This window comes from Adiantum capillus-veneris, chromosome 1 (genome assembly GCF_014529385.1).
Source record: "Adiantum capillus-veneris isolate H3 chromosome 1, ASM1452938v2, whole genome shotgun sequence".
NCBI classification, from domain to species: domain Eukaryota; kingdom Viridiplantae; phylum Streptophyta; class Polypodiopsida; order Polypodiales; family Pteridaceae; genus Adiantum; species Adiantum capillus-veneris.
The window spans coordinates 9667501-9789952 of NC_140931.1; the positions used below are offsets into that span (position 1 = coordinate 9667501).

A 122452-nucleotide genomic window follows, 5' to 3' on the forward strand; every position below is an offset into this window, starting at 1 on the left:
TAAATTTTTTGCAACAGCCTACAACAACCTCGACATATCGAAGCTTGGCAGTTTGATTCCTACATTGGAGAGCATTGTGTTGTTTGCATCTATGGCTATGTATGGCACACTATGGTGCTTTTTGAGAGGGAATTCACCTTGATATTTTGTGTACAAGTGATGCTTTGGGATGTGACTTTCGGATTGTTACACATTTGGATGCGGCTTTGTACGCATTGTATGACTGTGTGGGACGTCCATAGAGTGGTTTTAGCATGATTTTGTGCAATTTATGATATGTATGCATTTGTGGATACAACTTGAGATAGGTGTAGCTCGCAGGTACCAGGTTCAAAGGTATATAGGTGTTTTGGACATGTGGAATTTTCCATAGAGATACTCGTGTAGGAGTGAGCACGGTTGCCATGCTTATGGTACATGTATGCCATATGTGGATTTGTGGTTGAAACGGATTGGTCTCAAAAATGTTTAGGTGCTTTTTGATTATGGTCCACTGGTTTTGTCTTGCTTCTCTCCATCATGGTTGGAGAGTGTTTATTCACTTTTGACTTGGTGTATGACATCTGCGGATGAGAGATCGAGTCTTTGTTTGGCGCATTACTGAAACGGCTTCACTGATGCATTTTACGCATTGTTTGTGTTGTCAATTGTTTATGGCTAAGATGTTTTGAGTTTTTACTCAGGCCACAGGAGAAACTTTGCCAGATTTTTCCTGAATTCTCGTCATTTCTATACATATTTGCAGTTTTTCTCTCTGATGGTTTAATGGTCAAGTGTTTGACTCCCATTTTGACAGGTTTTATCAGCCTTATGCACACCCTCGTAGGAGTGAGAGTTTCATATGCTCGTGTGGCTAAAGACTTTGCCAGTGCAAATTTTGCAAGGAGTTTCTCTTGTAGGTTGTGTTTTGAGCTAGTTTTCTCACTACTTGCGTATATGATTATGTGCTTTATGTTTGGTTGAGCTGTTTATCTTAGATTGTATGCTTGCAGATATAGCAGATTGTGGAGCTGATTTTATGCATATGTGAGCATCGATTTTGATGCATTTGATCATGACCTATAGCACTAACCCATGCTTGGCACCAATGTTTGTCTTAATTAATATTTTTCCTTTGCTTGATTGATTGTATAATGGTGGATTTATCTCCCACTTTGTTGCAAGTTTGGCATGGTCTATGGTTAAGCTTTTGTTGGAGTTCTTTACTCAGTTTACAGGGGAGACTCTGCCAGATTTCTCTCAGGATTTCTTGCCATAGTTTTATTTATTGGCATCCACTTAGCAGACATGTGTGAGAGTTTAGAGTCTACGGTGATGACTTGTGAAGAGATGGCGGTCTCGTAGTTGCCAATATATGCATTGTTGGCATTGTGGTCACACAAGGCACATTAGACACCGTTGTTTCAGATGTATGAGTCAGCATCGAATATCTATGCATGATACACATGAGGTTTTGAAACATGGTTGAGCAGTTGTTTCATATGCCAGTGACAGTGATGTCACGTTTGTCTTTAGCGTTTCTCTTGATTACATGTCTTTCAGAGGCGACACTTCTTCCCGTTGGTTACTAGATGAGGATGTAATTTTTATTTTACATCACATCGTGAGTGGCCTTCTTTAGTGGGAGCTTTGACATAGTCTCAATTTTGTTGTTGGCATGCTTTGAGCGAGAGACAAGACGTGCCTGTGTGGAGAGCAAGAAGGAGAGATGTGTCTCCTTCGCGGGTGAGCTCCACCATGCTCACAAGACATAGCATTTAGCTGTGCAAGACATACCAATAGACTTTGTAGAGACAAAGCTAGAGCGACAAAGCTCTAGTGAGACACAACAGGTGTTGTCAGGGTCTATACAAGAAGAGGTAGAGCAGGTATGGTGCCTAAACACATAGGCATAGATGGCGAACACAAAGTTCTTTGATATGCTCATGCTAGAGGCTGATGAGTTGGTGCCAGGACACACAGTTTTGCCTCTGGGTGAGCGGGAGGCAGCCATCCTAGTGTCGGCATTAATACATTCATACGTGATGGATAGTCATGATGATGCATATATGCAGATAGCACAAGGGAGGCTACGACAGCTGGTTTGGCATATTTTGTCAGCGTTCGTGTGTCTCATGTATGACCTACTAGTGTCAAGGCCCGACCTAGTAGCTACAGTGGGAGAATTTGCACCAGGGATTGTCAGTCATACGATGAATGACACTAGCATGATGCATAGTGGAGTTTTGCAGACCATACAGAGTTGCCCGTGGGATTTACATGCAAGCTCTAGCATGAGTACGCACACTTGCCTATCCCTAGAGCCAATACGATTGCATGTAGATCAATTGAGCAAGCCAATGGGCATAGGTTGAGAGAGTCTCTCACCTATTTCTTGTACATACTAGTAGTTTAGCTAGTAGCATTCACTTATCGGTGCATCGCCTTAAAGTGTGAGATTGTTGGGATAAAGGCATTGCATCTTTGCCCGGGGTCGGACGTCCCGTGTCCCCACTGTATGTACATACAAATTCCTTATTTTTCATATACACAAAGAATAAAGAGCTCCTCACCACATTCTTGGAGGTCGTCCTACCCACACAATGTGTCTTCTACTCTTCTCTTTCCTTACACTCCATGCACACCGCCCATCGCGTCCGCACCTAGCACTCTCACAACTACTATGCAGTCTTACCACCTTTTATGATAGTTCATGACTTTTGGCATAAAAAGGTATCCTTATTTTGTAAGTGGATTTAGAGAAAAGTAATGTTGTGATCCACACCAAAACCATGTCCTTTTCTTTTCATTCACATGTACTTTTCCTTCCATTCACAATGCTATAATAAAACTTTCTCCTAATAACTTGAAACCCTCTATGGTTAAAATTTAAGAGGTTTGAAATTCAGAGGTACATTCCATAATTTGTCGGTGATATCTCTCTCTATGGATTGATTCCCAAGAGTGCTCATCTTGGGGCGCCTAGCGCCCTAGACTCCCTCTACAAAACTCCAAAACACTTATTTTCTCCAACTTTTACACACACAAATAGAGTGATCAGGAGAAACTAGTGAACATTGAAGTTGCCAAATGAGTGTTTCTCTCTCGATTGATTTCCAAGAGTGCTCATATTGGGGCATCTAGCACCCCAAACACATTTTCTAGGCTTGCACATTTTGGGCTTCGCACTTTAAAGTTTGTTAATGCATCACAAGCCCCAAGGTAAGTTTGGAAGCTCATCTTTGAGGTCCTAGCCCCCTAGACTCCCTCTACACAACTTTGAACTCTTATCTTCCCTATCTTTTACACACACAACACACATGACAAACATTTCTTGATTGCATCTCTGTGTGCAAACTTTTATCGTTTATCAGTTGTAAGGACATGGGTCCTACGGGCAAGGCCACCGGCACGACCGAACAGTGTGTACGCTAGGGGGAGGCTATAATATAGCAAGGGTGGGTGGAGAATAGCACACGCATTACCACCGTCCTTTCACTGGTAACCAAGCTATTTTTGGGAGGAGGGAAAAAGCGGGTTGCATGTGCATGTGATGCGCTGCTTCTCTCCCACGGTCCGCACATCGACGTCTCCGTTGTGCAGCAAAAGGAAGACAGGCACAATTTCATGTGCGTGCATGGACAGACAACTGAACGCGGACACCCCATCCGCACACAACCAAGGCAAAATCAACCGGCAACTCGGCGGCACCGAGGCTCCGAAGGCTTTCATTGGCGTAGTTGACTGCACGCATAGGAAGGCCCGCTTAACCCTTGCATGACGGAGGGTTGAACCCACCCCATGAGGGTAAGAGGCCAACACTTTACCATCAAGCTATTGACCCTTGTTGTACAAGGAAAGATAGCATACTTGTGTTGAAAGGAAAGCTAGAAGGAAAGGGAAAGCTTCAAACTTCAAGGAAGTAGTTTCACCCATCCTTTTCACTTCTTGGAGGAAGTCAAGTTTTCCTCCAAACATTCTTTTTTCCTCAAGGAGGTAGCTTCAAAGTGAACAAAAGCTTTCACAAAAACGACGAGTTTTTGTGAAGAGGCAACAAAGGTGTTCTTACGACACGTGAAGCGCTACAATTCCCGCAAGGCAAGATTTGCATGCAATGCAAATCATGGAGCATACAAAACACAAAGACTTCAATTTCACAAGGTACAAGTTGACGCTTTTTCTCTCTTTACACTAGTGTGTGTTTACCATGGCCAGTGAGGATATCCCACCTACACACACTTTTGATTTTGAGCACGTAGATTAAAATCAGGGCACCACGGGTGCTGCTGACACTAATATGCATGATAATAATGATCTAGGAGATCATGGGCTTGTAGATATGGCTTCTTTCAAGACTTAGGAACATCGCCAAAGCATACTTGAAAGCAACCTCTCTGCACTCAATGCAAATGTTACCAATCTTACGAAGTTACTTGTGAAATTTATGAATTCACAGACGGCTCAAGGAGCCACAAGTGGCATGGTTCAAGGGAACCAAGCTCGCACGACTCAAGGAATCCAAGAGACAAATGTTGCAGAAGGTGTAGAAGGTAGCAATGCATTACTTAGGAATATCACCATTCTTGAGTTTCACAGGAAGAGCGTGATCGCAACAAGGATACGGTCAATACGTTCTTACACAAATGGAGTGATATTCATAGACTGAGACACATCCCGAATATAAAGACAGCTGTGGAAACAAATCTATCTCTTAAAGGCAAGGCCTATAAGTGGTGGATGACATTTCCAATAGATGCCCGTCCTCCGTCTTGGGCTACATTTCAAGCTTCTTTCTCCAAAGAGTTTTTGGACTCTAATGAAGAAGGTAAGAAATGGTTAGCATGGGATGCATGCCGCATATCTGGCCTCTCTCTCACACAGTACCTTTCACAGGAAGAGCGTGACGCAACAAGGATGCGATCAATACATTCTTACACAAATGGAGTGATATTCATAGACTGAGACACACCCCGGATATAAAGACAGCTATGGAAACAAGTCTATCTCTTAAAGGCAAGGCCTATAAGTGGTGGATGACATTTCCAATAGATGCCCGTCCTCCGTCTTGGGCTGCGTTTCAAGCTTCTTTCTCCAAAGAGTTTTTGGACTCTAATGAAGAAGGTAAGAAATGGTTAGCATAGGATGCATGCCGCATGTCTGGCCTCTCTCTCACACAGTACCTTTCGATGTATCGAAAAATCATATTAAAAGTAGAAGGTCTAGATGAATTCCAAAAGATACAGGGTTTTAATAAGGGTCTTGACAAAGACTATCGTCTTCATGTCAAGATTCAACATCCAAAAACTTTGAAAGAAGCCATCAGTCATGCCTAAAGATATGATGATGACCAAGAGAGGAAAGGAAATGTTACCTACTCTTAAGAATACTTTTGCTAAGAGCAATGTGGCTAAGAGCCAATGGCGAGGTCGATCTCCCACATGTTCCAAGAGGAATAAGAGACGATCTACCTCTCCACGCCCACCATAGGCTAAGAAGCCTAAGCACTCACGAGATACTCCACGTGGGTCTCTCAGCATGGCTGATTTTGAGCGTACAAAGAAACACAATTTGTGTTTTAGATGTCTTTTGGACCAACATAACAAGAAAGATTGTCCTCTTTTGTAAGGCAAAGAAAAGGCCATGCACACGGTGCAACGCCTCACATTAGATCCATCTCCTAAATATTGTGTTGTAGACGTTCTTCATATGGCAGAAAAGCACAAGTGTTGTGTGCCTGCTTCAATGTGGTGCCCACCTTTGGCCCCCATGATTTGATTCGCATGCATGGCACTATTAACGGACAAAGTGTTTGTATTTTAGTGGATGATGGTGCAACTCATAACTTCTTGAACTATAAGCTAGTCAAGAAATAGAAGCTTACACAGACTCCCTACTCTCACAAGTATGTGGTGGAGCAGATGTTGGAATTAGGGTTGCAGAGAAACGCGCACAGCTTGGAGAAGACGAAGGACGCTCAAGGCACACAATAGAGAGTGTGTTACTTAATGTGCAATGGAAAGATAGATAGCCCTAGAGTGATGGGCGTATATACAATGCACGGGGGGAAAAACCTCCTAAAGAGGGAAAAAAATGCCTCGGCGGTCCTAGTGTGTTCACACACATCACTACCACATGTATATGGTAGATAGCCCTAGAGTGATGGGCGTATATACAATGCACGGGGGGAAAAACCTCCTAAAGAGGGAAAAAATGCCCTGACAGTCCTAGTGTGTTCACACACATCACTACCACATGTATATGGTAACAAATCCCCCCTGGAGTGATGCGGTGAACGAGAGCTGGCACATGAGTAAAGGGAAGTGCCATGCCCTAAGGACATGATCATCCCACAAAGGGGAGTAAGCCCAAAGCTTTGCGAAAAGCTTCAAGCTTCTCACGAGACAATGCCTTTGTGAAAAGATCTGCAAGGTTGTCCTGTGTTGGCACATAAACCAAGCTGATCTCTCTTGCTGAGAGCCTCTCCCTGACATAGTGGTAATGCACCTCAATGTGCTTTGTGCGAGCATGAAAAACTGGGTTCCTCGCAACTGCCAATGCGCTCTGACTGTCAGTGTAGATAGTGTTGGTAGTGTCCTTTCCAAACACCCAAATCAGCCATAAGGCGTCTGAGCCATACACACTCAACCGTAGCTGTAAAGAGTGCCCTGTACTCAGCCTCACAACTCGAAGTGGCCACAGTAGGTTGCTTCTTGCTCAACCATGATATACATGAACTGGCAAGCATGAAACAAAAACCACTTGTGGACACTCTCGTGTCAAAACAACCAGCCCAATCTGAGTCCGAAAAAGCATGTAAGCCTGGCGGCAATGATCCCCCTTTGGGATAAAACAAGCCAAGATGTAAAGTGCCACTAAGGTAGCAGAAAATCCTCTTGACAGCCTGCCAATGCTTAGACCCTGGGCTATGCATAAATCTGTTGACCTATGAGACTGCAAGCTGAATATCGGGCCTCGTGTTGCATACATAAATGAGGCAGCCAGCAGCAGTTTGATAAAGAGTGACATCAACAGGATCGCCACCATCATGTGGACTCAACTTCAAACCTGTTTCCATGGGAGTGGCAATAGGTTTGCAATCCTCAAGTCCAAACTTACATAGCAATGTCTCTATGTAACTTTTCTGACACAAAACAATACCACCATCACACTGCTTAAATTGTATACCCAAGTAATGATGCAACAGTCCCAAATCTTTCATCTTGAAAGTAGCATTCAAATCGGCCTTAAATTCAGCAATATGTCTCTCATTTGGTCCAGTGATCAGCAAATCATCAACATAAAGAACCACAATGAGAAGTGCATCACCCTCACGCTTTACATACAATGTGCTTTCTGTTGGACTGTTACGGAAGCCTTGTTTGACCAAATGAGTGTCAGCTTTCTCATACCAAGCACGAGGAGATTGCTTCAACCCATACAAAGCCTTGTTACATTTGCACACTTTGTCCTCTTGTCCTTTTATGACTAAAAACCGCGAGGTTGCGTTACATAAACTTCCTCAAATATGTCACCATTCAAGAAAGCAGTAACAATGTCTGATTGATGTACATCCCAACCAAAATGAGCTGCCAATGCACATAGAAAACACACAGTAGTCATACGACAAGTGGGAGCAAAAGTCTCTTCATAATCTATGCCTTTTTGCTGTGCATAACCCTTTGCAACAAGTCGAGCCTTGTGGCGATCCATCTCACCATCCGGCTTGCGTTTCAACTTGTAAACCCACTTCGTACCAATGGCCTTTTTGCTAGGAGGCAAATCACATAAAGTCCATGTGTCATTTTCTATAAGTGCATCATATTCTGATTGCATGGTAGCCATCCAATTTTCTGAATTCTGTGCTTCATCAAAAGACGGAGGCTCCTCAACATCATGTAAGCTAGACATAGCCAAAGCATAACAATCTGATGCATAAGATGCATGGCGAGAGCCTGAACAAGTACGACCAGACAAAGGTGCATCCAATTTACTGTCACGCAAAGTGTGCACCATCCATTTTGGCATACCTCTACCTGCTCATTTTCAGCCCTTTCCTCATCAAGTACATCATGTACATCTGCATCACTAATAGGCTGATCTAAAACATTTTCAGAAACCCCCATAGGTTGTACATTTGCCTCATTGGAACTTACATTCGTATTTCCACCACTGAAAAGAGGCAACAAAGTGTCATAAATGTCCTGTGAGCTTACATTATTGTCTCTAGTACATGACAGCAAGGGTTGAACAGAATCTTCCACAAACACTACATCCCGAGAAACCTAAAGACGTTTTGTTTGCGGATGATAAAACCTGTAACCTTTTCTTTCAGCACTATAACCAACAAAAATACATTTGACAACCTTATCATCAGTTTTTCTGCACTGCACTTGTGGCACCAAAGCATATGCCAAACAGCCAAAAACACGCATGTGCTCAATAGAAGGCTTCATGCCATGCTTCATATGGAGTAATAGATTGCAAAGCTTTCATAGGACACCTGTTAAGTACATAAGTGGCACACATGATGGCCTCAAGCCAAAAAGAATGCGGCAAAGCTTGACTTTTGACCATACATCGTGCCATTTCCATCAGTGACCTATTTTTCCTCTCAGCAACACCATTTTGTTGAGGTGTATAAGGCACTGTACATTGGTGTTTTATCCCACGACTAGCCAGAAATGCATGAAATTCATGAGACATATACTCCCCCCCTCGGTCGGAACGGAGGGTTCCCATAGTACATTTCGAGACATTTTCAGCCATAGCCAGAAATTGTTTGAAGCACATAAAAACTTCGGACTTCGCTTTAAGCGAAAATACCCATGCATGCCTGGAGTAATCATCAATGAAAGTCACGAAGTACATGTAATTGCCCAAGGATGGAGTTTGCATGGGGCCACAAACATCACTATGTACAAGCTGCAACCTGCATGTGGCCCGAACTGAACCATCCTTTGAATATTTAGAACGCTGCATCTTACCCAAAATACAGCCTTCACAAACATGTTTGACAGGTGCTTCAAGAGGCGGCAAAGAAGCAACCATATCAGATTTCTGCAAACGCAACAAACTGGCAAAATTCAGATGACCAAAACGTGCATGCCAAAGTTTTGCATCTGAAATAGCCCTTGAATCTACAACAACATTTGCAAAATTTTGTCCACACTTGTCATACAAAGTGATCTTATACAGCCCACGGCACAAAAGGCCAGATGCAACAATTTCATCACCAAAACTGAGATCATGAATTGTACATCTGTCATCCACAAATTTGACTACAAGTCCAAGTCTAGCAAGTGCGGATACAGACAAGAGATTCTTCTTGATCCCAGGTACATAAAGTGCATCAACAAGTGTGAAAGAACTGCCATTAGCAGCAGTAAGCACAATCTTTCCAACTCCCTGAACTGGATAAGAGGCATTGTTGGCACAAGTGACAGAATTCCCATGAGGGACAGACTCGAGAGAGGTAAACAATTCACGATGTGAGGTAATGTGCTTTGTAGAACCACTGTCGAAATACCACACATGTGAATCTGCAGCAACTGACAAGCATGCATCATGGACAGCAAGATTGTAAGTGCACTCTGCGCTAAAAGCCCATTCTGAATCAACATCAGCATCACAGTCTCCTTTCACAGAAGACTCAACAATGGCTGCATTTGTAGTGGAACCAGCATTTGCAGTGGAACCACCCTCTTTCTTTTTAGCCTCTTTGGCCTTCAACTTAGGAAGCGACTTGATCAAGTGATCTAATATTAGCTTTACAATAACGGCAACGCATCTTCTTTTTGCCCTTATCACCAGAATTGCCAGACGAAGTGCTGCCAGCAGAAGCATTAGGAATAGAAGTTTTGCCACTTGCAGCAGAACCATAAGAAGTGGCTGCAATTCTGTTACCACCCTTTCTTTGAGAAGCAATAAAAGCCTGTTCAACTGCACGCTGCCTAGTCCTATTTTTTCTGGAAAGTGACTCTTGCAACAGCAATGTGCATAATGCATCAAACTTGACAACTTCTGGATTTCCTTGGGTCATAAGTCTCCAAGTACTAGCAAAACTCTGATAGGAATCTGGTAAGGCATCAAGATCAGTCTGCACAAGGGAACTCTCTGAAATGACTTCACCTACAAAAATAATTTGCTGATTGATATCCTTGACACTAGCAAGGAAAGTGTCCATATCATCTTCCTCATGCATAATCTTCGACTCTAGCTCTTTACGCAGCAAAGCAATTTTAGCCTCATTGTGGCTTGCATAAAGACCTGCTAGAATATCCCAAGCCTGTTTTGCAGATTTTGCTGAACGGATGTGAGGAACAATGGTGCGCTTCACAGACAACGCAATCAATGCATGAGCCTGCACATCCTTTACATCCCAACGATATTGTTCTGCCCCGCAGGCAAAACAACTCTAGCAGCAGCAATCCTTGCAGCAAGACCTGCAACATCCTCAACATTGTCTACATTCTCAGAACCAGGACGTACATCAATGCCCTGCACAATGTTCTAGACGCCCTTTGACACAAGAACATGGTGCATCATATAAGCCCACATAGGGTAGTTGTCCCCATCCAACCTGTCCTCAGCAGCAAACATCTTGAACACATCTGTGTTGTTGTTGTCAGCCATGGTAAATGTTTCACCTGATGTGAAAACTGCCCGAAAATAGGAGAAACGGAGCGGGAACAACACGTGCTATGTAGCACAAACCGTAGAAGACTATAAGGCACCTGTTATGCAAAAAACGACACTAACAGAAATTCTACACAAAATGACGAAATAGCCTGTGCAGTACTACCTGTAGTGGAAACAGAGGCCGAAATGAGCCCAAATCAAAAATCTGAGGAGACCAAGCTCTACGAGCGCTCCCCAAGTATTTGTCAACCTGCGAACGCTTTCCAAAGCTCACTGAAATTGGAGAAAGTGAGCAGGCGTGTGCTGGAGCAGCTGGCGACTAAGCCCGAGAGGATGTAACCTGCTATGATACCAATTGTTGGAATTAGGGTTGCAGAGAAATGCACACAGCTTGGAGAAGACGAAGGAAGCTCAAGGCACACAATAGAGAGTGTGTTACTTAGTGTGCAATGGAAAGATAGATAGCCCTAGAGTGATGGGCGTATATACAATGCACGGGGGAAAAAACCTCCTAAAGAGGGAAAAAATGCCCCGGCGGTCCTAGTGTGTTCACACACATCACTACCACATGTATATGGTAACAGCAGATGTCTGGGAATGATAAATAAGTATGGAACACGGTAGTTCAAGGGGTTGAGCTTATTGTTCAAGATCATACGATGACCCTTGACTTCCAAGTTATGAACATGGATCGTGTTGATGTAGTTTTAGGACGGGAATGGCTGCATGGTTTAGGAAACACATTGCACACTAGTTATGAACACAACTCCTTATCCTTCATGGCCAATGGTAAACATGTGATTTTGCTTGGTAAGAAAAATATACCATCTGCACCTCTTATATGTACAACCGAGCTTTCTATTTTGCAGAAAGCAGATTTAATAGATGAAGTCTTTTTGTATTACTGCTTGTCTCCAAGTCTTGTGAATTCTCAAGAGCAAAGTGCGGTGAATTCTAGTAATGGTATGCAAAGTGCAAAGAATTCTATGATAATCAAAGTGTGAACAAATCTAACGAGCAAAGTGCTCTCAATTTTAATTCTATAGAGCAACGTGCAACTGCTGTAAAACAAACATTATAGGAATTACAAGATTCTCCATCCCTGCATAACTCTAGTTTACTTTCTTCTTTTGCACGGCAAAAACTGACTCACTTACTCATGGAGTATAGTGATGTGTTCTCAAGTGATATACCATCGGGTTTACCCCCTACACGTGATGTGCAACATGGCATAGACGTCTTGCCATGCACTAAACCTGTGAGTAAACCACCTTATCGTATGAGTGCTAAAGAAGCCAAGGAGAGTGAGAGTCAGTTGGCTGACTACCTCGCTCGTGGTTTCATTAGACCTAGCACTTCGCCTTGGGCATCACCAATTCTATTGGTAAAAAAGAAAGATGGTACTATGCTCATGTGCGTAGATTATCGCGGATTAAATGCGATAACCATCAAGAACAAGTATCCTCTGCCTCGAGTAGATGAGTTGTTTGATCAACTCCATGGGGCAAGATACTATACAAAGATAGATCTTCGTTCAGGATACCACCATGTGCGTATCCTATTGCAAGATATCTCCAAAACTGCCTTTAGAGGCATTTTGAATTTTTGGTTATGCCTTTTGGTATAACCAATGCTCCAGTTGCATTTATGACACTCATGGATAGTGTCTTACATCCCTATCTTGGAAAATTTGTTGTGGTTTTCCTTGATGACATTCTCATTTACAGTAAGACTGAAGATGAACACATAGAACACTTACGATTAGTGTTCGAACAGCTATGAGCTCATGCGTTGTATGCTAAGCAAAGCAAGTGCAATTTCTTTAAAACAGAGATACATTACCTCGGTCATGTGATCTCTTATTCTGGCATCAAAATGGACACTGACAAGGTCACTGCCGTTCTTCGATGGCCACACCCCAACATGGTTGAGGAGCTTCAAATATTTTTAGGCATGGCTGGAATTTATCGACTGTATATCTGTGATTATGCCAAAATTGATGTTCCTATGACGGATCAACTTAAAGCAAAAGGTAAGAACTTTTCTTGGGAAGAAGCCCAAAAACGCAGTTCGAACAGCTCAAGGTAGCTATATCCACTGCTCCCATCCTAGCAATCGTCGACCCACTTAAGCCGTTTACGATAGAGACTGATGCTAGTGATAAAGCAATTGGTGCGGTACTTCTCCAGGAGGAGGGAAGACCTATAGCCTTTGAAAGTAAACGTTTAGATAGAGCTCAACAGAATTATTATGTCTATGAGAGAGAGCTCTATGCCATAATTCACGCTTTACGAAAGTGGCGACACTATTTATATGGTGCCGAGTTTGAAGTAGTTTTTGACCATGAGAGTATCAAATGGTTTACTACTCAAATGGACTTGAAGGGCCATAAAGCTAGATGGGCCAAAATCCTTCAAGATTATGATTGTAAGCTACGATATCGCAAGGGGCGATATAATGTGGTAGTGGATGCACTAAGTCGGATGCCTCAGATTAATTCACTTGCTTTCACGGAAATAAAGAGTGGATTTTTAGAGTCATTACGTGGCAAGTGTGCACAAGATCAATCATATGCTAAAGTGTGGAGTGTAGTTTTAAAAAGGGATCCCTCACACTCACATGTCTCTGTATAGCCAGATCAACATGTCTCTGCACGCACAGATAAAAACTCTAACACACAGAGCTCCATCCCTACTCAGGACGAGCTTAAGCGATGGAAGAATTTTTCCATTGATGATGGCTACTTACTCCACAAAGGTAGAGTATGTGTGCCAAAGGACTCAGACACTAGGCGCCAAATCTTATTTGAATGTCACGATAGTCCAAGTGCTGGTCATCCAGGTATTCGTAAGACGTATGTCTTAGTTCGACGGCAATTTTATTGCCCGGGCTTACATCATGATGTTCAAGAGTACGTACTAAACTGCCAACAGTGCCAAGTTAATAAGGTAGAGCGCCTCAAGGTAGGTGGTCTTTTACATCCTTTAGAGATTCCACAAGGTAAGTGGGAGAGTATCTCTATGGATTTTGTAGTAGGACTACCTACTACAAATCGTGGCCATGATCCCATATGGGTATTTGTAGACCGTCTCACCAAGATGGGTCGATTCAATTCCACTAAGACTACGGTTAAGACACTGGAATTAGCACGGCTATTTATAGAGCATATATATAAACTCTACGGTCTACCAGCTAGTATCATTAGTGATAGAGATCGAAAGTTCGATAATCACTTCTGGAGAGCTGTGTTCCAAAAGTTGGAAACTAAATTTAATCTAAGTATGGCTAATCATCCAGAAAGAGATGGTCAAACAGAAAGAGTTAATCAAGTGCTAGAGGATATGCTATGAGCGTACGTTAGCAAAAAGTAAACCAATTTGGAAGACTGCTTACCTATATTGGAAATTTCTTATAATAGTTCAAAGCATGTGACTACAGGGTTTAGTCCATTTATGATTTGGTATGGATTTCAACCTAGATCACCCATTACGGTGGGGTTGGCTAAGGAGAAGATACAACAAGCGAAGGATTTTCTCCAATACCATTTTGACATGCTTCGAGTTGCTCGACAAAACGTTAAGCAAGCTCAAGATCGATATAAGAAGTACGCAGATGAGCATCGTCGTCTTGCTACTTTTGAAGAAGGAGACAAGGTTTTCTTCAAAGTTCCGGAGCATTCAGAAAGTCTAAAGACGGAAAAAGTTACTAAACTTTCACCACGCTATTGTGGACCGTTTACCATTCTCAAACGTATAGGTCAAGTGGCCTTTAAGTTAGCTCTTCCAGAGCACTCACGAGTTCACCCTATTTTTCATGTTAGTCGTTTACAAAAAATAGCTAGGACAGAATGATAATAGTCATTGACACAGGTGTGCTAGTTGACCTTATCGAACCGCCAAGCATCCCTCATGAGCTCGAAAAGATTTTGGATTCTCATGAGCTTCGCACCAGACATCATGTCAGACGACAGGTGTTGGTAAAGTGGCTAGATAGACCCGAAGAAGGTTCTACATGGGAGAATGTCTCTGCACTTAAGAAAAGTTTTCCTACGTTCGTTTTCGAGTACGGAAACGATTCTCCAAGGGGGGGGGGGGGGTAATGTAAGGACATGGGTCCTACGGGCAAGGCCACAGGCACGGCCGGACAGTGTGTATGCTAGGGGGAGGCTATAAGATAGCACGGTTGGGTGGAGACTAGCACACGCATTACCACCGCCCTTTCATCAGTCCTAGAGAATACAACGCCACGACCTTTGTCCTGCTTGCATGCGTTGTTCTTTGCTCTGCAGAAGCTTGATAACTTGAGCCATCAAAGCCAAGATTGGGATCATAAATAGCACATCTTGGGTTGCCTAGTGTCCCCTGATGGTCCTCAGTGCCTAGACAACCCTACTCACATCCAATCAAAGAGCCTAGTTATCTACCCGTCTTCTCTCACTTAATGGGATCAAAAATCTCTTTCGGACTCTTTTGTGTGGCTCAAACAAGGTTTCAGATTTTAATTGAGTTTTCTTTAAGCTCAAAGTAGCAAGGAGCAATGTAAGCCATTACGATCTCTTCCTCTATAAAAAGGGCCACATGTTTAGGATTTTCAAGTTGTAGATTGGATAAAGACCATCAAACAGTAGGAGGTATAGAAGAAGACTGACCACCATTTAACATCAAGTAATAAAGTGTTTTAACTTTGTTGTGCTCATATATGATAGTCAATGAAAATTCTCTTGTAGTCCACTCTATGAAAGAAATGACTCCCGCCAAAGCTAAGAAAGTTATCCCTTTTGTCGAGGGCTTGTTGAGAGCCAAAAATAACATGGATGCTATGGAAGAAATACTAAACAATGGCCAAGTGTCTAGCAAGCTCACTTGATCCTTGCTACCAAAAGTGTCCATTTTCCCCACTTTGCTAAGAGTGTGTGTGTGAGAGAAATGCTCAATGATTGCTGGAGGCAACTATATATAGGGCATTGCTAGGCTAGCACTACAAAAATAAAAACATAAACCTTTCCATGGCACTGAAGAGTTTATATTGCAAGCAAATTGCAAACATATGATAGAAATCCCCCGCAAAAAGGCACATTGCTTCTTTGATATCTTTCTTTGTGTTACTCAATAATCAAAAGTTTCATATGCATTACACCATAAACAGGAGGGTTGGGACAAATCTCACTCAGCCCAAAAAGCGCCACAAAATACACCAAACTCTTCAAATCTCAAATGTATTAGGTGCATGTCTCATGACCTAAGGGGTAACATTAATTAAAAAAACTATACAATTTTTTGACCGAATGGAATACATGATGTTTGCATCTTTTGTAGAGACCCCGAATAAGCCAACAAAGCTGCATTACTCCACCATGATATCTTTGCTTCACCCTGAGAGCATCTTCTTTGAACCTCATTATATTCTTTACTAAATTACAATCTTTTGAGTACACAACCACGGGAGGACTCAACCATGCTAAGGAAAAAGGAGAGATTATTTCATGCAAAATGCACAGTCTTCATTGCTATATTATTGGTGGATAGATGAAGTGGACATTTACGATCTAAGGATATCCCAAGGATCATGACCTTGGGGTCTTGTGAGCTTTTCATAGTTAAAGACCCTACACTAAGATGACGATCCTTTGACACCTCGCCTACCCTCCCATCACCGCCCCGCACATTTGCTTTTGTATCATGTATAATAGATCACATCTTTACAGGGCTCTATATATATATGGCATCAACGCATAGACTCGCAACCATAGATTTTCTTTTGTGGCATATTCTATCCACCATTCATAGAATCTATGTTGTTTGTAGATTGCATTAATCGGCTAATGGTGAAGTATGGGGCACTTGTAGTTCTTTGATGGGCCCTCAAAATGGGTAAAGGGTCGGCGAAGCCCTTTCGAGGGCCTATGGGGGAGGCCTTTTCAACTTGTTTGTGACGTTGTGCCCTCTCCCTCCAAATGCCTGACAGACATAGACATGCAAAGGTGGCCATGGTACTCCTCAAGCCTACTCATCCCTTTTGTTGATGCACTAACTTCTGTGCCTTCTAGGCTACTCTCTTAGCGCATCCATCATCACTAGCCTACATCTTCATTAATTCGATCCCTTGTGACTTACCCACTACATGCCACATCCCCACTTTGCCTAACTTTGTGATGTGGCCTACCCAATCTCGTTCAGCAAGCTAGCAAGCTGCAATTGAAGATCGATTTGCAGCCTCGCTCATGCCAGTGTTGAGCATTTGGGATTTTGAGAGAGAGTGAGTGAAAGAGGGTCTCAAGGTTGCATAGTCCTCCCCACTCTCTCTGTCTCTCTCTCTCTCTCTCACACACACACACACAACTTTGAGGTCTCTTGGGATTGTTCCTATGACCTTAAAATCTCTCTTCTTCTCTCACTCCCCCCCCCTCTCTCTCTCTCTCTCACACACACACACACACACACACACACACACACACACACACACACAATGCAGGAATGAGAGCCACACATGTCCTGAAAATCATCACAACATAATGCTCGCACAAAGAGAGAGAGAGAGAGAGAGAGAGAGAGAGAGAGAGAGAGAGAGAGAGAGTCCGTCTATGTGGATGGCAATGCATTGATTAGCGAGAAATGTACTTATTAGAATTGAGGAAATTGGTGAAACATTATATCGCCTACAAAGTTGTGATCTCGTCACTTGTTCGATTACTAAATTCATTGATTATATTGGTAGGTTCTTATTTTTATTAGCGAAATCTTTGCAGATACCAAAATCCTATTGCTCGAAGAGGCGCTCTAAAATCCCAACAACACACCCCAAAAGCAGCGATCGCCACGGACAGGACAATCGAGGACGTTGAGTGCAACCTCCCTAGCCACTACACTCTCCTAGAATGCTGGTAAAGAAGTAGTAATTTATAAAAACAAAAAAAGAACACTCCAGTCCCTCTTGCTCCTGCCCCTGCTCACTCCTGTTGCGACTGGTTTCGACTCCAACCCCTCCTGCTCCTGCCACCATCGCCATTCCTTGCTCCTAGTCCAACGCTCCTGCTTGTGCCGCACCTGGCTTCGTTCTTTCGTCCTGCCATCGCATCGCAACCTGCAATCTCAAAGGATCTCGCAAGATTCGTACTGGCTCTTACTGGCCCATGTTTATTATATTCAATTTGTTCAACAGATTCCCTCGAATCCAGTACTTTCCTCGTAAGGAGAACCTCATCTAAAATGAAGGCGCGCTGCACAATTTCGAACCTGAGACAGTGGGAGATTTGTCTCTTCACAAGCTCGTCTAACTAGATGCCTTCGCGCTCGACACTGCAGTTGATGGGGATTTGTTATTTTTTTTAAAAAAAGGCATGGGTTCCTTGCCCTACGTCGTCCCGCCTTCGCTCTTGCTTCGTCCCTACTTCGTCGCTGCCTCCTGCTTCACAGTAGCCTCCCCCCACCCCCTCCCCTCTTTCCATTTCTTTTCCTTTCAATTCCTGTGCAGCATTGTGCCTGCGAGCCCGTCCTATGACATGTTTGCCAGCGGGGATCTTTGCCGATTCTTCTTAATAAAATCTTTAAAATGATTGGGTACTGCATACTAGTCGAAAGCTTAAAATCTCTCGCTAGAATTTTGTAATGTATCGGTATCTTCAAACTCAGCGGGGAAATAATATACAGGAGTTCAAAGTCTGAATACGTCCACATGGTCACAGTGGGCATGGGGCGTTGGCTTCGTCTGGTGTCGAAGACTACACTCGGGCAGCATAGTTTTCGGAGGAGTAGGATGGATTGGGGTGCTAATAGAAAGCGCAGCGTCTCTGGCCGTCTATTGCCAGCTGCCTCTAGTAGCCACGCCTCTCTAGTTCAAGCTTGCAGCACCCACAACAGCAGCTCCTACCTCATCCCTACCACGTCTGCCACAGTCCGTTGCACTGGCGACATAGCGGTTAGTTGACTACCTTCTGTTACTCGTTTGATGCTCTGATGGACACATACCACACCTCAAGAGCGTCTCACCAGTTTATCTGTTCCAATTTGTGTGGTGTACGCGTACTCTTGAAGGTAGACCATGTGTTTTTTTTGTTATTTGCTTGTGAACAGAGGTTGTCTATGGTGACAGGGTGGGAGTAACCTAGAGAGATAGAATAGATGGGCATTGGGAGATCATAGAGACTCTACGGGATGCGGTTAGGGAGCCTTATCCACATTGAGCAGAGACACTGTTCTAGGACTATGCCCCATAATAGTTGGTATGATGAGGAGCACAGAGATTTGAGAGCCTACAAAGAGAGGTTTCTCTTGGAGTCATCACTCAATACACAATGGCACATTGCTTTCTGGGGTTTAGTACGTCAGAAGAAGAGGGCCTTTTTGGCTAGCCTTGAGTAGTAGTTATACCAGCTATTTTTGAGTCAAGATTCGGCCAAGGCTTGGCGGCTTTTTCTTGAATCCTCTCCCGCTCTAGCTATTACTTCTCCCAAGGTGTGGGGCATGCATATGTCTTCTTTACAGCAGAAATGGTAAGGAAAGCCATTGACAGGATGAAGCATGGGAGAGCTTATGATCATGAGGGATTAGTGGCCGAGCATTTTATTCATGCCAGAGATATGCTTGCAGAGCTTCCAGCTATGATGTTTAACCGTGCTATGTGTGAGGGCTTGCCTGAGACTTGGAGTTTGTCTACTATTGTGCCTATCCTAAAGGCAATAGACCTTATGGAGCCTGGGAACTACCATACTATCTTGATCGGTCACACATTAGCACGGTTATACGTATCCATTCTCGAGCAGTAGCTGAGCAAATGGGCAGAGAGACAGGGTATACGAGCAATAGGACAGGCAGGTTTCAAGAGGGGTTTCTCTACTCTTGATCATATCCTAACTCTATGAGCCATTATTGAGGAGGGCAAGTCACATGGGAAACGGATATATTGTAGCTTTGTGGACTTCCACAAAGCTTTTGTACCCAGAGCTAGACTAATGCGGTGATTGCAGGTCATGGGGTTACCCACAAAGCTCATTTGGGGGATTATGGCTTCCTACAGATTAGTTGCAAGGCAGGCACGCACTCCCGAGGGCAGTTCTACCCTAGTTTACTCCACTACTGGAGTGAAGCAGGAATGCTTGTTATCTTCTACTTTGTTTGGTATGTATGTAGATGAGGCCTCTAATTACATTACGAGATTAGGGGACAAAGGAGCGAAGCTAGCAGGTGAAGGGGATCGGGGAGCACCACAGACGGAGAGTGAGAGAGAGAGAGAAAGAGACACACGATGTGGGTGGGGAGACAGTGAAGTGGCAGCTCCCCCTATACAGTATACTCACTATAAGTATAGGGTAACAGTGGGCGGGCGTCCATGACCTGGGCGACCGATCAAGGCACATAGGCGTTAACCCCAACAACCTCCCACTTAAAGGCCAATGTGCCTGTAAGCAAGATCTACTAGTGTACAACTAATAGAAGGTGAGATATTCTCTCAACCTATGCCCACTGACTCTCGATGAGCTAGTGCATCCGGCTCTACTGATAGACAAACATCCCACTGCGGAAGCCACACAGAGCTAGCTCCAAGCTCTGCAAATAGTCTACAAGAGCTCATGCACTCCTGCAAGTATCGGTCCAATACCTGCAAACCTCCCCTATGCTCTATGCCGAGATCAGTCATCGAACAACTAATCAATCCTCAAATGCTCCCACTGCAGCTGCTATGTCGGGCCTCGAGATCAGCATCTCGTACATGAGGACACCGAACGTTGATGCAACCGTGGCAACCTCTGCCACCTCCAACTCAGAACTCAACTCATGGCAATCCTGTCCCCTATCATAGAGACCATGGTACTCTGACTCCGAGCTCTGGAGTGACTCCTCGTGCCCACCACATATCACATGTGTACCAAGAGTATCCATATATCCTGAATCTGCATCAAGCTCTGACATAAGCATATCAAGAAATGACTGCACAATAGCCGACATCTCAGCATCCATGTGAGTCATCTTTGTCATCACCTCTGATGACTCATCCTGCTGTGACTCACTAGAGCTGTCCCGCTCTACCTGTGCATCCGTAGACGCAACCTGCACAACAAGGTCACTGCTCTGCACTCCATGCAAAGCATCCTGCAACCCACAAGCAAAAGAGACTCGCCTGCTCTCTCGCTGTCTACGTGGCTGCATGATCACAGAGACAACACCGTCTCTCGCGTGATCCACATGCAATGGGTAACCTGTACCACTCCTGGCACCTCTCGCAATCACTAGCGAACCCAAATGCATCACAAAATCTCGCTCTCGTAGCGAAATCTGACATCCACAATCTCTAAGCTGACCAATCGAGATCAAACTCACTGTCAAATCTGGTACATAGCGCACATGTCGTAACAAGTAAGATGCACCACTCGGTAATGACAGTCTCACATCTCCTGCACCTGCTATCGCATGCACCGATCCATCGGTCAAACGTACACTGCCAAGCATCCCGCTAGAATAGCTACAAAACCATTCACGATGCGACGTGACATGAAACATAGCATCTGCGTCTAGCAACCACTGCGAAGGGGGTGCACTATCCACATGTATAGCATCTCGTGCATAGCTCGAGGTAAAAGTGACATCCCCGTCACTAGTATACTCCGACACTACATGTGTCTCAATTGCCAAAGCAACTGAGTCCATGGCATCACTGCATACATCTCTGAGACTGCCATGTCTCCTACGATGTCGCATACGACGAAAACGTCGTCTAACGTGTCCAGAATGACCACAATACCAACATATCACCTGTTGGCGTACTCGTGAATGTACATGTCTCACACGAGTCCTTGATGACTCAGATCTATCATACATATCATGTAATGTGCGCCAAAGTGCTCTCAAAGTAGTCTCATACATAACAAGAGCATATACAGATTCCGCAAGGTGCAAAGAGAGCGTAGATAGTGCCATCTCCTCTAGCTCCTGCCACTGATCGTCAGACATGTTTGAAGGTCTACCTACATCACCACTCAATGGTCGATGCAACCCTCGCTGTGTCAATGCATCAAGCATACACTCTCTCCATGCCGCAAAGTCTGACCCATCAAACATGCGCATCTGTGAGAGGTCACAATCTGATCGATCACCTGTCTCTGCCATGAGCACAATGTAGTAAACTAGAAAGCAAAACCACCTCACCAACAACACCTGGAAACTGTCTACCAATATGGCCAGAAACACAATGTAAAACCTGTGAGACACACTCCAAAATAGAGCTCCCGCAATGTCAACCAAATCAGCCCTAAACTGGCTCGAATCGCATCAACAAAAGTCTGCAAATATGGCTGTAAAATTTGATGCAAAGTTGCACCAATAACCGTGCAAAACCTTGCACAAAATCACAAGTCAATATGACTCAATCGCGCATAAATATCTGACAAAATTTTGGCAGAGTCTCCTTTGTAACTGGAGCAAAATCTCAACAGTAAACCTCAAAGAGACAATAATATATGCCACAATGGCCAATCCGGGAATAAACTCGACCGGAATCACCTCACAAAGTCATACATATGAGCATACTCGCTCTTGCCGGAGTACCACTCAACGGCACCTCAAATGACATACATGTGAGTGATGATTGCTGCCAAAATACCTTTCAATCGATGACCAAATGTCTGCCAGATAACTATAGCAACATTTCGCAAAACCTTGCAAGATCTGTCGCTATGCGCAATACGAAATACGGCACACAAGGGCATACACAAGTGACTCCAAACTCCAACCAAATGATGACTGAAAATCACCTGTCAAAGTGGGAGTAAACTCAACCACTAAACTGTCAAAGAGCAACCTACGGATACGTAGAAGCTATGGCGAGAACCTGGATAAAATCCAACAGATTTCTTCTATAAATTGAGCCAAATCTCAAATAATCTCAGCCACAAACAAATACACAAATCCATATATGGCATACATAAACCGCCAAGACCATGGCAACATAGCTCACTCTCGCATGAGTGGCAACCGCCTCCTCGACCAAGCTTGACCACACCAAGCTCCTAAGCTCCAAAGACAATGCTCCTCAAGCTAAAATCGCTCTCCGTGAAACTCCGCGATCGAACTCCACCGTCGAGAGCGAGCGAGCTATCGCCTCAAAGCTCTCAAAGCCGTCGTGCTCTTCGCGGTCACCATAGCTCTGATACCAATTGAAGGGGATCGGGGAGCACCACAGACGGAGAGTGAGAGAGAGAGAGGAGACACACACGATGTGGGTGGGGAGACAGTGAAGTGGCAGCTCCCCCTATACAGTATACTCACTATAAGTATAGGGTAACAGTGGGTGGGCGCCCATGACCTGGGCGACCGGTCAAGGCACATAGGCCTTAACCCCAACAACAGGGACATGGATCCCACTTTGTTATATGATGATGATATTGTGCTGATTTCTGACTCCCCAAAGGGAATGCATCGCCATTTGGATGCCTTACATGTGTTTGCGGCTGAAAACGTTGGTTGTTCTGAGGGCTGAAAACTAAAAACACTGGTATAGACACTACGAGGATTGCGACCATGGTGAGGCTATGGCTGTACGCGGTGGATGTGCTGCGGGGTTCCGAGGGCAAAGCAAAACGCTGCTGCTGGCTGAAAACGCTGATGGTTGATCTTGGAAAACGTTGGAGATGATGACATTCCATGTGCTTGGTATTGCTTGATTCTTGAGTGGCACCTTTATTGCTCCTCTGGCTTCTATTGGTGCACCAAGGGGGGCTGGTTAAATAGGTACAAATACCTAGGTCGGGTAGCCATCCCAACAAGGATAAATGAAAAGTCACTTATCAATAAAATGCACTTTAAGTGGTGGTTTACGTGCAATAAATGCCTAAGTGCTAAAATGTGGTACTGTGCAAGAGAGGGTATGCAACTATGACCGGCATGGACATGCACGTCTTGCTAGAGGCTGACAAAGTGCCAGGCTAGGTCCTAAGCTAAAGCCCATGCTAAACTATAGCAAAAGCATGTCTACGTAGCGCAAGTGAAGCGTGCACGGTACATCCCTTAGCACCTAGTAACCCTTGTGCCTTGGCTGGCATAAGGATCCACAAAACTTCGTCGTCGACATAGACCCATCAAGAACCTCGTCATCGACATCATCGTTGTCGACATAGACCTATCAGTACCTTGTGGTTGACATCATCGTCATCAACATAGACCCAACAGTACCTCGTCGTTGACTTCATTGTCATCGACATAGACCCATCAATACCTCATCATTGTCGTCGACATAGATCGAGCACTCTTTGGAGGCCCTCTCTTTCACTGTGACACAGACAGAGATTACTAGACTTATCCGTCACGGCTTGATTCAGATGGACACTAGGAGGACTTGAATAGAGCCTACTCAAGAGTTGGGCACGAAGATGGCTTTTTATAGAGAACATTTTCTTTAACTCACAGCAAATGGCTTTGTAGTCAGGCCCAGCTATATGGATATATATTTATCATATGGGGTGCGGTGTGCTATTGGCCAGATATGCACATCCTCACAAGAGCTTGAGATTGAGACTGGCAGATATAGAGGAGTTCTGGCTGAGGCTAGGGTTTGTCGTGTATGCCATAGGGAGCCAGAGACAGAGGTGCAATACATATGTTATTGCTCCGCATACTATGAGATTCACGAGCAATTCCATTGCTTTTTCAAAGAGGGTTTTGGACCACTTTTCAAAGTTATGGGGTACATGGATCAGAGATGCTGCTTGAGTTGAGGAGACATAGAGAGTGCTTGTTGAGGTGACCAGAGAGACAGACTCAACTCAGCCATTACCACTAGACAACCAGACAGATAGGTTTTGAAGCAGAGTTCAGATCTCACCTCCACTAGAGGCACACTGATTGACCATGCGATGGACTTAGGGAGATTTAGGCATCCAGGATTACGGAGGAGGACATCCCAGCATAGACGGAGATTACAAAGGAGGATTCGGATTATTTTGGCACACTACGCACGATGCCCAATCAGGTTTTTGACCATGGAGGACATCGAGGAGATCCGACACTGACCGATGCTCGATTTACTATGAGTTGGAGGATCTTCTTAGTAGCTTAAGTTTCTTGGACCCTCATTATTTTGTACCTTTGTATTGACTAGAGAGTCTCTAGTCTTTCCCCCACATTCACTTTCACTACAACATTTTGTTTAGGATGTTAGTCTTTCTTTCAGCACACAGACTTTGTATTAGGTTTGCCAGTTTGTAACTTGTCGGTCTCATAGGTCATTTTGGACTTTGTAGAGGTTAATGTATTATTTCGTTTCTTTTCACTCTCTCTCTCTCTCTCTCTCTCTCTCTCTCTCACACACACACACACACACACACACACACACACACACACACACACACACACACACACACACACACATATCACCTTCACTCACAGTCTTCAGTCTCTGTTTTAGTCTATTGCATAACGGTCATAAAGTAGGGGGGGCTCTCTCCCCTTCAGTAAAAGGAACCTTGAGTACACACTGAGCACTCATCCTGAGCACACACCATAAATCACTTCCCCTGCACATAACATTGATATTAGAGCTGTTTGGCAGTGTTTAGTACCATCACTAAAAAAAAAGGGGGGTCATTAAGAACCACGAAATTATTTTTGCTTGTTGCTATCGCATGTAACCCAAGACCACTTGGGCGTAACGATCCCTAATCTGTGCTTTTGAAGATTGACAGGTAACCCAAAAAGAAGGGCTTGTCCAGCCTTTCCTAGTTCCTCTTTTTCACTCATTGAGAGCGGACCTTGCACATTGCGGCAAACCAATCGATGTGAGGTGGGAAAAAGCAACCTTGGTGTGAGCGCAAGGCCGTCAAGGGATGCATCCTTAGAAAGGAGTTGAGCTTGGGTAAGAGAAAAGTCTTCTTAAATGCAGATTGCAAATAGTATTAAGTACCTTAAGTACCCCAAGAAACCTCAAGTACCCAAATACTCAATGCATGTTCATCACTAGAAGCGGTATGGATACTTTGCGTGAAGGTGATGAGAGTGGAATCGGAGAAGAAGAAGTCCCTATTCCAGGAGGATTGTTTCCAGATTCTCCCCCATCCCCATCTATGCCACGGATTGCACCAAATCCTTTGGAGACTTTGGTCAAGTCTATGATGGAGATGATGCTACAACAAGAGGCTCAACATGCCGCCATTGAAAGAGAACGGGAAGAACGGAGGGAAGCTCAATGCATAGTGGCCGAAGAAAAGAGGGCAGCTATGGAGCTAGAGCGTGAGCAAGCACGCGAAGCTCAACGCATAGCGGTTGAAGAAAAGAGGGTGGCTATGGAGCTAGAGTGAGATGCACAGCGGGGCCAATGCATGAAAGAGTCGATCCTACAAGTACTCTCTTCGAAGAGAGAGCCACTCAAGGAGGCCGGCAAGTCATCACATAGTGCAAGTAGAGACGACGACTCCAACAATCTAATCACTGAGAAGCGGACGTTCAGTAAGTATGATGGTAAGATGGATGCTTGTGTGATGTATTCTTGGTTGCATCAATTTAATGCTTACTTTGTGACTAACAAGAAAACCAGCAATAGTAAAGTTTTTATTATTGCCATGTATCTAGCGGGTAATGCCATTAATTGGTATCAAGCTTGGCAGGAGGCATAATTGTTGAGAGGAAAGGCTGGAACTGCTGCTGCTTGTGCTGTGGGAACTGGTCCCTCTTCTACTTCCTCTGTCTTCTTCTAGCGCCAAAGGGGATGCTCTTATAGGAGTTTCTGGCTGGGTCGAGCAGCATGAGAATTCAGCCCACGACCTTCATTTAATTTCCCAAAGTCACTTATAATTTAAGTGACCCATAAGAGGTGGTTCACCGGCGGTCAAGCGTAGGTTCACATGCGGTACATGGCAAATGCTTGGTGTTGGCTACTGATGCTAGGTGCTAATGGCTTGTGCAATCAGAGTATATGCAGCTACTCTAAGTGCCTGGACATGCACGTCTTGCGTACAGGCTACAAGGGTGCCATAACACTTCCTAGGCTGTCCTGAACCCTAGAAATAGGAGTCACAGCTTGTCCACATGCACATAGGGTTAGATGTGCACGTGACAACTATGTAGTAGTTTTACTGGTTTATAATCTTTTATAGTTGGCATTAGACATTGGTCATGATTGATATGAACTACTCATGTTGAGATGATTGTAGTTTTGAGTTTTGTATTTGCAGTATTTTGATAATCATCAGTCAATCGTTGGATCTTTACTCATGTATGATGTACATTGTCTCTTACAGTGCTATGTCGCTTGTAAGTATGGTATTGAACAATGAAAATTGAGATCATCATACATATAAACAGTTTGTCATGCTATCATGGAAATCTAGTATTGTGTCTCATATTCGTATCAGGATAGGTTACTTGTTTGATGTTTAACATAGGTAGGCCTTTTCATTTAGCTATATAGAGTGATAGTTTACATATTTGTAGGCTTTTCTTGTGAAATTTCTATTTTTATGCACCTTAAATTCCAATTTATACAGGTTCCACCTTGGACCGGATTGGAGCATAAACATGCTCCCATAACTTCACTCCCGTAGGATCCTTTGGCTTTTGAAAGTTGCTCGTAACAAAGCCAAAGTTACCCGGGACGGGAACGGGGGCCTCTGGAACATTTCCGGAACGTCCCTCCCTCCCCCAGAAAAACGGAACGGGAAGGGCGGCCGGAACGGTAAGCTTAAAATATGCTTAAATTAGCTTGGATTTAGTCTATATGTTAGTAGAGAGCCATACACACCTATTAGTCCAAGTAGAATCCTATTTAGGTATGCTTTGCAATGATTCTTCAGTCTTAAGGCTTACACGCGATTGCGCACTACACATATCCTTTACAAAAGCATCTTGATTCTTCATAGAAAGAACATTAACTCAAAGTTGAATAGACTCCAGACTCCACACAAAACTCTGGAGCAAAAAGATGATATATTATAAAGATGGCTTACAAGGCTAGCCAAGGCGCTACAAAGAGACATGTAGAGGCTAGAGTGCTAAATAACAACTGTGAGAGTCGCTAGGTGACATGTCAAGACTCAATCACTCATGTGGTAGTGCAATACAAAAAGGGGGCAAAGCCGGCGACCACAAAGGAAACAAATACCAAAAGATGTTCACCTCTGGGTAGGGGCAAAAGAGCATCCCACCTCCCAATTTGTAGTGATGTCCTCGACGTCATGAATATCATCCCAATCTCCTGCATAGGCTCATCCTCATGCGTAGATCCTCCTGCCTCTCCAAGGACCTCTGCCTCTGCGTCTATCTCCCTCTGTAGAAAAGGATCTGTAACTTTGGATGCTGACTTGCAAAGCATTCTTAAGTTTGCACTGACAAAAACAAGCTCATTTGCTTTCTCCACTCCAAGTTGGTTTCTCTTTCTAGATGCAACGTGGCTATATACGCTCCACAATTTCTCCAAGCAAGAGGAGCTAACCGCTTGGCTGAGAATGCGGACGACAAGCCGCTGAAGATCGGGACCATACGAACCATTTTCTTGCCACCACAAGACGGAGGAAATCTTGGTGCGATCAATTTGGGCATCGGCTGTCCCAAATGATCCTCGCATATCCCTGTAAAATGCAAGCTGATCCTTGATTTTGCGCTGCATGTCACGATCAGGGTAAAGCTTTTTCAAGATGGTGTTCCAATGTGTGTTCACCTCTGAATCATGCTCTTGTCTTGCACCTTGGAACTCTGGGTCCAACACAAAAGCTGCACCATGAAGAGGTGAACTATAGGCATTCCACCTGCTACTGCAAAGGTCTTTGATTTCTTCGAGCCTATATGGGTCCTTCTTAAGATCTTCAAGCGTCTTGACCATGCGATCTATTGCTTCATAGACCTTGCCAATATGCAAGGTTGCATACCATTCATCACTCTAAGCAAGTGGATCACTAGTTTCACCATTTTGTCAATAGTCTTTAGAGACTCCCAGAATTCAGGATCCTCTACCTTCCTTGTACAAATGATCCCTACGACTGTACTTGCATGGGAAGTCTCAGCAAACTCTGTATTGATGAAGAGCTGCCGTACTGCACTTTGACACTCTACAAAGCAGCTTACCATAAGATGGTTGTAGGCAAAGCGGGTCTCACAATACTATAGAAGCACTTTGCCCCCCCGAACGCTTCAAGAACTCGGCTCGAAGTACGTTGTGGTTGTTGATGAAAGCAACCACCTTGGATGTGGATGCAATGAGAGGCTTTATCCAAGGTAGTTTGCCGAAATCCTTCAAGAGGTTGTTAAGGCAATGTGCCATGCAAAAGGACACCGTGATGTGAGGATAAGCGCCTTCCAAAATAGCTCCGGCTGCCTTGTTCGATGTTTCCCCGTCGATGACTAGCCCTATCACAAGATCTGCCCCAATGGTCTCTATGGCGGAGGCTCACTCTCCCGCAAGGACATCTGCTGATTTTCTGTGGCGTCATGGGAGTGGACAAAATACATCTCCCCTTGGGAATAGGCAACAATGCCATGAATGGACCTCCTCCTAGTGTCGCTCCATCCATCGCAATGAGGGTCACGCCATACTTCGTCCATTGCCTCTCCATGTTGAGGATTGCCATCTCCACAACGGGCTTCTCTCTGTCGAGTAGAGTAGTGTGGAGTGCCTCGGAAGAGGGTGGCACATAGCGTGCCCCATACTCTCTAATCCTCGTGCACATGGTCTTGAAGTACTTCGACCTACACATTGCACACAAGGGGTATTAGGATTTACTATTTAGATGAGAATGAGAATCGAGATGATTGATTGTGAGAAATGATAGTAAGTCTTACCGAGCCTTTATGAACGGGATGTGATCATGATAGAAAAAGCGGGCAACACTTGCATCCACATCCTTCTTTCTTTTTGGATCCCAAGTAGTATGTAGGGTGCGTTGGTGAGATTTGGGAGTGGAGACTCGAGTAGTATTAGGCATTGAAAATGCCGATCAAAATGATGTCGCCGCCATCTCCGTCGTTGCCACATTACTATCACCACCAACCGATGAAGAAGGTGTAAAAGATGGAAAAACCAAGTCGTTGGGGTCGATTGCAGGACGCTTAGGCCTTGCCGCTTCTTTCTCTTCTTTGTTGGCTTTGATGGCGGTATCCTTGGCTTCAAATACCTTCAACAATTGCTCGTTGAACGCCTTGCATATTGCTACTTGTTGTCCCTCTAGCTTAAGGAGGTGAACACGGACTTTGGTTGTGCCGGATTGCCGTTCAAAGCCACATAGTTTGCACTTCCATGCACGTGTACCACCGGACTTTCCAAACACTCGGGAATGCACTTCGTCCCACCATGAAGCTTCATCCTTCTTCTTCTTCGTACCCAAGGGCACACGTTCACTTGATGTGGGCCATAAGTGATAAGAGAGAGAGAGAGAGAGAGAGAGAGAGAGAGAGAGAGGTGGTCAAACCGTCAATGGAGCCTTGAGCGAAAGAGAGGAAGAGGGAGAGGAAGGGAGAAATGGAGCTTGAGCCTTGAGGCTTAAAGCCTTGAGGCCCAAGGTATAGGGAGAGAGCCTTTAAGCCTCAAGGCCCAAGGTATAGGGAGAGAGCCTTGAGGCTTGAGGGAAGAGGGAGTGATGGAGCTTCAAAGTTCAAGAGTTAGCCTTGAGGGAGAGATGGAGAGTGAGGGATGGAGCTTTAACTTTCAAGCTTGAGCCTTGAGGCTTAAAGCCTTGAGGCCCAAGAGAGAAGGAGAGAGCTTAAGGTTGGGAGCTTGATACCGGACGGAGGGATGACAATGAGGCTTGAGATTAAGCCTTGAGGGAGGGGTGAGATTGAGCTTGTCCATGAGGCTTTAAGTAGGAGAGGCTAGAGCCCTCCCCCTCTCCCTAAACGCTCCAAGTTGACAAGGCGCCCAAGGTCCAAACGGCGAGATTTTAAAAAAATTTGAAAACTGCTATTTTTTTTTGAGCACGTGTTCCGCCCGTTCCGTACCCCGTTTGTCACGTGCACATCTAACCCTATGTGCATGTGGACAAGCTACTTCATGACTAGGGTTCGGTTCATCTTAGGAAGTGTTTTGGCACATTTGTGAGTTTGTTCGTAGACCGTGCATGTCCAGGCACTTAGAGTAGTTACATTTCCTCTGGTTGCACAGAGCATGATCATCAGATTACAGTCAGTACCCTTCAGGAGCATTTTACAGTGCACATAATCTTTTTCCCTATTTTAGCCATTTTTCACTTATTATTATTAAGTGACTTTGTTAGGAAACTGGGTAGGGCAATTTGGCTAAGGAAATATGTAAGAAAACTAGCGCTAGCACTCTCTGGCAGAAGAGGTAGCAGAGACCCAGTGTCTGACAGTGCACCTTGTTAGCAAGAGCCTGGCAAGACAACCTAACAATTTTCACCCAACCAGACCACCTAGTGTTTTTGCAGCAGATGGCCCTAGCGTTTTCTGCAGCAACTTAGCTAGCGTTTTGTAGTACGCATAGTGTGTCATGCTCTCTACAGTGGGTGCTCCTCAATGCAATGTGCTTGACATCTCACTCAAAACAGAATGAAAACAAAGGAAACAATAGATAATAGCTGATCAACACAGAGACACAGCAGCAGACCAGAACATATGGACTCGACTATCTCAAAGAGCCGATATAGTCTCTAGTGTGGTAGCATTCTCAGCTCCAGCCCATTACTCACGGGTACAATGGGGGTGTCGAGGCTCAGATCTGCAGGGATGGTGCAGACGTGCTGTGTATAGACTCGCTCTCTAGAAAACGACGCTGCACCATATATGCAGAAGATGATAATGATGACCCAACAACTACTACTGATATGTACCACCATAAAGAGCCACCAACTGCTCATAAATGCAAGCCATCTAAGTCTATCTCCAAACCGAGTGGTGGTGGTGACCTGGCCATGATGTCCACTAGACCACCGTCCGTATCCCTGCCACGTGGCACTGGCCAGCTCAGAGAGTCCGTTCATTGTGAGCTAGACCAGACCAACTGTACTAACTGTGTGTGCTGTGAAAGTGACACTGTAGCTTGCTACAGGTTGTCCGCCACAAGACGCACAAGATCGCTCATCGTGTCGGTGAGAGGAACATTGAAAAACTGTGAAAGAAAACCACTAGGTATCGCATTTGTACATCTTTCTGCAACAACACTCTTCTCCAAAGGAGGGATGACCATAAGCCCGAGTAACACCGCAAATAATGTTAAGCTCCATAGCGATGGGAGAACAAAAAGCATTAACATCAACAGGATGGCAACCAGGTCAATGATTGAAAGCCACAAGGAGAAAAGCGTCTCTTCAGCTTGCTAGTCTGCTGTGATCGGATTACAAAAAACTTGCTCTCCCCCTTTGTGTCGCTCTCCATCTCCTGTGAACAAGGAAACAAAGCCAGAGGGCCGCTTGATTGTTCAATTACAGAAAGTCTCCGTCTCCTCAAGCTGAAGACAAGAGCCTAAACATTGTGAAAGTACTCGGGGGAGAGGGTGAGGGGAAGCTGCAAAGGGAGTTTTTGGGCCATGTATGGCAGGGGCGAGGGGTGAGGGTGAGTGGGTAGGGAAGGGGGACGAGTTGGGGAGGGGGTTGCGCTAGTTGGGGAGGGGATAGGGGGCGAGTTGGGAGAGAGAGGGGACGAATAGGGCAGGGAAAGGGGGACGAGTTGGGGAGGGGGACCAATTTGAAAGAGGGGGCGAGTTGTGAAGGGGAGGGGCGAGTTGGGGAGGGGATAGGGGGCAAGTTGGGAGAGAGGGGGGACGAATTGTGGAGGGGTTAGGGCGAGTAGGGGGAGGGGGACCAATTTGAAAGTGGGGGACGAGTTGGGGGTGTGTAAGGGCGAGGAAGGAAGGAGGGAGGGGTAGTGAGGGGAGATGGCACTCAAGCAGAGAGATATCATGATCACCGAATTCACCAAGCGGGAAATCAACATTGTTTTTGTTGTATCCCATCTTCAGGAAGCTTTGTGAAGGGAGTTCTCTAGACACAGAGTAGAGCTTTGTATCTTTCGGAGTAGCAGATACCGATGTGGCTGATGTTGAAGGGGCGTGAACTCATGTACAAGAGATTTCTTTCCGCTTCTATGATTCTTCACAGGCTAACCAAATTCAAAGGCTTCCACCAAGGGCGCATCAGGAGTAGCTTCTATGACCTTCAACCTTTGAGCTGGCTCACGTTGCTCATTAGGTTTAGTTACTCTGGAAACATTGGAAGAGGGCGTACCTTCAGGCAAAGAGTGAATAGATACTCCATAATAGGGATAGATTTCGCAGCATCCAACCACTCCAACAAATCCTCATCTCGCCCGTCAGGTGGAGTAGGTTGTTCCACTTCAAGGCTGGTTGCTAGGGACAAAGAACTATGTTGCACGACGGGATCCATGCCTCCTTCTAGGCGAATGGGTTGCATCGGGGAGCTAGGAGTATGTATCCACATGGCATCGTTTCCCCAATCATGAAGTGCTTTAGTGTGTCGTAGCCATGGTCTACCAATGAGCAAGGGAAATCTGCCCTCCACTTGTGGAAGACGAACCACAACAAAATCCAAACTAAAAGTGAAATCTTGTACCTGCAGAGGCATCTTTTCCACTATGCCCACAGGGTATAATGTCCTCTGGTCGGCCAATGTTATTGTGAAGGGGGCAGTTTGAGTAGGCTGCAGGCCTAAAGCCATCGTAGTAAACTCAGGCATCATATTGTTGCCAGATCCACCATCCACAATTACTCCTGAAAATTGCTGTCCCAAGACGGACACGGTGAGACGAGGGCTTCTATAATCCGTGAGGGGAGCAGCGTGATGGGATATCATATAGGACTCGGATGGTTGCAATGGGAGGTACCCGCCACTAGGACCTGCTCCGGGGTAAAGTGATTGAATAACTGTACGCGTCACTTCGAAAACTCGCATCTAGCCGCAGCATGTCATAGAGTGACACTTGTTGAAAAGTGTTCTTCAAGATTGTCTTTGCTGTAGGCTTTTCTTTTTCTTCCAGTGGCTTTTCTGGTACCTTGATCTGCTGTAGATCAGCCACTGCCTCCAACAAGGCTTCATCAATATCGTAGAGCAAAGATTTGGATTCTTGTTTGTCACTGAGTGAGGGCTTGGCGCCAGTTGAAGGCAGAGTATCCACTGTTGGGAGAATGTGTGGGGGAGTTGAACATGTTGGAATACTAAGACCGAGAGCGGCTCTCTGAGCCCGGGTGAGGACGCCATCTGGCTCCTCTACCAACTGCAACTTCTCTTGAGTGGTAACCACATGGGCGGAAGGGGGTGGTTGAGGAGTGGTGCTAACCGCTATCAACTTGAGCTTGGGAAAGGTAAACTCATTTTAGCTTTGACCTGGGTTCGTAGCCGTGGATGCACGAAGTTTAGGGCAATCTTTACCATAGTGATCCTTCGTTGCAGGGCAATGACGGCAGGGAGGGGACCCTCTGGGCAAGGGGCATTTGCTTTGGTAGTGACCATATTCCCCGCATCTGTAGCACAAAATGGGCCGATTCAACGGGAGAGACGAAGGGCGAGGTGGTCCTTGCTCCTGCTGCATGGAGTTGGATGTGGAGGCATAGAAGCTTTGAGGTGATGAGGGAGCATGGGCATGATAAAAGCTCTGAGAGGGAAACGTACTTTGCATACCTTGCATAGGAGGGGTTGTCAATAGAGGTGGCATGTGGTGTGAATTGCCACAGGGAGAAACCATGTAGGATGCAGGTGCTGGCCTTTGTTGAAGAGTAGGACCAAGACTTTGATGTATTTCTCGCAATCCCTTGAGGTAGTAGCAGTCCTTGTCCTCATGTCCAGACTTTTCACAGAAGTGGCAATAAACCCGAAGGGGGCATTCCTGTCGGGGGTGCCCTGGAGAGCGGCATGAGCTACACCAAACCATAGCTTTAGTCTCTTGCTGAGACTTGAGCTCTTCTAGCTCGCGCTTGATCTATTCCAATGCCTCGTGATGTGGAGGCTTCTCCTGTCTAAGAGAGAAGGATCTCTCCTCTTGAAGTAACTTTAGGGCTTCCAGTTCCCTGCGTAAAAAAGTTAAAGGATCAGAAGGACTTTCCAAAGACACTAAGGGGGTCTCTACCTGAGGAGAGTTGTTGAACAACTTCCTAGCTCCCTCTATCCTGGTAGCAGCCGCGACAAACTCCTCTAGAGTGGCGTCAGGTCGGAGACTCTCGGAGTTTTGGCTGGGAAGTTTTGGGAAGAGCCTTCTCCACGCACTTGTTAACCATAAATTCCGTTGGTTGCTGAGGAAGCTTGGCAACCAGAGACTTGGTTTTAGTCATGAGTTCTACAAAAGTCTCCTCTGGTTGGAACACCATGTTGGCCAACTCATCCAAAACCTTTTCCTGGAAGTCACCTGGCCTGAATGCTGCACAAAACTGTTGTCGTAAAGTGGCCAAAGTTGCAAAGTGGTTCTCTACAAATTGACTGTACCACTTGTCTGCTAAGCCATCCAAGGTAGATGGAAACAACACCAAATAAGCATCTTCTCTATTAAGACCACGACCTCTACAAAGAGATACAAACCTCCTTGCATGGTCGTCTGTATCTTCTGAGGAGAGTCCCTTGAAAGTAGGAAACTTGATGTTTACCTTGGCCAAAACACTGGTCAACGCCTCTATTGCCGCTTGCTCAAGAGCCCTTGCTCAATAGCTTGCTGTAACAAAATGGGAGAGAGCTTTACTGGGGAAGGTGACATGGAATATGTAGAACCGGATGGAGGAATGGATGATGCCGTATGTGGAGGTATGGGTGATGAGGTTGGTGGACTTCTACTAGGTACCAAGGGTTGGCGTCTTCTGTTGTAGTGCTTGAGAGGACTCAGTAGTGCGCTTTGACGCTCTAATGACCGCCTTGTATGTGTCATGCAGTGACCACAAACCTAACCAAGCTTTGGGCAAGAAGACTTTTAACTGGATGAACATAGGTCTAGACTCTACTAGACTAGGGCAAGTGACTAGACCACCTGGTTGGACCAGGGACGAGGAAGGACTAGACCAGGATGAGAGCTTGGTTGGACCAGTGCGAGAGAGAACCAGACCACCAGCTACACTGGCCAAGCAAAGTAGGTGAGGGTAGGTAAACCCAGCTAGCTCCTCGATTTGTACCTCAACAAAGAGTGAGACTTCAATTGAGGTCCCACTGGGCGTGCCAAAAGTGAGCAACTGTAGCGCGGATAGTGTGTCGTGCTCTCTACAGTGGGTGCTCCTTAGTGTAATGTGCATGACATCTCACTTAAAATAGAATGAAAACAAAGAAAACAGCTGATCAACACAGAGACACAGCAGTAGCATACCAGAACATATGGACTCGACTATCTCAAAGAACCGATAAGACTCTGGCGTGGCAGCACACTCAGCTCCAGCCCACAACTCACAGGTACAATGGGGGTGTCGAGGCTCAAATGTGCAGGGATAGTGCAGATGTGCTGTGTGTATAGACTGGCTCCTCTAGATGACGACACTGGACCATATATGAAGAAGATGATAATCCTGGCCCAATAGCTAATGTACCACCATAAACAGCCACCAATGACTCATAAATGTCAGCCATCTAAGTCTATTTCTAAACTGAGTGGTGGTGGTGACCTGGCCACGATGTCCAATAGACCACTGTCCGTATCCTTGCCACCTGTCTCACTGTGCAGCCCAAAGAGTCCATCCAGTGTGACCAGACCAGACCAACTGTACTAACTGTGTGCCCTGTGAAAGTGACACTGTAGCCTGCTATACAGGTTGCCCGCCACAAGACCTCCCTCATTTTTGGCACGTCCGGTGGGACCTCAATTGAAGTCTCACTCTTTGTTGAGGTACAAATCGAGGAGCTAGCTGGGTTTTACATAGCCTCACCTACTTCGCCTTTCCCAGTGGAGCCTGCTGGTCTGGTCCAGTTTCAGTCTAGACAGGTTACTCTAGCTGACCTAGTCTCTCGCCCTGCTGGTCTGGTCCTCTCTCGCCCTGGTCCAACCAAGCTCTCGTCCTGGTCTAGTCCTTCCTCGTCCACGGTCTAGTCCTTCCTTGTCCCTAGTCCAGCCAGGTGGTCTAGTCACTTGCCCTGGTCTAGTAGAGTCTAGACCTGTGCTCAGCTAGTTAAAGGTCTTCTTGCCCAAAGCTTGGTTGGATTTGTGGTCACTGCATGACACATACAAGACGGTCATTAGAGCGTCAAAGCGCACTACTGAGTCCTTTGAAGCACTACAACAGAGGACGCCAACCCTTGGTACCTAGTAGAAGTCCACCAACCTCATCACCCATACCTCCACATACGGCATCATCCATTCCTCCATCCGGTTCTATATCTTCCAGGTCACCTTCCCCAGTGAAGCTCTCTCCTATTTTTTTACAGCAAGCTATTGAGCAACGGGCTGGTGAGCAAGCAGCCATGGAGGCGTTGACGAGTGTTTTGGCCAAGGTAAACATCAAGTTTCCTACTTTCAAGGGACTCTCCTCAGAAGATGCAAACGACCATGCAAGGAGGTTTGTATCTCTTTGTAGAGGTCGTGGTCTTAATAGAGAAGATGCTTATTTGGTGCTCCTTCCATCAACCTTGGATGGTATAGCAGACAAGTGGTACAGTCAGTTTGCAAAGAATCACTTTGTAACTTGGGCAGCTTTAAGACAACAGTTTTGTGCAGCATTCAGGCCAAGTGACTTCCAAGAAAAGGTTTTGCATGAGTTGGCCAACATGGTGCTCCAACCAGAGGAGACTTTTGCAGAAATCATGACTAAAACCAAGTCTCTGGTTGCCAAGCTTCCTCAGCTACCAAGGGAATTTATGGTTAAGAAGTGGGTGGAGAAGGCTCTTCCCAAAACTTCCCAACAAAAACTCCAAGAGTCTCCAGAGGAGTTCGTTGCGGTTGCTACTAGGATAGAGGGAGCTAGGAAGCTGTTCACCAACTCTCCTCAGGTAGAGACCCCCTCAATGTCTTTGGAAAGTCCTTCTGATTCTTTAACTTCTTTGGAATTGGAAGCCCTTTAAGCTACAACGAGTACTTCAAGAGGAGATGTCCTTCTCTTATAGACAGGAGAAGCCCCCACATCACGAGGCATTGGAACAGATCGAGCGTGAGCTAGAAGAGCTCAAGTCTCAGTAGGAGACTAAAGCTATGGTTTGGTGTAGCTCATGCCGCTCTCTAGGGCATCCCCCACAGGAATGCCCCCTTCGGGTTTATTGCCACTTCTGTGAAAAGTCTGGACATGAGGACAAGGACTGCTACTACCTCAAGGGATTGCGAGAAATACATCAAAGTCTTGGTCCTACTCTTCAACAAGGGCCAGCACCTGCATCCTACATGGTTTCTCCTTGTGGCAATTCACACCACATGCCACCTCTATTGACAACCCCTCCTATGCAAGGTATGCAAAGTACGTTTCCCTCTCAGAGCTTTTATCATGCCCATGCTCCCTCATCACCTCAAAGCTTCTATGCGTCCACCTCCAACACCATGCAGCAGGAGCAAGGACCACCTCGCCCTTCATCTCGCCCGTTGAATCGGCCCATTTTGTGCTACAGATGCAGGGAATATGGTCACTACCAAAGCAAATGCCTTCTGCCCAAAGGGTCCCCTCCCTGCCGTCATTGCCCTGAAACGAAGGATCACTATAGTAAAGATTGCCCTAAACTTCGTGCATCCACGGCTGCGAACCCAGGTCAAAGCCAAAATGAGTTTACGTTTCCCAAGCTCAATTTGATAGTAGTTAGCACCACTCCTCAACCACCCCCTTCCGCCCATGTGGTTACCACTCAGAGAAGTTGCAGTTGGTAGAGGAGCCAGATGGGGTCTTCACCCGGGCTCAGAGAGCCGCTCTCGGTCTTAGTATTTCAACATGTTCAACTCCCCCACACATTCTCCCAACAGTGGATACTCTGCCTTCAGCTGGCGCCAAGCCCTCACTCAGTGACAAACAAGAATCCAAATCTTTGCTCTACGATATTGATGAAGCCTTGTTGGAAGCAATGGCTGATCTACAACAGATCAAGGTACCAGAAAAGCCACTGGAAGAAAAAGAAAAGCCTACAGCAAAGACAATCTTGAAGAACACTTTTCAACAAGTGTTGCTCTATGACATGCTGCGGCTAGATGTGAGTTTTTGAATTGACACCCTTACAGTTATTCGATCTTTTTACCTCCGAGCAGGTCCTAGTAGCGGGCACCTCCCAGTGCAACCATCCGAGTCCTATATGATATCCCATGACCAGCGCCTCGCGGATTATAAAAGCCCTCGTCTCACCGTGTCCGTCTTGGGGCAGTAATTTTCAGGAGTAATTGTGGATGGTGGATCTGGCATCAATAAGATGCTTGAGTTCACTATGATGGCTTTAGGCTTGCAGCCTACTCAACCTGCCCCCTTTACAGTAACATTGGCCGACCAGAGGACAGTATACCCTGTGGGCATAGTGGAAAAGGTGCCTCTGAAGGTACAAGATTTCACTTTTATCTTGGATTTTGTTGTGGTTCGTCTTCCACAAGTGGAGGGCTGATTTTCCTTGCTCATCGGTAGAACATGACTGCGACACACTAAAGCACTTCATAATTGGGGAAACGATGCCATGTGGATACATACTCCTGGCTCCCCGATGCAACCCATTCGCCTAGAAGGAGGCATGGATCCCGTCGTGCAACATAGTTCTTTGTCCCTAGCAACCAACCTTGAATTGGAACAGCCTGCTTCACCTGACGGGTCAGAAGATGAGGATCTGTTGGGGTGGTTGGACGCTACCAAATCTATGCCTTGTTATGGAGTCTCTATTCACTCTTTGCCTGAAGGTACACCCTCTTCCAATGTTTCCACTGTAACTAAACCTAATAGGCCACCCGAGCCAACACAAAGGTTGAAGGTCATAGAAGCTACTCCCCGTGCGCCCTTGGTGGTAGCCTTTGGATCTGGTGAGGCTATGAAGAATCATAGAAGCGGAAAGAAACAGAAGTTCAACAACCTTCAACATCAACCCCATCGGTGTTTGCTTCTTCGACCAGAACAAAGCTCTCCTCTGTGTCTAGCGAATTCCCTTCACAGAGCTTCCTCAAGACGGGATACAACCAAAAAGATGTTGATTTCAAGCTTGATAAATTCCCTGCTCATGCTCATGATATCTCTCTGCTCCATGTCATTCCAACCTCTTCACCTACAAGAACCCACGACCTTTAGAGTGCCATCTCCAGCCTCACCTCTCACTACCCCTCTCCCCCTCCCCACCCTCGCCCCTAGTTCCCCCTCACCTGCCCTCGCCCCCTACTCACCCCTCGCCCCCCCCTACCCACCCCCTCCCTTTGCCCTCGCCCTTACCCTTTTCCGCTTGCTCCTAGTCCCCCTACCCACCCCTCGCCCCCCTACCCTTTCCCCTCTCGCCCCTAGTCCCCCTACCCACCCGTCGCCCCTACCCTTTCTCCCCCTCCCCCCTACCCTTTCCCCCCTCGCAAATCTTTACTTGCTGAATTCTGATTCTATGTTGATGAGGACGGCGATGGCGACGATGCGACGACGACGCAAGAAAAACGCAGATGCTCAAATCTGCATTTTCCTGGCTGAAACTGCAAACGCTAGTTGATCTTACCGTGCGGCGAGGATCTGCTGCAGGAAGGTGAGATCTGCGAGGTTCGGGACTTCTGTTGTGGTGTCTTGATGCTGAAAACTGAAAACACTGATGCTTCTGTGTTCTTGTCCCGAGGAATCTGCAAAAACGCTAGGGTGCTCTGCAAACTCAAAAACGCTAGGGCTGATGTTTGTCTTGATGCAAAAACACTAGGCTGATCATGCCGTTCTGCTGTCGCTAGGGCTGCTGCAAATGCAAAACGCTGGGCTGGTTCTGCACTTGAAGAAAACGCTAGCCGTTCTTGGCTGACAACGCTAGGTCATCCACCGGGGGGGTGGGGTCTTGCTGAGAAGGTGCACTGTTGGATGGCATGGCTAAATTGCCCTACCCAGTTCCCAACAAAAGTCACTTAAAAATAATAAGTGAAAATTGGCTAAAATAGGTAAAATAGATCTATGCACTGTAAAAATGCTCTTGACGTGTTCTGATGGAAATCTGATGATCATGCTGTGTGCAACCAGAGGATATGCATCTATGTTAAGTGCCTGGACATGCACGGTCTGCGAACAAACTCACAAAAGTGCCAGAACACTTCCTAAGCTAGGCTAACTGAATCCTTGTCATGAAGTAGCTTGTCCACCTACACATAGGGTTAGATGTGCATGTGACATCCCCTCCTTTTCAAAGTGAGGTATTGGTACCGAACTGTATGGCGTTGAAGGAGATCGCCAACAACGTCTGGAATCCTGGAAAGGACTCTTCGCCAGCCCAGTCTGATGCATGGGTCGTGCGATACTTGAACTTCATAAAGGTCTGCAATGCTTGCTTCTCTGGGCCGCGCGGAAAGCGAGACAGAGTCATTTGTGGCTACTTCAATGCTTCAACTTCGTCGATAGTCATGCGTCTACCGTCTTCAAGAATCTCCAAGGATGAAAATTCCTGAAACCACTTTCAATACAAAAACATGAACATACCCATTCCATGTAAAGTGACTGGAAAAATTCTAGTCTTTCGAAAAGACTCTGCATGCAATGGAGATGAGCATAGAGACGGAGTGCCAAACCGTTGCATATAGACGGAGTGCCAAACCGTTTATCAAAGACACGCAAACAATGGGGTCGAATTTTGACTTTCTGATCTAAATCAATCAACTGTGGCAAATCACAATGGAAATGCCAATGCTTGATGCTCAATGCTTCTTGTGCTCTTTCGGATACTGTGTCGTGCCAAGGAAGAGACATGGAATGTGAATTCCTTGAATGCAAACATTTCGTCTTTTCATGAGTAATCCGCATACATCCGTGCTCATTCATGAGTGGATCGTGTTCATCGTGCAATATGGCATGCCTATGAAAAGGGATCACATAAGGACGGTGACTAAAATACAGGAAAGTATCACGAATGAAACACTCGAACAACGTGTGCTGACTAATCATTCGAACACACAATACTTCCTGTGGGGGTTCTTTTGACCTCGACTTGAGAGCCAAGATCGTTTCTTCGTGATTGATCGAATCTTCCTCTGGGGGTTCTTTGGACCTCGACTCGAGAGCCAAGATCGGTTCGTCGTGATTGATTGAATCTGCAATGAGGTTAGCTTCCCTAGAAAAAGCATCAACTAAACCATCATCCTTGCGAACAATCACATCTTTATCTTGCAAATCATCATGCTCGTGAATAATCGCATCATTATCATGTAAATCATCATGCTTATCATTATCATGCAATTCATGTGTGTCGTGCTTTGGAGAAGACAAGACTGAGAAAGTCTCCTTCTCCTGATTCGCTGCAATCTGTGCCTGCACATTAGAAAAGAGTCGGAACAACTCTTGCATGTGTTGGGCTCTCTAGCTTCCGCCAAGAGCACTTGCTCGTGCTCACGCGCTAAGGCTGCCATTCTTTCTTCGTGTTCATGATCCAATTCTCTCTTTCTTTCGTCGGCCGCCAAGCGCGCTTGCTTGCGTTCATGCTCAAAGTCGGCCTTTCTTTCTGCTTTTCTTGCTTCGCGTACTAACTTCCTGTCCATCATCATCTTGTCGAAAGCCTCCATAGGAGTTAGTGCAATCCGTGGCGTAGATGGGAAAGGGGGAGGGTCAGAAAAACCTCATTGTGGGGAAAATTCTTCTTCGCCATTGCCATGCTCATCACCTCCATGCGTAGTATCCATTCCGCTTTGGGTGATGACCATACACTGAAGTCTTGGGTTCTTAAGTTCACGAGGAACTTGTGTTCATGGGTTCTCGAGTCTTGAGGTTCTTGAGGTTCTTGAGGGTCTTGAGCGTCTTGAGGTTCTTCTTTAGCTTGCAATCTGTGTTAGAGAAGGATCTTCTCTTTACCCGAGCTCTTCTCTTTCCCGCGGGCGCACCCCTTGGCGGCCTTGCGCTCACATCAAGGTTGCTTTTTCCCACCTCATGTCGATTGGCTGGCCGCTAAGTGCACGATCCGCTCTCAATGAGTGAAAAGAGAAACAAGGGGAGGCTGGACAAGCGCTCCTTTCTTGGGATTCCTCACTCTTCAAAAACACGATTAGTAATCGATACGCCCAAGTGGACTTGGGTTACGTGCGACCGCAACAAGCAAAAAAAAATAAATTTTGTGGTTCTTTCCTTGAGTGATATAGAACACTGGCAAAGCTCTGATACCAATGTAAGGTGCAACGGAAGTGAATGTTGAACTTTACTCAAGATGAGTGCTCCGAACTATGCTCAAGGGTTCCTTTTACTTGCGGAAGGGAGAGCCTTCCGTTCCTTTAGTGAAAGAGTGCAATGGACACAAACAAAGTGGTGAACATTGTGAATGAAGGTGTTGAGACTGAGAGATAGAGAGAGAAGAATACGACTCGAGAATGTTGTCAAACCCTCCTCCGAAGGCCCCACTCTCTATGGCGAGAGCGGTCTACTATTGATTGCACAAATCTCTACAATGCTTTAGACTTGCTGACGTTGTCGACGACAAGACGGGCTGAAATTTGAAAACGCTAATGGCTGAAATTTGCATATCTTTATTTGCTGAATTTCGACTCTATGTCGATGACGACGGCGGTGCGACGACGACGTGTTGGAAACACAGATGCTGAAATCTGCGTTTTCCGGGCTGAAACTGCAAACGCTCGTTGATCTGACCGTGCGACGAGAATCTGCTGCGGGAAGGTGAGATCTGCGAGGTTCGGGACTTCTACTGCAGTGTCTTGATGCTGAAAACTGAAAACGTTGATGTTGCTGTGGTCTTGTCGCGACGAATTTGCAAAAATGCTAGGGTTGATGTGTGTCCTGATGCAAAAATGCTAGAGTGATTCTGCTGTTCTGCTGTCGCTAGGGCTGAAATGTGAAACGTTGGGCTGGTTCTGCACTTGAAGAAAACGCTGGCGGTTCTTGATTGAAAACGCTAGGTCATCCGCCAGGGGGAGGTGTCTTGTTGAGAAGGTGCATTGTTGGATGTCAGGTCCCTGCTGCCTCTTTTGCCAGAAAGTGCTAGCGCTAGGGTTTCTTATATACTTGCATGGCTAAATTGCCATGTCCAGTTCCCAACAAAAGTCACTTAAAAATAATAAGTGAAAATTGGCTAAAATAGGGAAAATAGGTCTATGCATTGTAAAAATGCTCCTGATGCTGTGTGCAACCAAAGGATATGAATCTATTCTTAGTGTGTGGACATGCACGGTCTGCGAACAGACTCACAAAAGTGCCAGAACACTTCTTAAGCCAGGCTAACTAAACTTTTGTCATGAAGTAGCTTGTCCACGCACACATAGGGTTAGATGTGCACGTGACGTTGTATCACTCAAGGAAAGAACCACATATTTTTTTTGCTTGTTGCGGTCGCACGTAACCCAAGTCCTCTTGGGCGTGTCTATTCCTAATCGTGTTGTTGAAGAGTGACAGAAAACCCAAGAAAGAAGGGCTTGTCCAGCCTCCCCTTGTTTCTCTTTTAACTCATTGAGAGCGGACCGTGCACTTAGCGGCCGGCCAATCGACGTGAGGTGTGAAAAAGCAACCTTGGTGTGAGCGCAAGGCCGCCAAGGGGTGCGCTTGCGAGAAAGAGAAGAGCTCTGGTAAGAGAAAATACTCCTCTAACACAGATTGCAAGCTAAAAGAAGAACCTCAAGAAACTCAAGAACTCAAGAACCACAAGAACCCAAGTTCCTCCTGAACTTAAGAACTCAAGATCTCAATGTATGGTCATCACCCGAAGCGGAATGGATACTTCGCATGGAGATGATGAGCATGGAAGTGGCGAAGAAGAATTTTCCCCACTAGGAGGTATTTCCGACCCTTCCCCTTTCCCATCGCCAAGGATTGCACCAAATCCTATGGAGGCTTCGGTCAAGACGATGATGGACATGATGATACGACAAGAAGCGCAAGGCGCCGCCTTGGAGCGCGAGCGCGAAGAAAGAACGGCAGCCTTGGAGCGTGAGCGTGAGCAAGCGCGCTTGGTGGCCGAAGAAAGAACGACAGCCTTAGAGCGTGAGTGCGAGCAAGCGCGCTTGGGGCCGAAGAAAGAAAGGCAGAATTGGATCGCGAGCGCAAAGAAAGAAAGTCAGAATTGGATCGCGAGCGCGAAGAAAGACGGTTAGCCTTGGAGCGTGAGCGCGCTTGGGGGCCGTAGACAGAAGGGTAGCCTTGGAGCGTGAGCCTGAGCAAGCGCGCTTGGTGGCCGAAGACAAACGAGCGGCCTTGGAGTTAGAGTGTGAAGCGCAGAGAGACGAACGCATGCAAGAGTTGGTCCTACAGGTACTTACCTTGAAGCCCGAGCCGGTCAAAGATGTTCGTAGTTCATCAAGGAGCACTAGGAGAGATACAGACTCCAACAACCCCGTCACAGAAAAGATCCTGTTCAATAAGTATGACAGTAAGATGGATGCTAGTGTTATTGATTCTTGGTTGCATTAATTTAATGCACTGGTGACAACTAAGAAGACAAGAAATAGCAAGGTTTTGACGGCAGCCATGTACCTTGCCGGTGATGCCATTAATTGGTACCATGCTTGGCAAGAGGCACAGTTGACCGTGCACCTAGAGGAAGCCTCTTTCCTTCAATTGGACCGACTTCCAAGACAAGCTCGAGGCGCGGTTTATGCCACCTTAGTACCTAGCACGGTTGAAAGTCGATTGACACAATCTCAAGCAAAATGGTATGCTAGTTATGTCTTTCTCTAATCGTGTTTTGCAGCTCGGCACCCAATTACGCAAATTGGATGATGAGCGCAAGGAGGCATTCCTTTATGGATTGGACGAGTATATCAAGTATGATGTCCAGGTACTCGATCCAATCGATCTCAACAAAGCGGTAGCGATTGCTCTCGCACAGGAGATGAAGCACAATAAAGGAAAACCTAAGGAAAACAAGACTTCTCAAAGTACCACTCAGACTTCTCAGAACCCTCAGAACGGTAAGAATGGTAACTCTTCTAACCAATCTTCATCTAGTCTCTCAGAAAAGAACTCACACAATGAATCTAAGGGTAAAGCTAACACATTTGCTAAACCTAAGCTCACTCCATATGAAAAAGCAGCACAAGAAATTTTAGGAGGATACATCATATCAGAAGAACAAGTCATTTATTGTAAGGAAGGTCGATGTTATCATTATCACATCAAGGGTCATATAAAGAAAACATGTCCTAAGATTGAATCTAACGAATCTAAAGAACCCACATAACCCACATCCTCTGTTAATGCCTTAAATGAGAACACGAGTGTAACCCAAGTTTCTCATGATCCTCCCATTGATGAGTCTCTCATTAAGTGTTATGGTCATGTGAAGGGTCAACGTTTTGTCATTTTGTTTGATCCAGGCAGTATGCATGATGTGATTAGTGACTCTCGTCGAAAGAGCCCGCTTGGAGGTTAGCAAGACATCTCCTTACGAGGTGTCGGGCTTTGCTCTTGGTATGGACTCTCTCATTACACGAGAGTGCCTTGATGTGTTATTCACGGTTCAACAAGTGTCCTTCCGCAGAAAATTTGTAGTATCTCCTCTTTCAGGATGTGATATGCTTTTAGGCATTTGATGGTTTCGTGAGCATAACCCTCTCATTGATTGGGTAGCCAATACTTTCACTTTCAATGCCAAAAGTGACTCTCCCATTGTCATTCATGGGGAGGAAGTTGTTCATTCTTCATCTCTCATTTCTAATGTGCAGGCGAAGCTTGAAAAGAATCGGGAGAAGGAGACTCTCTCAGTCTTGTCTTCTCGAATGCACGACGCACATGATTTGCACGATATAGATGTGATTATTCACAAGCATGATGATTTGCAGGATAAAGATGTGATTGTTTACAAGGATAATGGTTTGGTTGATGCTTTTTCTAGTGAAGCTAACCTCATTGCAGATTCGATCAATCACGAAGAACCGATCTTGGCTCTCGAGTCAAGATCTAAGGAACCCCCACAGGAAGTATTGTGTATGCGCATGATTAGTCAATACGCATTGTTCGAGTGTTTCATTCGTGACGGTTTCCTGTATTTTAGTCACCGTCTTTATGTGTTCCCTTTTCATAGGCATGCCATATTGTACGATGAACACGATTCGCTCATGAATGAGCACGGATATATGCGGATTACTCATGAAAAAATGAAATGTTTGCATTCAAGGGATTCACATTCCATGTCTCTTCCTTGGTATGACACAGTATTTGAAAGAGCACAAGAAGGATTGAGCATCAAGCATCGGCATTTCCATTGTAATTTGCCACAATGGATTGATTTAGATCAGAAAGACAAGTTTCGATTCCAATTTTTGCGAGTGTTTGATGAATGGTTTAGCACTCCGTCTCTTTGTTCATCTACATTGCATGCACAATCTTTAAAGAAGACTAGAATTTTTCCAGTCACTCTATATGGAATGGGTATGTTAATGATTTTGTGTTGGAAGTAGTTTCAAGAATTTTTCTCCTCGGAGATTCTTGAAGAAGGTGGACCTACGTCCATAGCCGAAGTTGAAGCATTGATGCAGTCACAGATGACTTTGTGTCGCTTTCGGCGCGGCCCAAAGAAGCAAGCATTGCAGACCTTTATGAAGTTCAAGTATCGCACGACCCACACATTAGAGTAGGCCGGCGAAGAGTCCTTCCCAGGATTCATCCAGACGCTGTTGGCGATCTCCCTCGACGCCATACAGTTTGGTACCAATACCTCACTTTAAAAAGGAGGGGATGTCACGTGCACATCTAACCCTATGTGCATGTGGACAAGCTACTTCATGACTAGGGTTCAATTCAGCTTAGAAAGTTCTGGCATCTTTGTGAGTCTGTTCGCAGACCGTACATGTCCAAGCACTTAGAGTAGTTGCATTTCCTTTGGTTGCATAGAGCATGATCATTAGATTACAATCAGTACCCATCAGGAGCATTTTACAGTGCACAAAACCTATTTTCCCTATTTTAGCCATTTTTCACTTATTATTATTAAGTGACTTTGTTGGGAAACTGGGTAGGGCAATTTGGCTAAGGAAATATATAAGAAAACTAGCGCTAGCACTTTCTGGCAGAAGAGGCAGTAGAGACCCAGTGTTTGAAAGTACACCTTCTTAGCAAGACCCCGGCAGGACAACCTAGCGTTTTTCAGCCAACCAGACCACCTAGCATTTTTGCAGCAGATGGCCCTAGCGTTTTTTGCAGCTACTTAGCCAGCGTTTTTCATCAAGATCAGCCCCAACGCTTTGCAGATTGCAGATCAGCCCGACGTTAGCAGTTTCCAACAGATCAGCCCAGTGTTTTTGCAATTGCAGATTACCATTAGCGTTTTGTAGATTCCCGGCGACAGAACCATCTAGTGCATCAACATTTTTAGTTTTCAGCAGTCAGACTCCGCACCGCAGCCCCCACACCTGGCAGATCCTCGCCGCACGGTCAAATCAGCCAGAGTTTGCAGATTCAGCCCGCTATTCGCAGATTTCAGCATTTGCGTTTCTAGCGCGTTGTCGTCATGGCCGTCGTCACCGACATAGAGTCATAATTCAGCAGATACAAGATTTGTAGATTTTAGCCCCTAGCGTTTTCAGTTTTCAGCCCGTCTCGTCGTCATCAACATCGTCGGCAAGTCCATTGCATTTAGACCATTGTACAAGGATTGTGCAATCAATAGCATAGACCTCTCTCGCCATAGAGAATGGGGGGCCCTTGGAGGAGGGTTTGACAACTTTCTGGTGTCGTATTCTTCTCTCTCTATCTCTCAGTCTCAACACCTTCATTCACAGTGTTTATCGAGTTTGTTTGTGATCATTTGCACTCTCTCACTAAAGGAACGAAAGGCTCTCCCTTCCGAAAGTAAAAGAAACCCTTGAGCACAGTTCGGAGCACTCATCTTGAGCAAAGTTCAACATTCACTTCTGCTGCACCTTACACCGTTCCTACCGCGTTTCGCCTTGCGTTCCGGTTTTGACCTGCAGCGGAACACCGTTCCGGTTCCGTTCCAGTTTTGGCTGTCAAAGGGGGGTGGGAACACGTTCCGAGAACGAGAGGGCCACGTTCTGTCCGTTCCTTGTTACTCTGAGTTACAAAGCCTCCAAGCTCGTAAGAGTCGAAGACCGTCATCATGATCGCTTTCCAAATGGCATAGTTGTGGCCATTTAATTGCCGATTTGAGGGAAAGGTAGGGAGGCTAGGTATCTTGATTGGTTGATCACTTACGTTGGAGTAGAATTGGGACTGATCTCCCCACTCGTTGACAGGTGGTTCACCACCACCGCTGGTAGCTACCTCACGATGTACTTTATCATGGATCGAATTCATGTCAGAATCATCCATTGTGTGAGAGAACTTGGGCATGTGACTAGGCTAGTTTGAGGTAGAATCTTCAAATCTGTCCACTACAGCCAAAATCAGCCCCAAATGAGTGCAAAACGCAAAAAAAACAGCAAACTGTCTCTTTTTGTCGCTGAAATTCAGCACCAAAAACTCGCACAGATCACCAATCCAATTCAAAAGCACGTCGTGGCTCTGATACCATGTGAAAGGTGCAACGAAAAAGGGTGAAGCGGGTGATGGTCTCATTTGCAACTGCAAGCAAAACTCCTTTCGGGAACGGGCAGCCAATGGATATCTGATCTATCGTGATAGATCTCGTAGGCGAATTTCTATCGCTTATCACCCATTTAACGGGCACGTGTAGCAATCTGCAAGTGCACATATGCATGTAGGGTCCCGGGGGAAGTGGAGCGTTAGAGAAAGGGAGAGAGGTTGCAAGGGGAATAACACTAGAGAGAGAGAGATCGATGGTGCAGAGAAAAACACTAGACAGAGAGAGACTGCACACACAAAAGAGAGGGTGTGCCCAAATGTTGAAAGCTCTACTCATTGATACAACATGTCAAAAGTATGCCGGGGGAGGGGGGGCGGGGGGGGGGGGAGGTTTGTGCATAATAGGGTAATAACAAAATTGCTCTACCTATGATAAAAATCCCACGATCCTAATAATCAGCCAAAATGCTAATAAATGTGTAAACTCATTGAAAGTGACCTGCAACACACATTCAATAGTAAAAATGCAAAACACTGGAGACTTTCGCCCTAGGTAACCCTAGGAACAGGGGTCCAACCTCATGCCAGCCTACTGAGGGGACAACATCGTGGAGTGCATCGCCGAGAAAAGGTACATCTACCTCAAATACGGCCGAGTACAACCACAAAACAACCCTCACTCCTTGATCTGCTCATGAGAGATAATGGAGCCACCACTGGACTGAACTCTAACAGTCAAAGATGCAACTGAAAACGGTGAAGCGGGTGGCGATCTTTGTCTATGACCGCGAGCAAACCTTCTCTTGAGACCGGGCAGCCAATGGATCTTGAATCTATGGCATACCGCCCATCGGACGGGCACAATTGCACACAATGCAAGAGAATCTTTCAAGTAGGGGCTCTACACAGAGGGAAATGAAAGTGCTAGAGTTAGAAAGAGAGATCGTTGGGCAAAACTGCAAGAGGGAGAAAAATGCTGGGCTGATCTGTAGGTAGAGAGAAAATGTTGGTGCATGCAAAAAACACTAGAGAGAGGAGAGAGAAAACGCTACACACTCTAGAAAGAATAGCCCAAATTGTTAGTAGCTCTGCACTTAACATATGCTCCAAAATACAAGAGGAGGGGTTGCATATATAGGCAAATAGCAAATTTGTCCTAACTATTGCAAAACCCCACGATTTGGTAAATATGACCTAAAATGCTAATATATGTGAGAAACTCATTGAAAGACCTAATGCACACATTTAGAGTAGAACTGCAAAACACTTGAGATTCCGACCCCGGGAAACCCTAGGTATGGGGGTCCCATCTCATGCCAACCTATCGGGGGAGGGGGGGCAACACTATGGAGTGCACTATCGAGAAAAGATATATCTACCTCAGATTCGGCCGGGCACAACCAAAAATTAGTCCCCACTTTCTAATCTGCTCTTGGGAGATACTCCAGCCACCACCAGACAGGAATTTGAACTCTAACAGAATGTCCTAGAGTACAAGTCTCAATTCAAGTACGTTTTCGTCCTAAGTTTGTTGTTTCTTCTCTCTCTGGATGTGATATGATTTTTGGGATAAAGTGTTCTCATGAGCTTGATCCACAAGTCAATTGAAAAGAAAACTCTCTCTCTCTCTCTCTCTCTCTCTCTCTCAGGTACTCTCTCGTGGTCATTTGCTGTGAGCAGAGTATTACTTCTGTGTTATTAATCTCTTACTCTCATGTTTGAAAGGGGATAAAACACACAGTCCAATAGCATCTCTCAGTACACAGTCAAATAGTTCAGAAAAGAATCAGTCATTGCATGATAAGGAGCCTCTTTCTGTCATTCATTCTCTAAAGCATAAGAAGCATTTTGTATATGGTTTAGATTTTAGTGTCAGTTTTGATCATCAAGCCCTCAAGTGGCTCCAGCCCATGCCTAGCGCATTTTGGAGCGATTGTTAAGCTAGATGGTCCCAGTCTGTTGAGCAATTTGGTGGTTTGATTGATTATGTTCCTAGTAAAGCTAACCCGATTGCAAATACGTTCAGTCTCATGAAGGAAGGATCCTGGCTCTTGAGTTGAGGTCCACAATATCCATTTAGGAAGTATTCTTTTTCGCATGAAAAGTGAGTATGCATATTCCGAGCGTCTCTTTTGCAACGGTCTCCTGTTTTCGTCACCGTCTTTGTGTGTGACCTTCTCATAGGAAAGCCATATTGCACGATGTACATGATTCACTCATGGATGAGCACAAAAGCATGAACATTGAAGATCACGCTAGGAAAGGTAGAAAAATTGCATTCAAGAAACACACAATGTTTCGCTATTGTAGATCGTGTCATTAAGTTTTGCATGGTCATTTCTTGGTAGGACACAATCACAACACAAGCATTAGCACGATTGGTAGGACATAGTCACAATACAAGCATTAGCACGATTGCCCATCAAGCATTGGTATTCCCTTTGTGGTTTGCCAGAGTCGATTGTTTCAAGTAGAAAAGTTAAGTTTAGATAACATGTTTGGCAAGCGCTCTTTGGAAAGTATGACACTCCTTCACATTTTTCATCTGCATTGCATCCACAATTCTCTAGGAAGCATAGTCCTTTCCAATCATTAAAATAAAAAAAGATGTGTTTATGAAATTGAGGTTGCCTAACTCATGGTCAACGCATACCATTTTTCGTGCTTTTCGGTTGACGTTGTTTCACGGAGGTGAAGAGGGACGAACTCGAGATCGTTGACAAAGGTGAACACAAGGAGCCGGAGCAGATTTTCCTGCATTGCCTTCGGCGTGGCTCCAAGAAGCAAGCATTGCAATCCTTTTTCAAGTTTAAGTATCGTGGGACCCACACAACTAGTGGGCCGACGAAGATTTCTTCACAAATTCTCCGGAGTTGTTGGCGGACTACACGAAAGCCATGCAGCTCGGTATCAATACCTTACCTTGAAAAGGGGGGCATGTCACCTGCACATTTAATCCTATGTGCATGTGGACAAGAATCGTGATGCTTGGCTCAAGGGCTATTCATCTGTATGTATAGTTCTGTGGGTTTATGCGCGATTGCCAAGGCAAGAGCCTCTTGCACATGTACCGGATTAGCTAATTACTTGTCCCCAGCAAGTACAGGTTGATTTGGAATTTCTCGCGAGAAGTCTCGCCCAAATCAAATGGCAAGTAGCCCTATAGGTGCGGGAACTCGAGAGCTTGCTAGGGAAGAGACTGGCACGCGAAACGGAGCCCAAAACAGAGAATTACAGCTTGCAGGTTCAGGATTTCGACCCTTTTTGACGCCAAATGTCCCAAGAGCCTTGGGGAAGCTAGGAAATTGCGAAACACGTGTTCCGATGCATTTTAGAGGCAAAAAATAGAGATTTCAGCATGCTGTATTTTCTCTCCAGGTTTGTCAAATTGCTCTAATGCGCGCGGAAAGTCACCTAGTGCATGGGGAGTTTGTTTGTAAAGCCTTCTACTGTCGTTATGTAGGCCATTTTCAACCCAATAAAATTGGGACAGCTCGTTGAAGTTTATAGTATTTTTCCAAAGTTTAGTTGTGATAAAGAAATACTGAAAGGGGTGCCAACCTTTGGGGCCAACGCGGTGTCATTGTCGGCTTGGCAGCTAGAGTGTCTACTTGGGAGCACTCTAGCTGCCAAGTTGTGATTTGTTTTGAAGTGTTGAATTCTTGTCACAGGTTTATTCATGAAGTTCCTTTGTGTCGTAAAGTACGAGTAAAGTTAAACAATGTAAATATCGGGTGAAAGCCAAAGTCTACCACCCTTTAGTGAGGCTATTGGCTGGTTTCACCTACAACAAGATCCCATCAGCATCTCAACATCTAGGACCATTGTATCGACATTGTTTGGGACCTCATCTGGTGTTAAGTCTTCTTTTTGTCTCTATCACTCACTCTATCATTATCTCTTCTCTCTCTAGTCTATTGCACATTTCTCTCATGAAGTAAAAGGAACTCTCTTATGAAGTAAAAGGAACCTTGAGTACGCACTGAGCACTCATCTTGAGTTATCACTATAAATCACTTTTGCTGCACATTACATGAGTTTGTGTTGCTTTGATTGCCTTCATGAGCTTCAACAAGGGTTTAAATAGAAATTTATGCTGAGATAGTACTGGTTGTAAAGGCTGTCGTTGTTGGTAAGTACCGCTTTATCTCGATTTTGACTATGGCTGTGCTTTGTAATGCCATTTTGGCTTCATGTGATACAATTGGTTCAAGCCCGCCATTTTTAGTTTAGAAAAAGTATTGCTTGTAAAGTCTAGGGTACATGATCATTTGATATTTCTTGAAGTAGTTATGAGATTAATGCTTGATATTAGATTTTTTATTTACCGTTCTAGTGCTAAACTGTGTAAAAAACAATCTAAGGAAATGTTAACTAATGGTTGTGAAGGAGACCTGTCCTATGGAAAATATTTGTTGCAAGTTTCCGGACAGAAATGGTGAATATTTTCCATGTAGCAAGTTCTAGTGAGCTTTTCATGCAAATAACCTCACAGTGGTGCATCTGTTTCTCATTTATCTGCATATCACGTAAAACATGTATTTGAGTGCTTAATGATTTTTTGGGGTTCTTTTTTTGAAATTTTTATGTGAAGGATGGCTTGATGGAAGCACTCATGAGTTTTGGAGCCTCCTCAGTGAGCATTGAAGATGGAGCTCCCACTGATAATGCTGTGCAGGTAATGGCATCAATGTGCCAGCACTTGTTTTCTTAGTCGTTAGGGAGAACTCGTCTTGCTGATTGCCTAACCGGAATTTCCGCATGAAATGTTTCAGCCTGTAGGAAGCAAGATATGAAACATTGCACTGAGACGTCAATATATTAGAATCAAGGCTAGAAACTTAGTGAAAGAACTAGCAAAGCGTTCAAGTTTTGATTCTTGACAAGTACACACTATATGGTTTGTGGGTGTGTTATGGGACGTGTGTGCACGAGTAGAGGTACTTCTTTGTGTGTGCACGAGTAGAGGTACTTCTTTGTGTGTGTGCGTATGCTAAGTACTCAAAACCTCTCTTGATGTGAGTGTGAGCTGCGTGTTTGATAGTACAACCATGGAGTTTCAAAACGGAAAGTTTCAAATCCGGTGACGGAGTTTTGGGCCATGTTTGAAATGCCATCCTGGGGGTTTCATGAAAACTGAAGATAAACATTGACATATATGCATGGATATCAAATGATTATGCACATTGCACAACATGTCAGAGTAAGAGGTGTAACTCATGGCTTAGTGGAAGTTTCAAATAGAATAGAGGGGAGCCACACTAGCAAAACTTCTGGTCTTCAAAGAAATGAGAGCTTCAGAAACGTGAGGTTTCAAAATGTTTCTCAAAGATCTTTTCAGCTGAATGGGACTCTGCCTGAAGGGGGGCAACAGGCTGGGATGGGCAAGGAAGGAGGGTGGGGTCCAACAGCCGGCTTGGAGAAGCAAGTAGAGGACAAGGCATACACAATTGAGCAGCAGTAACAGTGCTGAAAATGATGCTGTTCTTCTTACGAGCTCTTGCCTTAATTAAGCAAAATAGGAAGACAAATTCTCTGTATGTGGTGTATTTGAAGGTCTGAACAAATTGGTTAGCCTTTGCAGGAGAATTTCGAAGGACCGGTGGCATGGAGCAATGAGCGACGAAAATTGTGGAATCAGGTATAGTCTCAATCTTTATTATTTCATTGGAGGGTGGTCTTGTGTTTAAATGAGACCATGACGTTTTTGGATCCCATTAATAACCAAGTCAACTAAAGCTGTTTGAATATGCTAGCTTAATAAATGATTGTAAGGAGGTTTGCTAAGAAGAAACCAATTTGCGATTTGCAGAAATTTTATATAAAGGTTTTTTTAACGTTGGTCTTTCCTATCACCCAGTTCCTCTAGTGTCCTTGTGGCATGGAGCGCACTGTACTCATAGTGATCCATAGTAGCTTTAGGTACCCATAGTAGCTTTAGTAGTCCATAGTGTCCAATTTTACCCTTAGTTTGTTTCAAAATGCATTTGAAATGTTTTTTTTGGAGTTTGAGCTGACATTTCAAACTGCACCATTATTGAGTCCAAAAAGAAGTTTTCTTTGTAATGGTCATTTGATTGGGCCAGGGGCGCAAATAAAACTTGTTTCGTACTTTCAAACTCGTCTACATTTGTGACGTTTCATCTATGACTGTACCAAGGTGGTGTATAGTGGCCCTAGTAAGTAGTTCATAGTATCCAACTGTTATATTCCATAACCCTTCCCTCCCATCTTACGCAAGAGCACAAACATTTCCCTCTTGTGAAAAACTGCATCCCCATGTTTACCTTCATAATGCCTCAGGGAGCCTTGCTGAAAGTGGATCCTTGGAGACTCAAACATATTAGGGACCATTGGATGTGGTCACTTCTCAATGCACATGGACACTAGAGGTGTTGGGTGATAGGGTGACAAGGGAGCCTTGCTGAAAGTGGGTCCTTGCAGGCTCAAACATATGAGGGGCAACTTGATGTGGTCACTCTCTGATGGATGAGTTTCGATCTATATCTCAACATGGTCTCTTACTTGGTTGATGATCTGCTCACCACAATCTACCGAGCATCTTCCGAGGTAGCCTTTTGTCACCTCGATACGCTATCATTTTCACCATCATTGTAAGGTGCAGCGGAAGTGAATGTTGAACTTTGCTCAAGATGAGTGCTCCGAACTGTGCTCAAGGGTTCCTTTTACTTACGGAAGGGAGAGCCTTCCGTTCCTTTAGTGAGAGAGTGCAAATGATCACAAACAAAGTGGATAAACACTGTGAATGAAGGTGCTAAGATTGAGAGAAAGAGATAGAAGAATATGACACCAGAATGTTGTCAAATCCTCCTCCAAGGACCCCACTCTATGGTGAGAGAGGTCTATGCTATTGATTGCACAAATCTCGTACAATGGTCTAAATGCAATGGACTTGCTGACGATGTCGATGATGATGAGGACGGCGACAAGACGGGCTGAAATGTGAAAACGCTAAGGGCTGAAATCTGCAAATCTTGCATCTGTTGAATTCTGACTCTATGTCGGTGACGACGACGCGGCGACGATGCGCTGAAAACGCAGATGCTGAAATCTGCGAATAACGGGCTGAATTTGAAAACTCTTGCTGATCTGACCATGCGGCGAGGATCTGTTGCGGGAAGGTGAGATCTGCGAGATTTGGGGGCTGCGGTGCGGAGTCTGACTGATGAAAACTAAAAACGCTGATGCAAATGGATGTTCTATCGCCGGGAATCTGCAAAACACTAGGTGATTTGCAAGTTGCAAAAACTCTAGGCTGATTTGTTGTTTGCTGCAAAAACGCTAGGGAGTCTGCTGCAATCTGCTAACGCCAGGCTGATCTGCAATTTGCAAAACGCTAGGCTTCTTGATGGCTGAAAAAAATGCTAAGTTGTTCCGTCGGGGGTCTTGCTGAGAAGGTGCACTGCGAGACACTGGGTCTCTGCTGCCTCTTCTGCTAGAAAGTGTTAGCGCTAGCACTTTCTGACAGAAGAGGCAGTAGGGACCAAGTGTCTGACAATGCACCTTCTTAGCAAGACTCCCGGCAGGACAACCTAGCGTTTTCAGCCGTTAAGAACAGCCTAGCGTTTTCAGCATTTGCAGATCAGCCCTAGCGTTTTGCAAGTTGCAGCACAGCCTGGCGACAGCAGATTCTCTAGCCTTTTGCAACAGATATCAACATCAGTCCTAGCGTTTTTGGAATAGCAAGTCAGCATAGCGTTTTGCAGTTCCTAGGCGACAAAACCACTTTTTGCATCAGCGTTTTGCATTTTCAGTAGTCAGCCTCCGCACCGCAGCCCCCAAACCTCGCAGATCTCACCTTCCCGCAACAGATCCTCCCCACACGGTCAGATCAGCCAGAGTCTTCGTCTCCTTCGGCTTTCCCTTGATTGTGCTTCATCTCCTGTGCATCGCTACCGCCTTGTTGAGATCGATTGGATCGAGTATCTCGACATCATACTTGATATACTCGTCCAATCCATAAAGGAATGCCTCCTTGCGCTCATCATCCGATCTGCGTAATTAGGTGCCAAGCTGCAAAACACGATTAGAGAAAGACATAACTGGCATACCATTTTACTTGAGGCTGCGCCAATTGTCCTTCAACCGTGCGAGGTACTTGGGTGGCATAAACCGCGCCTTGAGCTTGTCTTGGAAGTCGGCCCAATTGAAGGAAAGGGGCGTGCCTTCTTCGGCTTCGTCTAGGTGCGCGGTCAACTGTGCCTTTTGCCATGCGTGGTACCAATTAATGGCATCACCGGCAAGGTACATAGTTGTCGTCAAAACCTTTCTATTTCCTGTCTTCTTAGTTATTGCAAAGTAAGCATTAAATTGATGCATCCAAGAATGAATAATAGTAGCATCTATCTTACTGTCATACTTACTGAACGTCAGCTTCTCTGTGATGGGGTTGTTGGAGCCCAAATCTCTGCTGGTGCTACTTGATGAACTACCAACTTCTTTGACCGGTTCGGACTTCGAGGTGAGTACCTGTAGGACCAACTCTTGCATGCGTTGGTCTCTCTGCGCCTCACGCTCTAACTCCAAGGCCGCTTGTTTGTCTTCAGCCGCCAAGCGTGCTTGCTCGCGCTAACGCTCCAAGGCTAACCATCTTTCTTCGCGCTCGTGATCCAATTCTGCCTTTCTTTCTTCGGCCGCCAAGCGCGCTTGCTCGCGCTCACGCTCTAAGGTTTCCGTTCTTCTTTCTTGGCGCTCGCGACCCAAGGCGGCGCGTTGCGCTTCTTGTCGTATCATCATCGTCTTGACCAAAGCCTCCATGCAATCCTTGGCGTAGATGGGGAAGGAGGGAGGGTCGGAAAAACCACCTGGTGGGGAAAATTCTTCTTCGCCACCTCCATGCTCATCACCTCCATGCGAAGTATCCATTCCGCTTCGGGTGATGACCATACATTGAAGTCTTGAGTTCTGAAGTTCACGAGGAACTTAGGTTCTTGTGGTTCTTGAGTCCTTGAGGGTCTTGAGTTCTTGAGGCTTGTGGGGTTCTTCTTTAACTTGCAATCTGTGTTAGAGAAGGATCTTCTCTTACCCGAGCTCTACTTTTCCCTGCGGGCGCACCCCTTGGTGGTCTTGAGCTCACACCAAGGTTGCTTTTTCCCACCTCACGTCGATTGGCCGGCCGCTAAGTGCTCGGTCCGCTCTCAATGAGTGAAAAGAGGAACAAGGGGAGGCCGGACAAGCCCTTCTTTCTTGGGTTTCCTATCACTCTTCAAAAATACGATTAGGAATCGACACGCCCAAGTGGACTTGGGTCACAACAAGCAAAAAAAAAATTCTTGTGGTTCTTTCCTTGAGTGATACAGAACACTGCCAAAGCTCTGATACCAATGTAAGGTGCAGCGGAAGTGAATGTTGAACTTTGGTCAAGATGAGTGCTCCGAACTGTGCTCAAGCGGTGACGACGACGCGACGACGATGTGTTGAAAATGCAGATTCTGAAATCTTCGAATAGCAGGCTGAATCTACAAACTCTTGCTTATTTGACCATGCGGCGAGGATCTGGAAGGTTTGGGGGACTGCGGTGCGGAGTCTGACTACTGAAAATTGAAAATGCTGATGCAAATGGATGTTCTATCGCCGGGAATCTGCAAAACGCTAGGTGATCTGCAAGTTGCAAAAACGCTAGGCTGATCTGTTGTTTGCTGCAAAAACACTAGGGAGTCTGCTGCAATTTGCTAACTCCAGGCTGATCTGCAATCTGCAAAACGCTAGGTTTCTTGATGGCTGAAAAAAACGCTAAGTTGTTCCCCAAAGGTCTTGTTGAGAAGGTGCACTGCCAGACAATGGGTCTCTGCTGCCTCTTCTGCCAGAAAGTGCTAGCGCTAGTTTTCTTAGATATTAACTTGCCAAAGTTGCCCTACCTAGTTTCCCAACAAAGTCACTTAATAATAATAAGTGAAAAATGTCTAAAATAGGGAAAATGGGTTTTATGCACTGTAAAATGCTCAAGATGGGTACTCATTGTAATTTGATGATCATGCTGTGTACAACAAGAGGAAATGCAACTACTCAAGTGTCTGGACATGCAAGGTCTGCGAACAGACTCACAAAGGTGCCAAAAGACTTCCTTAGCTAACTGAACCCTAGACATGAAGTAGCTTGTCCACCTGCATATAGGGTTAGATGTGCATGTCCAACATCCTATTGTCACTCTGTAGTATAGCTCAAGGTTGCATTCCAAACTCGTATTTATCATTCTTCCCATACCGTAAGATAAATATGTATACTGGCATGAGAATTTAAAATACTGGTTGCTACCTATACAAACTCACCAGTACACATACATGCATGTATGCATGCATTTATATTAGGTTGTAGACACACACACACACACACACACACACACACATATATATATATATATATATATATATATATATATATATATATATATATATATATATATATATATATATATATATATATCATGCATATTTACATGTATGCAACCATGCATAGGTTGTGACTATGTTACATTATCACATCTAGTCCTAGTTGCAGATACGAGAAGTGACATGCCAAGGAGGAATCCTGTGCTTGGACGGTCACGACTCTTCGCTCTAGATACATGCATTTTCGCCAAAAGCCACACTCCTTTGACTACTGGTCATACCCTTTCACCCAATGGTTGCAACTCTTTGTCCAAAGGTTGTGTCTTTACGTCTAAAGTCATGTCTTTTCACCATGAGACGCGTCTTTTCATTTGTTACTCTTTGTCTCCTATATAAGGAGCCTATTGTACTCGGTTTTCAAGCATTCAATCAATCAAACATCAGTGTTCTCATCTCTTGAGTCTTGGTTTAATCTTAAGTATGAAGTTTTAGTCTTAATTCTAGGATTAGCACCACTAATCCTCACAGTGGTATAATTTTTTTTTTTCCCCCGGGACCCGAAGGTGGTGAGACTCTCACCCTCACCGCTACACTCTAACCCGCTCCCGGCATTGTATGGAAGCGGAAGAAAGGTGGTACACACACATGCGAGCATGAGGTAACTTACATTTATTTCTGTTCGGATCATAAATAAAAGGACAGCAACACAAATGTACGTGTGTGGTGTACCGAGTGAATTTTGGGATCATTTCTGTTGGTGACCTGCCATTTGTCCTTTCGTTGGGATGTACCCCTTCGTGCTCGTGCTTGTGCCCCTCCACGCAAACGAGTCTTGTACCGGTGGGCAGCCACCTCTTCTCCAAGGGTTGCAGCTTTTCCCCAAGCGCCATGCCCTTTTGCACAATCCTTTCTTCATACGCTGGCTCATGAAATCACTGGTCTGCCCCTTCGTTAAACTTCTTTGCTGGTAATTTTTCACGAGTTCAGCCAGCCAGCCTTCACTTTTAATCCATTAACACCTTATAGGTGCAGCTCTTCAAACAATCAAAACTTAGTAATCCAACAACATGGCAGCCAGCCAGCCATTTAAGTTTTTGCACACTGCTCCTACCCCATCATCCAGCTCTGGCCTGGTGTGCATCGCATGCGCACGGTGCATTTCCCAGCCATGGCCCACTAGAACCCGTGGGCACCTCTTTTGTATATCTCGTATACAGACGAAGTTCTCGAAGAAGAACTATCGGCGAATCCTCTCCCTGCACAAGAGGTAACTGTCGTGAGCCTGAGCCTGAGCCTGAGCCTGAGCCTGAGCCTGAGCCTGAGCCTGAGCCTGAGCCTGAGCCTGAGCCTGAGCCTGAGCCTGAGCCTGAGCCTGAGCCCGAGCCCGAGCCCGAGCCCGAGCCCGAGCCCGAGCCCGAGCTTGTATGTAGCACACTACTTCTAGGGTTTAGGTCAGCCTAGGAAGTGTTCTAGCACCCTTGTGAGCCTGTATGTAGGACGTGCATGTCCAGGCACTTAGAGTAGTTGCATACCCTTTGATTGCATAACCCATGAGTACCTAAGCATAAGCACTAGCCCAAGCATAAGCTTTCCACCGCATGACCGCCTCTAAACGCGCATGGGAACCACCTCTTATAAGGAACTTAATTAAGAAGGGACCTTTGGGCTTTTTTATGAATCGTGGGGCTGATCTGGTAGCTGCTTGATCCAGCATTTTGCACCTATAAGAGTGGCCCCTTGGGCGCTAGGAGAAGGCAGAGGAGCGGAAGAAGAGTGTTAGGTGCAACGGAATGAATGTTGTATTTTCTCAAGATTAGTGATCTTTATTGCTCAAGGTTCCTTTTAGTTCTTTAGGGAAAGAGAGAGCTTTCCGTCTTATGGAGAATGCTATGATCGCGAACAAAGTGAGTGGATATTGTGCGTGCAAGTGAACGAGACTGAGAGAAGGAGAGAGAAGAGATACAACACCCGAGAGGTTGTAAAACCCTCCTCCGAAGGCCCCACTCTCGTGGGCGAGAGTGGTCTATTCTTTGATTGCACAAAGGTGTACAATGCGTTTGCAATGGACTATGCAACTTGGTCTATGCCGACGACGACGACGACGACGACGACGATGGCTGAAATCTGAGATCTTCTAATCGCTGAATTTCGGGACTGTTTCGGTGGCTGAAAATGACTGTTTTGGCTGCGTTTTCTTGGCTGGAAAATGAGGTTTCTTAGGGCTGAAAACTGATAGTCTTTACGAGCTGAATCTGCTACACTTTAGGTGAATAATGCCGGTCTTAATTTGCTGTTGAAATCCAAAAACGCCAGGGGCTGAAATTGGTCCTTCTGTCGCCGGGGTTCTGCAAATGCAAAAACGCTAGGCTGATCTGCTGTGTCGTGATGACGCCGGGGCTGATCTGCTGTGCACAAATCTCCAAGGTTGATCTGATGCAAAAACGCTAGGTCTTCTGTGGAGAAAACGCCAGAGTAGTCACGGGGGTTGGTCTTGCTGAGAAGTTGCCTGTTGAGCAAGGTGCTCCTGTTGCCTCTACTGCCAGAAAGTGTGAACTTTGGTTTGCTTATATATTAACTTAGCAAAATTGCCCTACCTACTTTTGTAGGAAAGTCACTTAAAAATAATAAGTGAAAATCCCAATAAATAGGAAAATAGGCTAAATGCACTGGAAAATTCCCCTAACTGATCCTGAAGGGAATACTGATGATCATGCTATGTGCAACCGGAGGATATGCATCTATGCTAAGTGACTGGACATGCACGGTCTACGAATAGACTCACAAAAGTGCCAGATCACTGCTAATCTAGACTTGACTTGGCTGACGGGAACCCTGCTATGGTGTAGCTTGTCCACGGACACATAGGGTCGGGATGTGTCACGTGACATCCCCTCCTTTTCAAAGTGAGGTACTGGTACCGAACTGTCTGGTGTCGAGGGAGATCGCCAACAACATCCGGAATCCTAGAAGGGACTCTTCGCCGGCCCACTTTGCTGTGTGGGTCGAGCGGTACTTGAACTTCATAAAGGTCTGCAACGCTTGCTTCTTTGGGCCGCGCGGAAAGCGACACAAAGTCTTCTGAATCTCCTTTCTTGCTTCAACTTCGTCTAGAGTTCTGCTCCTTTCGTCTTCAAGAATCTCCATGGCTGAAAATTCCTGAAACCATCTCCAACACAAAACCATGAACATACCCATTTCATGTAAAGTGAAGGAAAAAATTCTTGTCTTCTCTAAAGACTGTGTATGCAATGTAGATGAACAAATAGATGGAGTGACAACCCGTTCATCAAACACATGCAAACAATGCACTCGAATCTTTTTTGTTTGATCAAAATCAATCAACTGTGGCAAATCACAATGGAAATGCCCCTGCTTGGTGCTCATACAATCATGTGCTCTTTCGGAAATTGTGTCATGCCAAGGAAGAGACATGGAATGCGACTTCCTTACATAAAAACTTTTCAGCTTTTCATGAACAATCTGCATATATTCGTGCTCATCCATGAGAGAAACGTGCTCAACATACAATATGTCATGCCTAGGAAAAGGGATCACATAACGATGCTGACTAAAATACAGGAAACCTTCACGAATGAAACACTGGAACAATGCGTGCGTATCAATCATGCGAACACATAATACTTCCTGTGATGGTTCTTTGGACCAAGGCTCGAGAGCCAAGATCGGTTCGTCCTGAATGATCGAATCGTCCTGTGGGGGTTCTTTAGACCTCGACTTGAAAACCAAGATCGGATCTTCGTGATTGATCGAATCTGCGAGGTTAGTTTCGCTAGGAAAAGCATCCACTAACACATCAGCCTTGTGAACAATCACATCTTGATTATGCAAATCATTATACTTGTCATTGTCATCCAAATCATTATGCAAATCATTGGCATCCAAATCATCATGCAAATCATTGTCATTCAAATCATCATGCTTAGCAATATCATTCAAATCATCATCATGCTTCAAACAATCATGCAAATCTTGTGTGTCATGCTTGGGAGAAGAAGAGACTGAGAGAGTCTCCTTTTCCCGATCTTGTTGCATCTGTGCATGTATTCGAGAAAAGAGTCGCAACATCTCTTGCCTTATTGCTTTGTTCTCGCGATCAAACTTGGCTTGCATTTATTTGTTCTCGCGATCAAATTCTGCTTCTCTTGCTTTGGCTTCCAAGCGTGCTTGCTCTCTCTCACGCGCTATGGCTACCATTCTTTCTTGGTACTTACGCTCGATGGCTGCCATGTCTTCTTCGTAGGCTTTTCTTTCTGCTTCTCTTTCTTGGTCCAACTCCTCCCTAGTAGTTAGCGCAATCCTTGTCGTAGATGGTGAAAGGGGAGGGTCGGAAAAACCTCCTGGTGGGGAAAATTCTTCTTCGCCTCTCTCATGCTCATCACCTCCAAGCGAAGTATCCATTCCGCTTCGAGTGATGACCATTCTGCAATCGTGGGTTCTTTTGGGTTCGTAAGTTCACGAGGAACTTGCGTCCTTGCGGGTATTGGGTTCTTAAGTTCACAAGAACTTGGGTTCTTGAGGGTCTTGAGGTTCTTGAGGTCCTTGATTCGTGAGAATCTTGCGTGCTTGAGGTCCTTGATTCGTGAGAATCTTGGGTTTCTTGAGGTTTTCTTTCGCTTGCAAATCGCGTTGGAGAAGGATCTTCTCTTCACCCGAGTTCTACCCTTTTCTGCGGGCGCACCCCTTGGCGGCCTTGCGCTCACACCAAGGTTGCTTTTTCCCACCTCACGTCGATTGGCCGGCCGCTAAGTGCACGGTCCGCTCTCAATGAGTGAAAAGAGACACAAGGGGAGGTTGGACAAGCCCTTCTTTTTTGGGATTCTTGTCACTCTTCAACAAAACACGATTAGGAATCGCCACGCCTAAGTAAACTTGGCTTCGTGCGATCGCAACAAGCAAAAAAAATTCTCGTAGTTCTTGTGGTTCTTTCCTTGAGTAATGTAGAACACTTCCAAAGCTCTGATACCAATGTTAGGTGCAACGGAATGAATGTTGTATTTTCTCAAGATTAGTGATCTTTATTGCTCAAGGTTCCTTTTAGTTCTTTAGGGAAAGAGAGAGCTTTCCGTCTTACGGAGAATGCTATGATCACGAACAAAGTGAGTGGATATTGTGCGTGCAAGTGAATGAGACTGAGAGAAGGAGAGAGAAGAGATACAACACCCGAGAGGTTGTAAAACCCTCCTCCGAAGGCCCCACTCTCGTCGGCGAGAGTGGTCTATTCTTTGATTGCACAAAGGTGTACAATGTGTTTGCAATGGACTATGCAACTTGGTCTATGCCGATGACGACGACGGTGACGATGACGATGACGATGACGACGACGACGACCGATGACGATGAGGACGACGACGGCTGAAATCTGAGATCTTCTAATCGCTGAATTTCGGGACTGTTTCGGTGGCTGAAAATGACTGTTTTGGCTGCGTTTTCTTGGCTGAAAAATGAGGTTTCTTAGGGCTGAAAACTGATAGTCTTTACGAGCTGAATCTGCTACACTTTAGGTGAATAATGCCGGTCTTAATTTGCTGTTGAAATCCAAAAATGCCAGGGGCTGAAATTGGTCCTTCTGTCGCCGGGGTTCTGCAAATGCAAAAACGCTAGGCTGATCTGCTGTGTCGTGATGACGCCGGGGCTGATCTGCTGTGCACAAATCGCCAAGGATGATTTGATGCAAAAACGCTAGGTCTTCTGTGGAGAAAACGCCAGAGTAGTCACGGGGGTGGTCTTGTTGAGAAGTTGCCTGTTGAGCAAGGTGCTCCTGCTGCCTCTACTGCCAGAAAGTGTGAACTTTGGTTTGCTTATATATTAACTTAGCAAAATTGCCCTACCTACTTTTGTAGGCAAGTCACTTAAAAATAATAAGTGAAAATCCCAATAAATAGGAAAATAGGCTAAATGCACTGGAAAATTCCCCTAACTGATCCTGATGGATCCTGAAGGGAATACTGATGATCATGCTATGTGCAACCGGAGGATATGCATCTATGCTAAGTGACTGGACATGCACGGTCTACGAATAGACTCACAAAAGTGCCAGATCATTGCTAATCTAGACTTGACTTGGCTGACGGGAACCCTGCTATGGTGTAGCTTGTCCACGGACACATAGGGTCGGGATGTGTCACGTGACAAAGAGCCTCTCAAGTACCAGCACCTGGCGTTTCCAACAGTACTAGCATTTTCATTCAGCCTTGCCTTAACGTTTTCAGCCTACCAAAAACGCCAGAAGCCCATCAACGTTCTTGTGAAGCCCATCAACGTTCTTGTCAGCGTTCAGCCCCTTCATCATCGCCAACAATTTCCCATCGTAGCAGATCATTAATGATTCAGTTTTTAGCCCTCAGGTCCTCAACGTTTTCAGTTTTCAGCCCTCATACCATCAGCGTTTTTCAGTTTTTAGCCCATCGCCGCCACCAGCGATAGCGGATCAGCCCATAGCCTCGTTACATTCGCCTATTCCAGCAAGCACCCCTAACGTTTTCAGCATTTAGCCACAGCCTCGCAATACCTCATTCGTCCCAAGTAGCATCATCGTCATCACCGTCACCGCCGTCGTCATCAAGCATCGTCAAGCATCGCCAAGCATCTCAACATCTAGAACAATTGTACCAGACTTTGTGCAATCTAAAGCAAATACCTCTCTAGCAATAGAGAGGGGGGCCCTTGGAGGGGGGTTTGGGACCCCATGTGTTGTATCTTCTCTCTCTCTCTCTCTCTCTCTCTCTATCACTCAAAGCACTTTCTCTCACAATTTCCATTCTCTCTTGTTTTGATCTATTGCACAAGCTCTCTTAAGGTAAAAGGGGGGCTCTCTCTCCCTTCATTAAAAGGAACCTTGGGCTTGAACTAAGCACTCATCTTGAGCATACACCATCGCCGCCGCCACAAACGCGTGCTGGACCAATAGCTATTCAAAATGGAAGTCTACTTGTCCAACACGGACTTAGTAGAGCTTTCACTCGCTAGTTCTCTAATGAAAGAGACATCATTTCTTTGGTGGCAACGATGGGTCGCTGATGGCAAACACACATCTTCTTGGGATAAATTCCAGCGCGCTATTTGCAAGGCGTTCGAACATGCCAGCGAGTTTTTATGGCCGGTCCTCTCTTTGCCGCCTGAGCCAGTCTGGTTCCTTGGGTGCGTACATGAGAGAGTTTTAGAAATTAACTCTCGGGATAGAAATTAACTCTCGAGATAGAAATTAGCTTATCAAGTGTCTCTATGATCCGATCCATGGCTTCGTAGACTTTACCGATGCATGGTTGCAAGCCATCCACAACTCAAAGTAGGTGTAGAATAGGCTTGACCATGGCGTCAAGAGTCTTCACCTCCTCCCACTAAGCGGCATCGTCGGCCCATTCTCGGCATTTCAATCTTGTTGCTGATGTAGACTCTGGCATGCGCCCTCTGTGCCCGCACCCTTTTGTGTGAAAGGGCACGGTCCAACAACTCTTCCCTTGCTTGCCCTTGTACTTGGTGGCTTCTGCCTTGGGCATCCCTTCCCAAGTGCCATGCTGTTTTGCTTGTGCCTCGTCTCCAAGCGTCGTGGCCCTTTGCGAACCCTTTCACAGCATGCTGAAATGTTGGGCTGAACCGCTGGGTCGAAATGTTTGTGAGAGTGCACGTGTGCGGAAACGTGAGAGAGGAGAGAGAGAGACAGTAGACCACAAACGCAAGATATGGTGAAGAGGGGGCGATCAGCCTACCATGACATTGACTACCATGAGCAAAAGACCCAATACACAATGATCAGATGTGTGTGGAAGTGTGTACGTACCCCGTTGGCCCCATAAATAGGTGCCCAAGGGGAGGTAGGGCAAGGCCTTGTAAAAATCCCCACAACCCAACAGAAAAATGATATATGGAAATATATGTGGACGCCCGGACAAAAGTGGGCGACCGGCCCCAAACTCGGGCGGCCGGATGAGGTACAAACCTAGACTATGGGTGGCCAGCCCAGAGACATACTAGCCGTACAAGTATGCTGTCACGTGCACATCTAACCCTATGTGCATGTGGACAAGCTACTTCAGGTCCAGGGTTCAAGTCAACTTAGGAAGTGTTCTGGCACCTTTGTGAGCCTGTGAGGAGGCCGTGCATGTCCAGGCACTTAGAGTAGTTGCATATCCTCTGGTAGCATCAACATGATCATCAGCATGAAATTCAGTACCCATCATGAGCATTTTACAGTGCATAGACCCATTTTCCCTATTTACTCATTTTTCACTTATTATTTAATAAGCGACTTTTGTTGGAAAAGTGAGTAGGGCAAATTGCTAAGGCACTATAAAAGAAACCTAGCGCTAGCATTTTTTAGCAGAAGAGGTAGAAGAAGTTCCAGCAACTTGTAGTGCACCTTCTCAGCAAGACGGGCAGGAGGCCCTAGTGTTTTCAGCCAACAGAAGCAGCCAATGTTTTTGGATTCCCTCCATCAATGTTTCTTCAACAGATTCAGCCTAGCGTTTTTCATCAACAGTAGATCGAGCTTGGTGTTTTCCAGTTTTACAGACCTAGCCTAGCATTTGCAGATTTCGGCGTCAGATCAGCCCCATCACATCAGCGTTTTCAGTTTTCAGCACTTAGACCTCGCAGATTCAGCCATTAGCCTTGCAGATCTCACCTACCCGTGTAGCAGATCCTCGTCGTACCGTCGAGCCAGCCAGCGTTTTCAGATTCAGCCCGCTGTCCGTAGATTTCAGCATCCGCGTTTTTAGCGCATCGTCGTCGCGTCGTCGCCATCGACGTCCTCGCCGACATAGTGTCAGAGATCAACAGTAAGTAAGCGTTTTGGAGATTTCAGATTTCAGCCCCTAGCGTTTTCAGATTTCAGCCCGTCCTCGTCGTCGTCATCATTGTCGTCGACATCGTCGGCAAGTCCATTGCACCTAGACCATTGTACCAAATTTGTGCAATCAATAGCATAGACCACTCTCGCCATAGAGAGGGGGGCCCTTGGAGGAGGGTTTGAGAACCGTTTGGTGTCGTCTTATTTTCTCTCTCTCTCTCTCTCTCTCTCTCAGCACCTTCATTCACAGTAGCATTCACTTTGTGATCATTGCACTCTCTCACTAAAGGAACGGAAGGCTCTCCCTTCTGTAAGTAAAAGGAACCCTTGAGCACAGTTTGTAGCACTCATCTTGAGCAAAGCAACATTCACTTCCGTTGCACCTTACGTATGTCCTAGACCTGTGAAGCAGCAGAGTGGTATAAGTCTTAACACCCCCTCTCAGCACCTGATGCTGAACAAACCGTGAAGCCGAAGATGTGAGGAAAATGATGAAGATGTCTGCTGCGATGTCCACTGAAGGATACTCCATGAGTGTAGCAGCAGTCTGGGGTGTCCCAACCGCCAAGAAATCTCCATGGAAAGATGCTGTCATGAGCAGTGTAGTAAACTGCTGTACCCACCGATACAGGGTGAAGATACTGCGTGAAGGTCCCGAACTGAGTGTGAAAACAACTCCTTGTCGTAAAAGAAGTGCCAATAGACCTGCAAGTGTCCTGTCCAATAGGGTCTGTGGTGTCTGTAGTCAAACCGTCTGGAGACATTGGGGAAGCCCATGAACCGTCATGAGAATGACCGAAAGCCTGTCAATGAATGAACCTGCAACCCAAGATGGCCAGTTGACTAAGCTGTTTAAAACTTCAGGAAGGCCAGATGTGGTAATCTGCACCGTAAACATCCCCGACACAAGGAAAGTCAGACTAAACAGTTTGCACTTTAGAAGCTACCGTAAGCTGCAGCAGTCATCGATAGACCGCACGGACCACCACTGAATGGTGTCCTGTCAGTAGGTAGGGTAATCCAAGATGAGGGGAAAGCCAAACTCAACAGTCTGCGCTGTGAAAGGCCTTTGAGAAGAGGTGTGGTCAGACCAAGCTGTCTGCACCGTGATCATCCTGTAGAAGTAGGGAAGCTAGACTGAGAAGTCTACGCTGTGAAGATCCTCTGAGAAGAGGAAAGGCCAGACCAATCTGTCTGCGTTGTCTTGCCTTTATCTCTTGCCTCCAATCCTCTGGTGTCAACCAAAGTAGAATCTACGCCAACAACGCCACCATCCGCATCTCGGTGTGGCTCTCAATGTGAATGAGCTGGGAGCGGCCTACTGCCTCAGGTTGGGGGGATAAGTTTGTTGTAAGGTTACTGAGGGTGAGTGTAAGCAACTTTGAAGGTAGCAATCCAAATGAACAGGAGTGTAGAAGAGAAACTGCACTACCATCCAAGCCAAGCTTCGGGTGACTGCGAATGTAGTTGCGTAATGATGCCCGACCTCTTTTATCTTGTGGGTAAACTCTCCAATATAGTCCAAAGCACTGAAGTCCCACTCCAATCTGTAGATCCAAGCAATGAACCTGTCCAAGAAGAGATCCAGGATCCTCTCCCTGAGTCCATGTAGATGCTTCTGTGTAAGCAAGCGATCTTACGTGTCGAGGTCAAGTGGTGTGTGTCCACCCAAGATGGTGGTGTCTTCTCTGGGAATGTCAGAATGCCATATGCCATGAGCATGGCCATATCTCATTTGAACTCTTCTCATGAACTCGTTTGAACTCCTCTCATGAGTGCATAGGTGTGTCCGTAGCAAACCACAAGTCACCACCCCCTCTGGAGTGCCCAACCACCGAATGATGGCTGGAATGAATGGATCTCCCAAGGAACGTACGTCCGTAAATGATCAAGCTGATGTCGAAGATACCGTGTATTGCAGCAGTCACTGAGAGACCGCACTGACCACCATCGGATGGTGTCCTGGCAGGAGGTAACTTCATCCCTTGTAAAAAAACTCAAACCATGTGGCTGCTGTCCACCCAAAAACGCAACTGCGAGGTGGTGAAAATGCTGCTGTCCAGCGATTTTCAGCGTGCTTGTACGCTCCAGGCAGGATCCGGAGCGGTGCAGAGGGTCGGGGAAGGTGGGGAATCAATGTCACTGCCCCGTATGGGCTGAAAACAGAGAAAACAGCAAGGGATAATGGCTGAAATCTGTAGCTTTGAAGAGGAACCGGACCGGCAATGCTGAATTCTGTGTTTTCTGCCCTGAAAAGGCACCAGATCACTTGTACAGTGATCCGATCACTTCCATGAAGCTCTTGGGGGTATTTGGGACCAATTAGGGTCAAAACACTACCGGCGGTTCATTCGAAAGTTTGCAGAGGTAGCTTCCCCTTCACACATTCTGATACAGAAAGGAGTCCCTTTCTCGTGGGGACCCACAGAGGTGACTGCCTTTCAGACACTAAAAGAGAAATTGAATACTGGACCAGTATTGACTTTGCCGGATTTGCAAAAGTCATTTGAAGTATATTGTGATGCTTGTGATCGTAGTTTGGGAGCGGTCTTAATGCAAGAAGGCCATGTGATTACGTATGAAAGCCAATTGTTTTCAAGGCCAGAATTGACAACACAGATTTATGAGAAAGAGCTATTGGAAGTGTAGTTTTTCCATACGTCAATCACACGTCGGACGCACACGGGTACGGAAGTACGAAATAAGTACGGATCAGACCACCCGAAATTCCACACGTCAGTCTTAGGATGCTACATAGTAACTGTAGAAATACTATACTACACCACCATGTTTATAGACAAACAAAAGTTAAAACTTAAAACCATAGAAACTTTAGAAATCAAAAGTGGACTCTGAAGACTGGAGAGAATCAAGATGGTGCCTCAGACCTCTAAGTAATGACTCATAAAGTAACCTCCAAACAAAAAGGAGTCAGGAGTTAGGACTAAAGAAGCAAGCCAAAAACATTCAGGAGTGTAGTCTCCTGAAGGCTGAATCTAAAACATAAGTAAAGAGGCGAGACTAGAGGCTAGAATCCAAATTGTAGACTCTAGAGTCAACAGTGAACAGAACACCATACGGGTAACGGCATAAGTAAATGTCCAAAACGATGGTCCAGACTCCATAAGCAGACGGCCAGGCATATTGAGCTCTAACTCTCACCATAGCTCACATCCTCATCGTCATAAGCAGCAACATCCTCGTCCTCGTCCTTGTCCTCGTCCTCGTCCTCATCCTCATCCTCATCCTCATCACCACCAATTGAGCATGATGCTCCAATATGACTGGTACCAGCAATGGAAATAGGCTCTATCGCATCTATAGTACTCTCTGCAATGGCCTCCTGAATCTCTTGCAAGGCAAGCAAGCGGTTCTCATCTTTTTCCTTATTGAGCATTTCCAATGTGACCTCCATTCTCTCATAGCCGTGCTCTTTGATTTTGGATATGAGCCGCAAGTTTGTGTTATGTACACAAGCTTCTCTGTATGAGATGGGAGTAGCCTATTTCTTCTCTTGGTATGAATGAGAGAGAAGGTGCTCCAATTCTCTCACATGGAGAGGCACATGTCCCTTGCGAAAGCACTCTCAAAGCAAGAGCTTGCAAAGCGGGTGTACAAGCCCCAAAAGTTTCCCACCATTTCACTCCCTCTTGCATCCTCAATACTTCTTTTGCAATTGGATGAGCAAATGACTTGCTTTCATCTTTATAAATGTCAAACTCATCAATTAGGGTGCCTTGCAAGGTCAAATCACCCTTGGTGTACCTGTCCAAGATTGTCAATCCATCCTTCATGCACCTCGCCATCACTTTCTTGCCCTCTTCCTCGCCATATGGGATGCAACATGTATCCAACAGCATGTAACGGTGTGTGCAACATATTCCATCTTTCAATGCATAGATCCCTAATATCTCTCATCCTTGTAGCATCAATGCCTTGCATGTTTTCAATTTTCTCTACCATGCGATCCGTAAGCTCGTACATAAGCCCCATGGTGGCTCCTTCCCTATCAGCCAAACGGAGAATTTTCAAAATTGGAGCACACATTTTCAAAATCAGCCTTGTCTCTTGCCAAAAGGATGCATTAAACACAATGTTCGAGACCTCGGTAGCCTTTTCAGTCTTGAATCTCTTTATCTTAACAAATTTGTCATCAATCATAAGCTTGCGCATACCTTGCATGCATCTCTCATCCACAAGATTGGCCAACATAATAAAGTAGTACGCAAATGGAGTGGCTGGCGGCTTGACCAGGTCCTTCTTGCTAAGTTGCCGAAACAATGCCAACACAGTAGACTTTCTTGTCACAAATGTGACAACCTTCGTTGCATCCTCAAGCACTTTTGCAACCCAACCAATCTGTCAAATGTCCTCAAACAAAAGGTCCTCTCATGTTAAAAAGAAATCAGCCATATCAAGATGGGCTTACTTAGTGGTACATATATCCGACCCTAGTCAAAATGAATGTTGTGAGAGAGGAGGGCATAAGTGAATATGCTTATTGGCATGCGATGGTGAGGTTTTCTTTATTTCTAGTACCAAGATTGGAGCGGGGAAATAACAATGATTCTAGCTGTTTCGCTCTCTGTTTGATCGACAATGAATGCTTTTATGCTACTGGTTCCTGTTGCATTATCTGTGTGACAGTGTTGTTGACTCGGATACTCTCAATGGTCGATTGTGCATGGTCTTGTTGAACACTTTGTAATTGCTTGGGTACCCAAGTCTGCTTTACCTTTGTTTCTGAATCATATGGTCGGGATTTCAGTTTCATCTGATGAATTGTTGCTGTATAAATTGGCATACTGTTCTTCTTGGGAATCCCCGCGACGTTAGACCAGTTCCCCCTCGTGAGCCATGCCCTACATTTTAGTCTTTCTTGTTTGATAATGGTGAAGTTCAAGATTTATTGATTCTTTCCTTAGGCAAGAGGATCCTTCAGAGGTCTAAGAGGCAACAACTCTCTCAACCTCCTCCTTCTCAATTGGAAGCCTTATTACCCGTTGAGAAAGCTGAAGATTCAAAAGATTCCAATTCTTGTGTGACAACCAAAAAGCACATGACCCCTTCTATGGCCGTGATCCAAGCAGAAAAAGTCGTCTCATCACCGCCTTTGCAGAATAAAGTCTTTGTCTCTGAACAGACACCAAACGCAGTGGTGAATGATAATCCTTCATACTTGAAGACTCCATTCCTTATGTTCAATGAGACAAAGGATAAATTAGATGCAAACTCTTGCAGCACGACTTTACTCGCTGCAATTGAATCAATGGACACAACTTATTCCACGGATAAACCTTTACATATGGATATACCTCCAAACACTACTCTGTCTTAGTCTACGACATCCCTTCAAGAGGACTTTGCTGTTCCTGATAAACCAATGGAACACAACCCTTCGCTTCGACGACTAGTCATGCCCCTTCAACCAACGGTTGCGGCTCTTCATCGAATGGATGTGTCTATTCGCCTAAAGGATGTGTCTCTTCATGATGGGTCACACCTATTCACATGTGTCACTTCAGTTTCTATATAAGAGACATCTTGTAACAATTTAAGCAATCATTCAATCAATCAAACATAGAGTCTTTTGAGTCTTACCTCTGAGTCAAGTTCAAGTTTCTTGATTCTTAATCATGAGTTTAAGTACTTAATTAAGGATTAGTAACTAGAATCCTTACACCGTTAGTCTTGGCTATTTCCGCGATTCATCATAGAAGCTTCGAGGACATCGTTGATCAGTACACCACAGATCCGGATTTTTTCGATGTATTCACTCGAATACAGAATGGGGAGGTAGTAGCAGGATATTCCATCCGGGATGGCTACTTGATGAAGAAAACGATGTTGTGCGTCACACAGCTGTTGAGGTAAATGGTTCTGACCGAGTGCCATTGTCCACCTTTTACGGGTCACCGCGGCATCGACACCACCTTGAAAGGTGTGGAGCGTAACTTCTTTTGGCCGAGACTCAAGAAGGATGTGGACGACTTTGTACGCAGTTGTTTAGTATGCTAGAAAGTCAAGTTTGACAGGCATAAGACAGAGGGTTTGTTACAGTCTTTACCCATTCCGAGCCGCCCCTTGGAAAGTATTGCAGTGGATTTCATTTTGATCTCCCGAAGACACAGAGTGGGCATGCTGGCATTTGGACTGTCATCGACAGATTTAGCAAGCAAGCTCACTTCATTTTAGTGAAGAAAACTGTAGCGCGGATAATGTGTCGTGCTCTCTACAGTGTGGGTGCCCCTCAGTGCAATGTGCGTGACAATCTCACTCAAACAGAATGAAACACAGAAACAATGGATAACAACAGAGACACAACAGTGGACCAGAACATGTGGACTCGACTAGCTCAAAGAACCATGTACAGACTCTGGCGTGGCAGCACACTCAGCTCCAGCCCAGGACTCACAGGTACAAATGGGGTGTCGAGGCTCAGATGTGCAGGGATGGTGAAGCAATGCTCTGTGTAAGACTCACTCTAGACGACTACGTCCAAGATCAAAGGTGAAGAAGATGATAACATCACCAACCGCTACTACTCATATAAAGAGCCACCAACGGCTCATAATGTCAGCCATGTGGTGACCTGGCCACGAGGTCCACTAGACCACCGTCGGTAGGTACCCTGCCACTTGTCACTCCCTAGACCAGAGGTCCGTCCAGTGTGAACTTGACCTAGTGTAGCCAACTGTCGCCAACTGTCCAACTGTGAAGTGACACTGTAGCCCTGCTACAGGTTGCCCGCCACAAGACCGCTCACTGTCTCGGTGAGAGGAAATACTGAAAAAACTGTGAAAGAAAACCATTAGGTACTGCATATGTACATCCTTCTTGAAGCAGGTTCTAGGCCCAAAAGTGGAGTTTAAACACACTGCACTGCTTGCAAATTTTTAATCCTTTGGAGAAGCGGGACGCAGTATGATTTCATAATCCAAGAATCCCAATTGGCAAAACATTATAAAGCTCCACTGCAGGAAGTAAGTGACCGGTAGCTCTTCAACCAATCGCAACCAATCGATATCAAATGTTTAGCTCTGACAAATGAAGTGTGCCTTAAGCATTGTCCTAAGTCAACTTCAAGTTTTGTTTGCCACTCAGACTTTTCAGGCTTCTTCTTTTGCTGCTTCACCCGTGAGTACGCAAAGACTCCAGCCAAAGCAATACCAGTGCCAATGCCATTGATGGGGAAACAGGGTCCTGAAGAAAAGAACAGAGGTAACAATGACCACCAATCGCTTCGCGCAATTTCCTACTAATTTAGTTTGAGGTGAAACCCTCTGCAAAATCATGTATGAGACCTGCTTATATGCATGAAAACAGATGGTAGCAAGTAGAGCACGAACTGCCAAAACTTTTACATCTAGTCCCGCTGATTGAAGATATGTAGGTGTGAATTTCACTCCTATCTACCTACCTACAGGTGCTCTCTCAATGCAGGGAATGAACACAAAATACACTGCTTCTAGGCTGCTTGTTTGGGCTGTGCATTATTTTGGAGAGAGTATCCCATTAGGGAGAGGGGATAGGTAGGGGCAAGGGGGAAAAGGGGTGGGTAGGGGCGAGGGGGGGCTGGGTAGGGGCGAGAGGGAGTGAGGGGGTGGATAGGGGCGAGGGGGGGCTGGGTAGGGGCGAGAGGGAGTGAGGGGGTGGGTAGGGGCGAGGGCAAGTTGGGGTGGGTAGGGGCGAGGGTAGGGAGGGGTGGGTAGGGGCGAGAGGGAGTAAGGGGGTGGGTAGGGGCGAGGGTAGGAAGGGGTGGGTAGGGGAGAGAGGGAGTGAGGGGGACTAGCGAGGGGTAGTGAGGGGTGGGTAGGGCGAGAGGGAGTGGGGGAGTGGTTAGGGGCGAGAGGGGGTGGGTAGGGGGAGGACGAGGGGATGAGGGCGAGGGACTAGGGCGAGGGGGAGGGTAGGACGAGGGCGAGGGGGAGAGGGGGGAGGGAGGGTGAGGGACTAGGGCGAGGGGGAGGGTAAGGCGAGGGGTAGTGAGGGGAAGAGGGGGAGAGGGGGATAGGGTAGATAGGTGCAAATAATGAGCACGCAGCTACCATGAGCAATACAGCTATCATGATCTTAGAATTCATCTTGCAGGACGGGCTCTGTGAAGGGAGTTTGCTATACACAAAGGAGAGCTTTGTTTTGGTCGGAGAAGCAGACACCAAAGGTGTTTGTAGAGGAGATTTCTTATTGCTTCTATACTTCTTCATAGGCTCAGGTGGCTCATTTGGTGTAGTTACTGTGGCACCATTTGAAGAGGGTGTATCTTCATGCAAAGAGTGAATAGAGACTCCATAACAAGGCATAAATTTGGTAGCCTCTAACCACTCCAACAGATCTTCATCTGACCCTTCAGGTGTAGTAGGCTGTTCTTGTTCAGGTTTGGTTTCCATTGACAAAGAAACTTGCTGCACCACGGGATCCATACCACCTTCTAAGAGAATGGGTTGCATCGAGGAGCCAGAAGTATGTATCCACATAGCGTCGTTTCCCCAATCATGAAGTGCTTTAGTGTGTCGCAACCATGGCCTACCAATCAGCAAGGGATAACCTCCCTCTACGTGGGGAAGATTAACTACCACAAAATCCAAGTTGAAAGTGAAATCTTGTACCTTCAGAGGCACCTTGTCGACTATGCCCACTGGGTAGACTGTTCTCTGATTGGCCAATGTAACAGTGAAAGGAGCAGGTCAAGTAGGCTTTAGACCTAAGGCCATCATAGTGAATTCGGGCATCAAATTGATTCCAGATCCACCATCAACGATGACGCCGGATAGCTGGTGCCCAAGAATAGATACAGTGAGACGAGGACTTTTATAATCGGTGAGGGGAGCAGATGGATAGGAAATCAAATAAGACTCTGAGGGCTGTACAGAGAGGTGCCCGCCACTAGGCCCAGCCCCCGGGTACAGAGACTGAATGACTGACAGGGTGTCACTTCTAAGTGTTGCGTCGAGCCTTAACATGTCGTATAGTGACACCTGCTGAAAAGTATTTTTCAAGATGGCTTCTACTGTGGGCTTGGCGCCTTCGAATTGGGCTCCCTTTGGGACCTTAATCTGTTCCAAGTCAGCCACTGCTTCCAAGAAGGCTCCATCAATGTCAGATAACAGGGAAGTTGGTTTGCTTTGAGCCATTTTGAAGGACTCGTCCTTTGGGTCAAATAGACCAGCTTGAGGAAGTGGGGACTGACGAGGTGGACCTGTGGGCAGATTGAGACCAAGAGCTGCTCTTTGTGCCCGAGTAAGGACACCAGCAGGCTCCTCCACTTGCAGTGGCTTAACCACATGAGTAGCAGGTGATGGTTGAGGCACGGTGCTCACAGTAATCAAGTTTATCTTCGGGAAGGTGAATTCTTGCTGGTTCTGAGTTGAGCTTGAAGACGTGGATGCCCTTTGCGTGGGACAATCCTTACTGTAGTGATCCTTCGAATCAGGGCAATGACGACAAGGAGGGGACCCCTCAGGTAAAGGACACTTGCTTTGATAATGCCCATATTCTCCGCATCTGTAGCAGAGTATGGGCCGATTGGAAGGACGAAACGGGGGACGAGGTGGTTGCTGCATGGAGTTGGAGGCTGAAGTGTAGAAGCTCTGAGGGGTTGAGGTGGCATTAGCATTATAAAAACTTTGAGTCGGGAAAGTACTTGACATACCTTGGACAGCAGGGGTATTGAGCAAAGGTGGCATGTAGTTGGGATGGTTGTAGTGGGAAACCATGTTGGATGCTGGTGCTAATCCTTGTTGGAGAGTAGGACCAAGACTTTGCTATATTTTGTGCAATCCCTTTATATAGTAGCAATCCTTATCTTCATGACCCGATTTTTCGCAGAAGTGGCAATAAGAGCGAAGGGGACAGTCTTGTGGAGGGTGTCCTGGAGAGCGGCATGAACTACACCATACCATAGCCTTAGTCTCCTGCTGAGACCTGAGCTCTTCTAACTCTCTTTTAAGTTGATCATAAGCCTCTTGATGTGAAGGCTTCTCCTGTCTGAGAGAGAAGGATCTCTCTTCGTGAAGGGCCCGTTGTAACTTTAGGGCTTCTAGTTCCCTTCTTAAAGATGTCAAGGGGTCTGATGGACTGTCCACGAGTACAGGGGCAGTATCTAACTGAGGAGAGTCAGTGAACTGCCTTCTTGCTCCCTCTATTCTAGTAGCAGTAGCAACAAAGTCCTCCAGAGTGGCTTCAGGACGGAGACTTTCTCTGAGCTTTTGTTGAGAAGTCTTAGGCAGAGCCTTCTCTACCCACTTCTTCACCATGAATTCCCCTGGTTGCTGAGGCAGCTTGGCGACCATGGACTTTGTTCTAGTCATGAGCTCTGCAAATGTCTCCTTGGGCTGGAGCAACAGGCTGGCCAACTCATCTAGAATCTTCTCTTGATAATCCCCTGGTCGGAAAGCTTCACAGAACTGTTGTCTTAACATGGTCCAAGTAGTAAAGTGGTTCTCAACAAACTGACTGTACCATTTATCTGCAAGACCATCCAAGGTGGACGTGAAGAGCACCAGGTATGCGTCTTCTCTGTTGAGGCCACGACCTCTGCAAAGAGAGACAAACCTCGGAGCATGGTCGTCTGCATCTTCTGCGGAGAGACCTTTAAAGGTAGGGAACTTGATGTTCACCTTTGCCAGAACACTTGTGAGCTCCTCCATGGCCTTTTGCTCTTGAGTCTGTTTCTCCCTAGCTTGCTGTAACAAAATGGGGGAGAGCCTTACCAGAGGAGGTGACCTGGAGGATGTAGAACCGATCGAAGGAATGGAGGTAGCCGTATGAGTAGGTATGGGTGATGGGGTTAATATGCTTCTACTGGGCACCAAGGGTTGACGCCGTCTGTGGTAGTACTTCAGAGGACTCAGTAGTGCACTTTGACGCTCCAAAGACCTCCTTGTATGTGTCATGCAGTAACCGCCAACCCCACCAAGCTTTGGGCAAGAAGACCTTCACTTGGGCAAGACAACCTTCACTTGGCTGAACATTGGTCTAGACTCTACTAGACCAGGGCGAGTGACTAGACCACCTGGCCTGGAACAAGACGAGGAGGGACTAGACCAGGGACGAGAAGGACTAGACCAAGACGAGGACCGGGTGGACCAGGGCGAGAGAGGACCAGACCAACCAGGCGAGAGACTAGACCAGCTAGATTAAGCTGTCAAGGGTGAAACTGGACCAACCAACAGGTTGCACAGGCGAAGCGAAGAAACCAGCTACTCAACAGAGTGAGACTTCAGTTGAGGTCCCACCGTGATCGCCAAAATGAGAGTACCTGTAGCGCGGATAATGTCTAGTGCTCTCTACAGTGTGGGTGTCCCTCAGTGCAATGTGCGTGACAATCTCACTCAAACAGATGGAAACTCTCTCAAACAGAATGAAACACAGAAACAATGGATAACAACAGAGACACAACAGTGGACCAGAACATGTGGACTCGACTAGCTCAAAGAACCATGTACAGACTCTGGCGTGGCAGCACACTCAGCTCCAGCCCAGGACTCACAGGTACAAATGGGGTGTCGAGGCTCAGATGTGCAGGGATGGTGAAGCAGTGCTCTGTGTAAGACTCACTCTAGACGACTATGTCCAAGATCAAAGGTGAAGAAGATGATAACATCACCAACCGCTACTACTCATATGTACAACCATAAGAGCCACCAACGGCTCATAATGTCAGCCATGTGGTGACCTGGCCACGAGGTCCACTAGACCACCGTCGGTAGGTACCCTGCCACGTGTCACTCCCTAGACCTGAGGTCCGTCCAGAGGGTCTGTCCAGTGTGAACCAGACCCAGTGTAGCCAACTGTCGCCAACTGTCCAACTGTCTGCCCTGTGAAGTGACACTGTAGCCCTGCTACAAAAACAATCAAGCCGGATCATTTAGGGAGACTGTTCATTGTACAAATTTTCAGACTTCGTGACATGCCTGAGACAATAGTCTCCGACAGAGATCCCCAATTCACGAGTTTGTTTTGGAAGGCTATTTGGGAGAACATTGGCACAAGGTTCCAGTTCTTGTCATCATTCCACCTGCAGACAGATGGGCAATCTGAGATTGCAAATTCAGTTGTACTGGATCTATTGAAGTCTTACATTTCTGATCAGAAGACTCAGTGGGTAAAATATTTTCCCTTGGTGGAATTTACCTACAAGAACACGATCCACTCTTCGACGGGGAAGGCGCCATTTGAGATCATTGAAGGTGCTCCGAAGGTTCCACCCTTAGGACGAAAGATAAAATTTTTGAAGCCGACTAGTACACGAGGGACTTGGACACTGCATTTGCCAAGGTCCGAGAGGCTTTAGCGAAATCTCAGGAACGACACAAAAAGGCAGCAGATCGAAACCGTCGCGATTTGAAGTTAAAGGAGGACGATTGGGTGCTCTTACGTTTTGAGGAAGGCACGTCTAAGTAAGAAAAAGGGAAAGGAGCGGCTTTTTCCAAAGCTTAGCATGAGGTATTATGGCCCTTTCCAGATAAAAGAAACGATAAATGATGTCTCCTTTAGTCTGAAGCTGCCCGATTCTTGGAAGATTCTCAATGCATTTCATGTGAGTCTATTGCATAGTCACAAGGTACGCATTCCGGGACGGGGCTCAAATGGATTTTTAGTGTAAAAAAAGGGGTGGGACGGCAAAAGGGACCGGAAAAGTGGGGGCGAGAAGCCCAAAAAAGGGCGTCCCCTGTGACTATGGTCTATTGAAACCTTTTAAAGGCGATGTGCCCGATGACGGGGAGCCAGATGAGCAACTCGAAGTGGAGGAAAGTGAGGAGATACTTGTTCCAAAACAGATTTTGGCACAGAAGCACAGAAAGATAAAAGGTAAAGCGATTAGGCGGTTCTTGGTTAAATTCAAGAACTATCCTGCATTGGATGCGAAGTGGATGGAGGAGGACCTAGCAGATACTCCTCAGATTTTGGAACTTTACCTCGAAGCATTCGGTCTAGCATAGTCTACTCCGATAGAACCCCAACTTCGGTGAGGGTGAATCTAGTGCAACGGGTTTGCACAAGAGGGGAGTCACTCCGCTCCTTTGTCAATGGATTACCCCAATTTTGAATAGAGTCACTGATGTCCCCTTTGGGTTTTAGGGATACTAAAGGGTTGAGTAGTATTTTGCTGTATGACTTTATAACTGGAATTCCCGAAAATGAAAATGATTGATTTGTACTTGACTTGTTTGAGTGCAGGAACTGAAAGACGAAATGATTGCAGCATTTTGGTCTTATAAATTTCTATAGACATGATTGCAATAAGGATTAGTTAATCGGGCATCCGTGAGGTCCGGAATGGATCTATATGCGATTACTAAATACGTTGCCGATTGGTCATGGTCTGAGACTTGGAATAAATTTGTATGAGATTTTGAATAAATCCAGTCTTTGGGGCCAATACCTCTTGGCATGAAACTACACCGTGCCGTGTCGTCTTTTGTGAACTGTTTTGAAGTGAATCTCTACTGTGCCGCGGTAGAATCTTGACTTGGCGTGTCCAAGTTTGTTACAGAGAGAAAATCCACACGAGGCATGGAGTGGCAGAGTTCCACTCCTAGACTGCAATGGCTCCAAATGACGGCACCCCTTTCGGTATTTCTTGACATTTCTTCAACAAGGTAGAAGTCTGTGGCTCTGGCTGCATTTCCCACGGGTAGACTACCAGAGAGGGAGCCCACAACACATATTTAAAGGCCCTAGGCCCATCCAGAAGCAGTTACATGAAAAGCAGTAAGTTCTAAAAAGCATCAAACACGGGCTAATCGAAGGCCCGAATTTGAAAACGTTGGTGTGATTGCTGGATCTGCAACGGTGCGGTGAGGTTATGGCTGAAAACTGCTAATGCTAGGTCTGATCTGGTACTGCAGGTTGGATATGGTATTGTAGGCTGATGCTAGGCAAAAACATCATGGGTGCAGGATGTGTTGGTGAAAAATGCCAGCATACTTTGGTACTGCAGGTACTTGGTGCTTGTACTAATGGTTCTGACTTATGCTTGAGACGTGACCCCAAGGGTCACTTCTATATAAAATTTAAGCTGGATCGGGCAATGCCGATTAAAAAACCCACGATTTTATTTTGCTGGTCAAAATGTCACTTATTAGTAAGTTAATGAACTCACTTGTAAGAGGCGTTTCAGGTAGTTATTACCTAGGCTTGGTACTAACGATTCTTATGGGAACACTCCCCAGTGTCTACACTCAGCGGACACTGGCGATGCTCATGTGCAATCGGAGGGTATGCAACTACTCTAAAGTGCCTTGACATGCAGTCGTGCGTACAAGCTCGCAAGGGTGCCATAACACTTCCTAGGCTGTCCTAAACCCTAGAAGTAGGAGTTAGCTTGTCCACATGCACATAGGTTTAGATGTGCACCAATCCCTACCATCAGAGAAGATACAAAGAAAGGCGTCCTCCCAAGAGGAAACAGATTATATAGTGGCTTTTTCACAAATGGGAAGGGAGAACAGCCAAACAGGTGGCATGCATTGTCAGCGGAGACCTTGCTTGACTGTGAAGAAGTATCCTGACGGCCAACGGCTAGTGAAGGCCTGGTACTGCCGCACAGCCCAATCTGAGCCATTATATATTCCTTTGAACAAATCTTTGGACATTGGCCAGGTTCATCCTATCCCCTCATTAGAGTTCATTCACATGGAGGTCTTTGCATTGATGTTCTCACACCAAAGGGTGATCTCTAATAAGGGGCGCTGTAGATATCTGGGATCCAAATCGGTGAGAAAAGTTGGTGCGTTCTATCAACGACGGAGCTCACACATTTGATTTGTCTCCTTTACAGACAAGACTCTGGTAGCTTATCAGCTTCTGCTCGCCACAGCATGGTTTTCTGCTTCTTGCTTGATTACTTCTGGCATTTTATATTAACTTCTGAACTTCTATGCAGAACAACTTTATCATATGGTAATAGATTCATCAAAGGTATGTGGAGTTGTTCTCCATAAATTCATGCGAGCTATTGAGATGCAAAAACCTTTTCATTTCTCAACTGCAAGTTCAACGTTTACCATTCAATGCCTGCTTTATAGCTAGTTTTACATGTTTATTCTGACAGTCTTTATAAAAAGTCTGTTTGTTTTTGACAATCACATTACAGCTGTATTTGCGCTAATACTATTCCATGTTTGGTGCAGTGTGAGTTGATTGCTCTATTCCCACCCGGCCATGATGTTGAGGAGTGCCTTGCCTTAGCATTCAATTCTGTGGGACTGAAGGAGAAGCTTACATACAGACTGAGCGAGGTTCAGCATCAGAACTGGGAACAGCAAGTGAAGGTAACTAAAAACAGAAAGCTCATACTTGCAATAATGCAGCTAAATTGTAGCTTTCAACCAGATCTTAACTGGGAAGGAAGGGATCAAAACTGCAACACAATTCCAAAGATGTTTCTTTAAGATGAGTTGTGTGAAACTGAAGAGGAGAAGGCCAACATCATGAAACAAATCCATAACACACTAGGAAACTAGTATATGCTTAGCAGCAGACAAGCACACTTTCCGCCAAAACTCAACGAACTAGCAAAAGTAGCAGCAGCTCGAAGAGGTAGGGGTGCATAGTTGAGTTAAAGCAAGTGCTGCAGAGTTTGGACATGCTAAGTCGACCAAGTGATCCCAAGGACTAAGGAGGAGAGATTGTGATGACCCACCCCTCAGGATGTTTTGATGAGATCCATGTTAATATTAGCTAGTGTCCATTTCTACTGTTTGTGCTTCTAGCACGCCCAAATTGGACTATACTCATGGACATGTGTCATGGAGCTAATGATTTGGTCCCATAGGTTGTATCAGCATCCAAGGAAGATCAGTTTACTAGTTTTGCTCTTTTTGTTTCTACTATAATATTCCTTTATTTAAGCAGTAGTTAGTGCTAGATAGCCTTACAATGTTGCAAACAATGTGAACTTGTACAACTGCATGCATATGGAATGCAAATCTAAGTGCATTAATAATGATGCTATTTGAGAAGGGGAATCAAACCACACCGGCTTACAAAACTGCCACGGAGAGGTAAAAGCTCACGTTGATTTTGTGCAGGTTCTTAAGTTAGCAAAGTATAGTAGAGTGAGTTTATCACTGTGGTGGTTGATAGAAATTCATACCTTGCACAATAATGAAGAGAGAGAACTTGCAGCTGAGTGGACACAACACAACAGACATCTGATTTTGACGAACCCACCAGTAGATTAAATGGTCCTTCTAGAGGGCATTCTTCTTGAACAATGCAGTCCGTCTATTGCATGAGTTTCTTCCTTCTACACAGCAATGATGAGCAGGACCTGCTAGATTGCATGAGTTTTGTGATGATAGGATTGAGAGAGGCCGAGCTGCTGGTTGCCTCTCCGGTTTTCAGGGTGCTTTAAACATCATTGCAGATCAGTTCTACCGGGTACTATCAATCAGGAAGGATTTAGCTTTATTGTTGTGATGCATGTTAATACTATGCAGCAAACCTGGCCTTAGAATCGTGACATCTCTTAGTGCATTAGTAAAATAGGATTAAAGCTTCAAGGTCATCTGAACGTGGTTGTTAAGAGTTATTGGTGGTTTCCTAAGGCAACTTGGGCTTATTCCTTCCTTAGAGAAGATGTTACTTAGGGAAGAAGTTGCATGATCAATAATGAGGAACAGGTCAAGCCTCATAGGACCAGGTAAAGAAAAGCTTTGTGCAGAGTGCTATGAGATGGGGGATGGGGCGGAATACAGTTGGAGTAGACCTTGAGAAGAGCATGAAAAGACGGAGGCAGAGAGGAACAGAAAACAGGTCTCAGTTAGCTGTAGCTGGATTTGAGGAAGGATAATAGTAGAGATCTGCTGAAGCTCTGCGCTTGTGTACCCATCGAAGCGTAGCAGAGAGCCTTTAGCAACCTACAAACCAAGTCTTTGAAATCTGGATACTCGAACCCTAAAGGTTGCTCCACAAACACCTCCTCCTCTAAGTCACCATTGAGGACAACCGAAACTACATCCATTTGAAAAACTGGCCACCTGAAAAAGGCAGCAAGGGCAAAAACTGTCCAAATGGTCGCCATCCTTGCAGTCGGTGCAAAGGTCTCATCATAGTCCACACCCTATCTCTAAGAAATGCCTTGGCAATGAGCCTTGACACCAATCACCTTCCGCTTGGCAGACTGCCGAACCAACTCTCAAGTGTTGTTCTTGATGGAATCAAGTTCTCTCTGAGAGTGCCAATTCTTGAAGAGGCCAAATGTGTCATAAGTAAAGCAGCTGAAATCGACCACCAGCAACATGAAATAGAGGTCCTTGCCGAGAGGAGTCGTCTGCATAGGTCCACAAAGGTCGGTGTGAACCAACTTCAAAACAACAACGGCTCAGTGTGTAACAAGTCTCTGAATTGATTCTCGATGTAAGCCGAAGAGCATCATTGTTAAAATGACCAAATTTGTAATGCCAAAGATCACCTGTAGGTATCCTCGTTGCTGAAGAAAGAGCATGGAGCTTGTAGAGTCCGTTCTCCATTGAGCCACCTCTGACCTCCTTGCTGGATTCATGATCATGAATAGATACCGCATCCTTTGTAAAAATAACCTCCATGCCAAGCTTGCACACCTCGTGCACAGACATAAGATGAAATTCCAGCTTCAAAGCATAAAGTACCTTGGAGGTATGCAACCATAGATCCCTCGCTGTGAATAGGAATTTCAGGATATTTGTCACCAATAAAAATGGTACCACAGTGTCGCCACATGTTGGATAAAAGATCCTTTGAAGGTGTCATGTGCCATGAGGCACCACTACCCAGAATCCAATCACGATCATCTTAAACCGCAAGAGTCGACGCAACCTCCAATGTCCCTAGAGAGTCATCTGAGGGCAAAGGCTAGTGATTGCACTACTGCAGCCGAAGAAGTTGAAGTATCTCCAACTTGCTTTGGACCCTTCTGTCAATAATGGCCCTTCTCCCCACAATGATTGCAATGCCGTTCCGCCCATAACTTCGCTTCCGGTGGGTCCTTTAGCTTTTGAAAGTTGCTCGAAACAAAGCCTCCAAGCTCGTAAGACTCGAAGACCGCCGTCATGGTCGCTTGTGTATATCAGTCCACCCATCAGAAATGATGGTACACTTGTAGCGCGGATAGTGTGTCATGCTCTCTACAGTGGGTGCTCCTCAGTGCAATGTGTGTGACATCTCACTCAAAACAGATGAAAACAAAGGAAACAATAGATAACAACTGATCAACACAGAGACAACATATGGACTCGACTATCTCAAAGAACCGATACAGACTCTGGCGTGGCAACACACTCAGCTCCAACCTAGAACTCACGGGTACAATGGGGGTGTTGAGGCTCAGATGTGCAGGGATGGTGTAGACGTGCTGTGTATAGACTCGCTACTCTAGACGACGACTCTGGACCATATATGAAGAAGATAATAATGATGACCCAACAGCTACTACTCATATGTCCCATCATAAAGAGCCACCGACAACTCATAAATGTTAGCCATCTAAGTCTATCTTCAAATTGAGTAGTGGTGGTGACCTGGCCACGATGTCCACTAGACCAACGTCCGTATCCCTGCCATGTGTCATTGCCCAGCCCAGAGAGTCCGTCGAGTGTGAACCAGACTAGACCAACTGTACTAACTGTGTGTCCTGTGAAAGTGACACTATAGCTTGCTACAGGTTGCCCTCCACAAAACCACTCACCGTCTCGGTGAGACAAAATAGTGAGACTAGAGAGAACATTTGAAACACTTGGAAAAACAGGAAAAAACGTAGTACACTCTAACGGAAGAAGCAGTGTACTCTGACTAGGGCAGCGTCGCTTGTGACAGAACATCCTCATCTTCTACATCAATGTATGTGCATCAAGTTCTAGCTCTAGACCCAAAGCACTTAAGTTAATAAAGAGGTCTAGTGATTCCTCCTTCAAGGATCAGAATTAGCTGAGGTGTCCTTTGGACACATACTCTAAGACTGAGAACAAGGCATACACTGTGCATGCCCATGCTTGGTTTTGTTACGCATTTGATTTTTCCGGACATTAACATGAAGACTTCTCCCTCATGGGAGCTTGAGCTTGTCTTCAGTGAGAAAATTAATTTTATGCACCCAGATACGAACGAAACAGCTATGTTTTCTCAGTTTTCACCCACAATTGAACAGCATGGTTTATATTTGTGAATGCAGGATCTTTTTCAACCCTTGAAAATTTCAGAGAGCCTGTGGATCATTCCTCAGTGGAGCTCGCCTCCTGTATGTATGTTGATAACGTTCCTGATTTCATTGTCACCTTCGGAAACTCTCTTAGTGAATGCTCAGAGAGTTTTGAAGGACATCAGATGTTGAATCATGTGGTTTCTTCTTTTGGTAAAGAACGACTTTCGGTATGTAACAGGATTCATCAGCCACAAACATAATTCTGGATCCAGGTCTTGCATTTGGGACAGGGGACCATCCAACCACCCAATTGTGTTTACGCTGGTTGAATAATGTCATGAAAGGTGGGGAGGAGATTTTGGACTATGGTACCGGTTCTGGAATCTTGGCAATTGCAGCTCTAAAGGTTTGTGTTTCTGTGCTTCTGCTTTGACTGCTTCCTGAGGAAGGGCCTTTAACAATTGCCTAAAAGAGATTTCATCAGCTTGGGGCTGCTCAGGCTGTTGGAGTGGACATTGACCCGATGGCAATAAGCTCGGCAACACACAATGCTTCACTTAATGGATATGGCCCAGATTCACTTCGGCTATTGAATGCTCCAAGTTCAGGGAATGAGTCAATTCCTGTCATTGATGCCAAGTATGACATAGTTGTTGCAAATCTTCTCCTTAATCCCCTTTTACTGCTCTCAGAATGCCTTCTATCCTACACTAAACCTGGTGGGCAACTGGGTCTTTCTGGAATTCTAAAAAGTCAGGTACTGTCGAGTGTTGCATCTTGATGTGTGAAATAAGTTCTAGCATTCTGTTTGGAACGTGAATGGGTGATGAGCTTTAAAATTGTTTTCTGACACAAATCTCATCTCTATTACAAGGTCGATCAAGTTCGAGAGGCGTATGGTTTGCATCTAGACAACATGAGTGTGGGAATTCAGGACGGGTGGGCGTGCTTAAGTGGGACAAAGTCATTTCCCTAAGTCCTGTGTGCATGCAATCTGCCATGCAATTCGGCCCGGGGAAAGCTCCATTATTGGAGGAAATTTTGGTTGTTTCCAGGGCACAAATGCTGCTGCAGCAATGGCATGGTGTCATTAGGCTACATAACTAACCTTATTGCCGGTAGTCCCTTGCCAGAGGCCTCCAGCAGTTTCTATGCCACTTGACTTCTGGACACAGCTGTCATGAGATTGCCAAAGAGAAGGGAAATTGGCATTAACCCACATGTCAAAAACAAAGGAAAATTTATGGTTGATGGCTCAACAGGGGGCTTTGTAGGCTGAGGTCAAATTTTCATCAAATGCAGCACTCAAGCTATACATGTTTTCTCCATATCGACATCAGTAACTCAAACAGGAAAAACAGATGCTGAGTTGGAACTTGTCTGGCTGATTTGTGCTACATGCTCTGCCAACAAGTAGAGGAGATGAATCAAATGCAACTTTTTAACAAGAGCGAAGCACAAGGTTGAAAGGATGGCATGGCTAAGATAGCCATGATGAGAGGCATCAAACAGAGTCCAAAGTGAAGGAGAGGCTCTCTTGAGTCATCAATCTTTGTTAATCACGAGTACGGAATGGCTTGATGCTATTACATGCCTTACATGTACTTTGGATATTGCAATCTGGCTCTTCTACACATGTTTCACAGTTTGAAGTTATTCAAACCTCAAACTTCTTTGATGCTTACTGACTGCCTTTTGGCTCATCTAAGGGTTTTCTTTGTCCCATATGAAGTACTAATCTTAGCCTTTTTATTTAGACATTATGGGCTGATAATGAAGGTATTTTGTGCTGGAGAGTCCACGGCAAGATTAAGGCAGAATCAAGCTGGCATAGTAGTAGGTGGACCAATAGATAGGTGGAGAAGTTGGTAATGGCCCAAGGAAATGATGGATTATAGACAACTAAATTAGCCATCTAAAAGTATTTTTTGTAGGTCAAAGTAAGATTATTGTTCATATATATGTATGTACAGTTAAAAAATAGCCTACAAATGTGATATTGTGATATTAAACTTTAGTCTTTACTTGTTTTCTTGAAAGTATTGTTTGACCACTTTAGTAAAAGCATATACATTTTTGTCATTCTTGAATTTTAGCATCCTTTCAAGGAATCATTCATAACTTTAAGGGGAAATTGCCAAAATACCCTTGAAATTTGGGGAAATCTCTAGAATATCCTTTGTCGTTCTCTCAAATGTTTCCAAGCACTTTGTTTTTTGCAACTCTTGAAAGAAAGATTCTCTCAATTGAAGATGATAGAATTAAAGTTTTGGATGGCACCGAGTTATGAAGTTGAAATGGCTCGTTGGTTGAAAGCAAGGTTTGGTGGTACCAAAAAAGAACCAATATTTTTTCAACTTTATTGGTACTAATAATAAAGTGGGGACCGGTATTTTTTTTTGTAGTTTGTGTTAAAACTTGTGGGAGGTTGTTTTTCTATGTTCTTTCCAAGATGTATCCAATGATATATAATATGACAAGTGATTTCTTTTGGGACTTCGATAAATTGCATTGTAAATATTTTTCAAAGGTATTGTCACAAGGACTACCAATTTTGTACCACCATCCCTTCCTTTCAACCCATTATTAGTAGACACAAAGGCCTCTGTTTGTTTGTGAGCTCATTGATGAAGATTTTTATAAATAAGACACTAGAAGTAAGATCTCAATTGTCTAAACGGCTAAACTATACAAATTTGGAGCACTCCATCTTGAATTGATACAAGGGTGTTTTGGGAAGTTTTGCAGTTTGAGGAATGTTTTTGGAATTCTCCCAAATTCCAATGTTATTTTGGTAAATTTCCTAGGACGTAAAATTCATCATATGTTTCTCCCAAAAATTATTCCTTTTAAAATCTTAAAAGATTTTTTTCTTTGTTTCAATTTACGGCTCACTGAGATTTTTTTTTGGAGATGTAGAATCTGCTTAATTGATTTTAAACACTTATATTGTGGTGCGACCGGACATGCCTAGGTTGAAATAGTCTTGTAACCGTCTCTTATTAGTAGGTGTCTTTTCCCAAGAAGGGGCGTTCTCACTTAGATCTAGTCTCAATCCATAGTTGTGAACTTCACATTGGTGGAGGAGACGGGCATTTCTTGGGAGGGTTCTCGATCTAGCGATAGCCTTCATCTTTGATGCAGGCTAGGTGGTCCCCTTTTTGGCACAACCTCCGCTCTAGCTCATTCTAAGTTGTCCACACCACAGGCTTCTAACTTGCCAGATCCACTTTGTTTGTCACCCACCGTGCTCATAACCATTACTGATCGCTAGAACTTCACCAGCCCTTCAATTTGCTGTTGACATCCAAAGTGATTGATTGCACAACCTTCCTAAGCTGCATTTGAATGAACTCATTTCTGTCGTTTCTTGCTTTGCCGAGCTTTATCTTAAGCGATTTTTGCTGTTCCTTGCCATCTGCCAATAGCTTGTAGGTCTTTGTGGCAAAGTTCTTCTCCTTTGCGACTAAAGGTCGTCCCACCGTCATCAGCCGCTCGCTTATTTGGTGGCCAGCATCTTGAAGCCTTCTTGTTGTAACCTGATACTCCCTATCATACGCTCAAACCATTCACAATTGTTACAACTTGCCGTCCAGCATCTGCATCTCAGAACATTGTGGCTATCGCCATCAACAAGTGCTAAGCATCATTTAAAGGAAACCTGGTCTACATCGTCATCCTCAATACCCTAGTTCTCAGGACTCACTTCGTTATATGCTACTGGTAAGACATAAAGTAAGCAAACAGACCTCTACTGCCGATTCTGGCATGGGGATCTGTCACATCAACCACCTTGTCACCAAAAATGTAAGGAAAAAGCCGAAGATGGAAAGGCCTTAGCACCCCTACATACCCCGACGAAAGGGAGCTTCTTTTGCAGTTGATTGGTGCTATTGCGTAGGTCTAGATATGTCAATGATATGACTAAGGAGATGTAGCTTGAGCCCAGGATTGCCTTCATCGATGGTTGCCTCATGACCTCGATCATACCTCTTGTGAGGCATCTTCGACCATAACCTTTTCCTCCTCTTTCTCGATTTTCTGGGCTCCCTCATTTCCTCCTTGTCCTCGACCTACGTACCGACCTTCTCCTCTGGTATACCTTCATTTGTTACTACACTACAGGTGTCTAGGCTTCTCCAGAGGCTCGCCTCCAAGTGGATTTGACCGCCTGTCTACTGATCATCGCTACCTCGGGGCAGTTTCTTGCAAAGTGACCAATTTTGCGGCATTTGTAACATGTTGCCTATAGATATTGGGGAAGGGGGCAAACACCAGCTCTTCCCGAAATACGCCAAAGTCTCCCATATTGAAGTCGACATGACATACCTCGTCACTATATGGCACGGTTCTAGGCCAGAGGGGATCTAGGGCCCAAATTTGGGGGCGTGAGGCGGCCTTAATCTCGGTCGTCGGATCATGCAGTGAACCGGGGGTGAACTAGGTAGGGAGTGAACTGAAGGTGAACTCGCGACAAAAATGGCGCCCCAAGTTCACTCGTAGTTCACCCCCCTGGTTCACCTGCCTCGCAGGGTGTGGGTCGAACTTGGAACGTCTCGGTTGCCACACGAATGCTCTACCACCACGCTAGCGCGCATCGATGTCCATGTTGGCATGACACATGATCACACCCTAGTTTAGGCGCCCCTAGTTCACCCTCAGTTCACCCACCCCTAGCTTATCCGCCCCTATTTCACCGTTAGTTCACCCATCCCTAGTTCACCCCTAGTTCACTTTGTGATCCGACGGCGGAGATTAAAGCCGCCTCGCGTCCCCAAATTTGGGCCCTAGATCCCCTCTGGCCTAGAACCGTGCCATATAGTGACGAGGGTCCACATACTTGGGAATAGATTTGCTCACCCCAATCAACCCCGTCATCTCCCTCTCTAACCCAATATCCCCCAGCATAACGTCCACATCTTGGGCCATGGCCATAGAAAAGGTAGTACACCTCTCCCCTAGGCCATGGAAGACCAAGGGTGGTTTCACCTTAACTCCAGGCCCACGAGCAAAAAATGGCGCTTATAAAGTTTCCCAAGCCTAAAAGAAAATAATCGCGCTTTTAGCCGACTGCGGCACAACTCAGCTTGTACCCAGTAAGACCCACCCTCAGCTACTAATGCTCAAAGCTCTCAACCGATGTCCAGCTCGCTACACCTTGCCCTCACCCTTACCTCGCCCTGCTTTAGGAAACCTCCCATTTTGTTTTCGAAGTTATGCCTACCATGTAAACCTAGCTGATATCTACATCTGTACTTCTATACTCTGTACTAGGGGAAGGGATTCTGGCCCCCTCCCTAGGCCACGTGTCACAACAGGAGATGGATCAGGTCAATGTCCCTTGGAGCCTATTGACACAAGCGGACAGTGTAGAGCGGCCGATAGCAAGCATGATACAATGCGCACGTGCACACACACACACACACACACACACACACACACACTCAGAGCCCCCATAATTGTGTAGTATGGAGTCCCAGTGTTTGGGAAAAATACGTCTTAGCTTAATATCGTGCCGGTTTTGCCGGTTCAGAGCAAGGGAAAATGGAGAATTTTGCGTCGAAATAGAGAAAATAGTGCAAAAACGAAAAAATAACGTAATTTTCTAAAATTTCTTCCTTCAAGGGAAGGACTTTTGTATGCTTGAAAAAATTATTGATCTGGATTGTGTGAGACGGTTAGCGAGTCGCACCTGTGTTGTGAGGGCATCTACGTGGTCCACTATTGGACCGTGAGTGTGAAAGGGCGCGATTGGGCCATTGAGATGTGTGGACAGTGGCAGTGGACACTGTTTTGAACCCTTATCGCCAACGTCCTTTCCACAGGGGGACGGGTATGGAGGGAGCTTTTAAAGGAAGCTTTTGAGGGAGCTTTTTCCTATTCCTCATGAACAATCTTTTCAATCCAAAAGCTCTCCACGCTATTGTTGGAGAGAGATTAATGAAGGAAGCGTATTTAGCTATTTATCAACCCCTTAGAATATTCAAACTACCATTGTCTTTGATAAAAACTATGTTTGAAACATAATTGAAGGAGAATAAGATACAATACACACTTTTAGGACATGTAAAAACCACAATTTTAACTCAGAACATAGCATCCAATATCATAGAAGTTTGTTATGCACATAGTAGGTGAACTATAAAAACAACTTCATACTAGTACATAACATATATAAAGAAACAAATAACACATGTTTAAAGTAGACATAGTTCAAAATAATTTTTATTGAGACGATTTTCAAAACAAGACATTACAACTTCTCGAAGGAGGAATTCTCGTTAAAAGAGTTTCAATGCAAAATTATCCTCAACTACATACAAAGTCGTTGGAGTTTCAGGTCAATTATGCTGCACATCGATAATTGAATACACATAGCAGATCTTTATTTGTAAGTTTTCTCTGATGGACGAACATATTGTGGTTCAACTCCAAGTCAAAATAGCGAAGGAATATGTAGTATATATGCTTGCAGGTCATATATATACCTCTGACCTTGAACTTGAGAAGAAGATGTCTCCACCATGAATTTTTCATGCATGCCCGCCTTTACAACACATCGCGAAGAGAATGGTATCTATGAGGGGCATTTTATCTGGCAGTTTAAGAAAGTCAAACCTTTAGTATTAAGAAAGTAATCAAAGGAAAGCTTTTGAATTCAAATAGGAAAAATGGCTCGTTTATTTGAATTCAAATTTTTTCCCTCAAAATGGAATTTAAAATCTAGCAGGTAAAACCATGTCATGTAGCATATCTATGGAAAGAGCTCGATGTGTAGGTTCTAGATCTATGATCTCCGCTCAAATCGGAGATCATATGTGGAAGTTATGGAAGGCCAAAAATCATAAAATTATCCATCTTCTTTTTGGGGGGAAAAGTGAATCTTTATGACCACTCTTACACATCTCTTACACACCCACCATTCTTGCACACATGGTGTACAACTATTTGTCACATTTTAATCACCTCCATAAGCTCATGGCAAATAAAGTGACCCTCCTAGACCGCATCCTCTTCCTAATGAGTGTGCTGAACAACATGTGCCTCCATGGTTACGGCAAATTCAATTCTTTTAGAGGCCTGAATCAATAGTCCTGACCGATAATGCACATTGTTAGTTTCCCTTGTTGTGATCTTATTTAAGATGAAGCCCCCTGTCTCCAAATCCAATAACTCCACGGCATTTATGTTTGTTCCCTTCTCCACAAGTCAAGTTCTTGGTACCCTTGCAGGACATTGAGTGATTGTGTTACATATTTTTCATGTGTGATCCACACCACATGAATTGTGCCTTTGAATTGCTACCTTGACAAACATTATCCCCTGTTTCCCATGTACGAACTCCCCAAAAGGATGACGCAACCGACCTACACGTGTGTTCCTCATGTTTTTTTGCATTTACCAATTCTAGATCCCAACCATCCTTGACATTGAACCCTTAGACCCTTTGGTAAACGACATATTGCCACATTGTCTTATGAATATCCGTCTCTTCTACCATCAGACCACCCTCGTGTTCTTCAACCTCATGCCTTGTTCTGTGTGTATAACTTAGTTTATTCCAACCAAATCCATAATTAAAACTCCAAAGTTAGCCAAGTTGTTTGTTGACATTTTGTATAAGTTGTATGGGTTACCAATAAATATTATGAGTGATCATAATACGAAGTTCAACAATCATTTAAGGAGGGTTGTGTTTTAATGACTGCGTACACAACTCAACATCAGTACTGCATATCATCCTAAAACGAACGGCCAGACTGAGTGTGTAAATCAAATGCTAGAGGAGAATATGCTACGATCATTTGTTAGCAAAAAGAAATCAGATTTGAAAGATTATATTTCTATCCTAAAGTTTGCTTACAATAGTGTCAAGCATGTGACAATTCACTTGTGCACGTACACTCGCATCAAATTTTCTAATTAACATTTGGCTAGGATTGGTTTGTCTCAACAACAACACATTTTGATTTCGACACTCAAATTTGTGGTCCTCGACGATTGCCAGGAACGTTCTGCGTAATGTATTCAGGTTGGTGAGACGCGTTCTCTTCCTCACAATCTACTGTCCCTGTATTTTTACGCCTTCTGGCTAGTGTAATATTATCTCACTCCATTGCAAGTCTTTGATAGAGGAGTGTACCTCCTAGCCCATCTTCAATCTCTTTAGCAATAGTTGATGGACCTGGTGCTCTTCCTTGTTGGGCCCGACGACCAAGTTTCTCGACCGAAGGGCCTGCACCATGATATCTACCCTCGATAAAAGCTAGCATCTTCACGCTTTGCAACAATGTGTTTGATAAATCAGAAACACATGCATTGTATAGGCTTAACATTTCCTTGTTTCCCTCGCCAGCTGTTAGCACAGCAAGCTAACACGGATACCATTTTTCGGAGCTGCCATGTAAAAACACTTATTATTTTTGATAAATCGAGAATATTGTAACTCCTATTTCTCAAGTAAACCTTGTAATAGTTGAGCCGGGGCTACAAGCTTTCAGATTGTATCAACCTGTCATTACCTATCTTTAGTTAGAGCTCCCAGATTATTAGTTTTGACCACCAAAAACCTCGGCTAAGGTATAAAAGCCAATTTTTGTAAGTTATTTGGAAGTTTTGGATAATGAAATAAACAGCGTGAGCTAACGATGCTCACTTATCTCCTTCTCGCGCTTCCTACTCCCTCTCTGGTTGTCACATTGCAATCGCGTTTGTTACATTGCAACCGCAGGTAAGAGCTCTACGCATTGTAAACACATCACATTATTTCGTAGCTTTTGGCGTCGCCGCAACCTGCGGCCTAATTTAGTCATAAGTAGAAATTTACACTTTCAAATAAAAAACTAAGCATAGACGGGGTATTGGGGCATCATTGCTAAGCATTTAGGTGCATTCTGGGTCAAACACGACCAGGTCAAAAATCCACTACTGTTAATAATTGCGATTTTGACACTTGACCTAAAGTGAGGTTTGAGACCATAAGCATGTGTGCTTAGGTCTTATAAACTTGTCTTAGAAGTTTTGTTACGTTTGGATGTCATTTGATGCTGTAACGGATGTGATTTGTTTGCCAATGAGCGATTGGCTTTTGGTGATTTCAATCACTTGAGTGTAGCTTGAGTTAGATGCGAGTTGTTAGTTGTTTTCCGAGAGATTGACAACCTCTTGTAGCCTCTATGCACTAGTCGAGTCAGTTTCGTCCCATGGATTGGGAATTTAATCGTGGTCTCGCTAAAACTGCAATAAGATAGGATAGCGAGGTTAGACACACGTCCCACATTTGCGCCGCTGCCGGGGATTGACGAGACCTAAACTAGAAAAAAAACACGAACGTCTTGTGAAGTTATCCTTTAACTTCCTTTAGGATCTCCTACAATAAAAACTTTCATTTTAGAAACCGCATAGCTTAAGATTGTCCTCTTTTGTTGTGTAGAGGTAGCTTGGAAGTAATCGTACTTGTCAAGTGCCTTTAGGATTGTAGGATTGTATAATTAGATTAGGATTTTGAGAATGATTGATAGAAGAAACAAGTCTTAAGATCAATGCTCAGGAAACCATGAAAAACAAGAAAAGAGTGTTTGTGGACACTTTCCACAACCCCATTGCATAAGAACCTAGGAGTAGGGTAAGTAGGATCCGAGGTGGATTTCAGAACATTGATCTCTCCGAAAGAGTCATTGTGAGTTGTATTTGAAGTTACAGAATTTCAGGTCTACGGCTAGAAATAGCACCAAAAGACTCCAAACCACTCAATCCGACTGGAGAGTATGCTTAAATGCTTAAAAGTTGTATGCACCAGTGGGTAAGTTCAAGGACACTTTGAGGTAAAAATTTCCAGAGTTTGCAAAAACTCAAATTATTTACTTTTTCTTGACATTTTAGATCAAATTAAGTTTTGACTTGATTCATAGGCTTAAAACAACTCATGAAAAAACTGTCCATGTTCATTTTGGACATAAAGTAACTTTCAGCTCAAATTTGACTAAGGTTGATACCAGTGACTCATTGCATGTGTATAAACAACTTTTGTAAAGGCACAAAAGATTTGGATCACCAAACTGACAAAAAACTGGGTAAAAACTAAAGTTTGTATTGACTTTATGAAACTTGAGTGTAAATTGGGAAAAAATTGTCCAAACTCAATGAAATTTGATTCATAGGCTTATATTGATGTGATAAACATGTGTACATGCTCACTTGACTAAAAAGATGCAAAAAGTTGCCAGTTGTAAATAATCGTGATTATTTACATCTGTCCCATTTTTCAACTTTTTTGACCAAGTTAGCATATCGTTGCTTTTACAATGTTGTAATAAGCCCACAAACCAAATTTGGTAAGATTTGGATCATTGGATTGAGAATTGTGATCAAATTTGCAAAGTCAGTCTACAGACATAAACAAAGAATGCATACACACACATTGAGAGAGGAAAAGAGAGAGAGAGAGAGAGAGAGAGAGAGAGAGAGAGAGAGAGAGAGAGAGAGAGGAGAAAACAAAGAGAAAGAGAAAGAGGGAGAAAGAGAGAGAGAATAAAAAACCAAAGAGAGAGGGGGGGAGAAGATGAAAAGAGAGAGGTAAGGGGAGAAGAGAGAGAGAGAGAGAGAGAGAGAGAGAGAGAGAGAGAGAGAGATAGATAAAGAAAGTATAGAAAATATGAAATAAAATGTTATATTAAGATTTAGGGTTAGGTTAGATTTAAAATTACATTTAATTAAAATTAGGTTAGATTAAGATCTAAGATTAAGTTAGATTATATTTAACTTATATTTAGAATTTATGCTAAATTTAAAATTAGGTTAGACTTAAGATTATGTTAAGATTTAAAATGGATTTAAGATAAGTTAGATTACATTTAGATTTATGTTTATGTTGAGTTTAAGATTAGGTTAGATTTAAATTTACGTTAGATTAAGATTAAGCTAGATTTAAAATTAGGGCAAGATGTAAGATTAGCTAGCTAGGTTAGATTTAAGTTAAATTACATCTAAGTTTAGGATTTAAAATTGGATTAGATTTAAGTTTATGTTGAGTTTAACATTAGATTAGATTTAGATTTAATATTAAGATAAGATTTAAGATTAACTAGATTAGATTTAGATTTAAGTTAAACTACATTTAGGTTTAGGTTAGATTTAAGATTATATTAGATTTAGGTTTATTTTGAGTTTAAGATTAGATTAATCTAGATTTATGTTCGATTTAATATTAGATTAGATTTATGTTATATTTTAGTGCATGTCAATGAAGGCTTTGTCCAAAGAGCAAACACTACTTATACAACAATATGTATATTCCCATCAGAATCTAACACCTATTAACTCACACACTAACCATATTCAATTAGCCGCGAATCACCATATGTTCAATATGTTAGATTTAAGATTATATTTTAAATTTAGTTTTTATATTAAAGTCTACCTTTGGGATTACGGTAAAAAATTAGAGTTAGGTGAATGGTGATCCCTCTCTTCCTCTCTACGGATGCGATCTTAAGTTGGAAAGCTTTCAACGGCATGATACTCAGATTGGAGGCTAACATGTAATGTGCTAAGTAATCCCTTGAACAAAGATTTGCTGTGAAGAGATGTTAAGATGTTGTGAATTGCTACAACTAGAGAAGAGGCAAAGGGGTTTTGTCCACTACATGCACTATCATGTAGACATGGGTGTGTAGATTTTTCGTACCCACAAATATAGGCATTGACCAATAAAGCCGAGATTATAACCCGGTGGTTCTGATCTCCGTGCACCTCTAGACCAAGGTGTGGGGGGATTGGACATGACTAGAGAATGTGAGGTAGTTTGTAGTGTGAACAAAGAGAGAGAGAGAGAGAGAGAGAGAGAGAGAGAGAGAGAGAGAGAGAGAGAGAGAGAGAGAGAGAGAAGACGGAGGATGCCAATAGAAGATTAAATTTATGTCCAGGTTGTAAGGTTTTTACCTTCATTATGAGTAGTGACGAGGATGTGGGGCCGTCTAACCGAAACACCTATCTCTCAACAAGGATCTTATGTCCTTGTAATCAATGCAAGCATGTTGTACGACGGACAAGACGCATTTCTTTGCAGCACGTTCGTGAATTTGGAGAGTTTGATCCATATATTATAGATCGACTTGTTGCCAATTATAACTCGTCGGACTCTAACGTTGGCCAACAGGCATCAATCTTGCAACCCAATAGACGTGTTCGCAGGCGCTTTGGTCAAGCAGCATACATGAGGCCACAAGATGTAGCCTCTGATAGCTCGGAGGATGATCATGCAGATCACATTCCCAACGAGGCAATGTTTGAGCCCGAGATCGATGAAATGATCGAGATGATCAGGGATTCAGAAAGTCTTATCTATGATGATATGAAAAGTGAAGCCGATATGCCATTGTATGATGGAGCACGTGTGTCTAGATTGAAGGCTCTCCTTGTTCTTCTCAACATGCAGGCAAAGTTTGGATGGAGTGACACTAGCGTCACAGCGCTTTTCAGGTGATCTATTACAATGTGTTTACTTTAATAAAAACTCTAGATGTATAATGATATGATAGATTACTTACACAAGTGTACGTATTTTCTCGCTGTGTAGATTGCTCAAAGAGCACATACTGCCAGCTGATAATGTGATGCCATATTCTAGAGAGGAAGCAAGAAAGATCTTGCAAAACTTGGGGATGGATTACAATTCGATTCACGCTTGTCATAACGACTTTTCAGAGGGGAATACATAGACATGGAGAAGTGTCCGAAATGTGATTCCGAGAGATATCGAGTAGATCTCCACGGAACAAAAATTCCACAAAAGATTTTGCGACATTCTCATATGCTTCCTCGCATCAGGAATTTCTTCGAATGTAAGTCCATGGCCACCCTAGCATCATGGCATGAGGAGAATAAATCTTCGGATGGTGTACTACAGATTCCTGCAGATTGTGCAGCCTGGAAACATATAGACGAAACATGGCCAGATTTTTCCAGGGAAGCTCGAAATTTGCACCTAGGCCTGGCTATGGATGGCGTAAATCCATTTGGTAAGAGATCAACATCTTACAGTGTATGGCTTGTTGTCATCGTCAACTACAACATTCCCCCGTGGTTGACTACCAAGAAGGGGCACCTGTGGCTAAACTTGATTGTGTTGGGGTGGTATAAAGTGAAGAATATGGATATGTCTTTGTCCACTATTGGAAGAGCTACAACAATAGTGGATTGGCATAGAAGTGGTGGATATGCACTGACACACAGGTCGACAGAATGCTTTGATTATAGCATTCTAATGTGGACCATGCATAACTGTCCCGAACTAACAGAATGCTCAGGTGATTTACACTCAAACTCAAACACTATAAATCTTGGTTTTTCTGAAGCTTATCTATTGTCATGTGTATACATGCTGGGCTTTAAACAAGCGGATACAGAGCATGTGTACATGTGGACCTAGACTTAATGCACGTCGGGCGCCCTCATTGAAGGAGAAAATCTATGAAGGTCATCAAGCATATCTTCCAGAAAATCATGTGTTACGTGATGGCTTTTTGAGAAGAGAGCCACCGAGGATGTCTGCACAAGCATGGTTAGAGCAAAAGGAGATGTTTGATGACGGTTTGCCCTCAGGGATGAAGAGACTCTCTCTATGGTACGAGTTACCATATTGGCCCAAACTCATGATTAATCACTTGCTCGATCAATGCACATATTCAAGAATGTGGGTAATCTGCTATGGGACTATCTGACCGGCAAGAAAGATACTTTGGGAGCCAGGGTTGACCTTAGAAATGTGGATCGTATGGAGCAATATTGGCCGTAGACAGCATCCAATGGATTGATAAAACTCCCTAAAGCGCCATGGATTTTGACAGGAGTCCAAGAACGTAAAGTAAAAGAGACCATTTGATCTGTGCGAAGCCCCACTGGCGTAACGCACTCGCTCCAAACGTGTTTCACTAAAGAAGGAAAGCTTACCGATTTGAAGTCACACAACTAACATAAAATGTGTCAGGTATGTTTGAAGTGGAATATATCATAGTGGGAATTTTGTAATCATTGATAGATGTGTTTGCAATTTATTTTACCGGTGGCCATTGAGGGATGTTTTTCTCCTGACGTCCGTAACACAATCTACAAACTTGGGAAGTTGGTGCAATGGATCTCACAAAAGGAGATCAATATAGACTCCATACCATTTGCCAAACTAAACGCTGCGGAGGTTGTGTGCATGTTTGAGAAACACTTTCTGACTACCATGCTAACCATTCAGGTGCATCTTCTTGTTCACATAGTTGATAAGGTGGAAATAGCTGGCACAGTACATTTTAGATGGATGTTCTTTTTAGAACGTTTCATGAAAAAACTCAAGGGATATGCGCATCAAAAGGCACGTCTAGAGGGTAGCATGGCAGGAGGTTGGTTGGTATCAGAGTCCCTAGTTTACATTGGAGAGTGGCTCGACGGATTTGATAAAGCCCGGGACACGCTATGGTGAACCATAGATGATGAGCGCATATCTGGGATTGTCATAGTGGATTTCACAATACGAGGATGCAAAGCAAGAGCGACAAAGGACATGGATCGAGTGGAGACGGGAAAGATGACCACCGATGCATTATCCGGCGGGTTCAACATTCATGAGCTTAAGATGGTTGCACAACCAATTGAAAAGCGCACAACAGTGCGGTGAAGAAGTGACTGAGGAGGAGTGGGAGTACTCTCGGGGTGGTGCAACCAAGGTAAGTCTGCAATGTACGACTAATGACTTTCTAGATGTTTGAACGGCCACTCATAATCTTTGTTGGGTGTAGTATAAGTCATACACAGCAGCATGGTGTAAAGGTCGACATTTTAGGGTGGAACGGATCGACAAAAAGCGTTTTACTCAAGATTGTGGAATCATGGAAAAATTTGAACAGTCTAGTCGACGACGGTCCTCTGATGCAGATTCTGTGGTGGCAGAACTCACTTACTTCGGCACGCTACAAGAGATTTTGAGGATCGATTATAGAGGATTTTTTGTCGACTTGTTTGCCATGCAATGGTTCAAGATAAACATGGAGGGTCGCAACGCTAATGTGCACAGAGGAGAGTCTGGTTTCCTTGAGAGGTGGATTCAACTAAAAAATGGACCGACCTAAGAGACACTTTCGTACTACCCGAGCATTGTGAACAAGTAAGCATGTAAATAGTTAACATCCAATTTTAGAAGTTATCTGCATGGAAGCTCTCATGTAAGTTATGTGGTTCTGGCAGGTGATATTTCATCCTACAAAGTCTGCATCAAACTGGTGGTACGTCATAGAGGTAGCCCCTCGTAGTGCACGAACGTATGAGGGCTACCATGTCCCAATCATAGCGGCATCAATGGAGGAGATTGGAGAAGATGCTCGGTCAGAAGCCGCTGAGGTGGTGCAAGACGAGCATCAAGCTGCTACTCTCTATGGGGTGGATGCAGAGGATCTACAAAATGAAATGGAGGACATATGCCTAAACGGAGAGATCTATATAGATATAGGGATTTATGCTGAGCTATGCGAGTATGAGAGAGAGACCTTTTAAAGCCATAAATATTTCATTTGAACAATTTTGCTCCGTTCTATAATATATATTGTATTCACGTGGCTTTTTGTCCATTCATGTCTATATGCTATACTTGAGAATTGTAAATTGTGTTTAATTGTCATTGCATCCACTCCAAGTATGTATGCTCCAAGTATGTTCTCACAAGTAGGAACACTCCTTGGTGTTCCTGTGAAAGTCTGATATGCGACAAGCACTACGCTACGAGTGCGATGGAGACTGAGGCTACAATCGCGAAGGAGGTAATCCGTCTTTGCTCATAGATGCAGCTCGCTCCTCCACCAGCTCTAGTTGATCGGGTGAAAGAGACGCTAAGAATCAGTTACTCTTTCACCCGATCAACTAGATCTGGTGGAGGGGCGAGCTGCATCTATGAGCAGAGACGGATCACCTCCTTCGCGATTGCAACCTCAGTCTCCATTGCACTCGGAGCGCAGTGCTTTTACAAGATACTTAGAATACACACGGGAGACAAATTCACAAGAACTTCACAGGAATCTCTCTACACAGGAATCCCTCCCCCTTTATGAGTTCTCTCTCTCTCTCTCTCTCTCTCTCTCTCTCTCTCTCTCTCTCTCTCTCTCTCTCTCTCTCTACTTGTCCATGTTTTCTTCTCCATTCAATATTAAGATTAGATGTTCGTGTGTTTAATGCAGGTATGGATGATGATGAGTTTCTTTCTTCTTTGTCACCCCAGCAGAGGAGGTGGTACAAGTATCGTCATCGCTCTAGAGCGTCATCACGTCGTTCTACTCCTTCAGCGTCTCCCTCTGTTTCGGAGCATTTAGCACGCTTCAAACTTTTCGGTGTCGACGAGACAATCTTCACACTCGCGCTCTAGTGGTGGCAGCGGTGGTTGTTGTGGGGATGCCGCCGCTGATGCCTCAACACCGCCTCGTGTTCGACGAGACCCTTTACCTTCCCCTTCTTTGCTCGCCCCCACACTAGCCACGACATCGCCATCTATGCCAGGTTTTGCGTGGCTATCGGTCGTTCTTGGCTACACGCCACTATCTACTCCTCTGAGAGTCACCCCAATCAACACTCCTCGCTTTGGGGCCTAGACTCCAGTGGAGACACCTGATGTCCGTACCCCCATCGACACGCCACTAGAGACCCCTATCGAGACACCCGGGTTCACGCGTCAAAGGCGAGAGGACTTACCGTAATTCGTCGACATCAGTGGCGGCATCATCTTGGATTATGAAGGCAAGAAGGTGATCTCACGCATGCGTGGTCTTTGCTCTCAGGTATTTAGACACTACATACTAAACACCTGGAGTGAAGTGTCGAGTAAATTAAAAGACGGAGTCATCAGCATGCTGCATGACGAGTTTTTCGTGTCAAGTTAGGATGAGCGCTTCAATGAAGACCTGATGAAGGTTCGAATGCGGGAATACTACAAGCACAAGCGTTTTGAAGTGCAAAAAGCAATAAAGCATGGGTGGAACAAGCCTGATTGGCTGGCAAAAGAATATTGGAAGAATGCAAAGCGAGGAGCGTGCAAGAATCCTGACAAGTGGAAGCAACAAAAGGAGGCAGCCAAAGTACGAGTAGAGGGAGGGAGCTCGCACCACTTGGGGAGTGGCGGGTGGGCATCATTTGAGGCCGATTTTGTAGGTGTTTTTGCATTGTTCTCTAGGTTTGGTAGTTATGTCTATTTGTACTTTTAAATTCTAACATAATGGATTCTTTGTATGTTTTAAACAATGCTGGATGATAGGACGTGACCCCTCACCGTACGAGCGCGAGTACGCAAGCAGAAAGGGCTTAAACGCCCTGATGGACATTCTTGTTGGGATTAGGGTTGCAGAGAAACGCACACAGCTTGGAGAAGATGAAGGAAGCTTAAGGCACACAATAGAGAGTGTGTTACTTAGTGTGCAATGAAAAGATAGATAGCCCTAGAGTGATGGGTGTATATACAATGCAGGGGTGATAAAACCTCCTAAAGAGGGAAAAAATGCCCCGACGGTCCTAGTGTGTTTACACACATCACTACCACACGTATATGTTAACAAATCCCCCCTGGAGTGATGCGGTGAATGAAAGCTGGTACATGAGTAAAGGGAAGTGCCATGCCCTGAGGACATGATCAGTCCACAAAGGGGAGTAAGCCCAAAGCTTTGCAAAAAGCTTCGAGCTTCTCATGAGACAATGCCTTTGTGAAAAGATCTGTAAGGTTGTCCTGTGTTGGCACATAAGCCAAGATGATCTCTCTTGTTGAGAGCCTCTCCCTGACATAGTGGTAATGCACCTCAATGTGCTTTGTGCGAGCATGAAAAACTGGGTTCCTCGCAACTGCCAATGCACTCTGACTGTCAGTGTAGAAAGTGTCTTGTCCTCCAACACCAAAATCAGCCATAAGGCGTCTGATCCATACACACTTAGCCGTAGTTGTGAAAATTGCCCTTTACTCAGCCTCACAACTAGAAGTGGCCACATTAGTTTGCTTCTTGCTCAACCATGAGATCCATGAACTACCAAGCATGAAACAAAAACCACTTGTGGACACTTGCGTGTCAAAACAACCAGCCCAATCTGAGTCCGAAAAAGCATGTAAGTCTGGCGGCAATGATCCCCCCTTGACAGCCTCTTGACAGTCTGCCAATGCTTAGACACTGGGCAATGCATAAATTTCCTGACTTGTGAGACTGCAAACTCAATATCCGGCCTCATGTTGCATACATAAATGAGACACCCAACAACAGTTTGGTAAACAGTGACATCAACAGGATCACCAGCGTCATGAAGACTCAATTTCAAACCTGTTTCCATGGGAGTGGCAATAGGTTTGCAATCCTCAAGTCCAAACTTACATAGCAATGTCTCTATGTAACTGTTCTGACACAAGGAAATACCGCCATCACACTGCTTAAACTGTATACCCAAGTAATGATGCAACAGCCCCAAATCTTTCATCTTGAAAGTAGCATTCAAATCAGCCTTAAATTCAGCAATATGTCAAAAGTTGGTCCAGTGATCAACAAATCATCTACATAAAGAACTATAATGAGAAGTACATCACCCTCACGCTTTACATACAATGTGCTTTCTGTTGGAATGTTACGAAAGCCATGTTACTATAATGAGAAGTACATCACCCTCACGCTTTACATACATCTCGCTTGCGTTTCAACTTGTAAACCCACTTCGTACCAATGGCCTTTTTTCCAGGAGACAAATCACATAAAGTCCATGTGTCATTTTATATAAGTGCATCATATTCTGATTGCATGGCAGCCATCCAATTTTCTGAATTCTATGATTCATCAAAAGATAGAGGCTCCTCAACATCATCATATAAGCCCACATAGGGTGATTGTCCCCATCCAACTTGTCCTCAATAGCAAACATCTTGAACACACATGTGTTGTTGTCAGCCATGGTAAATGTTGCACTTGATGTGAAAACTACCCGGAAAGAGGAGAAACGGAGCAGAAACAACACGTGCTATATAGCACAAACCGTAGAAGACTGTAAGGCACCTGTTATGCAGAAAACGAGACTGACAGAAATTCTGTGCAAAATGATGAAATAGCCTGTGCAGTAATGCCTGTAGTGGGAATGGAGGCCTAAATGAGCCCAAATCAAAAATTTGAGTAGACTAAGCTCTACAAGCTTACTCGAAATATTTGTCGACTTGCGAACGCTCGCCAAACCTCACTATAATCGGAGAAAGTGAGTAGGCGTGTGCTCGAGCAGCTGGCGACTAAGCCCGTGAGGACGCAACTTGCTCTACACCAATTGTTGGAATTAGGGTTGCAGAGAAACACACACAGCTTGGAGAAGACGAAGGAAGATCAAGGCACACAATAGAGAGTGTGTTACTTAGTGTGCAATGGAAAGATAGATATCCCTAGAGTGATGGACGTATATGCAATGCACGGGGAAAAAACCTCCTAAAGAGGGAAAAAATGCCCCGGCGGTCCTAGTGTGTTCACACACATCACTACCACATGTATATGGTAACAACTCTAAGTTCTCGCGATGGCATGGTTAGTATTAGGGTTTACTCTTTTCTATTTGTTGTATTGTTTTGTAAATTATATGTTTATACTTACAAAAAGTCTTATTGTTTTTTTCTGCAGAATCTGACAGATACGCCGCTTGGACGCGATGAGACGTTTGATTAGACGACGTTAGTCTAGCCGTAGCTAGATAGCATTAGTTTCTTTTTGTCATAGCATGTATAATGAGATGACGTGTATACGTCTTTTTGTAACTATTGGAAAACCATGTATATTTTCTTAATAATGACAATGGTGTTGTAACTATTACATTTGCAAAGCTTAACAATCAAGTGATTTTGCCTATGATGTGTACAATTGTCATTGATTTACTTTTTCATTTGTCATTTTTGTATCTTTGCATAGTATTGATGGAGTTAATGGTTATATTGTCTTGTGGGTGACTACTTTGGGTCTATACCTTTCACTTTCTTTCAAAGGTGAATCTAGGATTATATTGGATTCATTTAGGTTTACTCTATTATTGAAACATTGAATATGGTTGATGGTTGAATGCCCTGCCACCCAAATTTTTTTACTCTCGAGCGTCGCTATATAAGGCTCTCCAACGTCGCTATGAGCATCGCTATAGGTAGCCTGTAACCGTCGCTATATAGCGATGGCTATAGCGACACATAACGGGATGCTCATAGCGACATTCCCGTAGCGACGCTATTAGCAAAACGGTCTTAGCGACACCGGGGAGTATAAAAACCCAATGTATTTCCATCGCTAAAAACGTCACAAGTGCACACAACCTCTTGTAGTGATCGACAAGAAAATTTTACAAGTAGCATGCAAGGAGTCAGGCAAATTTGGGTACCGAAAGCACAGCTTAAGGACAAGCCAATTCAAATCTGGGTACCCAAAACATCATCGACAATACCAAAGACGGTTCCAAAGGTCAAAACACAGAGACGAGCATCTCCAAGAAAGGAACCTAACACGAAATGGATTTGGCAGAAAAAAGAGCACTTATCTTCTCCGCAAACGGGAAAAACAATCAAGCAATGGAGAGTTAAGCCTCAGAATCCTCAACTACATCGTTCTACACCAAGCAAACCAAGGTATCAATGGCGCGAGTAAAAGCTTGACAACAGTCAAAAGTGCTACCAACAACTAAAGAAATCAGCGTGCTAAAGCATCCTGATGGCACAATCAAGCAAAGAGCACACAAGCTACAAGATTTTCTCTTTGGAAGATAGAATCAGAAAGCCTCGACATCAGAAATCCTTGAGTTAATTACTCAAGACCCAACTCTTGCACAGCATAATGTTTTGAAATGTATTGATCTTCAAAGCATAGTAGAGCCAACCAAGGCTACGCATAGACAGTCGTTCCGGAGTACGCCATCTAGGAGGGGTGGAAGAGTACTAAGTAATTAAGGGCAATGTTTAAAGAGGGACGAAAATGTTTGATGTTAATGTGTGATTTTTTTGAAATTACCTAATAATACCCTTATAAATCATAACAGGGAAATTTAATTGATAATATCTCCCCGATGAGTGTAAATAGTGTATATACTATCAAAAAATAGTCATTTTTTGGTTATTTTTCATCATTTTTCTTGATGTTGAGACTTAAAAATGGAGAAATCTAACAAAAAACAATAAAGCTGTGTTTTTCAATGGATTTTCTTAATTATTGGATTATCACTTTGCTTTTTTAGCGCATTCTGTTATTTTCTTTGATTTTTCCAATAAACATGTCAAAAATTAATAATAAATAGCAAAGGAGCTCAAATGGAAAAACTGAAGACACGGTGGTGATAAAAAACTCAAGGTGGACAAGCACAAAAAATTTCAATCAAATCGGAAGATCGAAGCGGGAAGCCTAAATTAGGCGGCCAGACCTACTTTTGCAAAATTTTTGCAGAATGAGCTACAGGAATCCGATTAAGAAATTTTGGGATCTAGCATAGATTTCATGGCCTAGTAGGACTAACGGGAAAATCTGGTGAAAAATGGTAAGAAAAGTCCGGGTATAGATATCCCAGGTAGGCTAAAACCACCTCATTTCCACTTAGAGAGCTTTTCGACCTCTTTCTCGCGTCTTTTTCGGAGTCTACAGTCACCCGTTTTCAGTGCCGTCTCACACGAGACATGAGTGGTAAGTTATTTACTCACAATGATCCATTTTGTACAGCGGAAGCTATTCTAAACCCCTAGAATCCGAGCAGTGCACCAAGACCTACGACCAAAAAAACGACTGTAGCGGCCTGTCAGCTGAACCAAATCAGATGAGATTTGAACTGTAGCATGCCCTAACATATTAAAACGGCTTGAAGTCTACAAAGCGTCAAATTGAACATACGAGGTCAAATCGATTCCAAATGAGCCAAAATTGGATGAGTTGCTTCACGACTATGTTGCGGACAAGTCCAAAGCCTCAAAAGTGACTAACCAACACTACAGGCCATGTAGTCACAAAAATCGGCGATTTCAGAGTTGACAAAGCACAAAGTGATGCCAGCAAGGCCAAACTTTACCAAATTCAATTTAGGACTTGTTTTAGGTGTATAGAATGTGTTTAGGTCAAAAATTTTAAGTTGTGCAAGAAAAATGTGATTGCTGTAAATAATCGTGATTATTTACTTTTGTACTAATTTGGCTTGAAAGTTGCATCATCACCTCACATATCATTTGTAACACCTATTACATCCCAATATTCAAGTATGAACCGAAATGATCAACTATAACTTGGGAAATTGTCAAAAAACACAAAGAAGTCCTTGCAAGCCAATTTCTGAGTTATGAGCCACATTTTTTGATCCAAATCACCTCATATCACATACACAGGGTCTATACCATGACTAGAACCAAGTTGTACCAAAACATGTTCATTTTGGTAGAAAAGTTAATAATCGCAATTATTTACTTTTGGCCAAAAATGGGAGAAGTTTGCAATTTTGCCATCATACATCCAAAGTTCATGATGTCTTAAGCCCACTAGCCAAGTTTGAACAAATTTGGAGCTCAGAATCTCAAAATCTCTTTACATCTACTATTTCAGAGACCTAAAGCCTAAATCTAGCATCATTTTCACCCAGTGCACTCTAATGAGCCCATATTTCACTCAAAGTATGTATTTGGTATATACTTCAAAGCTTGTAATGCCAAATTTAGAAAGGGTTGAAAAATTTACTCAGTTGTAAATAATCATGATTATTTACTTTTGTTGCAAATTTTTATATTGACTTTATGAATTTGATCTTTATGCATCTATGCATGTTCAAAAATTGATTTGAAGCAAATTGGACCAAATTTGTTAGTATTTCAGATTGAAGGACATTTCAGAGAAAATCTGCCAAATTTGCTAACTTCGACACTTTATTTACTCAACAGGAGCCATGCAAGCCTTAGAGAGGGCCAAGAAGAATCTCTCGTAAAAGAAGAAGCTGCAAGAGCTACCACCATATCAACTAGACTCCGATTCAGTCAAGAATGCCAAAGTGATCTATCTCGCAAAGGAAGTGTATGATGTCGCCGCAAAGCCCAAGACCAAAGAAGCCAACTGAAGGCTAGGACTCATAGATTTCTATGAACAAGAGCCGTGTGGAGTGGACTTACAAAAAACTTATGAGCTTTTGTCCACGATCAAAGAAGACGGAACCGCTCAAATATCTGACCAACAAGGGAACAAAGTTGAAGTGGTGATTACCAAAGAGATAGTGGCAGAAGCACTTAAACTGCCAACAGAGGGAATGACAATGAGGGCACGAGATAGAAAGACGGTAGGAACCTTTACCAAGGGAACCGCCACTGCTACATTTGCCGACCTCATTCAAAAACAGGTGGAAGAGCCCGCAAGGTTGTACCACCAGCACTTTCACTTCCTTGCCAAAAGACCGCCAAGGTATACGACACCAAATCATGCAGTTTCCACAACCTTTACACAAGTTCTCAAATCAACAACCAGGCAACCAATTGACCATGCACAATATGTTTTTTCCACATTGAAGGGGACAAAGAAAGAGGGAAAAATTACATATCTGGGAGCACCATAGGTTTTGACCAGGATTGCCTACCATGCTATCGGCATGGCCGACAACTTGCTATGTGCCCAAGATCAGAACACTTGGATAGTGTCAACACACCCTTCCCCTCAAGATACAACATCTGCCAAGAGAATATACAAGTCAGATGAAGAGTCTGTCGAGAGCTCGTCATAACGGCATAGCAGTGAAAGCTCAGATAATGAGGAAAAAAGAGCATGACGGGAAGAAAATGAAGAGAAAATATGTGGCAACACACCACGGGGAACCTGTATAAAAACAAGCCCGCTTTGAAAGAGAAAATCACTCTTACGAATGCAGCCACCAAGCACAAGGTAAGGATCCAGCAAGATGGGTACCCATTGAGCTTAAAGGTGCAAGAACAAAACATCATACGAGGAAACAGGCAGAAGATCCCACATAACTACTGGAAAAGATGTATCAAGAAGCATAAGCTTTAAAGCTGAAAGAAGCCCAAGAAGCGAAATAGAAAGCTAAAGAGGTAGCAAAGCAACAAAAGCAAGGAGCGGAAGCAATGAATCAAGGAGAAGCACAACATGATCAAGGTGATGTATCTGCACGACCTTCTTCACCTGCTTCAGAATAGAGTGATCACCCCATGCCGAGTCCCCCACCTTCACCAACAAGAAAATCCCCAAAAGCTGAACACAGAAAAGAGGCAGAGCCTGAACAAAGAGAAGCAGTTGAATTGGCACAACAAGCAGTTGAATCTATACAACAGCAACACAAAGAGCAAGAGCCAGAGCCCAAAAGGACATTGAGTCCTGAACCAAAGTACAACACAAAGTTTGAGGAACCAAGAGAATAGAAGATTGGGGAAACACACTCTACCTCAACACAACAAGAGAAGGCCGAGGCATCCACGAAGCCTCAGGATGACAAAGTGGCAGATTATCAGCCACAGCCTCAAGAACAACAACAATTAGCAAAAACATCAAGGCCACTAGCCAAAAATGAAGAGTGGCAATCAAATGATGAAGTGATCCTGCAAGTTAATGAGTATGTTAAGCAAACGTAGGACATGACTGGACGACTTTGCTCAGAAGCACTTAGCCGTAGCACAAGGGCCAAACAATTAGAGATGGTGATTAACGCACTCCAAGGGGATCTAGACGACATATTAAACGTCATCACCGATCTACAAAGGCAAGTGCAGGAGTTGTAAGAAAAATCTGAACAACATCAACTCGCAAGGGATAAGCAACAGAAAGAGATGGAGGAGCTCGGTGAATTGCTTACAAAATTGTTAGATGCATGCAAAGCAAAGGATGAACAACTGACAGAAGTCACAAATGAACTTCTAACTACCATTAGGGCCAAAAACGACTCAAAAAGGGTTGTTTTTTTAATCTAAGGATTAAGGAATAGTCTAATAGTCATTTGACACATATACAAAAGTATGGCACTCTTGTCTCCTCTATTTTGGGTTTTGGTGGTCCTATTTTGACGGAGAACGGCTAAATGTCTTGATCATAAGGCTGAAACTTCTATATTTAGGTGCTTTTGGCAAGTGAGCTCATTAAATTTGCGGCCCAAAGTAATGAAGTCTCATCTTTTATTCTATTTTATTTTCACAAAAGCGTTGTCAAAAGATACGAAATCTGTGTCAAAAGGCTCTCAAAACAAGGCCATTAATGACAAATCACCTACTTTTTATAGATGTATACCTTTTTCACTCTCTCTCTATTTTGTGAGAGGTATAATTCTTTCCGTCTCTATAATTTCTTTCTTCTTCTCTAATCTCTAAGTTTCCATGGCGTCTTTTGCACGTCGCCCTTCACATAACATAACTTCTTGTGACTTTCATAACGCTAGAGAGGATGGTCTTTGAAAGCCCATATCTTTTCATGTAAATGACTGGGTAACAATGCTTCCTTCATGCAAAGGTGTACATAGAGTGAAGAGAACTAAACATGATAAAGTAAAAAACCATCAGAAAGGTCGTGTTCTTGCTTTCAAAGTGACCGACAATGGCTGGCTAGCTAAGGTTCAACATGTGTACATGGCCAAGGATATGGTGTTAGACTGGGAAGAACATCCCACACTGCATTCTTACTGTAAGTAAAAAAAAAAACTTCTATTTGATACAATGAATTTTTCATTCTCCCATTGTTTTTTCTCATTTTTTGATTCCATTCCAGATATATTTCCTTCAACAGCTGTGGAACGGCAGCCTGTGGAGAGTCCGAACGTTCAAAGCAATGCATAAAGGGATTGCAGATGCTATGTATGCTGACAAGCCACCTTCCTTTTACAAAACAATGGATTTGTTTGTCTATTTTGCAAAAAACAAGATTCCATCACAAGAAGGTGCATATGGAGAACTACATCAGTTACCCATTCCCACCATAAGTTCACTTGACTGGGAAGCTCCTGATGCATGTATTGTATCAAGCTTCAAATCCAAGATCAAAGAAGACATCCTTAAAGCTATATCTCCGGGTAGGATATCAAGAAGGATTAAAGTTATGGTTCTTGCCTATACATGTCTTTGTGGCATGTTTCAAAACAATGAACTTGCAGAGGACAAAGACGATGCGGCTTAATAGAAGACTTTCTATGACTGAACTGGATAATGTACTTGGAGACGGATGGATTACCAAAGAAACTTTCCATATTGGCGATAATATTAGTTGTAGAGTAAGCCCAAATTCTATGTCTATCTCATATCAACTATGTCGTCAATCCTTAGTTCTGGCCTACGACTATAGGAGATGGAGAAGCAAATTAGGTAGTTGGGCTCCTCTCGAGTCTGAGGAAAATTGTATAGAGTTTGAACTAAAGGTCACAGTCCATCCACACCGAGTATAGAAGCCTTATAGTAACAACAAATTGGAGACTACATGATGTTAGAGAATCTCTTGAGTTTCTTGATGAAACATCTCCTGAGTATAGATTCAAAGTGGATGAAATTGTGGTGAGCACGAGGATGGAGAATTCAACCTCTTGCATCACATGCCTTCTCCCAAAAAGAGTTGTATTTGAGCCACTTGCAAGGACTTGAAAAAACAAGTTCAATATTGTAATCATTGCATTTTGTAAATATATTTATCTTTTCTCTACCTTATTGTGATCATTATTTATGTTGTTTAAACTTACGTGACACCATGATACACATTTAAGAATCGATAGTTGGTATTAAGTATTTGAAGTACAAAATTATGAATCACCAAAGGGTATATGTTCATATGGACAAAATGAACAAAAGTAGAGTAATCAATCATGAAACTCCACTTTTCTTTTTGCCTGAGAGGATTCTACATCCTCGGAGACCCTTTTTCTTTTGTGTTCAGGAGGGGGTGAAAGTTCAAGAGCGGGTGGTGGTGACTTGGGCTCCTCAGGGGTTGGTGCTTTGGGCGCCTGAGGAGTGGTTGGCTTGGGTGACTTGACAACCTTCTTTGGCAACATGAATGGTAGCTTGAAAGGTGAGCTAGGTGCCTCCCCCTTACTGTTCTTAGTTGTACGACGCTTTTGAACCTTGAATTTCAATGGTGAGTGGAATGGATGGCCCTTTGTACGTGCTCTTCTTTTTGCAGGGCTCTTCTTCTTGGTAGTACTCTTCCCCTTCGTAGGACTCTTCTTGGCATGGCTCTTCTTTGTAGGACTCTTCTTCTTGTGATCCCTTTTCTTTGAAGGGCTTTTCTTTGTATGGATCTTCTTTGCAGGACTCTTCTTCTTGTGATCCATTTTCTTTGCATCCAAACCCTTCATGGCTCTACCTTTCTTTGGTGGCGAAGGAGATTCTGGATCATTTGGGTTTATTGATCTTTCCAAAACCATAGAAACAGCTTTCTTTCTCACCCACATGACCCAAGACTCTGGATAGTCATCCAACTGAAACAAATAGAAAAAGAAACTAAAGGACATGAATACATACATACATAGTTAAGAAATCAAAATAAATCAATGGCACATGAGATACAAACTTGTGAGTGTAGTCATCATGCACCTTGACTCAAGATATCTCCATGCATTGGCAAGCACCCTCCATCCACAAGATGTTAAGTCTGTTTGTAAAGGCACTTTTTGATTGTAGCACTTAAAACCTTCTATATTGTAATCCTTATTTGTGGTACTCAGGTGACCAACAATAAGTTTGGCAGCACTGCAAGAAGACAATAAAAAAGCTACTAATAGAAAACAATGGGCCATCAAGCATAGATCATACTTCATACTTACAGTTTACTTCTCCCGTGGATACTTGACAATGAATTCATAAATTACAATATCTTTCTCCAAAAGATTGAAGATAATAAGACTCCAATGTTCTCTACAAAAAATAACAATTAGCTTGGAATACCACAAAAAGTTTTTAATAACATGTTAGGAGTTATAAGAGTTACCCTTCAACATAGGGGTATATTATGTAATTGCAGGTCAACGAAAGAGGGATGCTTGAGGTACGAAACGACGCGAATGTGTGGTTTGGGGGAAGGTGAAAAATGAGCACGTGACTCGAGCTTTTTATACAACCGACCATCCGTACAATGACCATTGGAAGCATGCCACGTGGCAGATGTGCATGGATGACACATGTCCATAACTATAGTTTTTGACCTCCTTATATAAAGCTTGATCTCGTCTTTTTGTGGTGTTGTACTTTTGTTGGTGCCACACGGCGCAAGAATCTTGTAGTTTTAACATCAAGCTCTGCTTCACTTCTCTCTCCACTCTACCACGGCTTCTCTCTCAACTCCATCACTTTGGTCCTGCACGGTGCGAGGGTGAGCCTTTGCAAATTCTAGAACGTGCCTCTATCGCTTCGTTCGGGCTTCTCTCTCCACTCCATCACTTTGGTCCCGCACGACGCGAGGGTAAGCCTTTGCAAATTTTGGAACAGACCTCTATCGCTTCGTTCGGGCTTCTTTTGGTGCGTTCTTTTCAACAGGCCCGGCACGATAGACAAAGGCCATAGATTGTGCCTGGGGCTTGTATCGCGCCGTTTGGGTTCTTCGGCATTACCCTCTCCGTTTTGGTCTAGCTTCTTTGATTTGAATTTTTTTTCAACCAAACCATGAACGAAGGTCACGAAGAGATTTTAGAGGAGAGTCCGAGTGAGAAGCTCTTGGTTGCTGTCATCGATGGTGGTGACATGGAAGTGTACAACAAGGCATATGAAATATTCAACCCTTTGTTTGACCTTGCAGTTATGCTAGACTATTTGAAGGACTTTTTGTTAGAAGAATTCAAAGAGTTTGAAGAGGCAGTTGAAGGCAAGTGTTTGGTTTTAGATGGTAAGACTTATTGCCATCTAACTGAATTTACTACCAACTCAATTGAGAAAGGCAAAGTAACAAGGAGGTTTGGAAGATTTTCTAAGAAGACCTTCATTATTTGTCCACCTACTATTTCTTGTCAATTACATTCAAAGCCTTGCAACCTTGTTCCAAAAGAAGTTGCCTTTTTTTTCTTTTTGTTCCTTAAAGTTGACATGCAAGGCAAAGGTGATGAAGTGAAAGATATAGATGAAGAGGGAACAAATACAAATGTTTTCACAGTTTTGCAGCTTGAGAAAAGTGAAATTCTAGAAGAGGAGGAAATTGATGTTGTAGCTGAGGAGTAGGAGAGTGCAAATTTTGATGTGGCTCAATTTAGAGCTAGTACTGTCATTGATGAACCAACATAGCAAGTAGAGGTGTCTGAGGCTTCCCTTACTGTTCCAAACCTTCCCTACTTCTATATCAATGGAAAAGAGTATATCTCTCTCCATCATATCCAATGTCTGCTTAATATGAGGGAGGACTACTGTATTGCAACCATTTCTGAAGCTTTCGAGGTGGCCAAAGATTTTATTGACACAGAAGAAGAGTCAAAAGAGGAGTTTGTGGCACTTGATCTTCAGACATCCAATAAAGATTTTCTTCATGGTCCTGATGCACTTGCTCTATGCATGAGAAGAGTGGAAGAGGAGAAACCTTCCCTCACAGATGAGGATTTTGAGAAGAGATTTGGCATCCAATCTTTTGGCAGAGACTTTACGCTGAAAAAAATTGGAAAGGACGTTGACATAAGAGAGATGACTGGATCATGCAATCTCCTTCAAGAAAAAGTCATTGCCAAGGATGAGTTGCAAAAGGTAGATTTAGTTGATCTCCCTTCTAAAATCTTCCTTTTTTTTCAAGTTTGTTTTAATTACTCATTATGTCTTGTTTTGCAGATTGAACTCCTTGACAAAGACAATTTTCTTGGGAGAGCTAAAGGATCGAGAGGGAAAGCAATAGAGGGCACTTCAAGAAGGAATGCCTCCTCTCTCATGCACTACATGCCTACATTGGATAGTGCCACCTTTTGTGATTTTCACATGCAGTATTCTGAAGATCCTAAGTTGCCAATATTTGCCCTGAAGATAATGTCACGGTTTTTGGGGTACACTTCCCTTCAAATCAATGCAAACAAGATCATGCTACTTGAGAGAGATGTAGCACTTAGAATATTTGGGTATGCTGCAGGATTCAATGCCTCAAGAGTAGGATACTTTCTTTGCTACTCTAGCTATGCAACAGCAGCTGAGGAGACAAATGTCAACCTTCTTGAGGGCTATAAAAGAAGAAAGTTTTTGAGATATAGGGGTGACATGCCTAGAGATATTAAAAAAATCAAAAATTGATGTAAATTTGACAATTTTTTGCACCAAAATATCTTTTTTGAATTTGGATCTCTTTAGAAAGATTCGTACAAAGTTTCAAAGTGAAGCATTAATCTCCATTGTGGTTGAGCAGCATGGTTGTTTGATCTCATCTGTTGTAATTTCCTCCTATAGAACCTATTGAATAATTCCTTTAGTGCATTGCTCCTTCTGTGTCCCCCTCCCTTTCTCGTACATTTGAAAAAAGAAGTCCTCGCTTCATAGTGAGATTTTTCCATTCCCTGAGTATTCCATGTTGCAAGGGGTCCCTTGTTTTGCAAAATATGGTCCATGCAGGTACAGAATATGCTTTTAAAAAAAAGGGTTAGTTGAACTCATAGGATGCAATGCAAAATACTATCCAGACTTTAAAAAGTAATTGAATACTCACCAAGTAATATGTGATGTCTTTTGCTCCCCAAGCATCTATAATAGCAGTTATTAAAAGCTTTATTGTCTTTTTAAAGTCATCTGCATAAGTAGCAGAATTAACTTGTTGTCTCAAAACTTTCAAAAAATTGTCGAGCTTCTTCCACACTTCCATGCGTTTGTTGGCTACATCTGGTCTACTTTTGACATTGGTTGTTATTACACAAAGATCCTTCCAGCAGTTCCACATAGCATCAACTTGTTTGTTGTCATGGTTACTCAAAAATCTTCTGGCTTTTGCTACACCCATTGAAACATCTTGCAAAACATCACCCGTTTCTTTTGAAAGAATAGGATCTTTTTTTAGATGCACTTGACCACCATGAAAACCCATTTGAGAGAGCAGAGCCTCACATTTTTCTATACACTTGTGTGCAGGTTTACTTGGATTAATAGAATATGCATAATCAAGATGGAGTCGAAGCAATTTGTCCAAGATTCTAATCTCTGCATGCATTGTACATATATGTATTTCTTTTAAATCTATTGTTAGAATTGGATCCCAAATCATAGAAGACAATGGGTAGTCGATGACTTTCACACTATTTCTTGATGGTGGTTTTCCAACCTTGTGTTCTGCAAGCCATCCTTTTGTTCCAGTGCTTGCCATGCAATATAGACATGGATACTTGGTGTTGGCACCTCCACATACACCAAACATGCACTTCAATGCTTTTAGGTCGGTACTCAAGTGCCATTCTACAATAAAGTCACCCATCCTATCTACACGGAGTTTTTCACTTGCATTTTGATCCTGTATAACAAAAGGGATATCGGTCTGCAAAAAGAGTCATTTCAATGTATCGTGATTTTCTACTGGTATTTGAGCTGTTCCGATCCACCAAAGATCCATTTTTGATTGAGTTTTGTGGTATGGGGAATCAAGTTTACCCTGGCTATAGTCCAATGCTCTATTCATTAGGGATATGGATACTCTTTTCATTTTTTGACATTTTTGAATTTGAGCTTCATCCAATTTCATAACAAATATAAGTTTTCCTTCACAATCTACTTCTTGCATGTTATAGTATCTCACCATAGCAGATTGAACTTTTTTTATACTTATCCAAATGTTATTAAAAAACATTATACTCAAAAGAAGATTTTTTTTTCTGTTTTTCATATGGCATCGTTCCTTCTATATGATAGTACTCTCCAAAATGTTCGGGTATTTCATCGTTTTAATAGAGTCCTAACTTTCTCAAAATTGTGAGGCCTAGGCAACCCAAAAGCTTTAATCTTGTAATACTTTAAAACATGAAACCAGGTTTTAGAGATGGCCCCGTAACCCCTTCTACTCACCCCCACTGTGTCACAAACTTCTTGCATTTGAGAAGGTTGGATCAGTAAACCCATATCTTTTAGTAAATTTTAAAATACCAATTTCTTCTGAGTTGGATTTTCAGGAAGTTTCAAAAGTTTCAAAATATCACTTTTGTTCACTACCTCATTCAAAAATCTCACCCTTTCTTGAACATTGGACATATCAAATCCTAAAAGACTAGTCACATGTTCTCTAGTAATCTTTTATCTTTTTTTTCTTTGTCCAGAACCTTCTGTTAAGTCTACTACGTCTCTCATTTGTTTTACTTGTGCTCTTAATCCTATTGGAGTTTCTTTTAAAGTCTGAAGCTGATGATTTTCTTGTTTTAGAGATGCTATTTGGTTTTCAAGTTCTAAAATTCTTGTTGCATTTGAAGACAAAACAGTTTTGATATATTGAACATAATGTGTATGATCAATGTGTAAATGAGATAGCCTAGAACTATATCGTAATAATCCATCAATCCCATCACTAACAAATCTCATCAAATCATGAGGTGTGTGAAAAGATGGATACCTTCAGTGCTAGGATCCGGTGGATACAAGCTCCCATCTGTCCATATATCAATATGTTTCTTTACCTGGTTGCGAAGTTGTTCTGCTTCATTTGCAGTTGTAACTGGTCTTTGATAAACACTCCGCGTAGTAGCATATTCTTGGCTTAGCTTAATGTTCAAGTGAAACTTGCGGTTATCACTAATGGAAGATGTTTTACTCGTTGTAAGTAATGAACACACAGAAAGTATAATGGAAATAACGTAGTAGCAGAACAAGGTGCACTAGAGATGAAGAGATAAGGCTCGTGAAAGGTGAGAGAAAAAAGAGAGATTGAGTGATTCAAAAGTGGAAACAACTATTTGCCGCCAAGTGAAGCAAATGAGAACAAATTTCGAGGTGAGCCACAAAGGAATGTGAAGAAAACGATATCTTTTTGAATATTTAGAGATATGTACCTGGATACACTTTAGATTGCGTAGATATGCTTTAAATGACCAAAATAGACAAATTTGGAGCCGTTTTGACCATAAACGGCTCTCCTAATTAGTAAGTTAACCAATTCCTTACACAGCTCTTTTTGAGTCGTTTTTGGCCCTGATGAACCCTATCAGTTCAAAAGATTGAGGTTCAGTTAGATGTAGCCAATGCCTCTCTACAGTACTCAGAGAAAAGAATAAATGATCATGCAATTTTTCTACGGCGACAAATTAGAGAAAATCTCGCAGTGGCCTCGATCAAATGCACATATGAGGTCTACAAGGCATTAGAGAAGAAGAATAAAGACCTCGAGCTGGAGCTTAAATTGGAGCAGTCTCAGTGCAGAGACCCGGCTTTGATGCGGGTCCAAAGAGAAGAAGAGCTGCTGAAAGAAATAGCAGAACTTAAAAGAGTCAACAAGATATTGAGAGAGGGACGGCCAGAAACCCAAGAGGAGGCAGGAACTTCTGAGCAGGCACAGATAGAGATCCCCTGAGTTTCATTTGTTGAGATGGAGACATAGCCAGCTCAAGAGCTAAGTGGCGATGAGGAATTTCAAGTACACATAAACGAAACAGATACAGTGCCAATGGTCCAGCTCTCAAAGACTGAGGAAGATGCACTAAAAGAGAAGATTACATAGAGGTAGATGAGCAGTGGAAGGTAGCAATGGATTGGGATCTGAGAGTTCTTCATTTCGTCAACGTTACACAACTCACTTTCAATCATGTCAATGCGCAATGGCACCAACAATCCCTGCCTTACCCTCTGATAAAGGTGGAGTTGCTCCAAGTAAAGGAAAGGCTGTACAAAGACACGCAAGAAGACGGTGCAGATCAAGACCACCCAAAGTGGAGGCGCAGCTAGTTGAACAAGAATCCAAGGTATTTGATTCTATCCATAAGAGCACCCGCAGCCATACAAAAGGATCCTACTTTTTGTCTTGTACCAAGAGTAAGGACCTGGCAAGAACAGGAGGCACTAACAAAGAAGCGGCCAACTTGGCTGAACTACCCCCGATTGCCTGCTCCAAAAAAGGGACCACCGACTGAAGAGTACATGGTGAAAACCCTAACGGGTGCCATGTCCTTCTTCAAAAGTCTATCAGATTTATAATGTGCAATGTTATATAAAATCTGCCAAATGCTGCTCACCTGCATCAAAGTCTTTCCTGAGCCACAACAAGCAAGCACCCCTTGGATGTCATTCCTCGAGGGTAATAAAGGATTATGCTACGACCTTAGTGATCAACCTTCCGAATAAGTCCTCTATGGCTTCTACGCCAGATTCATGTTTTTACCTTCTCACAATATGTTGGCGTTTGAGGAAGCGTTCTACACAGGGTTTTGCACTTGGCGAACTAAAATATTTGGGCCAGTGATCAACAACCTCACATCAAGGTTTGTAGGTTACTCAGCAGTGGAGCTGAAAAACAGAGTCACTATGCAGTTCTTGCAAGTGCCAGATAAAGAGAGGAAGATCAGATACCAAGAGGCACTAAATGCGCTTAAAGACCACCTCGCCAGCCTTCAACTCAAAGACTAATTCAGCCCATAAAGCTGTGTCAAGGGACGACACACGCGAGGAGGGGGGAATGTTAGCAACAAGCTAACACGGATACCATTTTTCAGAGCTCCCATGTAAAAACACTTACTATTTTTTATAAATTGAGAATGTTGTAACTCCTATTTTTTGAGTAAACCTTGTAATAGTTGAACCGGGGTTACAAGCTTCCAGATTGTATCAACCTATCATTACCTATCTTACGTTAGAGCTCCCAAATTATTAGTTTTGACCACCAAAAACCTTGGCTAAGGTATAAAAGCCAATTTTTGTAAGTTATTTGGAAATTTTGGATAATAAAATGTACAGCGTGAGCTAACGACGCTCACTTCTCTCCTTCTCGCGCTTCCTACTCCCTCTCTAGTTGTCACATTGCAATCATGTTTGTTGCATTGCAATCGCAGGTAAGAGCTCTACGCATTGACGTAAACACATCACAGTATTTCGTAGCTTTTGGCATCGCCGACCCGCGGCCTAATTTCATCATAAGTAGGAATTTACACTTCCAAATCAAAAACTAAGCATATGCGGGGTATTGGGACATCATTGCTAAGCATTTAGGTGCATTCTAGGTCAAAAACGGCTAGGTCAAAACTCCATTGATGTTAATAATCGCGATTTTGGCACTTGACCTAAAGTGG

General features: G+C 44.2%; 1 protein-coding gene and 1 pseudogene across 2 annotated transcripts; one reads left to right on the plus strand and one right to left on the minus strand.

Moving 5' to 3' along the window:
- Positions 1 to 18243: 18243 nt before the first annotated feature.
- LOC147464291 (ribosomal protein L11 methyltransferase-like protein) lies at positions 18244 to 89071 on the plus strand. Of its 2 annotated transcripts, none has more exons than XM_086513863.1 (8): positions 18244 to 18531; positions 53627 to 53710; positions 54617 to 54673; positions 83325 to 83465; positions 87344 to 87409; positions 87552 to 87719; positions 87813 to 88070; positions 88188 to 89071. In XM_086513863.1, exons 1-8 carry the CDS (start codon positions 18289 to 18291, stop codon positions 88287 to 88289), a joined length of 1119 nt encoding a protein of 372 aa, XP_086369989.1. In that variant the 5' UTR covers positions 18244 to 18288; the 3' UTR covers positions 88290 to 89071. The 2 variants fall into 2 exon arrangements, with proteins under 2 accessions (XP_086369989.1, XP_086369986.1); XM_086513860.1 differs by having other exon boundaries at positions 18246 to 18531; positions 87798 to 88070; positions 88188 to 89038.
- On the minus strand, positions 71332 to 72399 carry LOC147464292 (uncharacterized; annotated as a pseudogene).
- Positions 89072 to 122452: the final 33381 nt, after the last annotated feature.

What these genes read in the sequence shown, in the direction of transcription:
- LOC147464291 (XM_086513860.1), top strand. Translation starts at nt 18,289, where the DNA reads ATGGTCACAGTGGGCATGGGGCGTTGGCTTCGTCTGGTGTCGAAGACT. An exon ending in GTTGCACTGGCGACATAGCG is followed by an intron (nt 18,532 to 53,626) that starts GTTAGTTGACTA and finishes TTTTATGTGAAG; the next exon opens with GATGGCTTGATGGAAGCACT. An exon ending in ACTGGGAACAGCAAGTGAAG is followed by an intron (nt 83,466 to 87,343) that starts GTAACTAAAAAC and finishes TTGTGAATGCAG; the next exon opens with GATCTTTTTCAACCCTTGAA.